Source organism: Monodelphis domestica, chromosome 4 (genome assembly GCF_027887165.1).
Source record: "Monodelphis domestica isolate mMonDom1 chromosome 4, mMonDom1.pri, whole genome shotgun sequence".
NCBI classification, from domain to species: domain Eukaryota; kingdom Metazoa; phylum Chordata; class Mammalia; order Didelphimorphia; family Didelphidae; genus Monodelphis; species Monodelphis domestica.
The window spans coordinates 414,385,989-414,525,452 of NC_077230.1; the positions used below are offsets into that span (position 1 = coordinate 414,385,989).

General features: G+C 49.1%; 4 protein-coding genes across 14 annotated transcripts; 2 read left to right on the forward strand and 2 right to left on the reverse strand.

The window, feature by feature from the left end:
* The first annotated feature begins 251 nt into the window (after window positions 1-251).
* SLC35E2B (solute carrier family 35 member E2B) lies at window positions 252-36,010 on the forward strand. Of its 2 annotated transcripts, none has more exons than XM_056796027.1 (9): window positions 252-452; window positions 17,976-18,457; window positions 18,556-18,691; window positions 19,970-20,097; window positions 20,913-21,033; window positions 22,698-22,751; window positions 24,051-24,123; window positions 26,784-26,929; window positions 28,801-36,010. In XM_056796027.1, exons 2-9 carry the CDS (start codon window positions 18,115-18,117, stop codon window positions 29,036-29,038), a joined length of 1,239 nt encoding a protein of 412 aa, XP_056652005.1. In that variant the 5' UTR covers window positions 252-452; window positions 17,976-18,114; the 3' UTR covers window positions 29,039-36,010. The 2 variants fall into 2 exon arrangements, with proteins under 2 accessions (XP_056652005.1, XP_056652004.1); XM_056796026.1 differs by lacking the exon at window positions 252-452 and adding an exon at window positions 9,402-9,955.
* A 2,259-nt stretch (window positions 36,011-38,269) lies between these two features.
* Window positions 38,270-81,995, forward strand: LOC100010569 (cyclin-dependent kinase 11B). 8 transcript variants are annotated; one of them, XM_007481087.3, is made up of 20 exons: window positions 38,270-38,391; window positions 43,569-43,694; window positions 45,099-45,214; window positions 48,857-48,984; window positions 50,077-50,215; window positions 64,031-64,185; window positions 67,178-67,300; window positions 67,955-68,050; window positions 68,163-68,300; window positions 70,655-70,720; window positions 71,927-72,102; window positions 73,047-73,137; window positions 76,441-76,562; window positions 77,872-77,977; window positions 78,224-78,345; window positions 78,974-79,081; window positions 79,378-79,494; window positions 79,979-80,127; window positions 80,880-81,069; window positions 81,166-81,995. In XM_007481087.3, exons 2-20 carry the CDS (start codon window positions 43,584-43,586, stop codon window positions 81,256-81,258), a joined length of 2,346 nt encoding a protein of 781 aa, XP_007481149.1. In that variant the 5' UTR covers window positions 38,270-38,391; window positions 43,569-43,583; the 3' UTR covers window positions 81,259-81,995. The 8 variants fall into 8 exon arrangements, with proteins under 8 accessions (XP_007481149.1, XP_056652001.1, XP_056652000.1 ...); XM_056796023.1 differs by having other exon boundaries at window positions 71,933-72,102; XM_056796022.1 differs by having other exon boundaries at window positions 68,166-68,300.
* A 672-nt stretch (window positions 81,996-82,667) lies between these two features.
* Window positions 82,668-91,103, reverse strand: MMP23B (matrix metallopeptidase 23B). 2 transcript variants are annotated; one of them, XM_056796029.1, is made up of 8 exons: window positions 90,744-91,103; window positions 90,279-90,421; window positions 90,052-90,191; window positions 89,341-89,469; window positions 85,832-85,996; window positions 84,575-84,685; window positions 83,375-83,501; window positions 82,668-82,955 (listed from the first exon to the last, which is right to left on the reverse strand). In XM_056796029.1, exons 1-8 carry the CDS (start codon window positions 90,897-90,899, stop codon window positions 82,781-82,783), a joined length of 1,146 nt encoding a protein of 381 aa, XP_056652007.1. In that variant the 5' UTR covers window positions 90,900-91,103; the 3' UTR covers window positions 82,668-82,780. The 2 variants fall into 2 exon arrangements, with proteins under 2 accessions (XP_056652007.1, XP_007481153.1); XM_007481091.3 differs by having other exon boundaries at window positions 89,341-89,508; window positions 90,744-91,100.
* Window positions 91,104-99,731: 8,628 nt separating this feature from the next.
* On the reverse strand, window positions 99,732-128,732 carry MIB2 (MIB E3 ubiquitin protein ligase 2). 2 transcript variants are annotated; one of them, XM_056796030.1, is made up of 20 exons: window positions 128,406-128,732; window positions 123,169-123,260; window positions 109,531-109,826; window positions 109,031-109,202; window positions 106,310-106,416; window positions 105,952-106,146; window positions 105,507-105,649; window positions 105,200-105,307; window positions 104,879-104,983; window positions 104,380-104,545; window positions 104,092-104,225; window positions 103,557-103,705; window positions 103,308-103,464; window positions 103,005-103,159; window positions 102,695-102,821; window positions 102,327-102,557; window positions 101,931-102,109; window positions 101,635-101,834; window positions 101,480-101,545; window positions 99,732-100,687 (listed from the first exon to the last, which is right to left on the reverse strand). In XM_056796030.1, exons 3-20 carry the CDS (start codon window positions 109,775-109,777, stop codon window positions 100,443-100,445), a joined length of 2,886 nt encoding a protein of 961 aa, XP_056652008.1. In that variant the 5' UTR covers window positions 109,778-109,826; window positions 123,169-123,260; window positions 128,406-128,732; the 3' UTR covers window positions 99,732-100,442. The 2 variants fall into 2 exon arrangements, with proteins under 2 accessions (XP_056652008.1, XP_056652009.1); XM_056796031.1 differs by lacking the exons at window positions 123,169-123,260; window positions 128,406-128,732 and adding an exon at window positions 114,202-114,773.
* Between the last annotated feature and the right edge of the window lie 10,732 nt (window positions 128,733-139,464).

Here is a 139,464-nt window from a genome sequence, read left to right on the forward strand (position 1 = left end):
GGATTTAGGAAGGGCTGCAGCAAAGATCAAGATTTAATTATTTGAGAATATGACCTTCAACAGACATGTGCAAAGGGGAGAGACCTCTGGGCGGTCCTGGGTTAAGCTAGAGCCACCATTGGCACAGGGGAGACATCCACAGTGATTGGTAGATGTGAGAACTGAGGGGAGGGAACTTAGATTGTTTGCTTAAAGATAGCCGGTCTGAGGACTAGAGGGAGTTTTGTGCTCTGAAGGAGGTCGGAGAGGAGAGAGAAGGAATGCTCTGAAGGAGGTCTGAGAGGAGAGAGGTCCTGGAGGGAGAGCTCCTGGAGAGGTCTTGAAGGAGGCTGTGGAAGGAGAACTCAGGAGGAGTCAGGAGGAGAATTCTCTGGAAACATTTCTTGAAAGGAGGCTCTCTTGTAGGTGGAGCCTGAGATTGGCATGAGAAGACTTACCTAGAGAGATCTTGGGTGAGTGATAAAACCAACTGACTGATTTATCTCTTAGGACTGAGGTCTAGGCCTTATTGGCTTGAGGCCCTTCATTCTTATTCCTTTCTTACTTTCTCTCTTTTTCTATTGATTAATCAGTGTATTATAAATTAAATTTCTCTATAAAACCCAGTTGGCTTGGGCATATTCATAAATTGGGAATATATTCCCAGGTGACCATCTTATATTTATATAAAACCAAGACACAGTAGAAAACATATTTCAGCGGTCATAATTGTTATATAATTCCCTTGCTCCCAAATATTTTAATTATCACAGTTTATGGCTCCCACTCTCTTATCTACAACTATTTAAAGCTCAAAACTATTTTAAATCTAACACTCCAAGGCTAGCAGTAAAGGCTAGGCAATGGGAGTGAAGTGACTTGCCCAGGGTCACCCCAGCTAGCTGTCTCAGGTCATATTTGAACCCAGGACCTCCCATCTCTAGTCCTGACTCTCAATCCACTGAGCCACCCAGTTGCCTCCAAATTTAACATATTGTAAGAGGTGATAGAGAAACACTCAAGGATTTTAATTTAATTTTAATGAAAATCTTCTCCCCCTTTTTTTCCACTCCTACCTACACCCCCCCATCTGAGAAAGCAAAAAAAAAACAACATTTCTATTACAAACATTTAGAGTCAAGCAAAACAGATTCCTTCGGTAGCCAGGTCCAAGAAACCGGCCAACATCCGCCTGTCTCTGCCAGGGGGTAAGACGATATTTCATCATCGGGTGCCCGCGTTAAACCCAAGGTCCCGAGTCATTTAAAGTCCTTTGCCTTTCCAGTGTTGTTATTTTCCGAGTTGTTCTCCTCCCTTTGCACCAGTTCATAAGGGTCTTTCCAAGTCTCCCTGAAACCATCCCGTTCATCGTCTTTTGTAGTGCCTCAGCCTCCCCACACGTTCATAAACCACACATAGTTCAGCCATTCCCCATGGGATGGGCATCCCCTCCACGGCCAGTCCTTCATCGTCACAAAAAGCTGCTAGAAACATTTCTGTACGCCAGGGTCCTCTTCCTGGCTCTTGGATCTCTTTTTGGGGTTCAGACTGAGCACCCCGAAGAACTGGAGCAAGGCAGTGACGTCATTTAAATAAGAAATTTCCTCTAGTCCTTTCTCCCAGCCAACCTCTCTTCCCTGGCTTGGAGATTTGTTACCACTTTATCCTGGATCCTCCCTGTCACTCCCTCCTCACATCAGAATGGGTCTGAAGGCCAATTTCCCCAAAACAAGAAAGTACAGGATTCCTGATGCTGTGGATCGCCCCTCCCCCAGGTTCTCCAAGAGGTGGCTGGATGCCCCTTGGGTGCTCAGGGATGCCTGGACTTTGGTGCTTTCCTCAACAAAGAAGGCCAAGGACACCTTCATTTCTCTTTGGCCACTTCTCCTACTGTGTCTGGGAGAGCCCCGTCTTCCTCCCTGGAAACTCTGCACATACATCCTCCACCAGCCAAGAATATTTTATTTCTCCCCCTTGAGGAAGCAGAGAATGATTCTGGAAAATCATTGTTTGGGAGCCAGACTGTTTGTAGCTTTAATTAATCATAGGCCACCTTAAATGGTAACACTCCCTTAAGACTCCTAAGGCTTCTTGGATCTCTTCCTGGTGTTGTTGAGCAAAAGGAGCGTCTTGTTTTCCTCCTTTGTTAAGAAGCAGCCCTGCCAAGTGAGGCAGGAAAATATTAGCTCCCTTTGTTGGTACATGTCTGCTCTCCGGAGATTTTATTTATATATACAAAATCTCAGAAGATAGATATGTATATAAATAAAAAACATATAAAGATATATAAATCTCAGAGGATAGAAATAAATAAAAATATATAAAGATATATACAAATCTCAGAAGATATATAAATATATAAATAAAATATGTAAAGATAAATATAAATCTCAGAGGATATAAATAAATAAATAATATATAAAGATATATACAAATCTCAGAAGATATATAAATATATAAATAAAATATGTAAAGATAAATATAAATCTCAGAGGATATAAATAAATAAAAATATATAAATATATATAAATATATAAATAAAGATATATACAAATCTCAGAAGATATATAAATATATAAATAAAATATGTAAAGATAAATATAAATCTCAGAGGATATAAATAAATAAAAATATATAAAGATATATAAATATATAAATAAAGATATATAAAGATATATACAAATCTCAGAAGATATATAAATATATAAATAAAATATGTAAAGATAAATATAAATCTCAGAGGATATAAATAAATAATATATAAAGATATATATAAATCTCAGAAGATATGTAAATATATATAAAAGATATATATACATCTCAGAAGATATATATAAATATATAAATAAAAAATATAAAGATATATAAATCTCAGAAAATGTATATATAAATATATAAATAAGAAATATAAAACATATATAAATCTCAGAAGATATATATAAATAAAGATATATAAAAGATAAATCTCAGAAAAAATATATAAGCAAATAAATATATATATAAATAAAAATAAACAAATATACTTATTTATTTTAGGGAGATTTTAGATTATATTTCATTTATTTACTCCTCCCTAAAATAAATAAATAAAATCTCTTCCCTAGATGGTCCCTTTAGAAAATGAAACTGAAATTAAAAGACTCAAAGAAAACATGTGATGATTTTTCAAACAAATCAAGTGCTTTCCAAATGCAAACTGGGCTCAGAACTATCTCAGGCCTAGCTGCTAGGGGAGGGAATTGGGCTGTGGTTCAGATCAGTATTAAAGGGGGCTAACTGGGCAGCCAGGCCTGGAGATGGGAAGTCCTGGGTTCCAATCTAGTCTCTGACACTTCCTAGCTGGGTGACCCTGGGCAAGTCACTTAACCCCCATTGCTTAGCTCTGACCACTCTTCTGCCTTGCAACAATACACAGGATTGATTCTAAGACAGAAGGTGAGGACTTCCAAATAAATAAATGGAGGGGGCTAACAGGAAGAGGCTCCCTGGATTGTTTCATCCTCCTGGCTATTCTTTATCCAGGAATCTTGGCCGTTAACCCACCGAGCTTGGTCTCTGTTCTCAGTGGTCCGAGCCCCAGACTGGCCACTTTCCAGACTCTGAACCCACACAGGAATTCACTGGTGTCTGTGGCCCAGGGATCTTCTATCCGGACACCTTCTCTGCCTACTCTTGAAACATGGAAAAAAAGGGATTCGTTTTTTAAGTCTTTTTTTCCTTTTCTTTTTTTCCTTCCTTCCTTTCTTTTCTTTTTTTTTTTTGTGTGTGATTTATTTATTTATTTGTTGGATTTTTTTTAGTCAATTGAGAACATTATTCCTTGGTGACAAGAATATTCTTTCAAAAAGGGCTTCATTTTTTAAGTCTTTTTTTCTTTTCTTTTTATTTATTTATTGGAATTTTTTTTAGTCAATTTAGAACATTATTTCTTGGTGACAAGAATATTCTTTCAAAAAGGGATTCATTTTTTAAGTCTTTTTTTCTTTTCTTTTTATTTATTTATTGGAATTTTTTTTAGTCAATTTAGAACATTATTTCTTGGTGACAAGAATATTCTTTCAAAAGGAGATTTGTTTTTTTAAGTCTTTTTTTCTTTTCTTTTTATTCATTTATTGGAATTTTTTTTTAGTCAATTGAGAACATTATTCCTTGATGACAAGAATATTCTTTCGGAAAGGGATTCCTTTAGAATCATTAGCCCATGGCGAGTCTTGAGTATGAATGTTGTCCGACTGTGCTAGGGAAATATAGTCGCCATTTCACTAGGATCTGATCCCCCCTCCAAAAGAACCCCAAACCCCTCCTTGTGTGCCTTTTGTGTGTACTCTCTGCATATCTATACATTTCCCTGCTTTCTCCTCCCTGACATTAGAATGTAAACACCTACCCAGAGAGAGTTATTGTGAGGGTCAAGGAGAGCTCAACAGGGTGCTTGGCATACCTTAAGTGCTTAATACATGCTCGGCTCCTGACCTTTCTTTTCTGGGGGAACAGATTTTCACTCTTGTCTGTATTCACAGCACTGGATGTAGATAGAAGGTGCTTAATAAATGCCCACCTATTAAATGATGGGAGGGAAACTCATTGTAGGGAGGAGTAGGCACCAGAACAGCCCTGGACTCGATGAAGTGGCAAAGGGATCTCTGCAAAGTGCTCTGGGAAAATTCGAGGAGAGAAGGAGAACCTCTGCATTGGTTTGGGGGTGGGGAGAGAAGAGAAGGGTAGAAGTCAGGTCAGGGAAAGCTTCCTGAAAGAGGTGGCACTTGGGCCAAGCCCTGAAGGGAGATGAACTTTCCAGAGGGAAGAGAAGAGGCTTGTTGGGCACATGTTTGTATCCCCATTTGGATGGAGAACAGAGTCAGTGGGTGAAACGGAAGGAGAGGCTGGAGCCAGAGATGCGTATTTTATCTTATGGCCAATGAGAAGATCTTAGTGTAGGGTGCTTTACTAAATGATGAACTGCTCTGTGTTATTACAGAGCAGTGAGAAATTTTGAAGAGGGCTCCATCCTTCAGAAAGCAAAGGAAGTGGTGCCAGACCAGACGCTTCTCCTGATAAGGATTCCACAACTCATTAAAGGGGTCATTTGGGGGATTTTTGAAAAAGGAAGCCCTGATCTCTGCAAGCCAAAAATATAGCTTCTTCATCAAGAACAAGTGACATTTGATTAACCTCATTTACTCTTTTTTAAAAAAGTTATATTTTATTTGATCATTTCCAAGCATTATTCATTAAAGACATAGATCATTTTCTTTTCCTCCCCCCTACCCCCCCACCCCCCATAGCCAACGCGTAAATCCACTGGGCATTACATGTTTTCTTGATTTGAACCCATTGCCATGTTGATAATATTTGCATTAGAGTGTTCATTTAGAGTCTCTCCTCGGTCATGTCCCCTCAACCGCTGTATTCAGGCAGTTGCTTTTTCTCGGTGTTTCCACTCCCATAGTTTATCCTTTGCTTATGAATAGTGTTTTTTTCTCCTGGATCCCTGCAAGTTGTTCAGGGACATTACACCGCCATTAATGGAGAAGTCCATTACGTTCGATTATACCACAGTGTATTAGTTTCTGTGTACAATGTTCTCCTGGTTCTGCTCCTCTCGCTCTGCATCACTTCCTGGAGGTTGTTCCAGTCTCCATGGAACTTCTCCACTTTATTATTCCTTTGAGCACACTAGTATTCCATCACCAACATATACCACAATTTGCTCAGCCATTCCCCAATTGATGGGCATCCCCTCGTTTTCCAGTTTTTGGCCACCACAAAGAGCGCAGCTATGAATATTTTTGTACAAGTCTTTTTGTCCATTATCTCTTTGGAGTACAGACCCAGCAGTGCTATGGCTGGATCAAAGGGTAGATATTCTTTTGTCCCCCTTTGGGCATAGTTCCAAATTGCCCTCCAGAATGGTTGGATCAATTCACAACTCCACCAGCACCTCATTTACTCTTTTTGGGGACAGGAAATCAAGCCAAATATGTCCAGAGAATACTGTAGACCTAGAATACCTGACCCTGGGTAAGTCTCTTGATCCCTGTCTGCCTCAGTTTCCTCATCCATAAAATGTGGCTGATAAGACCCCCTACTTCCTGAGGTTGTTGTGAAGATCAAATGAGCTAATAATGTTTGTCAAGTGCTCTACCAACCTTAATAGAATACTCAGGTTTCAGCAAAGCATCGGACCTAGTTTCTCATCTGATTGCTTGTGGATATGGGTTAGTATTGTACAGTCTGTATGGGGGTTGGTCTAGTTAGACGGTGTCCCAGAGAAGGATCATCAGTGTTTCCCCAAGGGTTTCAGAGGCTTTGAATCCCCGGCTGGTCAATGTCTTTATCAATGACTTGGACGAAAGAATTGATGTCAAATTTGTGCAATTATCCCGGTGGCCCGCAGCTTGGAGAGGAAGTCAGCATATGGGATGACAAAGTCATTATCCCAAAAGATGGCAACAGTCCAGCATGCTAGAGTGGAATGGAGCCAAATGAAACTGGATGTGGAAAAATAGAACATCCTCGGGGTTCAAAGATGAGCTTCACAAATCCTCAGAGAGGGAGGGGTGGCTGGAGAAGGATTGGCCACAGGGCCAATCTCTAGGTATTTTAGCAGGTGGAAAGCTTGTCATTGTTCACTTGTTTTAATTGTATCCATCTCTTCCTGACCTCATTTGGGGTTTTCTTGGCAAAGATAATGGAGGGATTGGCTATTTCCTTCTCCTGCTCATTTTGCAGAGTAGGAAACTGAGGCAAACTAGTTGTGTCTGACTCTTTGTGACCTCATTTGGGGTTTTCTTGGCAAAGATACTGGAGGGGTTGGCCATTTCCTTCTGCTCATTTTGCAGAGGAGGAAACTGAGGCCAATGGGGCTTGAGGGAGATAAGAACTTATGAATCAATAAGGCAAATTCGAGGTTTTAAAGGGCCCATGTGACCAAAAATCTCCTGTCCCAACTTCTGATAACCACAGTTATCCAAATACAAACTAGGTTTCTGCCAAGTATGTTCTCCAGCAACGGAGCAGGAACCTAAAATTAAACAGCAATGCTTTGGACACAATAGGCCAAATAGTAAAGTAAATAGCAAGGGAAAATCTCCTTGTACACAGATGGGTACAGTCTCCCACACATCCCCATGTTACTCCAGACACATTCTGCCTGGAACACTTTGTGAAGCTACTGTCTGATGCTGGGTTGAGTTGGGTTTTGCTTTTTTGGTGGGGGAGTGGGGCAGGGAGATACTTTCTATGTCCAGAACTTAGTCTTGTGCCTGGAAGGAAGAGGGAAGGAGGGAGGGAAAGAAGAAAGGGAAGGAGGGAAAGAAGGGAGGAAGGAAGGAAAGAAGAAAAGAGGGAAGGAGGGGAGGAAGGAAAGGAGGGAGGAGAAAAGGAAAGAGGAAAGGAAAGAAGGATGGAGGGAAAGAAGGGAGGAAGGAAGGAAGGAAGAAAAGAAGGAAGGAAATAAGAAGGAAGGAAAGAAGGGAGGAGAAAGGGAAGGAAGAAAGGAAAGAAGAAAGGGAGGGAGGGAAAGAAGAGAGGAAGGAAGAGAGGGAGGAAGGAAGAAAAGAGGGAAGGAGGGAAGGAAGAACGAAGGAAAGGAGGGAGGGAGAGAAGAGAAAGGGAAGGAAGAAAGGAAAGAAGAAAGGGAGGGAAAGAAGGGATGAAGGAAGAGAGGGAGGAAGGAAGGAAGAAAGAAAATAGGGAAGGAGGGAAGGAAGGAAAGAAGGGAGGAGAAAGGGAAGGAAGAAAGGAAAGAAAAAAGGGAGGGAGGGAAAGAAGAGAGGAAGGAAGAAAGGAAGAAAAGAGGGAAGGAGGGAAAGAAGAAGGAAGGAAAGGAGGGAAGAGAAAGAAAAGGAAGAAACGAAAGAAGAAAGAGATGGAAGAAGGAAGAAAGGAAGGAGGGAAAGAAGGAAAGGAGGGAGGAGAAAGGGAAGGAAGAAATGAAAGAAAGGAAAAGAGGGAAGAGGGAAGGAAGGGAAAGAAGGGAGGAAGGGAATAAGCATTTATTAAGTGCTAAGTACTATGCTGACCACTTTATTCTCTCATTTGTTCTTCACAACTCTGAGGTATGTGCTATCTCCATTTTACAATGGAGGGAAATGAGCAAAGGTGAAGTGACTTGCCCAGGTTGGCATAAGCTAATAAGTGTTAGAAGCTGGATTTGAATTTATTTTCCTGACTCCTGACCTAGAGTTCTAATGCACTACCTTAATACACAATTGTTGACTTGCCTTCTCTGCTTGGCCGCTGTTGTCTGTCCTCTGCTGTTTTGTACCACTGGCCAAGTATCACCAGCGCATTTTTTAGCTCATTTTTTAGACCCAGAGCCATGCCCCTCTGACTGCTGTTGAGATTTTTTTTCAAACCAAGCCCCATTTGGGGTTGGGAGGACACTGCCACCAGGAAGCCTCCCAGGCTTTTTTGGTTGGGACAAGTAAATTCAATCCCTCTTCTGCCCTGGCAAGTTGGGACCAGAGTGGTACAAATTCCCTGAAAGCTTCCCTAAGCTTCAAGGAGAAAGCGATTATATGGGTTAGAGTTGGCAACCTCGCCCTGCCCTCCTGCCACCAGAGTCACACATGTTCTTCTTGGCTGAGGAGAAAGGGAGGAGGCCTGGCTCCAGGAAGCTGGGAAGCCCGAGCCTGAGTGAGAACCCGGCACTAGAGCTACTAGAGAGGTTTTGCCTGGAGCAGGGAATGCATGAAGTGGATTTTCAAGTCTGTAGTTGCAGAGGAGAGATTAGCTTTGTTCTGCCTCACCCAGAAGGTCCCAGGTCTAGAACTATGGGGTAGAGTTTGAAAAACAAAAAACAAAAAAACGAGGGAAAGCAACCTCCTGGGGGCTCTCAGAGTGCAATGGGCAGCCTGGCAAGGAAGGGGGTCTTCAAAGGGGCAGGACATCCATTGGTTGGGAGTATCAGGTGTTTTCTGCTTAATTCCCTACTTTCTGTCCCAAACTAAAGGGCAAGGGCTAGACAAATGGGGTTCAGTGACTTGCCCAGGGTCACCCAGCTGGGAAGTGTCTGGTCAAATATGAACCCAGAACCTCCCTCTCTTGGCCTGGCTCTCAATCCACTGAGCCACCTAGTTACCCTCCCCCCACCTTGTTGTTTTTAGGGTAAAATGGGATGTTTGTCACGCCTTGGGGGAACTTTAAAGCACTAGTGTAGGAGTGAGAGCCGGGGAGACCCAGCCTGGACTCATTCATGCTTCCCGGGCCGCGGCGTGGGGATGAGCTCCCCGTGTCCCCCTGAAAGGCCGAGGCTCCACTTTCCAGCTACACAGGGCTGGAGAGGCTGAGGACAAGGCACTGGGACCTCCCCACAGGAAACAAGGTGTTCAGCCTGCAGAGCGTAGATGGGAATCTAGGCGGAGGCGTGGAGGGGGCAGAGCTGCCCAGCGATCGCCCGGTGCCGAGTCCTGTGACTTGATGGCAGGGGCATGCCCAGGGCAGCAGGGCTGAGCCCGGCGGCGGCAGAGGCGGGCAGTGGTCCGGACCCTGCCAGCAACCTCTGCATCGGCAGCCCATTGGCGTCCCCCGCCCGGGGGAAGGCTCGAGCTCTCCCGACTGTTTCTTCCCGTGCCTCCTCTCCCTCGTGCCACGCTGCCTGCGGGTCCAGGGTCGAGGAGGAGGAGCCCCCGCTGGACTGAGCGCGGACCGCCCCCCCCCACGTGCTCCCCAGCGCCCCCCAGCGGCGCACGAGGCTCCCGCCCCCCAGCGGTTGACTGCGATCCGCGCTCGGCTGCACCCAGGCTAGGCCTCGGTCCGCCCGCTCCTTCGGCTCCGGGCGGCCGCTGCCGGGGACCCCAGCAGGTGCTGCCCGAGCCGGACCCGGAGCCGGAGCCGGTCCAGCCCGGAGAACCATGGCCAGGCCTCGGGGCGCCGCTGCCGACTCGGGCCGAGCCCCCAGGCAACAGTGGCGGCGGCGGCAGCAGTGGCAGCGGCGGCGGCAGCAGCAACAGCAGCGCTGGGGGAACCGCAGGTAGGTGGGATGGGGGGAGGCGGGGAGAGACCGGGCTCAGCCGGGGTTCGGGGCGGGGGGGGGGTAGGGGATCGGGAAGAGGCTGACCAGGGGATGGGGGGAGCCGCAGGCAAGGGTCGGGGAAGGGGGTTGTGGGGGTGGGACAAGGCTGAGCTGGGGGGCTCCCACCTGTCCCGGGGTCCCCACGCTCCGCTCTGAACCCTTTGTGTGGCCCGGGAGAGTGTCAGTCCCCGGGGCCGGGGCACTCGCCTTCATTTCACAAAGTTCAGACGCCGTCCTCATCGCCCCTCCATCCTTAAGAAAAGGCGAAAGCTGCCGGCATCCCGGGCCGGCCGCGGTCCTCCGGCGTGGGCGCCTTTTTGGCTCTTTCTCCCCTGAGCTCACGGCAGTGCCTGGCACAGGACGGGCCCCCGGGGAGTGCGCGTTCGAAGACGTGGGGGCGGGGAGGAGGGGAGGCTGTAACTGACTAGGCCTTGCGGGACGCAGTCCGAGGCCTCCGGGAGGACCCCCAGCCTCTCCCCCACTTACTCCCCAGGCTATCGGCGTCCATCCGGGGATCCTGGGATCACTGAGCCCAGAGGCCCCGGAGAGGAGAGGCAGGGGATGAAGGACCTAGAGAGGCAGGAGAGGGCTTGGGGGCACACACAGACGGGGTGGGGAGGGGGCTGGACGGGTAGGGAGAATCACCCAGCAGCCGGTGGAGGGCCAAAGAGAGAGGAAGGAGCCGGGCTTCAGGGGAAGAGGCCTGGGGGGGGGGGGAGGTTGAGGAGAAGGAACAGCCTGCCCTGGGACCCTCTGAGGAGAGGGAGGAATCAGGGTGTTGGAGTGCTGGGGGAGGTCAGCCACTGGAATCCTTGGATTTCTTTTTCTTTTCTTTTGTATTTTAAACCTTTCTCTTCCCTCCCAGAATCAGTCCTGGGCATGGGCTCTGGAGATAAGAGCTGGGGGGGGGGGGGGGGGGCAAGTGACTTGCCTGGGTCAAAGGCCTTGTATTTTTAAATTGGATTTCTTTTGATGATTGCCCAAGAGGCCTTTGGATAGCCAAAAGAGAGGAGGGGAGAGGTGGGTGAGCAGAGTATGTGCAAACGGGGCCCTCTTGCACCCTCCCTTGTCTATTTCAGACAGTGACCTACCTTCTAAGGAGAACTGCTAAGGAGTGGGTTTGTAAGTAGGTGATTTGTTATGGAGAGAGGCCCCTGGGGGTACCAATGTGGCTTCAGATTCTTCCCAGCTGGGTGACCCTGGCCCAGTCACTTCATCCCTATTGCCTAGCCCTGACCACTCTTCTGCCTTGGGACCAATACACAGGATGAAAGGGCTTATGAAATTAAAATAAATAAGATGATTCTGGCTTAGAGTGGTTACCAGGACAGAAAATAAGAGTTACTTTAAAAGAAAGAAAGAAAGAGAGGGAGGGAGGGAAGGAAGAAAGGTAGGAAGGGAGGGAAGGAAGAAAGAAAAAAGAGAAAGAGGAAAAAAGAAAAGGAGATAAAGAGGAAGGAAGAAAAAGAAAGAATGAGGAAAGAAGAAAAGAAGGAAGAGGGAAGGAAGAAAGAAGAGAGACAAAGAAAGAAGAAAAAAGAAAAGGAGAGAGACAAAGAGGAAGGAAGAAAAAGAAAGAATGAGGAAAGAAGGAAGGAAGAAAGAAAGGAAAGGAGAGGGAAGAAAGAAAAAGTGAGAAAGAAAGAAGAAGGAAGAAAGGAAGGAAGAAAAAGAGAAAGAAGGAAGAAAAAAAAGGAAGGAAGGAAGGGAGCCCAACAACAGCCTCTCAATTGGCTCATTCCTGTGCATCCTTCCCCTCCCCCAAATAGTGAGAGAATCTTTCCAGGAGATTGTTCTTCCCTTGGAAATAAAAGAAATTGTCCCAGCTACTGACTTCCCTCTTCCTATGTTCTCAGCACTGGCTATGCTGCAGTTTGGAGAGGTGAGCCTAGAAACGGGGGCTTATTTCTCATCAGAAGAATGCTATCCTATGATAGAATAAATGTCATTTAAGGGGTAGCTATTACTATTATTAGATTGTTTTAAGGCTTGTTAGGCACATCGCAGACATTTCATTTTATACTTACACCAACCAAAAGTTGGTGGTGTTATTATTATCCCCATTTTACAGAAGAAATCAAGGAGAAGTGACTTGCCCAGTGGTGTCTGAGGCGAGATTTAAATTCAGGTTTTGCTGATTCCAATCCCAGCATTTTCTCCAGTTGCCTCTTTTCCAAAGCAAACAGTCCCAGTTCCCAAAGCAAACAAACCCCAAAACTAATGTCATTAATAGTGCTTATGGACCTTGGACTGTGGGATCCTCTTTTGGTCTACCTCAGCAGGACTCTGCAGAAAGTAAGTCTCCCCAGGGAAATTGAAGAGGAGGGGAGCCCTCATTTGGGGCTTTCAGAGAACTGGAGGAACATCTGGTCCAGCTCCCTCCTTTTACAGATGTGTCTCCCCTCATCCTGCAGGACCCTAGAGGGACGTGCCTCCAGCTGGCCCTGTACAATGAAAGCACCCTTTGTTCCTCCAAGTCTCAGGCAATAGAAGCCTTTCCTGGTCTTTCCTGCCCTAAAAATCAGTGGCTTCCCCTTCTGGATGTCATCTCCCCCTTTAGAATAGATGCTCCTGGTGGACAGACACTATTTCCGCCTGCCTTGGAATCTCCAGGAGGTGCCCACGTGATCAGTGCTTCTTGGTTGGTGGACTGATGCACTTCAGTGCCCAAGTGCCCGCCTGCAGTCCTTCAGCTGTTCAGTGGCCGGGCATATGGAGGAAGTAGATTTAAGTTATCCGTAAGGACAAAATAGCGTCTTATTTCTCTATTTTTTCTGGCTTGGAGGGCTGGTGATAAGCTTCAAAGGTGCTAGAGCTAGAGAGAAGAAGAGGAAAAGTGGATGGAGAAAGAGGAAGGGGGGAAAGAAGAGCGAGAAGGAGGAAGAAAGAGAACATAAAAATTTCTCAAAACCTTGGAATTTGGCAGAGCTCTTTTCCCCTCTTGATAGCTAAATCGGAATCTCTCTTGGACCGCAAATAAAAATAGTGGCCTCTGGTGCCCACGTTGCAAAACCTCCGTGTGTGTGTGGAGAAAAAGCCAAAGGATGGGGTCACAGATGGTGTTCGGCGCCGAATTTGGGGGAGATGCACAGCATTTGGAAGCTGACACAGGCATTCCCTTCCTGCTTCCAGATGGGCCAGATGGGGCCCTGGGCAGGTTACTTCATGGCTCAGCCTCATCTGTAGGATGCGGTTCATTATAGCACTTCTTTTACAGGTTGTTTGGAGAACAAATAGGCTAGTATATGGAATGTACTTTTCAAGGGCTTAAAAAGCTGAATAAATAGTAGTATTAGGATCATATGGCTTAGAGCTGGACGGGCTCTCAGAGGCCATCCGGTGGGATTCCCTCATTTTACAGAGGAGGAAACCGAGGTCCAGAGAATGGAGGGACTCGCCTGCAGTCACACAGCTGGTCTTTGAGCATCAGCCCTCCCTCTCCAAACTCGGCAGGGACTGCCATCTCCATCCATGGAACGACAGGACCATCGGTGTCTGCTGGGGCTAGCTTCCTCGTGGCATTTCAGTCTAGGAAGCCAAACCCAGCAGGGGGATGGCTGGTTATCTCTTCCTCCTTCTCCCCCTCCTCCTGGCCCCTCTTTCCATCTTAGAATCCAGACTGGAGAGCAGTAAGGGCTAGGCAATGGGGGTTAAATGACTTGCCCAGGGTCACACAGCTAGGAAGTATCTGATGTCAAATTTGAACCCAGGACCTCCCATCTCTAGGTCTGATTCTCAGTCCACTGGACCATGTAGCTGCTCCTTGTCTAACTCTTCTTTGGGGGATAGACCCCCCCAAGAGCTTTCTATCCTTATTCTCTGAATAATCACTTTTGGGGGCAGAGACACAAGCCTTTGGTAGTTCTGCCCACCCTGTGCCTAGGGCCAAGCTGATTTTAGAATGCTGTGAGAAGCATCATTTCAGAATTTCCATCTGAGGAAGGAGAAACTAAACTGGCCCCTTAAGGGTCTGGGCTTTTTTTGGGGAGTCTCTGGCTGGGCACATGGGACTAAAATTTCTGGCACATTTTATTTCCTGAAAACCAGTTTGGATTAGCCAGGCAGTCAGTTAACATTTATTAAATGTCTACTCTGTGCCAGGCTCTGGACTACGCACTGGAGATAGAAAAGTTGGCAAAAGACAAGCCCCTGCCTTCTGGGAGCGCCCAATCGAATTAGGGTAACCAGGCCCAGCTTCCACTTATTCTAGAATTGTAGAGCGGGGAGGGAACTCAGGATGAAGGACAAAACCTTTGTGCCCCAGGTTCAAATTGAGGTTCAGAGAGATCAACTTGCCTAAAGCCAAAATCAGGGGGCAGCTGGGTGGCTCAGTGGATTGAGAGCCAAGCCTAGAGGCGGGAGGTCCTAGGTTCAAATCTGGCCTCAGACACTTCCCCAATGTGTGACCCTGGGCAAGTCACTTTACCCTCATTGCCTAGCCCATAGCACTCTTCTGCCTTGGAGCCAATACATAGTATTGATTCTAAGATGGAAGTTAAGGGTTTAAAAAAAAAAAAAGCCAAAATCAGTCCTCTGCCTCCAAATACAGCTCTCTTTCCACCATACTTCAGTAGGTTTCTGGTACAATGGTTTGTTTTTATTTTAAAATTTTATCTGCATCTTTTGTTTTTGCAACTTTTCTTCCTTCCTTCTTTCCTTCCTTTTTCCTTCCCTCTTTCCTTCTCTCCTCTCCTTTCCTTCCTTCCTTCCTTCCTTCCTTCCTTCCTTCCTTCCTTCCTTCCTTCCTTCCTTCCTTCCTTCCTTTCCTTCCTCCCTCCCTTCTTCCCTCTCTCTCTCTCTCTCTCTCTCTCTCTCTCTCTCTCTCTCTCTCTCTCTCTCTCTCTCTCTCTCTCTCCCTCTCTCTCTCTCTCTCTCTCTCTCTCTCTCTCTCTTTCTTTCTCTCTCCATCTCTCCCTCCCTTCCTTCCTTTCTTCTCTCCCTCCCTCCTTCCTTTCTCTTTTTCTCTCTTTTTTATTCTCTCTCTCTTCCTTCATTTGTCCCCTCCCCATTTCTCTTTCTCCCTTATTTCCCATCTTGGAATCCATATGGTATATTGGTTTGCAGAAGAGTGGTAAGGGCTAGTCAATGAAGGTTAAGTGACTTGCCCAGGGTCACACAGCTAGGACGTGTCTGAGGCTCGATTTGAACCCAGGACTAACCTCCTGTCTCTGGGCCTGGCATTGTTCCACTTCAGCCACCCAACCTTTTCTTCTCAAGGATGGTTTTTCCTGGGAAACCTAACTGGAATATCTTGTTTTGATTCTAACGTGAAGTTTGACTTTGTGTCTTTCTAAGTGATTGAGGTGTGGAGGAGGCTGGAACAGAGCAGGGAACGGCAGATAAAGTTTTATGTGGGACCTCTGCCAGCCTTGGATGGGTGCTCTGCCAAGCAGGGTGCATCCAGGGAGCCCGACTCTCCTGCGGCGGCACTTGAGTTTGGGTTTTATTAAGCACCTGCTCAAAGCCAGGAGAGCCTCTGCAGAGGTTTTTTCCTTGATCAATCCCATGATTTCATCCTTTGGGGGAATGTCCTCTTTTAAGAGAGCTTGGCACCCTCCATCTGGGAGAATGGGGTTCTGGAGATAAAGCAGATGGGAAGAGGAAAAGAAGAAAAAAGGAAGTTTCTGCCCTCTAGAACTGTCTGTTCTCTTGGGGAATCAACATCTGTCCAGAGAAGGGATTTGAGGTGGGAGGAGGAGTTCCCTGGCCGTCCTCCTACTTGCCTGGGAAGAGCCTAGGTGCGAGTCCTCCCTCGGAGGCCATCGTGGCCATCATTGATTGGCCCTCTCTGGCCTCCATGGTAAGAAGGGCTTGTGGATCGCTCCTCAGCTCTGGGAGGGAGACCCCATGGCATCGTGTCACTTCAGAGAACTTAGGTGGAAATTTGTTATTAAAATTTTTTTTTAATTTTTAAATGATGAGGGGGGGCGTACTGAGGGACCTCCGGGGTCCTATTGGGCTCCCTCTTTGGGTGAGCCTGCCATGTTTTGGGGGGACAAAAACTTGCATCATTGAAATCTTGACATCCATTGAGAGGCTCTACTGGCTGGGGGGGTCCAGCCAGCGCTGTGAGGAGTCGGCCCCCCGGGACTGGCCCCTGCATTGTGGGGAGTCGGCCCCCCGGGACTGGCCCCTACATTGTGGGGAGTCGGCCCCCCGGGACTGGCCCCTGCATTGTGGGGAGTCGGCCCCCATGACTCGCCCCTGCCGGTACTGCCTGTTGGCAACAAGCTGGCTGTGGTGATGGGAACACAGTGTGGATGGGCCTGGTGGCGGCTTGTCTGGAGGGAGATAAGCATCTATAAAGTGACTATTTGGGTTGTGATGTGCTTTAGGAGCTAGCAGAGGCCACTTCAAAGTGTCTCCGGGCCTGGAGGATGGGCAGAGGAGGCGGGGGGGGGGGGGGGGGGGATCCATTAAGTGTGCCGTGTGTGGGGTGCAGGGCCCTGGGGACCCTCGACTCTACCGGGTGCTCCTTGGGGATGAGGACGTGGGTGGGAAGGGCCGCGGCCCGGCGGGAGTCCCTCTCAGGGTTCAGCCCTTTCCAAGGCCATGAAGGCCGCAGTCTCAGGCAGGTTTACTCCCTCTTGAAGCCCTTTGGCTGCACCCAACATTTCATGGCCTTCGTGGGTGGTCATGGTCAATCGAGAGCCCGATGGGAGCGTCCAGGGGAGAGGCCGGGCCGGCGGCCCAGCAGGAAGAGTCCAGCTCTGGCTCAGGGTACCTGGGGCGGGGAGCTGGGAAGGCCAGAGAGGGGCGCAGAGCTCAGGAAGGAAGGAGGGACAGGATGGAAGAGATTGCCTGAGGCACTCTGGGAAATGTGTTGGAAAGGGGAGCAGGCAAGCTTAGACAGTGGACGTCCTGGGTTCTGATTGGGCCTTGATCCCCTCGACCAGCCTGCCTGCCCTTCAGCCTCAGAGATAGTGGGGGGGGGTGTCGGCCAGAACGTCCCACGCCTCCCCGTGGCCCCCCTCGAGCTGTATCCACTTATGGAGCCAGGGAGGGGGTTGGTGTGGGGAGGAGGCCCCTCAGACTGGGACACAGAATGGCTTTGGGGCCTTGCTGGGGGCCCCTCTCTACAGCCTGGAGGACTGAAGGAAAAACCACTTCTGTTGCAGGAGTTTCTTTTTTAAAGTGTTTTTATTTATGATGTTAAAATAGTTCACTTTTATTTTTTTCATTTTCTCCGTGGGTACATGATGTACCTGCAGTCCTCAGAGGAACGAGCCTGTTTTAGAGGAGGAGCCTGAGGCCCTGGAGGGGCCTCTGACCCCAAGCCCCCACCACACACACACACACACACACCCCGTTAGAGAGCCTTCATTGTTGCCTACAAGTGAACCACTTCCTTTTTCAGTGGGTTCTCTCTCCTCAGGGAGTCCAGTGAGAAGAGAATTATAGGAGGGACCTGAGGAGGGGCAGGAGAGGCAGGCCTGGGGATGGGATTACAGAGGGGTCTCAGACCTCCTAGCTGGGTGACCCTTCCGGTCTTTTGGCCTCAGTTCCCTCATCTGTAAAATGGGCACCCTAAGAATTGCACCCGCCTCCCAAGACTGTGGAGAGGATCCGAGATAATAGTCTTTGTCAAGGGCTTTCCCTCCAAACGCCTCTTACCCCAGCTGGAAAAAATAGCTCCTCCCCATGGAGCCCCAGGCCTGGGTTGGAGGCCTCGGTCTCCTGAGCTACCTGTAAAGGGGGGTGATGGGACTAGAGAGAGACGCGCCCTGGGGGGCGGGCGTCGGAGGGAACAAAGCCAGCCCAGGGCTAGGAAGTGCCCCCAGCTCGGAATCCAGCCCTGGCTGGTGTCCTGGCCCCCGAGGCTGGGTTTCCCATCTGTACCATGGGCACGAGGATTTAGCCCCTCCTCTCCCCTGCCGGCTACACTGGCCTCCCCAGGGCCTGACCCCCCCCCCCCCCCCAGGAGAGAATTGTCTGCTGGTGGGAGCCCTCCAAGAGGCTGATAAATGTCTCCTTTTAGGGCACAACGGCCGGCCGGCCACCCCGAGTAGACCCCCACCTCCTCCTCGTGAAGGCCCCGGCGAGGAGCACCTGCGGGACGGCCCCCGGGAGGCGGCTCGGCACCCAGCCCCGCGGCCCATGCCGCCCCCCGCCTCGCCATGCCTGCCGTGACCAAAGCCCCCGCCGGTGCCGCCTCCCCCGACGAGGACAAGGCCAAGAGCAAGGGCCCCGCCCCCCAGGACAAGCCGGCCGCCCTGTTCGGGCTGGCCGCGCTGGGGGGGGGCCGCGGCGAGAAGATCGTCATCGCGCGCAGGGACAGCGCGCCCGAGGAGAGCGTTCTCAAGATCACCATCACCGAGACCACCGTGATCGAGGCGGACTCGGGCATCTGGAACGCGCGCGCGCTGCTCTACCTCACGCTCTGGTTCTTCTTCAGCTTCTGCACGCTCTTCCTCAACAAGTACATCCTGTCCCTGCTCGAGGGGGAGCCCAGCATGCTGGGTGAGCTGCGCCTGCGCGGCCGGAAGGGGGTGGGGGAGGGGCAGAGGGTCCTGCCCAGCCATCCTAACCAGCCCCTGGCTCTGTCTCCCCTTCTCCAGGAGCCGTGCAGATGTTCTCCACCACCCTCATTGGCTGTATTAAGATCTTTGTTCCTTGCTGTTTGTATCAGCATAAAGCCCGCCTGTCGTATCCCTCCAACTTCATCATGATAATGATATTTGTTGGACTGATGAGGTAAAGAATCCTTGCGGATTACTTCCGCTTGTCGCTGACCCTTTGCTCCTTCCCCTCCCCATCTGCCCCTTGTAACAGGTGTTTTGTTTTGTTTTTTAAGAGGGAGAGGCAGGGGCAGAGAGGGAGGTCCTGGATTCAAATGTGGCCTCAGCTACTTTCTAGCTGGGTGACCCTGGGCCAGTCACTTGACCCCATAGCCTAGCCCCTGCCCTCCTGCCTCAGAGTGATTACTAAGACAGATTTTTTTTTTAATTCTGTTTTAAGAATGGATCTCTGGGCAAATCACTTCACTCTGGCCAGCCCTTGTGTCTTGGCGTTGTTATTAGAACAGAAAATAAGGGTTTAAAAAAAGGGGGAGGCAATTCAGCGGGACCCAGCAGCACTCGAATGCGTCTCTGGCTCTCCGTGAGCCTCAGCCAAGGCTGACCAACAGGCACCTCCTCAGCTCTGATGGGCCCCATAACATCATCCCAGAGGTTCCCTCCCCTCCCCCCAGGGTGTCCGTCCGCCTTTCCCACTTGAGCAGATGCTTTCCAGGGATAACTTAGCCAGTCGAGGCCTGTTCCAGTAAATCGGAGGTTTTTTAGGGCCTTTTCCCATTGGTCCCAGGTTTGTTTTAATAGCACTTGTGAGAGAGGCCAGAGGTTCACTTGGAAGAGAGCTGGGGAGCCCTGTGGCCAGGCCTATCACTGACACTTCCCTGGAGCCGAGGAGATAGCAGTGCAGGGAGAGGGAGTTTCCTCACCTGGGAGTTCCCTAAACCCCAGAGTGCAGTTTATGCCGGAGGGCCCTTGAGCTGGTCTTTCTTCTCCTCCGAGCCTCCCTCATCTGTAAAATGGGGGTCATAACAGCCCATCTCCCAGGGCTGCAGTTAGAGGGGGAGGCAGATAAACTGCAAGGAGACCAGGGAGACGGGTTCGCCTTTGAGAGACCAAATGTGTGTATTTTATTTACATTTATTTATGATACATATTATAAATAATCTATTTTATATAGATATAAGTATATATTTTTTATTAAAAAATAATTTTTTTGTCTACCTGAGAGCAGAATGTGTTTGTCTCATGGTTAGAAATTTCCCCCTTCTGGGATGAAAGCTCGTTTGTAGGCAGCCTCTGGAGGAGGGACCTGGGAGGCCTTTACTTTGATTTTTTTAAAGAGTGTGTCTTTCTCCTCTGTATTCACGAGGGCACTAGGCTGCTTCTCGAGGCCCCCCCTCCCCCCCAGCAGGAGAGCCGCTTTCCTGACCTCTGACCTCTGATCTCCGATCCTTTTCAGGTTTGCCACCGTGGTCTTGGGCCTGGTCAGCTTGAAGAATGTGGCTGTTTCATTTGCTGAAACGGTGAAAAGCTCAGCTCCCATCTTTACGGTCATCATGTCCAGGATGATTCTGGGGGAATACACCGGTGAGTGGTCAGTTGGGAATTACCAGGGTCCCTGAAGTGGGAGGTGGCAGAGAGGCAGAGATCCCTCCGGATTCCCCCTCTGAATTGTGCCCTTGGAGGCGTCTCCCCCTGGAGTGGCCCAGCCTGGAGGCCACGGGGCCTCGTTGAAATTAGATTAAATTTGAGAGCATCGAAGCTGCCCTCCCCCACCCCCGGCTCTGGAAGAAAGTGGGAAATTGGAGTCCAGCCTTTTCTGCCTCCTTCACCTCCCTGACCATTGCCACAGAGTCGCCAGGCCTGGACCTTCTTACCTGGGCACAGCCCGCTCCTGGGCTCCCTTTCTCCACCCTGATTCTACCCAGACGATCTTATTAGCCTCCTCTGGCATCTCCCTGCCTCCACTCTCCCTGCGCTCCAGCCCATCCACAGAACGACAGGAAGGGTTTTTTCGGATGCTCACACCTGTCCTTGTTTGTGTGGAAGACAAACTCCTTGGGGGGTCCCATTTCGGGCACAGTCTGCCCTGAGCGCCCTGGGGCCAAAGGCCCCAAAGGGGCAGAGAAGGCGTCAGCCTGGGTGCACGGAGGGGCTCCGCACCTTAGTACAGTCCCAAGCTCAGACTTTCCATGACCAGTTACTACATTGTCAGGGAATTGTCGATTATAGGACTATATTATCAGGGAATAAATCTGCTAGAGAAACAAGGAGGCTTTGAAATCGTGTGGCGTCCAGATGTTTTTTCCTTTAAAAAAGAGAATATCTGAGTACTTCTAGGAGACTAGAAGCTATTGGCGGCAGCTCATGACCTTCCTCTCTTCTCCCTCCAATCTGTCTAGGCCTGCTGGTCAATCTGTCCCTCATCCCAGTCATGGGTGGCCTCGCACTCTGTACAGCTACCGAAATCAGCTTCAACGTCCTGGGTTTCTCTGCAGCTTTGTCCACTAACATCATGGACTGGTGAGACCTAAGGCCAGAGAGCAGGCGAGGAAGGGATGGCTGGGGGCAGAGACAGAGAGAGAGAGATGGAGAGGGGGAGAGAGAGACAGAAACAGAAAGAGGAGAGACACAGAGACAGAGAGAGACAGCGGGGGGGGGGGGGGTAGGAAGAGGGAGAAAATGAAAGATGAGTGAAAAATTCCAGAAGCAGACAGTTTGTCCCTTGTTACATACCATTGGTTCCAAGGGGACTAAAAGATCTTTCCATAAGAATCACAGATACTAGATAAATCTCTTTGATATTGCTTTGTGGAAGCTCTAAAGCCAAGACTCCCTACAACCAATACTGAAAACCTATTGATTATTTTTTTCAAAGCTCTTACCTTTCTTCTTAGAATCAATACCAATATCAGTTCCAAGGCAGAAGGAGAGATAAGGGCTTAGTAATAATGCCCAGAGTCACATAGCTAGAAAGTGTCAGAGGTCAGATTTGAACCCAGGACTTCCTGATTCTAGGCCTGGCACCTAGCTGCCCCTTTGATTTGTTCTGGAGCTGCAGTATGCTGCTTATACTTTAAATATACTCATTTCAGACAGACAGTTAAGTTCTGGAATACTGAAGTGTGCCCAGGCCAAACATGTCGTGAGATGCAGATGAGAGAGACCAGTCTGGGGGGCAGGGGTTGTTGGAGTCTTCCCTCTGCCCATCAGTGCCCCGAGTAACTCTCAGTCCCTAACAAGTGAGTTGGTGACCTGCATTGATGGAGGGCATTTGCTTCCTGGGAATACCTCCCAAGGATGAAATTGTTTTGTTGAGTCATTTTCAGTCATGCCTGACTCTTTGTGACCCCTTTTTGGTGGGTTTTCTTGGCAAAGATCTTGGAATGGTTTGCCATTTCCTTCTCCAGCTCATTTGATAGATGAGAAAACTGAGGCAAACAAGTTTATGTGACTTGGCCACACAGCAAGTAAGTGTCTGAGGGCAGATTTGAACTCGGGAAGATTGAGTCTTCCAGACTCCCTGCCTGGCCCTTTGGGCACTGTGGCGCCACCTAACCACCCTGATGAAAATCCTTGATGGGTACAAATAGATATTTTGGCTCAGAAAGGTGGCAAGAGCTAGTCAGCAGAGAGCTGACTTTGAAAACTGAGTTCAAGTCTGACCCGTGACACTTTCTAACCATGTGCCCTTGGCTAAGTCTCTTCACCCCTCATTGCTCAGGGCATCTCTTAGTCTAAGTTGCCGACTCTCTGGAGGCTTGCCTCAGTAGGAGTTCCCTCCTTTTTGAATTCCTCGGACCAAAGAAAATGCCAAGCTCAGCCCATCCCTCACCCAGACGACCTCTGTACTGTGACGATAGGCCTGTAAAAGTCCGTTTTGATGCCAAGCGAAGGGAACGTGGCCAAGGATGTAGGATGTAAGAGGCGACCCTCTAATGCCTGTTTCATTTTGAATCATCTTATTCAAGTCTGGGGGAAAACAGATGATTTGTGTTAGATTAGAGGGCAAGCCTACAGCGTGACTCGATCCATCCCTGGAGTATTTTTGTCATCTACAAAAAAACACAACTTCTTCCTTAGAAGAAGAACTTTCCATTCTAGTTTGGAGTGAGGGACTTAAGAAGTATTTCCAATTTTTACGTATTTCTAGCTTAAACCAATGACTTTTTTTTTCCTTTTTCTAGTCTGCAAAATGTGTTTTCCAAAAAGCTTCTCAGCGGGGACAAATACAGGTTTTCGTAAGTATCCCTGATGCCTGGATTCTTGGGTTTTCACCAGGGCCCCACAGGAGCCCCCTGAGCCATTCGAGATGCCAGAGAGACACTAATTCCCAGAGATACACTGACACCTAGAAACATGGACACTGATGCCCAGAGAGAAACTGACACTCAGAGAGACACTGACGCCCAGAGACACTGACGCCCAGAGACACTGACGCCCAGAGACACTGACGCCCAGAGACACTGACACCCAGAGTGATACAACACTGACACCCAGAGTGATACGACACTGACACCCAGAGTGACACTGATGCCCAGAGTGACACTGACACCCCAGAGAGACACTGACAGCCAGAGTGATGCAACACTAATGCTCAGAGTGATGTAACACTGACACTCAGAGAGACACTGACGCCCAGAGACACTGACGCCCAGAGACACTGGCGCCCAGAGAGACACTGGCGCCCAGAGTGACACTGATGCCCCAGAGAGACACTGACACCCAGAGTGATGCGACACTAATGCTCAGAGTGATGCGACACTTATGCCCAGAGTGATGTAACACTGATACCCAGAGAGACACCGACACCCAAGCATAAATTATCTGCAGGTGGTGACCTGGCAGCTTTCCAGGAATGACCAGAGACCTGAAAACCCCAGCTAAGAGGTTCCCAATTGATAATAAAGTCCTTGTCATTAGGGGGCAGCTCCCCAATTTCTTTATGTGATTCAAGGCACTTCTCCCCAATTACCACACAAGAAGAGTGTATTTTGGGATGTCTGGGTGCCTTCTAAAGTGCATTCTGAAAGCCTCATCCCCAATATCTGAAAGAATGAATCCCTAGGTCGTGACACACCTCTGCATTTATGTGCTGGGTGCCGGGAAGGCTGCCAGGAGACATGAAAATCACTCTGGTTAACCAGTCTCTGTGCAGACCAAAGGGGAAGTTGGGGGGTTAGGGTTGCAAACCTGCTGGGGACCCAGGGAAGGGCAGGGATGGCACTCAGCCCCCCCAGAGTGCCCAGTCTAATGAATCCATGGAATTCTGAGAGGCAGTCAGCCACAAGGAGGCCCCAGAACTAAGGGGCACCCAAAGGAGGCCAGAGGAGGAGGGAGAGTGTGTCTGGCCCAGAGCCCAGCAGAGGGAAGATCCCCGGAGGTGGGAGACAGAGCATCCTAGGAGAGGGGCAGCTGCTGGGAGGCTGTAAGATGGGCAAGAGCTCAGGGAAAATCAGGCTCAATTTGCTTTTGAAGTTGAGGTGGATTATTTTTTCCTTGATGTTTTTTCTTTCTTTCTTTTTTTTCTTTTGGTGTAGTGCCCCAGAGCTTCAGTTCTACACAAGTGCTGCCGCTGTGGTCATGCTCATTCCTGCTTGGATCTTTTTCATGGTGAGAGGGGTTTTGTGCAGGGATCGGCCTTTGTTGGCTATGGAGTTGATTTCTTCTCTCTCCTCCCCTCCCCTCCCCTCCCGTCTCCTCCCCTCCCCTCCCCTCCCCTCCCCTCCCCTCCCCTCCCCTCCCCTCTCCTCCCCTCCCCTCCCCTCTCCTCCCCTCTCCTCTCCTCTCTTTCCTTCCTTCCTTCTCTTCTCTCTCTTCTTTTTTTTTAAAGCCCCTACCTTCTGATATATTATCAGTTCCCAGGCAGAAGAGTAGAAAGGACTAAGCAATAAGGGTTAAGGGATTTGCCCAGAGTCACACCACTAGGAAGTATCTGAGGCCAAATGTAAACCCAGGATTTCCCCATCTTCAAGCCAGGCTCTTTGAAATGTAATAAAGAAGATAATCTGTATAACTATTCTTAGTTGTGGTAACTGGATGCTCTGGCAGTGACTAGAAAGATACTACCGGGAACCTTCAGGATGCCTATTTGTAATGGAGATAGATGAGAGATGCTGCTAGAGAGATACTGCTAAAGGGGTGCTCTGGAGTTGCCTATTGATCACTAGTGGCTAATAAAACCAGATATTTCCTACCCTCTTCCTCCCTCAATGCCACCCTTCACCTCCCAGTTTTCCACCCATACCTTCCTGCCCCTTTTCCCCTCCCTGCTGTTGGTCAGCCACCTTCTAAGTAACTCAAAGGTGAACTGTGAGATTTAGAGGATACTCTTGTTCTCTTTCTCAGGTAAGGAGGTTTATTGGGAAAGATAGGACAGGATGGAAATTGAGGTAAGAGGGATGAGATTTGTCCCTAATCTAAAAGGAAGGGTTATGAGGGTTTGGGGAAATGTCAGTCTTGTCACAGCTGTGACACAGAGACAGCCAAAGAGATGGAGGACAACTGTTAAATCTTCTTTCTTCTTTCAATTACACAAAACCACCAACAAAAGTTAATTTCTTCTCAGACAAACTCCAGAAGCCCTCCCAAAGGTCTCCCTCTGCTTAGATCAGAAAAAGCCAGTCTCTTTTGGTTAGGAACCTCAGAGAAGAGGTTTCTCCCTTGGTCAGTAACTCCTGAGAGAGAGAATCAGTTCCTCCCCCTCGCCAGCTCCAACTGCCTCTCCTGGGAACATTCTGTTTGGAATCTTCCCCTTGATTGACAGATCAGATTCTTTACCTTGGTCTGCATGCCTGGTTTGTCCTGCAAATCCCTCTTGTCCTGCAAATCTTTCTTCATGCCTCTTCCACAGAAATCCACTAAGCCACCTAGATGCCTCTATACCATTTAAAAAAAAAACTTTTACCTTCTGCCTTAGCGTCAATACTGTGTATTGGTTCCAAGGCAGAAGAGCAGTAAGGAATAGGCAATGGGGGTTAAATGACTTGCCCAGGGTCACATAGCTAGGAAGTATCTGAGGCCAGATTTGAACCCAGCACCTCCCCTCTAGGCCTGACTCTCAATCCACCGAGCCACAAGCTATCCATCTTGGAGTTGATTTTCAGAGAGGGTGGAGAGCTGGCCTTGGAATTAGGAAGACCTGGAGTCAAAGTCCTGCCTCTGACACAGACTGACCATGTATGACTAGAGGTGAGGCACTTGAGGCCTCTCTCTCTAAGACCATCACCTGCAGAGGAGACACTGGCTTGCATTGGGGGAGAGCTTTTCAGCTTCTCTGAGTTCCCCACACAAAGGAAATGCTGGGTCTTGGCCTTTTTCCTTTTCCTTCCATCTTTCCTGCTTGCCTTTGTGTTTAAAATTTCAGTCTTCATTCCAGCCCAGCAGCCAGCACTTCCTTTACCCTGGCTGTACTGTGTATCCACATTTTGCATTCCACAAAGCATCTGAGGCCATTCCTCAATGGGGGGGCAAGAATTTTTTTGTTTTATTCCCCAATATTTTGATAGCTGCATTTTAGTGTAATTGACTTCCTTTATAACCCTACATACTTTATTTTATGCTTTGAACAACATAATTCTGAGAAGGGATCCATACTTTTTTGTCAAACTGACCCCCAAAGGCATCCAGGACAGAAAAGAAGGTTTTTCATTTGGTTGACTCCTTCAGAGCTCAGTCAGACGAGGAAGTGCACATCCTCTTCTCCCACCAGCTTAGGAAAAATAAACCATCTTTACACTAAAATTAGAAAAGAAATGGCACAGTCCCTTGATCACAGTAGGGCCTCAATAAATGTTTATTGGATGGGAAAGGGGAGAGAAATTAGTATTTACACAGCACTTACCATATGGCAGGTACTGTGATTGATGCTATTTAAAAATAAACAACCCTTTCCTTTACTAAGTATTGGTTCCTTAGCAGAAGACCAGTGAGGGCTAGGTGGTGGGGTTTAGGTGACTTGCCCAGGGTCTCAGCTAGGAAAAGTCTGAGGCTAAAGTTGAACCCAGGTCCTCGTGACTCCAACTTTGTCTTTCTATTCACTGAGCCACCTAACTACCCCCTGCTATTTTTAAAAAACAGATATTTCATTTAGTCATTTGATTAATTTCATATTGTTAAGAACTCTGGCCTCCAAGTGATTCTTGACCCTCCCCTAAAAAGAAAAGCCAGGTTTCTCTGTTATTTGGCTTTTCTAATCTAGCGACTAATTATCCTGAGATTACAAAGCAGCTGCACTTGTTTATTTATTTATGTTTTGCTTCTGACTCATGCAGGATATGCCAGTGATTGGAAAGAGTGGGAAAAGTTTCCATTACAACCAAGACGTCATCTTGCTGCTTCTCATGGACGGCGTCTTGTTCCATCTTCAGAGCGTCACGGCCTATGCCTTGATGGGAAAGATCTCCCCCGTCACTTTTAGGTAAGCTGGAGACATTGGCGGGAAGGAGGCTGGAAATGAGTGTGTGCATCAGTTGAGGGCAGTGGTCATCTTGTCCTGGGCACTGGATGTTGATTGGTCAGGCTTTCCAAAAGTGCAGCACTCCATCTCAGCCACTGGGATTATCTATCATAAGCACTCTCTTTAATGACCAGTGCCATTTTTTTCAAACCCTTCTGGCTTAGAATTGACACTGTGTATGGGCTCCAAGGCAGAAGAGTGGTAAGGGCTAGGCAGTGGGGGTTAAGTGACTTTCCCAGGGTCACACAGCGAGGAAGTGTCTGAGGCCAGATTTGAACCCAGGACTTCTGTCTCTGGGCCTGGCTCTCCATCCACTGAGCAGTCACTAAGCTGCTCCCCATAAGAGCCATTTTTAAAGCCATGCCTTTTAAAGATTGTAATTGGATCCTTGAATCTGCAATCCTCAGTAAAAATCTTTCTAAGTTTATAGAAGACAAAATAATTTGTTTGGAATGGTTTTAGTGTAATCTTGCCTGGAGACTTAGAGATGAACTGGATGTCTTCTATTCTGCTTAGTTTCAGAAACCAGCAATTTCAAAAAAATAAGTTTTAGTTGAGGTCTTATTTTTTTATGTCAATAAATTATTTCCCAACATTTCCCCCACAGCTGAAGGTCCTGGGTACAATATCCCTCCCCCAATTTCATCCCAGAGACCTCTCCCATATAACATATATTTGTAAAAGGAAAAAATATCATCAAAACTGATTGGTGCCATTAAAGTCTGAAAAAAGATGCAGTCTACACATTACAGTGGAGTGGGCACATAGAAGTAAATAACTTTAATGAAATTATACTAGAATCCAAAGAGAAGCAGAGGAGGTGACCATAGTGGACAGAGGGCTAGCTAAGACCTGAATTGGAATTCTGACCCAGATAATTACTTAGCAGTGTGATCCCAGTCAACTTCTCTATGCTTCAGACAGATGTGTCTTTAATGAAATCTGATGTACAGAAACCCAGATTTTATTTTTATAATATTTTAAATAATTTATTTATTTTAGATGAATTAATTTAGAATATTTTTACATGATTCATGATTTTTCCCTCCCCTCTTTCCAACCCCCTCCCAGAGCTGACAACCAATTCCCCTCGGTCATACCTGTATCATTGTTCAAAACCTATTTCCATGTTATTACTATTTGCAATGGAGCAATCATTTAAAGTCAGAATTCCCGATCATGTACGCCTTGGACCATGTGATCAGTTATGTTTTCTTCTGTGAAAAATCCAGATTTTAAAAAGGATTATAAAAAAGATATCTCATTCCACAGTGGTTTTCTTTGGATAATTTCTCCATGTAGTGAAACACACTAATAAATACAGCCCTTATCCTCAAGGAGCATAGGGAAATCTGGCTTCAAATTCTGTCTCAGACTCTTTAAGAAACCACTTTAGTGATTTATGTAATTAGCCAGAATCTACCTTCTCACCCTATCCTCCCACCCTTCCCCTGTCCCCACTTCAGAACACAGCAAAAATTAAATCCACTGGGGCAGCTCAGTGGATTGAGAGCCAGGCCTAGAGCTGAGAGGTCTTGGGTTCAAATCTGGCCTCATATACTTCCTCAGCATTGATTCCAAGACAGAAGGGAAAGGTTTAAAAAAAATTAAATCCATCACAAACACGTAGTCACACTTAGTAAAAGCGTGTGAAAACCAAACTCTTTAAAAAGGTTCATCTGTTCCTCCGGTAGTGGGGAGCTTTTCCCTCCACAGAGAGGTTATAGTATTTTTAGGTTCTTGTATAGTTCCCCAGTGAGGCATGACCTGTGCCAGGTGCTGTGGGAGGAAGGGTGCTCCCTGTTGACCCTCTTGCTGCTTCTCCCTTTCAGTGTGGCCAGCACGGTGAAGCACGCGCTGTCGGTCTGGCTGAGTATCATCGTGTTTGGGAACAAAATCACCAGCCTGTCGGCCATCGGGACAGTCCTGGTGACCATCGGCGTGCTGCTCTATAACAAGGCCAAGCAGCACCAGCAGGAAGCCATGCAGAGCCTGGCCATGACGGCCAGGCCCAGTGCTCCCGAGGACACAGAACCGCTGGTTGCCAAGGACTTTAAGCCTTACAATTGACCCAGGTGGGTCCGCACCGTCCGCCAGGAGCCCATCGCGCGGCACCCTGGCCCCTCCCGGAAGCTGCTCCTTTCCTTCCTGCTGACATCCTGACAGTTCCTGTGGACGTGCATGCAGATGGGGAATGGGGGTGGCGAGAGGGAGGAGGGCATCCTAAAGCAGAGACGCCGCCGTGCCCCCTTCTGAGAGGGTCACCAGCATTGGCAAAAGACCTTTCCTTCTCCTGGAAGGAGCCCGCGCACCGTCAGCACCCTGGACAAGGGCAGCTTCCCCTCAGCACTGTCACTGGAATAATGTGAAACAATAAAAATGGCCGCCACTGTCTGGACCGAATGGGTGCTGTGCAGACCACGGCTGAGGAGTGGCCAGAGCGGAGGCAGCTGAGACTTCCTGTGGACCGCAATTGGAAACTGTGAAACCGAAGCTCGAGGACGAGGGGCTCCGGCGGCTCTCCCATGGCGGTTGGCTGAAGAACGTGGAGAATCCGAGAGAAGTCGGTGTCCTTTAGTGAACAGAGCCCACCGCGAGGATTTCGCGGCACTGCCTTTTCCTTCAGAATCCGTGATAAGCCTTCGGCCCAAAGGGAGGCCGCGGGAACGACAAAGCTGGTTGTCCTGGGGACCAGAGATTGGCTGAGGTAACAAGATGGTTCTCTGTGGAACACTTAAGTCCTTCCGCGGCACTGGAGGAATGCCGACACGTACCATACCCACTCTCTTCCCACCAGCCCCTAAAGGAGGAAGGAAGATTGTGGGGCAAGGACCCAGAGTGGGGTCCCTGCTGTCAAGACCTTCATGCTGTGTCCATTTCCCCCCTCCATCTCCCAGTCTGCGTATTAAAAAACAAAACACCCTCGGTGGTATATAATAATAACATGAAATATTTAGAAAAAAGGGGTCTTTTATAGGCTTATTTTAAATTATCGGAGTGCAATAAAGAAAGGAGTACTCCTTGTGGCCCTCCTCGGCCCCACACCCCAAACTGGAAAATCGGGCTAAAGGGTTTTCCCTTTGCATCCTGGTGGCCAGCCAGGCACAGTGCCCGGGAGCAGCGGCCCCTCTCTTGGGAGGGCGGGCGAGGAAAAGAATGTTAACTGATGGCCATTTCCCAGCTCCTCTGGTTGATTTAAAACAAAATGTCTCAAACATTGTAATCGTTTTGGCTCTCCTCTTAAGAATGGGGATGTCCTCGGTTTTAAATTTAGCATACGGTATCTCGAGTGCTGGATGGTTGTCTCCTTTCCTACTTGGCATCGGCAGGGGTAGAGCCACCAGGACCCTCCCCTTCGCCCCATTCCTTGACTTTTTGTTCACTTTCTTTTTCCACGTGAGGTGATAAGTAAAGGAAGAAAGCTGGCACAGGTGTCAGTGTTTCCATTTGGGGTTAAATTATTTTTTTAAATGATGCAGTAGTAAAGAAAAAAAGGCTAGATTTCGGGGAATAGAAAATTGTGCTTCATAGGTCAAGCCAGAAGCTTTACTAACAGCATGTCTTACCCTTGTAGCTCCACGTGGCCTAAGGAAGGCCTCGAACCTCTCGTGACATCTCCTGTTTAGGAGATGGCCCCATTTTAGGGCATCTGGGCTAGAAAGTGTAATTTGCATCATGAACCAGAAGGCTCAGAAATTGGTTCCGTATTCCAGCTTTTCCCCTGCCTTTCCTCATGTCTGTTGACCTCCTGGGAGCTATTTGTAAGCTGAGTTGTCAGAGAGAGACAGGACAAAGTCACTTTGGAATGGGGTGTTGCAGAGGGACTTTACCTGTGATTAATCAGCTGCTAATTCCTGCAGCCTGACCTCAATGAGTTTGGGGCGAAATTGGGGTGGGGGAAGTGGGGAATGGCAGAAATTTTGGTGATGGTTGTATTATTTTAGTGTTTATTTAAAGACAATTATTCAGATTGAAGGCTTGGTTTTAGATGATGGCCTACACTGGAATTCTGTCTCCATTTTTAACCTGGGGAAGGAATCGGGGGGGAAAAGATTTCCTGTAATGTGAGTTTTGGGGGTTTTCCTTTTTTCATACTGTTTCCATAGCCCTAATGGTTCTCAGAGTTAGCTGCATTGACAGCTGGATCTTTTTTTTTTTTTTCCTGTGAGTAATAAAAGCATTTAGGGTTCTAGATGTTCTACTATTCCCCTCCCCCTGTTTCATTTCCTCTCTCCTGCCCAGGTTGGCCTCCCGTAATTATCTCAATAGCTTTCTGGTTGGCTTCCCACCCAGAAAACTGTAAAATGCTAGAATAACTACTCCTGTAGATCAAATCTCTCTGCAACAAAGAGCATAATTAAATCTCATTAAGTTCTTTCTGCCTGTTGGGAAAGGCTCACCACAAGCATTCGAGCAAACAGCAGCCCTTTGAAGGTGCAGAGACCTCTCGAGTCACTTCAGCTCCTGGATGCAGTGGACATTCCAAATCTGTCGACTCAGACTTGGAAGACTTTTGCTCCAATGACATTCCCTCGAAATGCATTTTCCCTTCTCCCTAAAGGAGAGAGGGCTGAATTAAAGAACTTGCCTGTGTTAGTTGGGGTGGGGGTAAGAGATTCTGCTGGCCTACGAAGACCAACTTCAGAAAGGTTCACCGACTCCCACAAGAGAGGACACGGAGCTTCCTCAGGACTTCAACAGCTTCCCCCTTTCTGCCTTTTGAAAAGAACACCAAGATGGGAAAGGGTTTAAAACTGCCCATTTGCAAAGAGTTGACATCTGAAGGATTTGCCATTGGTCACGAATGACATCCCCTGGAATTTGGTCTGTGTTTCCTCAGAGAGCAAATGAGCCAGCAGGTTCTGACACTGCCTGTGATCCAGGTTTAAAAAAAAAAACAACTCAAAAAGCAACAAAAAAAGAACAACTCTCGTGATATTCAGGACCTTCATGGCTCCAGGAATTGACCCTCCAAAAAAAATCCCCCAAGCTCAAAACAGGGATTAATAACATGAATTCGTTGCTAAATCAATAGATGAGGCAAGAAACCACAAAATTATCTTTGGAAACTTTACCTTTCTTTGGATTCTTCTTCGGAAGACTTTGGATTACCACCATCCAACAAGCCAAGCTGGGATCTTTCTTTGGATTGATGGGCCTCCTCCTCGTTGAGTCATGTCACAAATGCCAGCACCAGGCACTCTCCGGTTCCTCTAAGTTTGCATCTCAGAACATCCAGTGAATATTGTAAATGTACAGAGATGGTCTATTTTTCTTAACTTTGACTAAGGCATTTTGATAGTGATGACTTCTAGAGTTGTTGGTGAGGTGTCCATAGAAATAAATAGGTGTTCTGTTGGCATTTCATGCTTTTAGCCCAGCACTGGTTTAATACCTAGATTTCATGCTCATCTCTGTGGCATTTGTGGAAGAAAAAAAACAAAACACTTGAACTAGCTCTTGATTTTGGCCCATTTACTTGGCTAGGATAGAGGGTTTGTGTGGTAAGAGTGCAGTTTGGGTCCTGGCCCTAAGCAAGGCCTGCATTCAAGTCATCTGTCTCCCAGGAGACTTGCTAAGAACCAGAAGTTATTGCTGAGTCACCAGTTGGACATTTCCACACTGGAGCTCTCTGCATGGATGAAATTTAGAGTTTTATTCATGGCCCCGGATTTGTGTGGGACAGTGGAGATGAGGGAAGGCCAGTCATGAAATGTATTGTCTCCAATTCACTTCAACAAGCGTTTATTGAGCACCTACAAAGTGTAAGACACTAGGGACAAAGCTTACACACCAGATGAAAGGCGATGTGCTAGAGTGGACAAGGGCAAGTGTTGGAATCGGGGAGGCCTGAGCTTAAGTCTTAACCTTTCACCCATACTCGCTCCAGGCCCCCCACTGTACTGCTTGTCTGTCTTTGTACCATATACTTAGTACTGGTTCTCAGACACGTCAAGGGTTTTTTTTTTTCCAAGCATATCAAAGAAAGTCATATTTTACACCCCTTTTCCCCCAGCAGCCATCAATCAAGACTTAGTATTGGCTTTAAAACAGAAGGTAAGGGATTTAAAAAACAACCCGGTTCTATAAATTTTTTCAGAGTCTCTGAAGACATTTCTATTCAGATGGCAGAGATTCCAATGGATGGATCTATGGTCTTTTCAATGGGGATGTTCAATCCAATAATTTAAATTACTTTCCATAAACGGCTTGCTCATTCCGTGCAGTGTCCGTGACCTCTTGACCACATCATTTCAGGCACTAGCGATTAGCCCAGCTGAGACCTTCCTCAGATTTGCCTGATGTTGTTGCAACATCCATCGCACTTACGTATGACTAGCCAATCTCTTCTCTTTTTTTTTTCTCCTCTCCAGCAAACTCATTTGAGAAAGCTTTTGTTTGAAATCCTAGTGATCATTTGATTCATGATTTCCTATGAGCTATAGTTCCATGTGCTTAAAGTATTGGGGATCTTACATAGGTGTCTTTTAAATTTTAAAAACAGTACAACATGGTGGTCAGAACTGTGTAACGAATATATCTAAAGGGATAACTAGGCAGCTCAGCAGATAGTGGGCCAGGCCTGGAGTTGGGAGGTTCTGGGTTCAAGTTTGGCCCCAGGCACTTCCTAGCTGTGTGACGCTGGGCAAGTCACTTAATCCCCATTGCCTAGCCCTCACCTCTCTTCTTACCTAGTATTGCTTCTGAGACAGAAGGCAAAGGGGTTTTTTTTAAGTATATCAAAGAAAGTAGTATTTTACACCCTCTTTCTCCCAAACCCCCATCAATTTTTAAAGATATTTCCAAGCCATTGGGTTCTTTATTCTATACCCACACTTTGGTAGCATTTGTCCCACAGAAAAATGTTTGAGACAGTGTGGGTCAGTTGTTGCCTTATGAAGGAAGTACCATGTGACTTTGGCAACATCACTTAGCAAAGTGATGCTCTGAATCAAGGCCAGAAAGTATTTCCTTTGCTTCTTCAGGTTGAAAGGTGAAACAAAGGTATGGTTCTGGACCAGAGATCATCTCTTTCTTGCTTGAAGTCAACCGGAACTGAGGTTGATGTTTCTGGAGCTGATCTGCTCAGATCTCCTGACTTTGGGTCCTTTCCTTCTCTTAGTGGACAAATATAGTTAAACCTCTTAGCTCTGGCCTTCAAGGGGTTTCTTGGTTTTATTTCCATTTGTTTTTCTCTTTGCTGGTCAAGGAGTGGTGAATTGAGAGACTCAGCCATGGCACCAGCTTCACAGGTGTGCCGTCCTCTGGCTTCCTTGGAAACACTGGTTTCTTCCTCACTTATATTTCAGAATGATGAATTACAAGGTGGATGTTACCTTAGAGATGGACTTTTGTGCTTCGCCCAGAAGCCTATATCTTACCTGGAAAATGGTTAAAAAGACAGTCCCTCCTGTGTCTTCTAGAATTTTTTTTTGGTTTTAATTTGGGGCACAAAGCCCAGCTTGGTCTCTTCCTTGGATCTCTTTAGTTAATTTTTTAAACCCTTACCTTCAGTCTTAGAATCAATAATGTTGTATTGGTTCCACGGCAGTAGAGCAGTAAGGGCTAGGTGACTTGCTCAGGGTCAGTGCCTTTAACCTGATTTGAATCCTGCGTCTCCCAGTCTCTAGACTAGTTACTGGGCTGGATTCCTCACTGCCTCTTAGAAGCTCTCACAGAGCCAACATTGGCATATGATCCTAGAACTGTTGATTGGGCGCTAGAGGGAACCTTCAAGGGTTTTTAGTCCTATCGGTGGCTAAGGATGGAGAAATCAGGGTCTGGGTATAACCTCTGGCCTTCATTAGAACTGGCTCAATCCACTGAGCCACCTAGCTGCCCTGATCTCTTACTTTCAAGCTGTCAGCCTCTTAAATAAATGTTGGTAAGCTAAGCCACCATTTAGACCTGAGATGAAAAGGTCCTGAACTTTTGCCAAGGGCTTGACTCCAAAGTTACAGGAGCCAAACTTAGATGGTGAGTCTCCCACAGGAAGTGAGCCATCGTTTGTGGATGTGACAGTGGGTGTTTACATCCCACTTTTAATCACAGTTTCCATTCCTGACAGTAGCTCTCAAATTCCCCAAACAGCCATAAACTAGGATTGCTAGAGTCAGTGAAGCCAACAACAAACAGTTCACTCAGAATGAACACGCTTACCTGAATGGGGGGACCAGCCAAGAATCTGTTTGCTTGAGTTGTTCTTTTGATGGTGGGGCAGCTCATGTCCATCCTTTCCTGGCTATGTTACCTAAACCAGTACGTGTTTTCCTGGAGCTGTAAGTCTTAGCAAATTAAAACCTTTGCACTTGATGGGTGAGCTGTGCTATATTATCCTGCTTGACTCTGTTTTCAAATTAAATGTGGGAGTCAAGCCATGGGGCAGCAATCTGCATGCTAAAAAAAAAGGACTAAAAGCGAGAGAGAGGCATGCTGGAGAGGACCTTGAAGAGAACACTAAGTTTTTGCCTTAAGCAACTGTTGTTGCAGAGAGATTCTAAGGCTTCTAGGAAATCAGCAAGCCATACCACTTGATATCCATCATATCACCAGAGAATTGATACTATCTGGGCTGTCTGAATGCTGGGGGGGAGTTCTGAGTTCCAGACTTGCCACACACACTCATCCAAGTGTCCCTGTGTCCAAATGGGAATTTTAAAATATAAAATTGTGAGTTTTCCACTTTGAGAAACTTGAAAATAGCAACAGTAATTGCTTCTACACCAGAGCCAAATTGTATTTTGTTACATCATACCAAAAGGTGTAGGATGAAAACCACACTGTACAAGATGTTTGTAGGTATTTTGTGCATTTTTTACATGGCCTCTTTCAGTATTTCTGTAAGTTCTCTGCTTTCTAAAAGATGTTCAATTCAGTTTGTCACTGTTTAATTCTCTTGTGGGATAATAGCTTGATAACTGTGTAATAAATCCTGTGGATGCCTCTGGGCTGTTTGTTTGAGTAAAGCAGACAAGCTAGTTTCTTCTCTCCATGAACATCGCTCTGGAAAAGTAAAATAAAATCAGATTATTTGTGCTTCAATATTTGGCCTTCTGATTTATATTTCATTTGGGGTCTGTTAACTGGAAAAAAACACAAGACTATTAGTCAGAAAAATCACTAATTAAGGAGTTTAGTGCTAAAACCAGGCCTCCTCGAAGAGCTGTGTGCTATCAACCCACACAGAGTCCCAGATTCTGGCAGCTCCGGTCACCAAACTCCTGGGAGTGCCACAGGGCTAGATGACAACTCCAAAGAGCCATCAAAGTGGGAAGCTTAAATACCTTTCTAGGGGAACATGGGCACTGAGGATGAGAGTTGGACTTTCTCTCAGGGAGAAACTCATGTGCAAGGTCAAACTTGAGGCTTTCATCTTCAAGCTAACTAAACTGGGGATCATGGAATCTTACTAGGCTATAAGTTGGGGGATTTCTAGATTCCATGTTGATAGGTCCTTCTCTGTTAAAATAATCAGAGTTGGGTTCTTGGTTATTTACCAGTTCCCAATGTGCTCTGGGGGAAAAGGGTCCGTTAAGCCTGTAAGAAATCCAGACTGGGGGCAGCTGGGTAGCTCAGTGGATTGAGAGCCAGGCCTAGAGACGGGAGGTCCTAGGTTCAAATCCGGCCTCAGCCACTTCCTAGCTGTGTGACCCTGGGCAAGTCACTTGACCCCCATTGCCTACCCTTACCACTCTTCTGCCTTGGGGCCAATACATAGTATTGATTCTAAGATGGAAGGTAAGGGTTTAAAAAAAAAAAAGAAATCCAGACTATCCTTTGATAGTCTGTATAGAGACATCCGTCCAGATGGGAAATGCGATGTTTTTGTAAAGGGTCCAGGAAGAAAGGCAGAAAGCAAGCATTTATCTTGTGTCAGGCAGTTTTGCAAAGTGTTTTCCAAGTACCAACAGCCCTGGGTGGTAGGTGCAAGTTATCACCCCCATTTTATAGATTAGGAAACTGAGGCAGAGGTCAAGTCAGCCAGATGGACAAGCCAGAGTGGAGCCACCACCCTGGGATTATTGAGTTTGAAGAAGGACATCTTCGTCCATGAGGAAATGGGAAAGGTAGCTCCTCTGTGAATTGATCCAACCATTCTGGAGGGCAATTTGGAACTATGCCCAAAGGGCACTAAAAGATTGTCTGCCCTTTGATCCAGTCATTTCTCTGCTGGGTTTGTACCCCAAAGAGATAATAAGGAAAAAGACTTGTACAAGAATATTCATAGCAGCGCTCTTTGTGTGGCAAAAAATTGGAAAATGAGGGGATGCCCTGCAATTGGGGAATGGCTGAACACATTGTGGTATATGTTGGTGATGGAATACTATTGTGCTAAAAGGAATAATAAAGTGGAGAGATTCCATGTGAACTGGAAGAACCTCCAGGAATTGATGCAGAGTGAGAGGAGCAGAACCAGGATGGCACAATTGAATGTAATGGACTTCTCCATTAGTGGCAATGCAATGAATGACCTGAACAACTCGGAGGAACCTCGGAGGAGAAAGAACGCTATCCACATTCAGAGGAAAAACCGTGGGAGTAAAAACACTTAAGAAAAACAACTGCTTCAATACATGGGTGGAAGGGTTAGGGTTGGGGATGGAGACTCTAAATGAACATCCTGGTGCAAACAACAACATGGAAATAGGTTCTGATCAAGGACATATGTAACATGTAATACCCAATGAAATTGCGTGTTGGCTGCGGGAAGAGTGGGTGGAGAGGAGGGAGGGAAATAATGTGATTATTGTAACCAAGGAATAATGTTCTAAATTGACTAAATAAACTTATTAAAAAAAAAAGGCAGCTCCTTTCGGGGTAGCTGATCTGCAGTGCCTCTCCCGACCCTACCTCCTCAAAGCTCCCTCTTCCGAGTCCCCCCTCCTCCCCCCCGCCCCGGGCTTTCTGGCCAGAGCAGCGTATTGGAGCCACGTGCAGAGCTGCAAGGGGCCCCTAGAGACGCCTGAGTCTAGCCGCCCCATTTGACGGATCAGCAAACTGAGGCCCAGAGGGGCCCTGGCAGGGGGCAGTTGGGAGCAGAGCTGGGACTGGAACCCAGAGCCCCTGATTGGCTTCCCCCTCGGGAGAGCGAAGATGGGGCCAAAGCCCCCTGTGGTAATGGCTCCTTTTATCAGCGAGGCTGGGGAAAGAGAACTCGAAGCCCCTACGGCTGCGCTCGTGGCTCCTGGGCTGAGGAGGCGATCGTGGCGAAAGTGCTGTAGATGGAGTGCGGGCTTACTTTCGGCATCGGCTCCCAGCCCCGCACCTCCGTGCCCATCTCTCCCGCCCCGTGCCGCGCTGACATCACCTGGACGCGCCGCCGGCGGAAGTGACGCCTTTATCCCGCGCCCAATGCTGGTTCTCCTCAGTCTCCGGGTCCGGTGGCGGCGGCGGCGGCGGCGGTGGTGGCGGCAGTCGCAGTGGTAAGTGTCCGGGGCTTTAGGGGGCGGGGGGCCAGGCTCGGGGTTGGGGACTCCCGGGGGCGGGGGAGGGGTCTGCGGGCGGACCTGACCACCTTCCTGTCCTCGGCACTGGGAGGGTTCGAGGCGCGGGGCCTGTGGCGGGTCCAGGTCCAGGGCCAGGCCCGCCTCCGGACTTCGGGGGCGATACTCTGCCCTCCACACCAAGTCCTCCAGCCAGAAGAGACCCGAGCCTCGAGCGACCCATCTTACATATAGGAAAGCCGAGGCCTAGGGCGAGTACGACACTTGCCCCCTGCCCGCCGAGAATTTCACTGACTTGTCAGCTAAAAAAAGGGAGATGGGGTGGTATGGGTTCGAATTACACCTTCGACGCATGCTGTGTGACTTTAGGCAAGTAGCTTGACCTCTCTGAGCTTCCGTTCCTTCATCTGTCAGATGGGGAAAATAATGGTTGTGGGTGCAGCTAGGTGGCTTAGTGAATTGAGAGTCAGGCCTAGAGACAGTTCGGTAGATTTTGGGTTTAAGTTTAACCTCAGACACTTACTAGCAGTGTGACCCTGGGCAAGTCACTTCACCCCCATTTCTTAGCCTTTACTGCTCTTCTGCGTTGTAACTAATACCTGGTGTTGATTCCAAGATGGATGGTATGGGTTAAAAAAAAAGGAAGAAAATAATGCTTGTTTCTCAGCCTTAGTTTTGCACCTATATGCTGAGCCTCATAACATCCAAAATTTTCAAAGACTGAGAACTTCTATAAACCTTTACTTTGTTGTTGTACAGTACAGAAAGGTCTAAAAAGGGGTCCAGTCTTTCTTCTGCCATTGATTGCCTGGGCTAAGTCACTACTGTTCATCCTTTCCCCACACACATACCACAACCATCACCACCAGTTTTCTGATCTGTACAATATCAGGGCAGGGGGTAGAGGAGTTCTCCATCCCCAACAGGTAATAAATAACAGGAATCCTGGATAAGTCATATAACCTCTCTGGGCCTCAATTTCCTAGTCTGCAAAATGGGAGTTAAGAATACAGGTAGGCTCTACCTCCCCAGAGTTGTTATGAGACCCAAGTGAGATAATCTTGTAAAACACTTTTTGTTGCTAGAAAGGTTAGAAAGTTTCTAAGGTCTTTCTCAATCCGAAATTTAGAGTTCTTTCCAATAGGCCTCACTTCAAATGTTCAGCAAACATTCTTGAGCTGCTACTTTGTAGAACCCAATGCTGAGCTCTGGAGAAGAGAGAAAGTTTAGAAATCACATAGCCCTTGGCTTGTCTTTACTGAACTTGTCAAGATATTTTATTTTGCCAATTACATATAATAACAATTTTTCCACATAAGTTTTCTGAAGTTCTATGATCCAAATTTTCTCCTTACCTCCCCCTTCCCAGGGCCAGCAAGCAGTTTTATCTGGGTTATATACATGGATTATCATGTAAAACCTATTTCCATATTACTCATTTTTGTAAGAGAATAGTCATATAAAACCAAAATCCCAAAATAAAAAGCCAAATAAACAAAACTGTAAAATCACATGCTTTGATCTGCATTCTGATTCCAACAGTTCTTTCTTTGGCCTTCAGAATTGTCCTATATCATTGTATTGCTTTTTGAAATTCTCTTTGAGCTCTTCCAGAATCTGTGTCCAATTCATGTTTTTCTTCTGGACGTTGCGTGTGTTAATTTTGCTTTCACTGGCCCATTCTGTGCTTTGCTTTTTTGTCGCCATAAAAATTCTCTCTAGTTAGGTGCTTTTTTTTGTTGTCTGCTCATTTCCCCAACCTTTTTATAGGTAGGCTCTGTTCTCTGGGAGATTAGGGTACACTCTTAAGCTTTCTTGATGCTACCCTTAGCTTTATTTCTGGGTTTCTGCCGATTTCAGTTCTACCAAGCCTGAGGGCTGGGACCTCTGAGAGCCACCTTCCACTGCTGATTCAGTTAACCCTTGAGACATCTTATGGCTGAGGCTTTTCGTCACACTCTGGGCTTGATCAGGTCATGCACAAAGTAGATTGCTCTGCGCCTTTGACGAGGGGTTAGCTTTGGGTCCACCAACTACCCCAAACTGGGAATCTATGTCCTTGCCACAGGCCCTGGCTGAGGCTTCTGGCCTCGCTTTGGGCCCACACAAATCAGGCTGCTTTAGCACAGACTGCCCTGGGCTGGAATTTTGGACCCCACTGCAGGTTTTCTTGGAACCTCAAGGGGTGTGCATTGAATTGGACCTCTATCTGCCCAGGTATGGTCTCAGGGTCTGCATGTTGCCTTGGGCACAGGTTCAGAACCTGACACAGCAAATGGGAGTGTGGGGGTGGGGTGGGGCTTGCCTTGCTGTAACAACCTCCTGCTGGCTGTACCCCAGTGATCTAGATGCTCTCTGCCTACCTTTTAGGTTTTTCTCTTCTTAAAAGTTGCTTCAGGGGCAGCTGGGTGGCCCAGTGGATTGAGAGCCAGGCCTAGAGATGGGAGGTCCTAAGTTCAAATCTGGCCTCAAACACTTCCCAGCTGTGTGACCCTGGGCAAGTCACTTAACCCTCATTGCCTAGCCCTTACCACTCTTCTGCCTTTGAGCCAATTACACAGTCTTGACTCCAAGACGAAAGGAGAGGGTTTAAAAAAAAAAAGTTGCTTCAGTCTATTTCACTCTTGAATTCATTTTGTGGTGTTATTTTAAGATTGGTTGGAGGGGATTCTCATGGTGGTTTTGAGCTTCTCTGCTTCTACTCTACCATCTTGGCTCTGGACCTGGATCATAGTATTGCTGAGATTAACTAAGTCTGTCTTTCATCGGTGATCATTCCACAATATTGCTGTTACTCTGTACAGTGTTCTCCTGGTTTTGCTTATTTCATTCTGCATAATGAACTTACTGTCAAATGGAGAAATGAAACAAACCCAGATGACTAGAATTCCAGGATCATAGAGAAAATCAGGAGGGACTTTTTTTTTTTTAAGTAGACCCTGTTTGCTTTATTTTTTTCATAATGTGTGTGTGTCTTCTTCCATAACATGACAGATTTGGAAATATATTTTGTATGTTAGCACATGTATAACCAATAGAAAATTGTTTGCAGTTAGAGTGGGGGGAGGGCTAGTGAGGAAGAGAACAACTTTTCTTTTTCAAGAACTGTCTGCTGGACATCTTCACTTGAATGTCTCAAAGGCATCTCATTCTTATGTTGATAATAGAGTTCTTTACCTTCATGCAAAATGAACAAAAATAATTCCCTGCCTTCTGAATTTTTGCTGTAGGCACCATCATCTCTTCAGTAACCCATTTTCATAACAGTCACCCTCAGCTTGGCTCGCTCGCTCTCATCTGTTAAATCAAATCAGTTGACAAATCTTGGTTATTCTATTTCCACAGCACATCTCTTATTTATTATCTACTTGTAATTCCACCACCCTAGTTCATGTCCTTATGACCTCATTCTTAAGAGAACTATAATAGCCCAGGATGGATTTTATATGTTATCACGTCCAGTTTCCTAGTTTTACAGTTTAAGGAAACCAAAACCCAATTATGTTCAGAGTCACAAAGATAGTAAGTGCCAGAACTGGGATTTGAACCAAGAGCTCCTGACTCTGTGGTTACATGAATAGCTCAAGAATCTGGCCTTGTCTATAATTAAAGTATTACTATCAAAATGCTTTTTAATGGACTGTGGCCCACAGGGTAAATGCTATTGTGTATTATTATTTTAGAGGCCAGGAGAACTTTTTGATTGGTCATATCTTATTGAAATTTGTGTAAAATTTTGGAGAGTTCTTGAAACTTTCTGAATTGCTATGGTCTCAAATTCATCACTCTCCAGTCAACTTTCTGTTGATTACTGTTTTGGTATATATTAATAATATAAGATGTGATAAGGCCATTAGAGATGTGTAAAATGATGATAGCTAACTTTATAGCAATTTATGTATATATGTCTCATTTGGCCCTCACAACCCTGTGGAGTAGATACTATTTTTTCACCTACGAATGAGGAAACTGAGGCTCAAAAAAAATTAAGTGTCTCACCCAGGTTCTCATAGGTAAGTGTCTGAAGGAGGATGTCAACACAATATTGAAATTGAACTCAGTTCTTCCTAATTCCAGTCCAGGACTCTATCCACTACCTAGACTAATACTTTAAGTCTCTGAGGAAAGATTCTTACTTTAAGAGAGGAAACAAGGTACAGTGGAATATACAAGTTTGAAGCCAGAGGACCAAGATTTGAATTCCATTCATATCAACTTATTGTAATAATGCTAATAGTTAACATCTATATAGTGCTTATTTACGTGCCAGGCACCCTGCTAAGTGCTTTATGATTATCTCATTTAATCTTCACAATTTCTGAAAGGTGGGTGCTATTATTATTCCCATTTTATCGATGAAAAAACTGAGGCAAACAGAGGTTAAGTGACTTGCCATGGGACACAAAGTTAATAAGTGCCTGAGATTGATTGGAATTTGTGTCTTCCTGACTTCAGGCTATCCACTGTACCACCTAGCTTGTGTGTAAACTTGGTAATCCCCTCTCTAGATCTTAGTTTCTTCATCTATGAGGTGAGAAGGTTGGACTAGATTGTCTTTGAGGTCCGGTCCAGCCATAAGTCTGTGATCCTGTGATAGAGATTTCAGGAAAAGGAAGTGTTGAGTGAGACTTCAAGGAGAGATAGGAATTCAGCAGTGAGAAAGGTGTGGGGGACATAGAGAGAATACCATCTGGACAGACAGAGAAGTAGGAAAGCCCAGGACATGTTTAGAGGAAAAGCCTAGTTTATAAAATACATAGAGTGAGAGGAATAACTTGGCATCTGGAAAGCACTCTCTTTTGGGGCTGTTCTGAGAGAAGCTGAGAAAGAGCTCCTCTTTGGTGTCATCTCTGGCCTACCTTTGTCCTGTACCCAAAGGAGTTTACAGCCTTACATTGCTTCATTCCTGTTCAGAGGGTGAGCTCAGCATGGGTGGACTTGATCACTGTCTCAGGGGAGTCCTGACAGTGTCCACAGAGAGCAAGGACTCAGGAGCACTCCCTCAGCAAGCCTTGGGGCGTGTTCAAAGGTCTTCCAACAATGCATCACCCTTCATGCTGCCCACAAACAGCTGTTTCACAAGGGCAAGAAGCGTCTCCAATCATGTTGAGCTGTGCTCAGCAACTTCATGCTCTTTAAATGTTTTCTTTTTTTAGTGTGTCTTAACTCAAATGGGTGATGAAAAGGATTCTTGGAAAGTGAAGACTTTAGATGAAATTCTTCAGGAAAAGAAGCGAAGGAAGGAACAAGAAGAGAAGGCAGAGATAAAACGCATAAAAAATGTAAGCCACGTTTTTATAATTCAATGGTTTGTAAAAAGGAAGTTTAATGTCTTTGCACTCATTTTTCCATTAGAACCTCGCTTCTTCGGTGAAGTTGTTTTGTACTTCCAAATGTCACAGGTGAGCCAAAGTCTCTTTAAAAAGTTACCAAAACCCCATCTGATTTCTCAATTTATCTCAAAGATAACAAACTAAAGCTATTTCTAGATCAGGGGTTCTTAACCTGGGGCTCTTGTATATATTTTTCAAAAGATTTTTATAACTATTTCAATATTATTTGTTTTCTTTGTAATCCTATGTATTTTACTTTATGTATTTAAAAACATGATTCTGAGAAAGGGTCCAAAGTCTTCATAAGACTACCAAAGGGGTCCATGATGCAGAAAAAGGTTAAGAACCCCTATGCTACATGAAGATTTGTTTGGAGAATAAAGTATTTGGGACTTAACATCACCGTTGAATATTTCTAAGTGCAGTTGTCTTAATTTTTTTTGGCTTTTCATGCTTATACTTATAAATAATTCTTTATATAAATATTGATAAAATATCGCTTTGAGAAATTAACATCTGTATTAGTTTGCAAAATAACATCCTCAGAAGAGCTTTTCAAGTATGTTGGTAGTATACGTTGGACAGAATGCCACCTTCATTTAAGTACCTATTGACTGCAACTTAGTACTGTACACACAGCAGTGCATTTTACATATATTAGCTTTCTTCTCTACATATGTGGTGTCTAGAAATCTAGTCAGTGGAGCAGCTGGGTGACTCAGTGGATAGAGAACCAGGAGGTTCTGGGTTCAGATCTGGTCTCAAACACTTCTTAGCTATGTGACTCTGGGCAAGTCACTTAACACCAATTGCCTGGCCTTTACCATTCTTCTGTCTTGGAATGAATACTTGGTATCCATTCTAAGACAGGAGGCAAAGGTGAAAGAAAGAAAGAAAAAGAGAGGGGGGAGAGAGAGAGAGAGAGAGAGAGAGAGAGAGAGAGAGAGAGAGAGAGAGAGAGAGAGAGAGAGAGAGAGAGAGAGAGAGAGAGAGAGAGAGAGAGAGAGAGAGAGAGAGAGAGAAGACATCTAGTTAATAACTGCAGTAGAACATAAATGCTTCCTCTCTCATCTGACTTGTGCTCATCTGTACTTTGCTCATGAGCTCATGAACAGTCTGTCTTGCTGACTGTGTCATCAAAGCTATGCACCAGCCTCTTAGGATTCACACAGCCAACTGCCTGCAGTACAAGGGATCAAAGGCTCTCACAGACTTCACATGCCCCCAATGAAAGAATTTGACTTTTGTATTGGATTAGCTCATAGAATTTTGTGTCTGTGGGCATTGATGAAGCTAACTTCGATGTCATTTTTCAAAAAGTAAAATGATCGGGATTTTTTGTTTTCCTCTTAGTCTGATGATCGGGATTCCAAGCGGGATTCCCTTGAAGAGGGGGAGCTGAGAGATCACCGCATGGAAATAACAATCAGGAATTCACCTTATAGGAGAGAAGATTCTATGGAAGATAGGTAAGAAGGCATAGAAGACAAGGGGGGGGGGTACCAATTACCTGAAACTGAATGAAAATGTAATAGAGGGACCTTTGTCATACCTGAAGTTCCTAAATATTATTTCGAAAAGATATGCCACTGGGTTGATTGCTGGTTTGAATTCCATATTTAGAACTGAGTCATTATGTGACTGGGCAATTCACTTCATCCTCCTCCTAAATTAGCCACCCCTCCCATGCTTGAAGATCTAATAATAATAATAATAATAATAATAATAATAACAATAACAATAAAAACAATAATCGGCATTTATATAGCTAGTTAAAAGTTTGTAAAGCACTCTTCATGAATACTTCCTTTAAACCATAACCTGTGGTATAGATACTCCAGGTATCCCAGTTTTATAGATAAGGAAACAGAAGTTGGGTCACATGTCTAGTGAGGGTCAGAGAGAGGCAGGATGTATACTGAATGTGAAATTACATTTAGATTAAATAGCAACAGTTCTGTTTTAAAATCCACAGTATTTTACAGTAACAAGGTATTGGTTTTGATTTCATAGAAAAAATGGGAAAGATTACCTGAGTAAGCCTATTGCTTTGCAAACCTGGTATCCCAGCTAGTTTGCTTTACTGTCATATTGTTACCTGGGTCAGTTCTCAAAAGAACAGATGAGGTGAATCTAGGCAGGAGAGGAAGGTTGGGAGCATTGATCTTAGATTTAAAAGACTCCCATTCTTGAACCTGCCCTCCCCCCCCCCCCCCCCCCCCATTTATTAGCTGTGTCACTCTGAGAAAGGCACCTTTTCTGAGCCTCAGTTCCTTTTCGACAAAAGGAAGATAATACTCTTCATGGTGCCTCCCTCATATGGATGATATATGGAAAACACTTTTTATATGTTAAGCTATTGTTATTCAAATTTTATGGTCCTTGATATAATGAATATGGTAGGATTAGGGCAGCTAGGTAGCTCAGGGGATAGAAAGCCAGTCCTGGAGATGGGAGATCTTGGGTTCAAATTTGGCCTCATATACTTCCTAGATGTGTGACCCTAAACAAGTCACTTAACCCCAGTTGCCTAGCCCTTATCTCTCTTCTGCCTTGGAAGCTATACTTTGTATCAATTCTAAGAGAGAAGATAAGGGTTTAAAAAAAAATACTGAAGAATAATAGTAGTGATGATGAGATTGCTAGCAACCTGAAAGGAAGTGGAATATCAGTGTCTGGCATACAGTAGGCACTTAATACATGTTTATTAATTAATCATTAATTAATTATACTAATATCTAACATTTATATAGCATCTGTTATGTGCCAGGCACTCTGCTAAACACTTTACATTTGTCTCATTTGAGCCTAATAACAACCTTGTAAGATAAGTACTATTGTTATTATCCTCATTTTATAGAAGAAGAAGCTGAGGCAAACTGAGGTTAGTCACTTGCCCAGGCCTACTATTCTATCCACCACATCACTGAGCTGCCTTGACTTTCAGAGGAATTTGGATCATTTGGTCTAACCTTTTCTCTTTAAAGATGAGAAAAGGAAGACTTAGAGTTATCAAGGCCTTTTCTAAAACCGTATGGCTTGTCAGGACAACACTAGAACTAGAAGCCTGTTCTCTTGGTCCAGTTTACTCTCCCCTACACCATCCATACCATCACTCCCCAATTAAGTGAGGAGAGACTTTGGCTGTGCTGTGGAGTAGTAGGGGCTGAAAAGGAGTTTTTTTCCATGGTTACATATTCATGTTTTCTCCCTCCCGTTATCCCTCCTGGAGTTGATAAACAATTCCACAGGGTTATATTCACTCAAATCTATTTCCATATTATGTTTTTGTAAAAGAGTATTTCTTTACAACCTAAACCCCAAATCACATTCCCATATAAAAAACGATAAATCATGTTTTCTTCTGGATTTCTACTCCCACAGTTATTTCTCTAGATGTGGATAGCATTCTTTCTCACAAGTCCTGGGACAGAATTGCCCTGAATCATTGCTTTGCAAAGTTAATTACTTTTGATTGTCTCACAATGTTATGGTTTCTGTGTATAATGATCTTCTGGTTCTGCTTAATTTTCACCATGTATGAGTTCATGAAGATCTTTCCAGTTCTTTTTTTTTTTTATTTAAATTTTACTTTATTTTTTGGTTACAATAATCACTTTATTTCCCTTCCTCCCCTCCACCTACCCTTCCCGCAGCTGATGTGCAATTTCATTGGGTATTTATTACTTGTGTCCTTGATCAGAATCTATTTCCATGTTGTTGTTTACACTAGGATGTTCATTTAGAGTTTATATCCCCAACCATATCCCTAGACCCATGTCATTAAGCAGTTGTTTTTCTTTGGTGTTTTTACTCCCACAGTGTTTACTCTGAATGTGGATAGTGTTTTTTCTCCTATAATCCTCTGGGTTGTTCAGGATCACTGCATTGCCACTAATGGAGAAGTCCACTACATTCAATTGTACCACAGTGTATCAGTCTCTGTGTACAATGTTTTCCTGGTTCTGCTCCTCTCGCTCTGCATCACTTCCTGGAGGTCGTTCCAGTCTCCATGGAATTCCTCCACTTTATTATTCCTTTTAGCACAATAGTATTCCATCACCAACAGATACCACAATGTGTTCAGCCATTCCCCAATTGAAGGGCATCCCCTCCTTTTCCAATTTTTGGCCACCACAAAGAGCTCAGCTATGAATATTCTTGTATAAGTCTTTTTACTTATTATCTCTTTGGGGTATAAACCCAGCAGTGCTATGGCTGGATCAAAGGGCAGACAAGTCTTTTAGTGTTCTTTGGGCATAGTTCCAAATTGCCCTCCAGAATGGTTGGATCAATTCACAACTCCACCAGCAATGAATTAATGTCCCAACTTTGCCACACCCGCTCCAGCATTCATTACTTTCCTTTGCTGTCATGTTAGCCAAGATCTTTCCAGTTCTTATAAAAATCCATCAATTCATCATTCCTTATAGCAAAATAATATTTCATCACCATCATAAACTACAATTTTTTCAGCCATTCTCCAATTGAGGGACACCCCCTCATTGAAAAGGAGTTTTTGAGAAACCCAGGGAAAAAAAGCTAAGGGTAGCATTAAGGAAGGACTAAAGTTTAAGAGGGTACTCTAACCTCCCAGAAAGCAGAGCCTGCCTATAAAAAGGTAGAAAAATGGGCAAACAACAAAAATACCTAACTCTAAAGAATTTCCATGGAGACAAAGAACAAGGTACAAACACAGAAGGAGACAGTGAAAGCAAAGCAAACACATGCAAAGTCCAAAAGAAAAACATGAATTGGACACAGATTCTGCAAGAATTCAAAAAAGATTTTGAAAACTCTTTACAACATTCTTCCTGGTTGAAACTGGTTCAGGTTGCGGATCTTGATCATATACCAGGTTGATTTTTCCCTTAACGTTTCATCTGAATTCGCCCTATACAGAAAGTCATTTTCAGTCTGAGTTTGGGTTTTACAAGGTCCATCCTGAATAATAATCTGACCTTCATTTTCACACAGAGAGGAATGCCATTGATCTTATGTCTTTGTATGGAATTCACAGCCATTCTTTCAGTTACATTAGGAATGCCGCAGTGTGTTTGGGTTACACCCACTGTGCTTGGAGTAATTGCTATTTTACATTGTCATCTTAGAGGTGAAGAAGATGATTCCTTGGCCATCAAACCACCCCAACAAATGTCACGTAAGGAAAAAGCTCATCACAGGAAGGATGAAAAAAGGAAAGAGAAGCGCCGGCATCGCAGTCATTCAGCAGAGGGAGGTACGGAGTGGCTTTCTTTTTTTCATGCCATGTCAGCTTGAGTTTAAATTGTTCTCACTTCAGACTTAGAGCATTCTAGAGCTATGGGCCATTTTTTCTCCTATAGTTTTCCCTTGTTATTTAATATTGCTTGATTCTCAGGTGTGATTCAATCAGTTAAAACTTATTTGGTTCAGGGTATAGAACTCCCTACCCTCCTCACTACTACTTAATAGTGAATCAGTTTCATAGTTAGAATAATTCACATTACATTCTGTTGTGTTTTGTCACTGAGCAGTGATACATCAGATGAATGGCTCATAGACTAGAATGGCTAAAGAAACCTGTTCCGTTTGTCCAGTTGGCCCTACTCTTGGCTCCTCCATGGAGTTTTCAGCCTTTTAGTCTGTCAGCTGTCTGTTGTCCCCACCCCCTGGCTTCATAGCCAGGCTGTTTGTCTTCCATATCTAGATCTCTTTATAATTTACAGACCATTTCCATTATGATTTTACATTTCATTATCTTAGTTGATCCTTCGAACAGGGAGACAGAGCAGTAATTACCACCTCTTTTTTCCTAATGAGGAAACTGAAGGGTTTGAAGCAGCTGTGATTTTCCCAGAGTCACACGGTTAGTAAGTGCCATGGCTAGAGCTTGAAAAGGCCTGCTGACTCCTACTGCTCTCTGTTTTGTAGCCTTTGGCCACATAGAATGGGAGAAACTGGAGATATTGTAGAGAAAAGGATGCAGTGGAACTTGAGGAAAGTAGGAATTCACAGATTCCAAACCAAAATGTTAGATTTGATTCTCCCAGAAATGGATTTGGCCTAAATAGATGTTAGGAGTCCATCAAACATTTGCAGTGGAGGGGTGGAGATGGGGAATGGGGTGAAGAAAGAAAAACCTTCTCTGAATGGACCACATTTGAGATGTGATTATGCAAATGGTTTCTTAACTGGTATTTTGTATGGAAATCATATGGAAGAAGAATCCTATCAAAGGGAGCTACTTTCTCATCTGCCTAATCTATATTGGTGTAACTGATGTTTTCAATTAAATTCCTGGAACTTAAGTGTGTTCCTATGAGTGTGATAGAATGTTTCCCCTCTTTAGGGAAGCATGCCAGAGTGAAGGAGAAGGAGCGAGAACATGAGCGACGGAAAAGGCATCGGGAGGAGCAGGATAAAGCTCGGCGGGAATGGGAGAGGCAGAAAAGGAGGGAGATGGCTCGAGAACATTCCAGGAGGGAGAGGTGAGAGCCTTGAGTTAGTGCACCAGTCTAACCTTGAAAATGCTTAGCACAGTGCCTGGCACATACATATATTATACATGCTATTAGAATTATTATTGCCTACAAGATGCAGAACACAGTACTGAGCACTGTGGAAGATAGAAAGAATCCTCACACTTAAGGAATGAAAAGCCATAAGAATTAAAAAACAACTTTTCCATCAGGAGAAAAGAGGGTAATTCAGGCTCAATATGTAAGTGCTAAGTGAGGGAAAATAAAAGAAGTTAGTGTGGGATAGCATTAGGCAATGAAAGCTTCCTAGAGAAATGTAATTTTGAAATGAGTTTTATAGGAAATGATAGAAACAAAGGGGAAAAGGATAGTCCAGAGAATTAGCAAGTTCTTTGCTAAATGTAGCTAAAGCAAAGAGTCCAGCTGAGAAATCATGAGAAATGAGAGAGGAAGCCTGGTGGGCACTTAGGGCTCCTTCAGCACCAACTTAAAAAGTGGGGACTCTGAGTTCTTAGACAGGAGAGACAGGATTAAAGATTGTCCTTAACTGAGCCCAGTAGGATCACCCAGGCAGGCCAGAATAGAGCAGAAAGAAGCTGGAGGCAGAGAGAAGTAGTGGCAGTGGGGCTGAGGGAGGACTGCCAAAACAGCATGGGTGGTAAAGACTTCATGACAGCACTGAGAGCCAGCATTTCCAGAGCCCTTTATGGGAATCTCATTGCATCCCCCCAACAACCCTGTGAGATAGGTGTAATTGTTATTTCCCCTAGATTTCTTAACTAGTGAGACATGAAGGTAAAAGAGAGAGAAGAGGTAGAAATAATTGAGTTTGGGAAACCATCAGAATGGTGATAGAGAATCTCAGCCAACCCCGGGCTTGGACACAAAGAAGACACTTTCTCTTCCCTCATGGAGCTCCTATTCTAGAAAGGGTGTGCAATATATATCCACCAATAAGTTTGTAGAGTTCAAGATAGTGGATAGCCACATGGTGGAGGAATTAGAACGATGGGCTTGGACTCATGAAGACCTGAGTTTGAATCCTGATTCAGATACTTCATAGCTGAATAATCCTGGCAAATTGTTTTGCCTTTTTCAGCCTCAGTTTCATTGTGTATAAAATGAGTAGTTTGGATTTGTTGGCCCTTAAGGTCCCTTTCAGCTCTAAATCTATGCTCATCTGGTTCCATAAGTGCCAAATATTTGCTCTTTAAAGTTGCACTAGGAAAAAGGTAATTACTTGTTTAGAGAGGAGAGGAATAAAGTGGCATCAGAGAAGGCTTCATGGAAGAGGTGGCATTGGAGCTGGATGGGAGAGGGAATGCAATATATACATCAGTTCTAGGTCTTGGGGAAAGGGCAACCAGCTAGGCCAGTTGGCTAGAGTAGGAAGGACCAGAAAGCCTGGCTGCAAAAGAAAAAGAAAGGAAGGTGGTGCTGGGTTGAGTCCCTGAAATCCTGGCACAAGGCATTGAAACTATTTGGGAAGCAGTGAGGATCCACATAAAGGTTTTGAGCAGAAGAGGGACATTATTAGATTCATGTTTAAGGAAGATGATTTGGCTGTCAGCAAAGGATGGGTCAGAGCAGGATGAGAAAGGAGCTTGGAATAATTGTGAGGAGGTTCCTGCACTCTAGGGATTGGTGGCAGTAGGAATATGGGAGAGGACAGATGCCAGAAATAGTGTGGGATGAAGTTTTTAGGAGAGCAGGGTGATGTCTTGCGACAGCTGTGCTTCCTGAAAAGGTGTGAAGTTGGGAAGAGACATCTACCAAGGATTCATTTGTAGGTTGGCCTATTGAAGCCATGAAAATTAGGTTAAAAGGAAAAGAACCTGAGGCTAAGATAGGTATGGGAGAAAAGAGAGTCAAAGAGACAATAGTTAGAAAACTAAGAGAACACAGGAGTTCAGAAGCCAAGAAAGGAGGACAGAGTTTGAAGATGGGGAGCAGGCTCTCTAACCAACACTAACAGATCTGAATCTGTCAGCGGGAGTGTCAAAAGAGGTAGAAATGATAAAAAAGATTTTTGGATTTGGCCCAGAGTCATGCAGTGTGGACCATAACACAGCTTCAGTCAGTAGTCATTTTGGAGAGGTAAGGGAGGTGGTGGAGACAAATGATTTGTCCCATTAGGTTTAGGCTTAAAGATGAAAGGCAGAGGACAGTCACGGGAATATACCCCTGGATTGTGGGAAGGCTTTACCTTCCCCACCCCAAAATAAAAGGAACTTCTTAAACAGAAAGGAAGGATCTGTTGGGACGGGAGAAAGTGGAGTTGTTCGAAAGAGATAAATGCAAGCCCTCAGAGCCAGAGGGACACAATCATAGAATATCAGAATTGGAAGGGGCATCTGTGGTAAATAAGCCCACCCTCTCTGGAAAAAGAATGCCCATTAATTGTTGGGAAGTTTTTCCCAACATCAAACCTAAATTTTCCTGTTCTCCCCTTTTACCTCTGCCCTCAGTTCTTCCCTAAGGTTTAGTATTAGTGCAAATAGTGATTCCCCTGATTTGGTTGCATACTTTTCAAATTGGCCTGCCTTATGTCCATTGAGCTGGAACCAGGAACCATATTTTACCTTTGGGGATTCTTGATTCACTACCAGGAACCTAACTCTGTGGATTTGGATCAGATGAGATGCTACAGAGGCCCCCCCTGGGTTCAGTCTCTCATTCTCTCCTTCGACACAATAACCTGAAGATAGCTGGCCTCTCCTCACTGACTCTTCTTGAGACTGACATCTCCTTCTGTTTTAACTGTTAAAACTTCTGTTTTAACTCTTTTAACTGTAGTCCCCTTTCTGTTCTGCCCCCTCACTGAATTCAGAATTGAGACAGCCAGGGTCCATGTCAGTGATGCCATTGCCTCTCAGGACTTTGTCTGCTTCCACATCAGTGCTGACCATGGGAGCTGGCCAGCCATTAAAACCTCAAGTTTTTTTCCAGCAATTGATGTCTTCATCTTGCTTCCTGTAGTGAAGATAGGTTGATTTTGCTAACCTAAGTATGAGAAATTTTACCTTAATTGGATTTTGCCTAATGCAAAATTTTGCCTGTCTGGGGCTTTTTGGATCCTGACTTGGCTTTCCCTCCTGGCTTTTTAACTTCCTCAGATTTCATAAGGATTCCATCTCTGCTTTTATCTAAACCATTGATAAAAATGTTGCCCATTCAAGGGTCTGTGCACAAGTCAGTGGGGTATGCCCCTGAAGACATACAACCTGCCATCATCAAGGACTCTTTGGATCCATCCATTCAGCCAGTTCCCAGTCCACTGAGTTGTCCCATTGTTTAACTCACATTTCACCAATTTTTTTTCTCCTTTGAAAGTTTTTTACATAGTTTACTCCATGATGAAAAATCCCTCTTTTCTTCCTTCAAAGATGAACACCATTCCTAGTTACTTTTATTCCTTTTTGTTGGCACCAATATTTACCCTTTGCGGTACCCCTGACTTTCTTCATTCTGTCCTTATGTTCCTTTTTGCTGCTTTCTTGATGTCTTTCTTACCTTTTTTTTAATACCCTTACCTTCTGTCTTAGACTACATACTGTGTATTTGTTCCAAAGCAGAAGAGCAGTAGAGGTTAGGCAATGGAGGTTAAATGACTCGTCCAGGGTCGTACAGCTAGGTTATGTCTGGGGCCAGATTTGAACCCAGGACTCCTCTAGACCTGGGTCTCAATCCACTGAGCCATCTAGCTACTCCCAGATCTTTTTTACTTTTCATACAGGCAGTGTCCGGCAACTCTGTGCTTTGGTTCATTTTTCTTTTCACCGTCAAGGGATTCACAAATGCCAAAGCCTGTTTTGCTACCACCAAAATAGATTTTGTATCCAAAGACAGAAATGACATCTCGAGTTGTCCTGTACTTCTTGGCCAATTTTTGTCAAATTTCAATCTTGGGCACTCTGACCAGGATGAAGGACATCTATATAATTATCTATTTGTCATGAACTTCCTGCTTCTGATGGTTCAAAGTGGTGACTGGCCCCTTGAGCAAAAAGAGAGGGAAAGACTTCATCAAATTTTTATAAAAATTATATAGGCCAAGGGCAGATAGGTGGCTCAATAGCTAGAGAGCCAGGTCTGAAGATGGGGGTCTGGGTTCAAATTTGGCCTAAGGCACTTCCTAGCTATGTGACCCTGGGCATGTCACTTAACCCCCATTGCCTAGCCCTGATTGCTTTTCTGCAGTGGAATAAATTCTAAGATAGAAGAGAAGGTATGGATTTAAAAAAAAAAGAGGTACAAAGGCTATTTTATCAAACACTTGACTAAAATCTAGGAAACTCTTTAGTCTGGGTATAATGGTGATGGGGAGGGGCACTTCTACGATCCCTGCTAATCAGAAGGCTAAGACAAGGATCGCCAGAATTTCAGAAGGTCTAAAGCCCATCAAGTGTCTTCATCTCACTGTGGGAACCTCCCAGGAGCAGGGCAGCATAGGAAGACTTAAGGAGGAGTAAAGCTACCTAGATAAAAAAAATGGAGCCATGCCAGTCAGGAATGGGATCAGGCCTGTGAATGGCAGCTGCACTTCCAACCTGGAAGAGATAGGGAGACCCAGTCTCAAGACCCCTAAACCTCTAGCTCAGCCCCCTCCAAAACCCTATATTTATGTAACTGTCCCCCAAACCATCCATTCAGTAAGGCCATCAGAAAAAGAAGAACCTTGCTGAAATCATACCTGTTCTTTGTGACAGTCTTCCTTTTCTAAATATTCACAAACCATTTCTAATAGTATGTTCTAGAATGTTTCAAGGAGTTGAAGTCAAGCCTACTTAGTCCTCCATTTATTTGCAGATTCTGTTCTCTTTTTTTGAAAACAGGACATTCATTGACCTCTAATGATCTGGCATATGTCCTGTTCTCCCCGTTCTTTGAGTTCGTTGACAAGGGCTCAGCCTTCCCATCTGCCCATTCTTTGAATCCTCAAGGAGGTAGGTCATCAGGCTCTTGGGACTTCAACTCATCGAAATCAGGAAGATCCTCTTTTGCTATCTACTTTCTTATCTTTGACTATTAACTCTCTGCTAAGTCATTTTTGTTCTTTTCTCCTTGGCAAGGAAAGTAAAATTCAGGCACAGTGATGCCATCCCTCCTTTTCTCTGCTATAAGTTATTGTTGGCCCAACTCCCTATAACAATGGCCATAATTGTTTTTTATTGATACCTTTCACCTTGAGTCTTGACATCCATCGCCTCCCACTCCTTGAACCATTCTTTGAGACAAAAATAAGCCAAGAGATGGGCTCTCTAGACCATGGCTTGGTGGTGTGCACAGCATTTCCTTCTAGAAGTCCCCTGGCTCTGCCGCAATCACAGTAGAAAGGGATGCTTCCTTACCTTTTCTCCAGAACCTACATTGGTTTTTCCATTACTCAGAATTCATCTTTTTAGAGATTTGTACAGTTACATTGTAATGATTGTTGTATATCTTATTATCTTGATTCATCTTACTTTACTTTGCATCAGTTTACACAAATTTTCACACGTTTCCCTGCATTCTTTAAATTGATCGTTTTTGCTGCACAATATTCTCTTATATTCATGTGCAAATTTTTGGCCAATAAGTCACTCATTTTGTTTCCAGTTCTTTGATATCAGGTATATATGCCAAGTAGTCCCCCTCTAGTACAGTAGCATAATTGCTGCAGGGTCAAAGACTGTGTTTGAACAGTTATTCATACTTCTTATAGAATTCTGAAGTGAAATCTTTTTTTTTTTTAAACCCTTACCTTCCATCTTGCAGTCAAAATTGTGTATTGGCTCCAAGGCAGAAGAGTGGTATGGGCTAGGCAATGGGGGTCAAGTGACTTGCCCAGGGTCACACAGCTGGGAAGTGTCTGAGGACAGATTTGCACCTAGGACTTCCCGTCTCTAGGCTTGGCTCTCAATCCACTAAGGCACCTAGCTGCTCCCTCTGAAGTGAAATCTTAAACAATTGGACCACTTCATAGTTCCATCATTGGAATGTCAGTCTGCCTGTCCTTCCGTAGCCTTTTCAGCCTTGATTATTCATATCTTTTTTAATTTTTTCCAATTTGTATAATGGGTGATAAAACCTCAGGATTATTTCAATTTCATTTTTTTTACTGTTTGTAGTTTCAAGAATGCTTTCATGTGATCATTTATAGCTTGCAGTTTTTTTTGTTTTGTTTTTTAAACCCTCACCTTCCATCTTGGAGTCAATATTGTGTATTGCCTCCAAGGCAGAAGAGTGGTAAGGGCTAGGCAATGGGGGTCAAGTGACTTGCCCAGGGTCACACAGCTGGGAAGTGTCTGAGGCCAGATAACTTGCAGTTTTTTTTGAGAATTATTCATATTCTTTGACCACTTATCTTTTGGGGAATCTTCATGTTATAGAATTGGGACATTTCACTATATATTTTAGTGATCGAGCCTTTATTGTTGCTGTCTTATGCCTGATTATCTTCATGCAAAAGCATTTTATATAGTCAAAATTGTTTCATCTTTTTTATTATATCCTCTACGTTTGGGTTAGAATTTTTCTAGCTATAGATGTGAAAGGTACCTGATCTCATTTGCTTAATCTTTGGTGCTGTGATCATATATAATCAGCTTGTGTAAAAGATGGTAGTCTAAACCTAATTTGTAACTAATTACTATCCAATTTTTCCAGCATTTCTTATAAAAAAGAGAGTTCTTTCCCTAGTAATTTATGTCCTTGGGTTTATCTGGCCCTGAAGTACTTACTGTTTTGTTTGTTTCTTGCTGCTTCTCCCAGTCCACTTTTCTGTTTTTTAGCCAGTGCCAGAGAGTTTTGAAAACTATTGTTTTCTAGTAGTTGGAGTTATGGTAATGCTGGACATTCTTCACTTGTGCTCTTTTCATTGTTTCTCTTGAGATTCCAGATTTTTTTCCTTTTCTGTGAGAATTTTATCATTTGGATCACAGTAATTTGATTGGTAGAACACTAACAATATGTTAATTTAGGTTGTCATTATATCTCACTCTTTGTGATCCTGTTTAGGGTTTTCTTGGCAAAGATACTGGAGTGGCTTACCATTTCCTTCTCCAACTTTTTTTTTATAGATGGACAAACCGAGGCAGAGTTAAATGACTTGCCCAGGGTCACTCAGCCAGTAGTTGGCCAAAGTCAGATTTGAATTCAGGAAGATGAGCCTTAAGGCTTGGTATTCTAGTATTTATGGTGCCACCTACCTGCTCAATTTAGGTAGTATTGCTGTTTTTATTCTGTTGATATTGCTTAACAATGAATGAATCTTTCTTCAGTTATTTGTCTCCTTTTATTTCTTTAAGATGTTTTGTAGTTGTATTCATAGATACTTTTGGGATATGTGTTGGTTGGTTAACTACCTAACGTATGCATTTTGTTGTTACTTTCTTTTTTTCTTTCTAAAATCCTTACCTTCCATCTTAGAATCAATACTGTGTATTGGTTCCAAGGTAGAAGAGTGGTCAGGGCTAGGCAATGGGGGTTAAGTGTCACTTGACTTAGGAGCTCAGGGTCACTCAGCTAGGAAGTGTGGGACCAGTTTGGAACCCAAGACCTCCCTTGTCTAGTTCTGGCTCTCAGTCCACTGAGCTACCTAGATGCTCCATATAGTTATTTTCAGTGCATTTTCTCTTATGGTTTCCTCCTAATTTTTGTTAATATAATATAATATAAAGAATATTGATGGTTTTGTATCCTACATTGCTATAACTCTTACCTTATTCAGTTTCTTTGCTGATTTGGGGGAATTTTCCAAGTATACTATGATGACATCTGGAGATAGTGATAGTTTTCTCTCCTTTTTACTGATGTTTATACCTTTGGTTTTGTTTTACTATAACTAGCATTTCTAGAACTTTGTCAAATAAAAGTAGGGAGAGGGCATGTGTCTCTTGAGAGTTTTCCATCCCTTTTAGACTGACTTTCCCTGTAGAATTTTAGTCTATGATATCCTTTCATCTGGATCCTTTGAAATATATGTGCTCCTGTCTTCTCCCCTTTCCCTTCTTCCCAGTCTAAGATGCATGTTGACTTACTGGGTTTCCCCTCCTCTAGCACAAACATCTTGGATCAAAGTTACTTCATTCTATCCTTTACACCCCTAATAGCCAGTTTCTTCATTGGTGAGAATCAGATCCTGAATAAAATCCTTTATTGGCTTCCCTACCCTTTAAATGATATAATTATCATAGACTTAAGTTAAAAGATTATAACTGCTCTTTTAGCAGATATTTGAGTAATCTAAGCCTTCCATCTTTCTTATGTCATGCTTCTGTGCTAGATGTATTTCTCTCACTTGGCTAATTCTTACTCTTTTCTATCCTGCTGGTCTACAGTATATTTGAGTCACTGACAAAATTGTTTTTGTCTTTCCCTCTGTTGATCTTCACAAAAATGCTCTCTGCCATGCTTTCCTGGATTTCTTCACATACATATACCACTATATAGTACGCCTCCCCTGTTCCACCTCAAATCTTTACCTAGCATTTTTATTCTAAAGAAGGGGTACTTGAGTCATATTTCAGGCATGAATCTTAACTCACAAACTCAGTGATACCTGGGGGTAAGAACACTAGGATCCTAGTCTGTCCTACTTGCTACCTGATCTTTGTAGTTTTTTATATGGATGTTGTAGGTGATAGATTTTCTATTCTTTTTTTTTTTAATATATTTTTGTCAACCGTGACCTTCTGGGTCTACTGCTGTTTTTCTTATATTGTAGCACCTCCAGTCTTACCCTAGTATAAATCTGGCATCTAATTTGGAGGGAAGACATCAACAATTTCCTCCCTTCGCTGTCCTTTTCACTTTAGATTTTTGTTTGACTTTGCAAGACACCAAGCAGTACATTCTTGCCAGCTCTTCCTAGGTGCGTACTGTCTTTGGCTGAGAGCCTGGCATTCTTATATTTTAAACTCACTAAGGTTTATAAAGGTAATAAAAAGTTTATCAGATCCCCATCCCCAGACACCATCTTCTTGGCCAGCCATTCACTTCTTTGCACCATTGTTTTCAAAGGGCACCAGTGAGGAAAGCATGACTTTAGCCTGTGGCATTTAGTTACTTGCCCAAGACATTTATAATCTTGGGTATTAAGATTCTTTCAGGGTCCTTTGGGATTGCCCAGGGAGAGGAGCAAAAGTGGGTGATCCTTTGGACTAGTCTCAGTGTCATTGCAGATGTCTTAGATGGAGATTCCTTCCCCTAGGAAGACCATAGGGAGCTCAGTCTTGGTCCCTCAATACCTGGAGGTGGGAGGTCGCCCGTCCCTGCTGCTTCTCTGCTTGACTCCCTCACGGTGTCTAGATCACTGAAGTGCTGGGCTCTACTCTTTCCCTGCTTCTTCTGCCTTTGTGTTGCCTTTATTCTTTATACAGCACATTTTTAGTTGTTCATACAGCACAGACATGTTCTGTGGCCTTACTGGGCCCTCAATCACTATATTTCTGCTTCTGTATTGCCATAAAGAGCCACGATGAGTAGTTTGGTATATGGAAGAGCTTTCCTGTTTTTGGACTCTATAAGCTGGGTGCCTGACAGTGGGATAGCTGTCAGAGAATGTGGATATTTTAGGCACTTTTTAAGCAACTCAGTAACTTCAAATTGCTTTCCAATATAGTTGATCTAGGTCATAGATTCGCAAACAACATAATGGTATGTTATCTTCCCATAGTCCCTTCAACACTATATTTTTTTAAACCCTCACCTTCCATCTTAGAATCAATACTGTGTATTGGTTCTAAGGCAGAAGAGTGGTAAGGGCTAGGCAATTGGGGGTTAAGTGACTTGCCCAGGGTCACCCAGCTAGGAAGTGGCTGAGGTCAGATTTGAACCCAGGATCTCCTGTCTTTAGGCCTGACTCTCCATCCACTGAGCTACCTAGCTTTCTCCCTTCAACACTATTTTCATCTTTCCTCAACTTTGCCAGGTTGCTGCATATAAGATGAAACTTTACTTTTTTTTTTAAAAACCCTTACCTTCCATCTTAGAATCAGTACTAAGTATGGGGTTAAGTGACTTGCCCAGGGTCACACAGATTTGAACCTATTACCTTCCATCTCTACACCTGGCTCTTAATCCACTGAACAATTTAATTGCCCTCTAAAGTGTTTTTGATTTTTTCAGTCAGTGATTTGGAACATTCCTTCCAACACCTGTTAATAGTATGGAGTTCTTTTGAAAATATTTTATTCATGTCCTTTGACTAGTTGGAGAATGGCTATTCATTTTATGTATTTGCATTAATTCCCTATATAGCCTGACTAGCCGATTCTTCAAGCAAAAATTGATTTTCCGTTCAGCGGCTTCTTTTCATCTTATTGCATTATATTCATTTAAAAGCTTTTTTGTTTCATAAAATGGAAAGTGTCTTGTCTCTGTGATCTCCACCTTCTTTCCCTTGGTTAAGAATTCTCCTCTTAGCCCAAAATAGGAAAGGCACTGCCCCCTTGTTTAACTTTTTAAGCAGTGTGATCTTTTATATTCAGGTCAAGCTTTTTTTTTTTTTTAAAGATTATTATGGTATGTGGTGTAAGATATTGGTCTGAACCTAATTGTTGGACTTCTTGGCCTTCCCATTGTTTCTCACTGGTGAGAGCATTCTTCTCTACGCATTTACTTCCTTAGATTTCACAGTTGTATTGTAACTCCATGACTGTACCAGTTCTTCTCGCCTTCTGCCACCTTAGTATGATGCTCTTGTACTTTCTGCCCTCCTGGGACAAGTCGCATTTGCTCCATATCTCTTCAAGAGTCCTCTCTGTCTCTCCTCCTACTTGTTCCTGATAAATCCAGACTCAGGGCAGGATGCTCCTGGAGATCAGCATTCAAACATTATTAACTTCTTTTCCTTTTAGAATAAATCTTACTTTTGTTTTTGCCTTTTCTTTTTATATCAACACTAAATATGCCCCTTCCTCTTCCCTCTCTGGGGAGCTGATACTTATTACAAAAACATTAAATGAAAAAGGGGAGGAAAAAAAGTAAATCTACAACATGACCCAAAGCATTGCCATTCTTGCCAGCTTTTACTAGGTGTATACTATCCTTAGCCATGAGCCCGGTATTCTTACATTTTCAGTTCACTAAGGTATCAGAAACCATACCCCCAGACACTGTCTTGACCAGCTACTCCCCTCCCAGGTTAGGTTTTTCTCTTGGGCATCCTCAGCTCACCTTTTCTCTGCAAAGAAGGGAGGGAGTTCATTTTCTAAACTCTCCTCTCAAGTTAAGTATGGGGATTATTATAAAGTAACTTGGTTTTCCGTCATTTCCCTTCCCTTTCTGACTTTTTTGATCTTGTGAGTATCTTGCTGCCTTACCATTTTGTTTTATGTTACTTTTTCTTAATTGTATCAGTTTGCCCTTCTCCTAAATTCCTCCCTTTTATAAAAAGGGATGAGGGGGGTATCTGGGTAGCTCAGTGGATTGAGAACCAGGGCTAGAGATGGGAGGTCCTAGGTTCAAATCTGGCCTCAGCCACTTCCTAGCTGTGTGACCCTGGGCAAGTCACTTGACCCCCATGGCCTAGCCCTGACCACTCTTCTGCCTTGGAGCCAATACACAGTATTGACTGCTAGATGGAAGGTGAGGGTTATTTAAAAAAAGAAAGAAAGAAAAAAGAAAAAGGGATGAGATCCAGAGTACGGATACAGCTTACTTTGGTTAAGAGGAGAGGGGCCCAAGGAAAGCTCTGTGACCTTTCTGCCCCCTTGCCCTGCCCTGGGACTACAAGAGCAAAACAGCCCCTTTAGTTTGGTCACTAAGCTATCTCTGTCCATTGAAGGATGGAACTCCCTAAGAGAAAGGTGGGACTAGAGAATTCTCCCATCCTCTCTCCTTGATTCTCTTGTGTTAAACCTTTTTAAACACCTCTCTTTCCTCTTGTCTCTCCCTTCTTCAGCTGTTTGGATCTGTGGTATAAAGGGAATTAGAGCCACTTGCTAGTTTAGCAGGATGAGAGCCCATGATTAGCTATGGACAGAAATAGCAAAGGTTGTGTTCAGCTGTGCATTTGCTTTTTTTTCCTCCTTTTTTCTTTTTAAAGCCCTTTCTCTCTTAGAATCAATGCTGTGTATGGGTTCCAAGGCAGAAGAGCAATTGGAGTTCTAGAGGCAGTCGAAGCTAAGTGACTTGCCTCGGGTCACGTAGCTAGGAAGTGTCTGAGGCTAGATTTGAACCCAAGATTTCCCATCTCTAGGCCTGGCTTTCAATCACCTAAGCCACCTAGCTTTTGAGTTTGTTTTTTAGAGGAAACATTGAGAAGCAGAATGAAAGCTGAAACAGAGGCCCAGGGCCACAGGCTAGCCTGGGATGATAAGGGGCCTACACATTGGCAGATACTGGCTTTGGGCAACCCAGCCCACCCTTGGGGTTTTAGGGTAGCTGGGAGTGGGCAGATAGCCCTCTCTCTTCATGTATTTTGTCTCAAATTCAACAAAACTGGCCATTAGCTTTCCCACAGAGAGATTGAAATAGGGTGGCAGACAACCCAAGATTCTCGGAGGCCCCTTTACCAAGAACTGGCATGTTCCCAAAGCTTAGAGCCTTACTGAGTTGCCTGTAGCATTAAGAGGTTAAGTGACTTACCCAGGGTCACATAGTCAGAATGGATGAGAGGCAGGACTTGAACTGAGGTGCGTTGACTCTGACTCTGAGGTCAGCTCCCTGCCAGCTGCCTCACATAGTCACAGGGCTGTTCATTCTTGCTGTCACTATAATAATGGGTGGACTTTCATGTACTTTTAAACTTTGTTATATCATAATAGCAAGAATGTTGACTCATAGTTCCCACAAAAATGACATGTTCTAATAGAAAGCACTAAAAATAGTTCTTTATGGCCTCCCAGTTTTTAACTTTTGGCAGCCTACAATTGAATAACAATAAAAATAGCATTCATATAGTGCATTATGGTTTGCAAAAAGCCTAGCATATGTTTTCTCAGTTGATCTTCCTAATAACTCTAGAATGTAAGTACAGTTATTTTCCTCATTTTGCAGATGAGGAAACTGAGGCTGAAGTGACTTGCACCAGGTCACACAACTAGTTAGAGGCTGAGGCAGGAGTTGAACTCAAGTTTTCTGACTCCAAGTCTAGCAATGTTCCCTATAATTTTTGTTGTTTCATATTTTTCAAGCACAGGGATGACTCTAATGATCATCAGGAAAATGATGGTTTTTTTCCCCCCAAGTAACTCTTAATTTTCTAGTTAATTTTATCAGTCAAGTTCTTATTCACTCTACCTATGAGGTAAACTCTGATGGACTCTGGGAATTATCCTTTATGTTACAGGGTTAGAAGAGAGAGGGGGTAGAGAGAGCAAGAGAGAACCTTGAATGATACAATTATTGGAGAAATCAAGTTTAGCCCCTTCCCAGAAATACCCCTGACTGCGCAGCTGATGAGATTTTGTTTTTCAGAGCTCTTGAAAATTGGGTTGTTTTATATACTTCAGAGATGTTGGTCATGTGTTCTAGCAAAACTTGTCTAGGGAAAGTTCTAGAACTACTACTGAGGCTTCCCCATTTTCTGTTCTGGCAGGAGGAATTGGGGCTCCTTCTGCCAGCGATGTATTTCCCTGTTTGTTTTGGGATTCAGTATGAAGTGTGCACTCGTGCATGAGAGAGAGAGAGAGAGAGAGAGAGAGAGAGAGAGAGAGAGAGAGAGAGAGAGAGAGAGAGAGAGAGAGAGAGAGAGTGTGTGTGTGTGTTTCCAGATCTTCTTATATCAGTAGTTTTAATGTAAGTTGTTGATTTTGAAAAAAGCTGAGAAAAGATCATTTGTAAATGAAAATGCTGAAAAATATTGGAACCTTCCTATTTGAATTAAAAAAAAAGTAGGCATCTGATTGCTTCCAGGGATCGTCTTGAACAGCTGGAGCGAAAGAGAGAACGAGAGCGAAAGATGAGGGAGCAGCAGAAGGAGCAGAGGGAACAGAAGGAGCGGGAGAGACGGGCCGAGGAGAGGCGCAAAGAGCGAGAGGCCAGAAGAGAAGGTAACAGGGGCTTGCTGAGCCATGTGGCCAGGGGCTAAAGAGAAAGGCAGGCTTCACAGGCCTGTTTGAGGGAAAGAATCCTTTCCCTGCCTCCATGGAGAAAGTCCTTCTCTTGAGGAAGGTTCATTTATATGCTGAGCTTTGTCATGCATTGATAGGGCACTCACAGTAAGCCTGGTATGCCAAGTGCCACTCCAGAAAAGGAATCTTTAAAAGTTCTGTACCTTAAACAGGCTAAAATGCATCAATTGATCACAGAAAGGTTGAACTTGAAGCTACCAGACATTTCACAGAGAAAACAGTTCATAGGTTTCTGTCCTCTGTGTGTGATGGCTTTATGGCCTCTTTGTCAAAGTAAATTTGCCCAAACCTGGGAAAATCCATTGTGGAGAATGCCAGCTTTGACATATACTTGTAACACCTATTTGTGTGGTGCTCATGTGTGAGAATGCCACTGACCTTTCAGAATCCAAGAGTTGGAAAAGCCTTTAGGGTCCATCTAAGCCAACCCATGCCTGAATAAGCATCCCCTTTACATCATACCCCAAAAGTGATCTTCCACCATTTTCCCAAAGACTTCTAACAAGGAGAAGCCCATTACTGCCTTCCTCAGGCTGCCCATTCCCCTGTGGGACAGCTCTGATTGGTAGCAAATTTTTCCTGACATCAAACTTCAGTGTACCTTTCTAAGTCAGGATAGTCTGGCAAAACTTGTACTTGATGAATCCATGGTAGTTCCTTGGATACACCATGTCCTTAATCTAGGTGTTTATCCACCATTCTTTTAAATACAAGTTCTTGAATTTTGCTGGGAGTCAAAAGTCAGGCTCATTGGCCTTTAGAAAGGCTCCATTCTCTTTCCCATTTTGAAAGTCAAGACAGTCCCCTACCCTTCTCCAGTCTCCTGTTATTTAATTTTTCAGATGTTCCTGCAATCACTTGTGCCAAGGAACATTGAATAATCTGAACTCAGTAACTTGAACTCATCAAGGGCAATGAGACAATTCTAGCTGTCTCCCTAACTATCCTGGGGACCAGCCCCCTGTTGGCCATTTTTGATCTGGACTTTCATACTGCAGAGATCTTTATCCCTTGCAAAAAAAAGTAGAAGTAAAGTAAAAGTTGAGTATGCTTTCTCTGTGGCCAGGTATTGTCCCACATACCCTGAACAACAGCTCTATCACTTCTAACCCAAGCACACCTTTGTAGAATTCCTTTTTGTGGTCCTTACAATTCCTTGCCAGCCTCAGCTCCTTTGGAGCTTTAGATTTACTGTGCTTCAAAGATTGTGCCAGGCTTTTATGGTCACTCTCAGTAACCTTCTCTTGCTTATGTCTTCTGGAAGTGACTTCTTAAAACCTAAGTTGGTTGGTAGTTCCTTGTTACACCCACATTGTTCTCTCTAGAAGACTTCCCTTCTTCACTCTCATCTGAATAGTTGAGTTTTGTTGTGCCTTTCCCCTGGAGAATTCTAATCAGTGGGATCCTTCTCCCTTCTCTGAACCTTTTGAGATATGCTCTCAGAAAATCTAGGGTCCTTGTGAGGGTCCTTCCTCTTTTGTCCTGGATCACAAATTCCAAGGTAGAATAGCCACTTTTCTCCAAAGTGGCCTTCATTTTCATCCTTGGTGATGATCAGATGAATAGAATTTCTCCATCTTGATTCCTCTACATCTTAAAGAATTATCTTAGGTCAAACCCAATAAATTGTTACCAGTAGACTATATACTGGGGCCTGGGGGGTGCAGGTAGTGAGTGTGGTTAGGGGAGAAGGAATGCTGTTTGGGAAATTTATTTGCTTTTCAAGTAGTGACAGTTGGTTGTTCAGAAAGACACGCTTCTTGTCTCACTTGTGATCAGTGAAATGAAAACATCATTAACACAATGGCCAGAAATCCAGGAGACCATTTGTTGTCTTTGGAACAGAAATTAGTTTTCTCTGGATAACCTTGGATGGGAATCTCAACCATGACCTGGGTATCATTCAGTCAACAAGCATTTATTACTGTGTGCACAGCTCAGGGTGAGTGGACTAATGGGGGGAGGAAGGATAAGCAGAAGGCAGGTGTGCTGGGACAGTGCCGCCACCTTCACAGAACTGACAGCTTCATTAGCAGCAAGTTTCTGGTGTTCTCTTGCTCCTCAAATTACTTGGTGTCAGTTTGTGTCTATATCATGTTCTCCCACCACTGTGAGAATGTAAATTCCTTGAAGGAAAGGCCTGTATTGTGGTTGTCGTTTCTATGTTCCTACTGCCCAGCACCTTGTAGGTGATGAAGAGATGTTTGTGGAGTTGAGCGGTATGGTGTCCAGATCTAGGGAGGTGATAGTCCCACTCTCACATATGAGAACCATTGTTCTCCCCTTTAAGGACCATACTTATGGAAGGACAAAAATTAGTTGGAGAACTTTCAGAGGAAGGCGTTCAGCATGGTGAAGGGACTCTATGGTGAAGTTTAGTTGAAGGAACATTGGATGTTTCGCCTGGAGAAATCTTTGGGGATGACAGGACAACTGCCTTCAAGTATTTGCAGAGCTGTACCAGAGAAGAAGGCTTAGCCTTGTTCTGTTTGGCCCCAGGGGGCAGGACCAAGAGCCAGGAAGAGGGTGGAAGGTGTTATTTCTTAACCAGTGGAGCCGTCTGTAAGAGGGATGGGTTACTTTTGGTGGTAGATGGTGCCCCCCACCCCCATCCCCCTGGAGTTTTCAAGCTGAAGCCAATGACCCCTTGGCTCAGGTTATAAAGTGGATTCCTTTTCAGAGGCAGGTTGGTCTAGGTAACTGCTGGGGGCCCTTCCAACCCTGAGATTCAGTGATTCTGAATTGAAAATGAAGCGTGTGAGCTGAGCATCTCTGAGCTGGGAATAGAAGCATCCCACACACAGTCACTTACAGCTAGCTTTTGTATTGGGGTGCCCAAGGAATCTCTGAGGAAAGGGCCTTTGGTTGAAGCAAGCTGGTGTCAATGCCTTCTTTTTTCTGGGGTTGCCAGTTTCTGCCCATCACAGAACAGTTCGTGAAGACTATGGAGACAAAGTAAAAATAAGTCACTGGAGTCGCAGCCCATTACGCCAGCAGCGAGAGAGATTTGAGCAAGGGGATGGCAGGAAGCCAGGTAAGCCTCTGCCCGGGTGCCAGTCTCTCAGCACATGAGAAAAACTTGCTGGTTTTTTCAGCACAACCAAGATGTTGGGAGAGGCTTGTGGGAACTTCTCCCTAGCTTCACACCACGTGGTGAACTGTACCTTGGGGATGGTGGTTTTTCCTCTGAAGAACCAGGCCATGTGTTTCTGTAAAAACCTAGTTGTTCTCAAGCTGGATACAGACTCTTCAGGACTGAGAGTTCTGAATGGGCATGACCTTGCAGAATCTCCAAAGCACTCTTGTAACCAGCTAGCTTTATTGAGGAGAGAATCCAGCAAATTCCGTATTCCTCTTAATTAAAGTACACTCACTCTCACTGCACATGTCCTGGTTGAACACTGTGTTTCCACGTAGGGTCAGCCCTCCATTCCCATCTGATGGACTTGAGATTGGCTGTTCAGTTGATCCATTGATTCTTCCCCTTGTGGAGCTTCTTAGTCACCCATTAAGAAAGAGATGCTGTTCCTTTTACTTGAAGGTTGACAGGTCATCTTCTGTAAACCATGTGAAATTAATGAATGGAATGACTTTTTATGACAATAAACCAGTCTTTGCAGATTGTCTTAATTATTGAAAACCTTCTCCCCCAAACTTACCTTTGCCACCGTGTGTGTTTGTTTCCTAGTCAAAGAGGAGAAACTGGAAGAGAGGGATCCCCTTTCTGATTTACAAGATATCAGCGACAGTGAGAGGAAGACCAGCTCAGCTGAGTCCTCATCAGGTAGCTGGAGAGCAGCTTCAGATAGACAGACTTTGTAAGATGGAGCCACGAGGCTTCTCCAAGTGAAGGGACAACAGAGATTTATCTTCTCCTTTTCTGCTTTCTTCTCCAGCAGAGTCAGGATCTGGCTCTGAGGAGGAAGAAGAAGAGAGCAGCAGTGAGGAATCAGAAGAGGAGGAGGAGGAAGAGGAGGAAGAAGAGGAGGAGGAGACAGGAAGCAATTCTGAGGAAGTATCTGAGCAGTCCGCTGGTAAGGGGATAGAACTTAACTGGAGAGTTAAGTTTAAACAACTCCAACCCCCCAGGCACAGAGTTGGTAATACGACCTTTTTTGTCCCTTTTCTTTGGGCACTTACCAGAGAGAAAGATGGCTAGCTTGAATTCTTCCCTTTTCCCTACAAACAATTCCAAGGAAAAGCTATCCTCTTCTTTCTCTCACAAGGTTCACACGAAGCACCAAGTCAGTGCTAGGGAGGACTTCCCTCTCTCTAGCGGCCAGGCGATTGGTCTTTGTTCAGGAGATTTCATCGTAGCAGAGGTTCACAGGATTCTTTCCCACAGAGGTTGTTTCAGATCTTCTCTTTTTACCTCAAGCCTTGGACACCTGCCTCTCCCATGGCCTCAGCTAAGGACTTCGAGTCTTACTTTACTGAGAAAACTGAAGCCATTCACCACAAGTTCCCTTTCTCTTTATGTCAGAATTCCTTGATAGCACCCACCACTCTCCTCCTCCTCCCAGATGAGATGGACAAGACCAGTCCCGCTTCCCCTTGATCCTGACCCCTTCCATTTTCTCCAGCAGATTATCCCCTCAATCACCACCACTCTCCAGTCTTCAGTCTTTCCCTGTCTACTGGTTCCTTTCCTGCAACCCTCAAAAGATTCACCACCACCTCCCATCCTTAAGAACCTTCACTAGACCCAGCCTTCCCCTTAAACTCTCTTCCTATGTGTCTCTCCTCCCTTTCTCAGCAAATTCCTAGAAAAAAATTGTCTGCACTCAGTGCCTCCACTTCCTCTCCTCTCATGCACTCCTCAGCCCTGTGCAGTCTGGCTTCCAACCTCATCATTCAGCAGAAACTGCTGTCTGCAGAGTTACCACCGCTCTTTTAATTGCCTATTCTGACGTCGTCATGCTTGATTTCTGCAGCTTGCCTTTCCTCCAGGATATTTTCTCCCCTCTGGGTTTTCTTAATGGTGCTGTCTCCTGGTTCTCCTCCTGCCTGTGTGACCTCTCCTTCTGGGTCTCCTTTGGTGAATCTGCACGTGTTTCACACCCACTAACTGCATCTCTCCAGGGCTCTGGCCTGGGCCCTCTTCTCTGCATTTCTCTCTCGGTGACCTCATCAGCTCCCTTGGGTTTAAAATTCATCTCTGTGAAGTGACTCTAAGCTCTATATATCCAGCCCTCATCTCTCTCCTGAGCTAAACCTGTATCGCTAATTGACTGCTATTGGACATTTCAAATGGGATGTCCTATGGGCACCTCAAACCTACCCCTTTCCTAAGCTTCCTTAAAACACACCATTCTCCCATGTTTGGAAGGCTAATGTTATCCTCAGCTCCATCCTCTCAACACCCTCAACCCCCAGGTCTAGTCCATTGCCAAAGTTCACAATTTCTCCCTCCATCTTTCCCTGACTCGATTGCTCCCATAGCCTAACTATGCTCCCTGTTTCACGTCTCTCCTTTCCACTCCATCCTTCACATAGCTGCCAAGAGTGATTTTCCTTAGGCATGATTATGACCCGACCACACATTATTCCCCAACCTAATAAACTCTAGGAGCTCTCTGTGGCCTTGAGTATCAACTACTACATCCCATTTGGTTTTTAAGGCCCTTCACAGCCTGATTCCAACCAGTTTTTTCAGTCTCACAAACTAGGGTTACACCACACTGGTCTTTTCTCCATTCTTCACACATGGCACTCCATGTTGATTTGCTCAGCTTCCATTCCAGCTCTCCTTAGGCCTGGCACATACTCCCCCCTTCCACTCAGACACCTTTTCTTCCTCCAAGAGTCACGCCCTAAGTACTACCTTCCTAGGCAGGGTTTCTTAACCTTTTTTGTGTTATGGACCCCTTTGACAGTCTGGCGAAAAGCCTTTGGATACCAGCCTCCGAGTAATGTTCTTAAATCATTGAAGGAAATGCTAAATCTCAGCTAGAGGTTAGTCACAGAAGGGAGATAGAATTTTTTTTTTGATCCAAAATCATAGACTCCCTGAAGTCCATCCACAGACCCCTGTCTAAGAACTTCTGTTCTACAGTTCGTCCTTTTGGATCCCCTCTCTCCCTAACTCCCTGGTATTTCTTTATCCTCTGTATTCTCTAGATGCTTACATACATACAGCTTGTCTCTCCCTCTACAGTGGAAGTTCCTGGAGGTCACAGACTGTTTGGGTTTTTGTCTTTTTATCTCCAACCTGTCATGGAACCTGGCACTTAGTATAATACATGCTTGTTGATTGACTGATTGATGGCAAACATGCCTAAGCACAGGGGGCTCTCTAGTTCAGGAAAGAATTCCAGATAGAGTGAAGCCATAGTTAGGCCAGGTTTTCCCCATCCATCTGAGCAGCTGGCTTTGTTTTGATTTGCAGAAGAAGTGAGTGAAGAAGAAATGAGTGAAGAGGAAGAGCAAGAGAATGGAAACCATATCTTAGTTGGTGAGAAACTTACCTGTGAAACATTTGGTCTTTTTTTTTTCTCTTATGTCCCTAATACCTCAGAAAGGAGTTCATTACAAACTTAGATAAGATGCTATACCTGAGTCTTGGCCACATTCCAAAGAAAATAAATTTCACTAGTCATTGTGCCTACCTGTCAGTCTGAAATGGCACATGTTCGTCAGGTTGTCATCCTATCTGACAGCCAAGGTGTTTGTTGTTGGGTTTTTCCCAAAAGCTCTGTTTTGGAAACTAGAAAGGTTCTTTGAAGGACCAAACTTATTGGTCCGTGAATGTCATCAAAGCTGCTTAAGAGGACCAAGCTTATTAGTCCTCAGATGTCAAAACATCAAATATTTATTGATTACCCCACAGAGACAAGTTATGGTGGAAAGGATGGCTGGGGTTGGAGTCAGGAATCACCTGGGTCTGAGCCCCTCCTCTGACACCAAGTAGCTGGGTGACCCTGGGTATATCACTGAACCCATTGAGTCTCATTTTCTTCATCTGCAAAGGGGGATAGTAAATGGTATACTCCCAGTCTCCTTGGGTGGTTTGTGAGGACCAGTAAGACAATGCTTTATAAACTGCTTTGTGAACTTTAAAGTATTATATAAGCATCAGCTAGCGTGATTGTGATTTTTATTGCTCCTTGTCATCCTCCTCCTCCTCCTGTGCACCAAGCTGTGCTACAAAAACATTCAGTGGTCCCTGCCCTCACAGATGCTTACCAATGGAGACAATAGGTGCTCTCTGCCCTGTGATGTGGGCACAGGGAAGAAGAACCAAACCAGGGCAGGAATTCTGGACAAAATGTCAGGCTGGTCCACCCTTGCCAGATCTATCCCTAGAATTACAGTTCTTGTCCATGGTGCCTCTGTCTTCTACTCCCATGGAACCAGGGAGGTCTGTTAGCAGGGTTAGATGACTGATATAGCCATGGCAGGCTTGCCTCGTCCATGTGGGCCCAGGATTCAGGGTTCATGTGGATCTATAGATTCAGGTGTCATTTGTCCTTGAAGTAACGTCAACTGTGAAGTGGCACATGGTGATCTGACCACTTTCTTTCTCACCACCTTTCTCTGAGGCAGAGATCCTCTCTGCCCCCTCACTCTTTATTGGGCCTTCCTCTCTTTCCTGTGGCTGGAAGCTCAGCTCTGGTTCTTGGCACTTACCTCGTTCCAGATTTGATTCTAACTTTTAAAGTTACAGAGTCAAGGTTTGACCGAGATTCAGGAGAGAGTGAAGAAGGTGAAGAAGAAGCAGGAGAGGGGACTCCACAGTCTAACGCCATGACGGAAGGAGATTATGTGCCCGACTCTCCAGCACTATCTCCCATCGAGCTGAAGCAGGAGCTCCCCAAATACCTTCCTGCTCTCCAGGTCAGCAGTGTGCACTGTCAGGCTTCCTGCCTGGAGGATAGCCTCCTCACATGCCCTCCTACCTGTCCCTGTGGCTTTCCTTGTTCCTCCCAACACCCAGTTCCCCTTTTTCTACCTCCTCACCTGTAGCTTTGCCAGCTGTCTTCCCAGGGGCAATGGGAAAGATGGAACTTTTTTATTTGGCTAGAGCCTGGCAATGGGGTGTTCTTGGTGCCTGCAACACTCTTTTTTTACTTGTTGATGATAAGAACTTGAGACTTCTCCCAGAGTAGTGGCTCTTCAGCAGCTCAGCCAGAGGATGAGGGATAGCCCTGAAGAAACACACTTGGAAGCACAAAGCTTCAATCCTGCTCACCAGGGCACTGTTCAAGGCTCTGGGGCTGTGTAGACCCTATATTTTAGTCATCTCTCTTCTGAAATGGTTGAAGCTCTTGGCTTCATGTTGCTTGTTCATTGGCCAGCTGGAGCCAAGGTTTACGCCTTTGCCTGGTTTGGTTCTCTTGGTGTCCCCAGAAGACCTTATCCTGTTGTTGTAAAAAGTCTAAACGCTACCAGGGTCAGGGATGTAACAGGTATCACCACCTACTGAGTGAGTTCTCTATCTTGTCAGTGCTTTGATCCAGGATGTACTTGACACCCTAGAGGGATGCAGGATCTGCCTGGTTTGTTAGCCTATCACAGTGTCCTGCCAGGCTATCTTTTAACTAGGAGAGAGCTGGGACAAGTATCTCTGAGAAAGTGGGAGGAAAATCTGGAGTGAAGGGCAGAAACTCATCCCTTTGTCCAGTAGGCATGTGCTGAGCCCCCAGAGGAACAGGCCTAGTGCACTAGTGAGCCTCCCTGGGTGGCTTTGGGGTGCCCTTGCCTTCCAGGGAGCTGGCTAGAGGCAGGGACCACCCCCTGAGGAGGCCATACTCACACTCACCCTTCCGTCCCCTCCCCAGGGCTGTCGGAGTGTGGAAGAATTCCAGTGTCTGAACAGGATCGAAGAAGGCACCTATGGTGTGGTATACAGAGCAAAAGACAAAAAGACAGGTCGGTGCTCACTAGAGGAAAGCAGCTCTTAGAGCCAAAACGCAGCAACTGAAGATAAAGAATGGTCCCACCCTCAGCCAAGGCTCCAGACAAGGAGTCAGAAAATGAGCGAAAGGGAATGATTTGCCCAAGATCCCACATGTGGGGCTCTTTGCACTGAGCTGCCCCTGATGTAGTGATGTAGATGATAGGACATGCAGTCTTCTCAGAAGCACCCAGAGTTCAGATTCCTTTGTCTGCTTCCTGTCCAGTGGTCACCTCCTGACAGTGCCCTGGCTGGACCTTTCTGAGAATATCATTATTTTGCACCTCATTGTCTTCCCTCAGCCAAAAGCCTTTTTCTTCCATTACTAATTGTTCCCATGTCTTACCACCCCATGTGTGCTGAACAAAAAACTTTTCTATCCCAGCACAATATGCTCATGTGCACAGATGCACACAGATATCTACTGCATTGGCAGCTGGCCTTTGTTTCCTCTCCTGTTATCCCATGGCCCCATTCCCCTTGATCGATTGATCAGGGGGTCACTTGGTGTACCACTCGCTATCAGTTATATCTGATACACGAGGCCCCCACCCCACCCCGGCGTGCTGCACCAGGGAGCCGATTGGAGTCTGACCAGCTGGCATCACCACGGGCCACTCTTAGTTAGGATTGAGAAGACTTCATTTTGAAAAGCAGTTTTGTTGCTTGGGGTAGATAGGAGCCTTGGTCATTGGTAACACACCAGTGGAGCAAGTCTGTTTCTAGCCTATCAACCACATTGGTTGTGATTTGAACGTTCACAAGAGACTCAATTGGGTTTGGGACTGATGGAGAGTCAGATACAGAGAGAAGTGGGTTTGTCTGGTGAGAGAGGGCTTGCCTCTTGAGCACAGGCATTATTACCATAACTCTCACTTGCCCTTCCCTGGGCACAGTTGTGACATGCCTTGGAGAGAGAGAGAGACAGAGAGGGAGGGAGGGAGGGAGGGAGGGAAGGGCCCAGGGTCTGGCTGGGGCAGGGATGGGGCATCAAATTGGAGAGGCCTTGATGGCTTTCCTAGGACAGAGATCATATGAAAAGATATGAAATTCTGCATGTAAGAAGTAACTAGGCCCAGGGTCAGGAGCCTCTGCTTGTGATCCAGGGCCATCTGCCACTAGCCAGGCCTAGAGCACTGGGCAAGCTGCTTCCATTCCAAAGCAGACTTCCTCCTATGGAAAACAGGATTCCTAACATGAGTTAACCACCCTTCTCAGGGTGGTTGTGGGATTTGAGTGAGAGAGCTCAGCTATCAGAACCAGAGCTGCTTCTCTCCAGGAGCTTAGATGTGAATTCATGGCTTGTTGGGCCTGGGTCTCATCATTCAGAGAAACACTCTACAGCAGGCTATTTGAGAAGATCTGGACTGTCATTAAAAGTCAGCTCTTTAGATTATACCGCTTTGGCCTTGAATTAGCCATTCGAGGACAAGATAAGTTAATGTTTCTGCCAAGGGACTCATCCTCATTTGTCAGGGCCCACCAATGAGTCTGTCATTCAGCACCAAGCATTTATTAAATGCCTTCCCGTGCTGGGCACACCAATTCCTAAGGATATAAGACAATAATTGAAACAATTCCATCTTGATATAAAGGGGACAAGTCCATAAAATTAAATTTAATATAAAATAGCTAAAGACAAGGCTGTTTGAAAAAGGAAGAGAAAGAAAGAGGATCTCTGAAACAGTTTTTAAAATGCACAGAAGAGGTCAGCTAGGTGGCAAAGAGTACCAGGCCTGGAGTCGGGAGGTCCTGAGTTCAAATCTGGCCTTAGACATGTCCTTGCTGTGGGACCCTGAGCAAGTCACCTAACCCCCAAGAAGACTGATTATTGCTTTTCTGCCTTAGAATTGTAACTAAGACAGAAGGTAAAAGTTTTGGGTTTGTTTGTTTTTTTCAAATCCCCTGAAGAGAACAAAAGGTGAGGCAGAGGGCCTTTCACACAGGCCAGTTCATCTACCTTCAAAGTCCATAGCACCCTTGTTCTCTCCCGTAAAAGAAGCTTCCCTGGGCATTGTAGAGGTCCACAGTGTTGTAGCTGAGCCTCCTTTTCCATTCAGTGTACATGCAAATGCTTGTTTTTGTTGCTAAGTTCAGGATTTTTTTTTTAATACAAGGTTAGTTTGGGAAGCATTTTGCTTGCAAAGTGCTTTAAAGTATACCGAGCTTTTATTTAAGGTATAACAGAACTTTAACTCAGTTATCTCATTTGATCTCAAACAACTCTGGGAAATAGGGGCTATTCTCACCATTTTACAGATGGGGGCACTAAGGCAGGAAGAGGATGAATGGCTTGACCAGGAATCAGAAGGCTCAAACAGCTAGGGGTAGGTTAGCAAAAGCTTGAAGGAGATAGTGATTGAGCTGCATCTTAGAGAAAGAGAAGAATGCTCTCAGCCATTGGTAGGATCAGGGGCTAGACTAAGTGCCTCCTGGAACTTTTCATGCATTTTTGCTGGTTTCATGGCCCCCAGAAGATGTGCAGCTGATGCACTGTTTCTCTTAGAGAGGTTCGGAAGAGAAGCAGGTGGAGGTCAGGTGGAGTCTGTCCACATGGGCAAAAGAGAAGCCACAGATTGGAGACACTGACCTTGGTACTACTATGGGAGGAGGAGGGAGTGTAGATTTCTTTCTCTTCATAGAAATCTTGCTCTTCTGTCTTAAAAACTGCCAGAGCTAAAATTGCAAAATGCTTTAGGTTTTGCAAAGAACTTTACAGATGTGATCTTACAACCTTCCTGCAGGTTTATTAGGCTGCAGTGACTAATGTACAGGACAGAGACTGAGGCCCAGAAAGGGGGGGGTGGTCCTGAGTCAGGAGTTGAACCCAGGGCTCCAGATCTGGGGCCAGACTGTCCTAGGCCAGTGATGGTGAGCCTTTTAGAGACTGTGTGCCATGCCCATCCCCCACCCCAACTGCATGCCCTGTCCCCCTCCCCCCCTCCCTTTACCCTACATAGGAGAGGGAGAAAGTGCTCCCATTGGGTTGCTGGGTAAAGGGATGGGGTACTGTGAACAAATGTCATCAGGCATGGTGGAGAGGGGGAAGGGAGCAGCTCCACCGACTTCCTCTCCCTTTCTGGTAACACTGGGGTGGGGTGGGATACTTGTGACCACAGAGAGTGCTCTGTGTGCCATCTTTGGCACCTGTGCCATAGGTTCACCGTCACTGCCCTAGGCTGCTGCTGGGAAAGGGGGCCCATAGTACAGGTGTTGTTCACTCAGGATTCTAAGGCTCTCTTTCTTTAGTTCCTATCTTTAAAATGTTTTCTTTCCAGATGAAATTGTGGCTCTGAAGCGGTTGAAAATGGAAAAGGAGAAAGAAGGCTTCCCGATCACCTCCCTCAGGGAGATCAACACCATCTTGAAAGCTCAGCACCCAAACATCGTCACTGTCCGGGTGAGCTTCACATCATGGCGGGGCAATGGCACCTCACTCCTGCCTCTCCCCACCCCCACACCATGGGATTGTTGGGTTTGGTGAAGGGCTTACTCTGCACTGAGCTAGAGAAGACAGTGACAAACCTCTCCAGTATCTCTGCCAGGAAACCCAAAATGTCATGTAAGACTCTCCAACAGAAACCTTTGCCAGGCCTCTATTTTCTTCTGTATTTTTAAAACAAAGGCAGCAGAGATAGAGGCCATTCTAATTCTTCTCTCTTCACCCTGTGCTTGCTATAATGTTACATTCACCTGAAAACAGTGGCCTTATGATGTCATTAATCCCTTTCACCTGACCAAATGATGAGCCCAGTGGAGACAGATCCCTCATCACAGTTGTGATACAGGCCCTCCATCCAGAGCTTGTTAGAGTCATTCTGTATTGATCTTCTAAGGGGGCAAATAAAAAGTAATCCTCTGCCATTTCATACATTCTGCAAAGTGCCTTACAGAGCCAGCCCAGGTAAGGCTCCACAAGCACTTGGTGATTGAGTCAGTGTATTATCTCATAACGGAGTCTTATTCCCCTCCAGAACATCTGGTCATGTGACTAGGGGGCCCAGTGGTGCCCAGTCAGGGTCTTGCCAGGTTTGAATGGTCCGTGTTATTCATATGCTAACCCAGTCCCTTAAGTAGTTTAGTGTCACACCATTCATCCTGTTTGCTCTCTTAATTTGTTTAGAAATACTTTTCTTCACTAATGCAAAGGTCAACTTCAGGAGTAGTGAGGTAGTGCAATGGTTAGAATGCTAGGCCTGGAGTCAGGAGATCTAGGTTCAAATTTGGACTCAAACAGTCCTTTAACTGTGGGACCTTGGGCAACTTACTTAACCCCAGTTGTATAGTCCTTGCCATTCTTCTGTCTTAGAATTGATACTAAAGCAGAAAGGAAGAATTGATCCTGGGGGGAGGGGGGGATCAGTTTCAATCTGTTCCTTCAGAATAACCCCAAACTCTGAATCAAAGGGACCTGAATTAGTGCAGTCTGTTAGGACCTGGACAGGATGCTGAACTTGAAAAATTCGGATCCTACCTCAGACAGTCGTCGTATAACCTGAGCAAATCCCTTATCTTTTCCACTTTAGTTTCCTCATCTGTAAAAGGAGAGGTTTGGATTGTCAGCTCTGCTCATGCCGTTCTTAGTCGGTGCCTGCAGGGTGATCCAGGTTCTGGCAGAGGGAGTGAGGGAGTCCTAGGAGTGCTTGGAGTCACACGTGTCTCTTTTCTTGGCCTGCTCCCAGATTAATCCCTTGGGGTTTGCTTTCTAGGAGATCGTGGTGGGCAGCAACATGGACAAAATCTACATCGTGATGAATTATGTGGAGCATGACCTCAAGAGCCTCATGGAGACCATGAAGCAGCCCTTCCTGCCAGGTACATCCCCTGCTCCCATCTGGGGCACCTGTGCCCACACCACCATCCACCCAACAGAACTGTGGGGTGTGTACTGGTATCCCTCACTTCCCAGGCCCCTGGCTTAGAGCCATAGCCAGGACAGGGCCAGAGCTTGGCACTGTCTTGGTCCCCTGAAAATGGGAGGAGGGTCTTGCCACGTTGGGGCTTCCCTTGGAGGCCTGACCCCATGCAGGAACCCGAGGACTTCTCTGTTGTTGCCCCTAGGGGAAGTGAAGACGCTGATGATCCAGCTCCTGAGGGGGGTGAAGCACCTTCATGACAATTGGATCCTTCACCGGGACCTAAAGACTTCCAACCTGCTGCTCAGTCATGCGGGCATTTTAAAAGTAAGAGAAAACAGGAGTCAGGGGCCATGGACTTAGAGTCGGGGCCTCATTGGGAGCGGCAGATCCCACCTTGACAGAATGCCACGGGCTTGGACAAGCTCTCCTCTGAGGCCCCTTCCCACCTGCTCCTTGCTCTCAGCCAGCAGCACAACTGTCCCTGCCCTGGGCACCCCCTGGGAGAAATGGCCAAGAACCAGATTTTAAGGTGCCTTTTACCCTGTTCCTTGGCTATTAAGGCAGACCCTCATTAGGAAGAAATGTTTTCACTGTAATAGTCTGTGAGCATTAGCTGGGCCTGGAGTCAGGAAGACCTTAGGTACTCTGACCTGCCAGGACACTGTGGGCATCCTGTGCGATCATACTGATAAAGTGCTGGGCCTGCCTTAAAGCACTCTGTAAGGTGCGATTAAGTAGTCGCCCAGGGCAGGAAGATTGGGTTTCCAGAGACGTGTCCCCCCTCTGTAGGCTCTGACAGAAGCCCCTCTAAAGGTCTTGACTTTCCTCGTGTGTTGATTCTGCTCTGATGCCTTCTCCATCTCCCTCCCCTCCAGTGATGCGACTGGAGATGGGGGGGGGATTCTCGTAGGGAAGGCTCGGTCCCCTGCAGTGTTCTCTGTTCTCCTTTCAGGTTGGCGATTTTGGGCTGGCCAGAGAATACGGCTCCCCCCTGAAAGCTTACACGCCGGTGGTGGTGACCTTGTGGTACCGGGCCCCAGAGTTGTTACTAGGAGCAAAGGTATCGGCCCCCCCCCCCCCCCCGGCCCCCTCCCCTTGTGGGCTGTCTGGGACCCTGTTCATCTTCCCGAAAGGTGTCTGGAAGACTCTTGGGCCCTTTAGCTTCTGGTAAATCGCTCTTCGTTCAGGTTCTGAGCCTGGAACTCGAGGGCGCCTTTGCCGGTTGAGATTTGGCCCTAGGCCAGAGCAGGCAGCTAGCGGCGGTCAGGTTCCTCCCCTTCCTCGCTCACCCTTTTCAGCTTGCTTGGATTGTCCTGCTCTGATCTCCTCCTCATTGACCTCTGTCTGGACTTTCAGGAATATTCCACGGCGATAGACATGTGGTCAGTGGGCTGTATATTTGGAGAGCTGTTAACTCAGAAGCCCCTATTTCCAGGGAAGTCAGAGATCGACCAGATCAACAAAGTCTTTAAGGTGACGCATTTATAGGGCTCTGACTATCCCCACCCCCACCCCTACCCCTGCCTCGGGAAGAATGCTCAGTTTCTGTAAGTGTCCCCTCACTAGATAGGAGTCCTGAGCCGAGAGGCTGGGCTCCCCTTCCAGATGGAGGTGGCCTTGCTCTTCCCCCACTAGCCTGAGGGGGTGTTTGCTGCCTTGCACAGGCAGGTGCAGGGGTGATGAGAACCTATTTCTGCCGTTCTCTGACCCCTGGAATCCTCTTGCCAGGCTGGAGCTTCATCTCTAGTCCCTCCTTGTACAAATGATTCGAGGACACCAGGGCGCTCACCCGGCGTCCCAGGCCAGCCTGGCCGGGCGGCTGGGAGCCAGAGCTGTGCTGGACGTCCGGCCCATCCCCGGGCTGGGGCCTTCGCCCCCTCGGATCTGATGTTTGAGGGCAGACCGGACCCCCTCCCTGGGGAGAGGGAGTGAGGTGGAGAAATCCTTGTCTTGGCAGGACTTGGGAACTCCTAGTGAGAAGATTTGGCCCGGGTACAGCGAGCTTCCGGCGGTGAAGAAGATGACTTTTACAGAATATCCCTATAATAATTTGCGGAAAAGATTTGGGGCCCTCCTGTCTGACCAGGGCTTTGACCTGATGAACAAGTAAGTACCCATTGCCGGGGCAGCTGAGGGCCCGAGACCCGCTCTCCCTCACACAGGGAAAGAGAGGCTCCAAGTGTGTCTGACCCCACCGAGGCCAGGAGCCGGCGGGCAGGGAGGCCGGGGGCGCCCCCGTGGGCTCGGGCTGGACAGGGAGCGGTGGCCGCCGCTCACCCCCATTTCACCCCATCTCTGCCCACCGTCCCCTGCACGTCCTGCTGCTTCCTTTTTAGCTGATGGATGCCCTTCGTCCCATCACGCTCCTCTCCCCGTGCTAAACAGTTTGGTGAAGTGGTTTCTTCTCAAAAGGAGGCCGTTAGCCTCAGCCAGCCCACGCGGCCTCTGAGCATTGTCCCAGCCCTTGACCTGAGGGCCGCTGCCAGGGGAAAGGCGCTGGGCGGGCGCTCTCTCCAGACATGCCTTTAGAGCTCTCTTGTCAGCGTTGGGCAGCTCCTGACTGATGGGCCTCTCGGAGCTCTTCCTCGGCCTCCCCTCCCCCCAGGCAGCAATGCCCATTTGTTGCACGGTCTGTGGCCTTCTCCCTGTTACCGGTGTGCCCCAGTGCTTCCCCGAGGGCCAGCCTGGGGCCCTGACGTGGGAGCCCTGAGCACTGACCACTTGGCTGACTGACCTGGCCGGTGGGGGCTTGGAAGTAAATCGCCTTCTCCACGGGCACCTCGGCTCTGGCCCTAGGTGCGTTCTCTGCGCCCGAGCTCTGACGTCAGGCCCCTCCTGTCCTGCATCTTCACTTTCAGGTTCCTGACCTACTATCCTGGCCGGAGGATCAATGCAGAAGACGGCTTGAAGCACGAGTACTTCCGAGAAACCCCCCTTCCCATCGACCCTTCCATGTTCCCCACGTGGCCGGCCAAGAGCGAGCAGCAGAGGGTGAAGCGCGGCACCAGCCCCCGCCCTCCCGAGGGAGGACTTGGGTACAGCCAGCTGGTAAGGGGTCGGGGCAAGCCCGAGCAGAGAGCAGGGGGGCCGTCTGCTGGCCTCCGACCTGGCCGCGGCACTCACTCGGGTTCTTGACTTTCCCAGGGCGACGATGACCTCAAGGACACCGGCTTCCATCTCACCACCACCAATCAGGGGGCGTCCGCCGCTGGCCCGGGCTTCAGCCTCAAGTTTTAACCTCCCGCCAGGCCACGGAGCAGAGGAAACCCTGGCAGAGCCGCCACCTGGCCTGGCTGTGAGCACGTGTGGACGTGTGGTGCGGACGGGCCGGGGGCAGGCCTTTCCCTGCCCTGCGTGGACGCCCTGCGGCCCGGCCCAGAGGGCTAAGAGGACGGGACATCCAGAGGAGCCCAAGCTGCATTCTGGGAACTTGGGTGTTTTGTTCTCTGTTTGGTTTTTTTACCTTTTGTCTTCTTTGGGCTTGTGAATTTGTAGAATCCGAGGTCCAGCTTTCTTGTCAAGCTGGCATTTCCTTGGGCCGCTGGGCCGTCCTGCAAGGGGCAGGGGTGCAGGGGGGCGTCTGCTTTTCACCGGGACGCCCTCAGCACGAAGCCAGCCATGCTGCTGGGGGAGCCGGGGGTCCTCGGGCCACCGCAGCCAGTTTGGATGGCAGCTTTGGATGGAAGCTGGTGGTTGTTGAAATGCATTAAAGCATATGTGATCCCTGTCGGGGCTCCCAGCTCCCAGCTCTCCCCAGCTCAGTGCCCGTCGCCTCGACGTCCTGTTTTATACTCTCGAGCCCGGTTTTCTAGGTGAACCACGACACCCGCTCCCCGGGAGCAGGGCGACGAGCTTTGGTCCCGTTACCAGATTCTGTACAAAGTTGGACATTCACGCAAACTTAGCCACAGTGACGTTTTTGTATATTGAGATTGACAAATTTTAAAATATAGTAAAATATTCTTGGAGGAAAACATCTGGCCTGGCTCTGACTTCTCTCTCCCTGCTGCTGGGCTTGGGGCGGTGCTAAGGAGGAGGAGGAGGAGGAGCCGGCTCCAGGCCTTTCCCCCGGGCGCCCCCCCAGTTCCAACCATTCTCTGGTCTCTTCCTGTGGATGGGTTGGGGAGCGCCTGAGGCCCGCCTCAGAAAATAACGCCCGGGGAGCCAGGACACGCTGATAGAAGCCAGATGTTTTCAGTCAAACCCGGGACGGCCCAGCAGATGCCAGCACTCGCCAAGAATGCAGGGGAGCCCTGGGAGGGCCTTCGCCGCTTCCCCCCTTCCCCTGCGGCGGCCCTCCAAAGGCTTCCACGTGGCACTGCATTCGGCAGGCCCTCCCTCTGATGGGAAGGAGCCCGCTTTGCCTTGTTGGGAAAGTCAGGGGAGGGCCTTCAGGAGGGAGCTGAGGCCTGCAGCAGCCGCCACGGAGAAGGCCCCCGTGTTCGGGGCAGCCCAGACAAAGGAGGGTCCCTGGGGCCGGGAGGGACCCCCAGCCTCTTAGGACATTGCATTAGGGCTTTCCTTTCCCTTGAAGAGTCCTCCAGCCCCCTCCACACCCTGTCACTGACAAGCCCAGAGCCGATCCTGGAACCCTCTGCCCGGGCTCTCCCCGTGTCAGCCCCACAAAGGGGAGGCAGGAGACCGAGCACAGGTAAAATGCTTTATCAGCCAGATGCCGGGCTCCGGGCCCCCCAGTGCACTGGGAGAGGAAGCGGGGGGCGGAGAAGAGGGCCAGCCAGGACTCGGCCTCCCGGGACTGTCAGTAATTCACCCGGATGCGCCACGAGTACGTGGTGAGGACTCGATCGCGCTTCTTGACCACACACGTGTAGGTGCCCTCGTTGATGGCGTTGACGATGATGCTCATGTGGCCCTCGTTCAGGTCCAGGTACCCCGGGTATGAGTACTCCAAGAGCTCCCGGTCCTTGTACCAGCTGGGCGGAGGGGCGAGAGAGGGGCGTCCTCAGGGGAGGCTGGCCTCCAGCATGGATCACCCCCCCACAAGGGAAGGAACCTTTTCCAGGAGCCTAAAGCCCCACCTGGGGCATAGAGGGGACTCGAACTCGGGCCTTCCTGACTGGAGCCTCAATGCCCTGCTGCTTCCCAGCAAGGACATGACAGTCGGGCGGTGGGGGGAGGGGGTCCAGCTCTCCTGTGACATGCTTTAGGGATGGAGCAGCCAGGCGGGGCAGGCATCCTTGTTTCCATTTCACAGAAGAAACTTGGGAAGGGACTTGGAGTCAGAACTAGAACTCGGAACCTTCCTTCTGGGTCCATCTGTATTCCCAAACCCAGCTCGACCCCCTAGGCCTTCCCCCTGCCCCCCAGCACTCTCCCACCGCCAGCCACTCACTAGACTTTGCCTTTCTTATGAACAATCTTCTGGCCACAGCGGAAGGTGACGTTTCTGCCTTCAGCCACCAGCTTGGTTTTGGTCCGGGGGGGCGGCGGGGTGGCTGCCACAGTAGGGAAAGGGAACTCTGCCCAGGAGACAAGAGACGGGGATGTTCAGAGCCGGGATAAAGGCTCCCAGAGGGTCTTTTGAGTTTATCACCACAGGACTGCTCCAGGAAGTCCTCCCACCCCTCAGACCTCCAGCATCAAGGCCTTGCCCTGCTCAGCCATTTAGGAAGTGATCCAGAAGTGCACCCAGAGCCAGGACAGGGAAAATCCAATGGCCAGAGGCTAGGGAGGCATGGCTCAATGGAGGGATCCCCAGTGCCCAGAGGGCCTGGCCCTAGCCCTTGCCGGTACTTCAGTGGGGACCACTGCCATCCCCCCTAACTGCCAGGGTGCTCCAGAGGAGCCAAAGACCCTTTACCCAATGGGGGCACAAGGAGGGCCCTGTCAAACCCTATAGAGAGGGGCCAAACCCAGGAGGTGAGTGGTGCCCTGCAAAAGCCAGGAAGAGATGACAAGGCCCTGAAGTACCCAGATACAGCATCCCCTAGATGCAATTAGGTCACTGTCTGGGGGAAGTTGGGGGGTGCAAAGGGAGCCCCAGGCCTGGAATCAGGAAGAACCAAGTTCAAAAATGACCTCGGACATTTAAGTAGCTGTGTGACCCTGGGCAAGTGTTTTAACTGCTATTTGTCTCAGTTTCCTTTTTTGTAAAATCAGAATAGTAATTATCTTCCAGGGTTGTGAGATCAAATGAGATATTTGTAAACTGCCCATCATAGTGTCTGGCACATACTGGGGACATAATAAATGCTGGCTTCCTTCCTCCCTCTTCTTTCCTTCCCATTCTTTCTTCTTCCCTCCTTCCTCCATCCTTTCCTTCCTCTCTCCCCATCTTTCCATCCCTTCTTCCTTCCTCTGTCCCTCTCCTTTCCTCCTTTTCTCTACCTCTCTTCCCTCTTTCTTTCCTTTCTTCCCTCCTTCCTTCCTCCCCTTCATTCTTCCCTCCTTTCTTCTGTCTTCCTTTCCTCCTTTCTTCCTCTCTTCCCTTCTTCCTTCCTTGCTAAGAGGTAGACCTACAGAGCTCCATCTCCCCTTGCCCCCTACCTCTCCAGGACCCCCTGCCTGCTTGGCTCAGCTCAGCCATAGTTACCATAGCAGAAATCACAGCTGTGGGGGCAGAGCTTCTTCATGAACTTCTGGCGGGTGTCACAGAAGCCCCTCCGAGCCCAGGATGGACACACAGACAGCCTGTCCAGGCAACCTAGACAAAAGGAGAGCAGCCAACTCAGGGGCAGGAGCCCTGCCAGAGGGTGCAAGGGCCCCGGGGATACCTGGGAGTGAACCAGTCAGAAAAGCAGACAGCACAGGAACAACAAAATGAGGGAGGAATAGCTGGGGCCACAGATGGGCGGAGCAGGGCTGGGGGAGCAGACACTCTAAGATGGGTCTTAAGAGTTAGAAATGGGGGCCAGGAAGAGCCAGCATTCATTGGGGCAGGGACCAGACACAGCATTGGGGTTGGGGACACAGGGTCAGAAATCAATCCATCCATCGATTGGCCTTTATTAAGCACCTCCCAGGAACTGTGCGGGGCTCCAGTGATGGAGCACAAAGAGATGGATCAAGCCCTACCCACAAGGAGCTTACATTCTAATGGAAGAGACAAGGATAGGGGAAAAGCCGTATGGCATAAATGGAAGGAGGAGAAAGAGAGGAAGAGAAGGCAGTTTGGAGAGGAGACTAGGGATATCCAGGGACTAGACAGAACTGGGTGTACCGTAGCTGGCCAGAACCATCGCTCCCTCCCCTGTCCTCTTGTCCCCTCCTGTCCTCTTCTCCTCTCCAGGCAGGAGCCAAGTAAGCTAAAACTGAGCACACAGACTCGGTTCACAGGGGCCAGGAAAAATTCAGGACTTTGGACTGAGGGCCAGGAGCACCAGGGCCAGGCAGAGCCTAGATTGAACCCAGAGCCAGGTACGCCCAGGCTAGAGTACAGGGCTGAAGGCCCGCGGGCTCTGGGCCCCCACCATGAAGTTAGGGTTAGGGTCAGGGTTTGAGACTTCTGTCATCCTGTGAAATACCAGATCTGCAGAGGAGAGGAGCCTTGGAGCTGCTGCCTCTAACCCTCCCACTCTCCCCAGAGGGGGAACAGGCTCTCTGAATGGGAATCATCTCGTCTCTGCCAAGACGTGGAAAATTGGAGGCCCAGAGAGTCAGATGCCCAGCCAGGAGAGGTGGAGCTGGAAAGCGCAAGAGAGAAAACGAGGCCAAGGGAGGCCTGGAGGCACTGGTTATTGCGAACTGTGCTGGTCTGGATCCTTGGGGATCACCGAGTTCCCCTCAAAGAGCCAGGCCCAAGAAAGGGAAGAGACTTGCCCAAGGTCACCAGACAGGCTGATGTACTCACCATAGAGCCGATGCATGCCCCACATCTCATCCTGTGAGATCACCTTTTTCCCAGTCAGGGTGGCGTTAATGTGCATCAGGGCGTTTGGGTTCAGCGAGTGCATAAGACCAAGAGCGTGGCCAATCTCATGAGCAGCAATGTGGACCAGGTCAGTGAGCCAGACACCTGTGAATGGGAAAAGGAAAGGACGAGATCCTCAGAACCTCCAGAACCCTTATTCCAGCCCAGGTATTGCTGTCTCTGCCCAGAGAGATGTCGGCAGACACCAACCTCATGAACTCACCTGTCATCCCCACCTTGGCCAGCAAAAGCCACCCTGGTCATTTTCATAAAGAGCAACTCAGGACATTCTATGGCTCCCCAGTGCCTCAGATAAAGTTCAGACTCAGCCAGGCATGAAACCTTCAGAGCCTGACTCCAACCTAACTTCACCCCATCATCATCATCATCATCACCATTTTCTCCTCTTCCTCTTTCTCCTCCTCCAGCTTTCAATCTAAGGCAGATTTCTACTCTTCCCTGGAACATGTGCTTTTCTACCTCCTCACCTTTGCTTACTTACATCATTCCCTGGGTCTACAATATCCTTGCCTACTCGTCCTTCAAAGCCAAAGGTATAGAAAAAGTCTTAGATTGGAAATCAGAAGATCTCCCGTCCACATCCTAGCTCTGCTACTTACCACCTATATGACCTTGGGCAAGTCATTTTTCTCTAGATCTCAATTTCCTCCTCTGGAAAATAAGGGAGCTGAATTTGATCAAGGGTAGTCTTTAAGCTGATTTTTAAAAGCATATGTCAATATTACTAATTATCTTTGTAACCCTTTGTATTTTATCTTATGCATTTTAAAATGTTGCATAGGAGGGGCTCAATGGATTGAGGGCCAGACCTAGAGATGGGAGGTCCTGGATTCAAATCTGACCTCAGACACTTCCTCACTGTGTGTGACCCTGGGCAAGTCACTCAACACAAATTCCCTAGTCCTCACCACTCTTCTGTCTAACCACCAATACTTAGTATTGATTCTAAGACAGGAGGTGAGGTTGGTTAGTTGTTTTGGGTGCTATGGAGAGTTCCCTAGACTGCCAAAGAGCTCTGTGATGCCTAAGAATGTTAAAAACCCCTGCACCGAATGACCTCTGACCCTTTCCTAATCTGCCCCCACCACCTTCTTCCGGGCATCTCTCCTCGAGCTGAGATTCCACAGTATTTGCTTTGTGGTACCTATCTTGAGCCTAGAAGATGGTGTTCCTAGAAGTGCTGTGGATCCAGCAGGTGCTTAATAAACGTGTCTTGTGAACACCAGGAGCTGGGTCTCAGCGACTCAGGAGCCCAGAAGTTCTCTAAGGGTAGGGACTGTGGCTTAGCTAAACTTTGGACCTCCGATGCCTAGCATAGAATTCTGTGCTTAGGAGATATTAATGCATGTTAAGTAAATGATGGACGGTTCCATGGACAGGTGGGTGAAGAACTGCCTGAACAGATGGACTGATGGGTGGATGGATGAGTGGATGGATAGATAGATAGATGAAGAGATGGAGACATGCGTAGACAGACAGATGGACAGATGGGTGGATGTCTTCTTGACCATATAAACTGATGGATGGCTGAGTGGATGGATAGGTAGATGAATGGATGAAGAGAAGGATGAATGGATGAAGAGATGGATGAATGGGTAGATAGGAAGATGGACAAATGGGTGGATGAATGACTGGATGAATAGACCAATGGATGGGCGAATGTCTTCTTGACCATATAAACTGATGGATGGATGGATAGGTAGATGAATGGATGAAGAGAAGGATGAATGGATGAAGAGATGGATGAATGGGTGGATGAATGACTGGATGAATAGAGCAATGGATGGGCGAATGTCTTCTTGACCATGTAAACAGATGGATGGCTGAATGGATGGATAGATAGATGAATGGATGAAGAGATGGATGAATGGGTGGATAGGAAGATGGACAAATGGGTGAATGAATGACTGGATGAATAGACCAATGGATGGGCGAATGTCTTCTTGACCATGTAAACAGATGGATGGCTGAATGGATGGATAGATAGATGAATGGATGAAGAGATGGATGGGTGGGTGGGGAAATAGATGGATAGATTGGTGAATAGCTGGCTGACTGGATGAGCAAACGGATGGATGAGTAGATGAATAAATGGATGGATGGATGGATGGATGGATGGATGGATGGATGGATGGATGGATGGATGGATGGATGGAAAGAAGAATGATTGAATGAAGTAGCTTACTCTTTTAGGTTCTTGCTCAAAGATCTCTCTAGGAAGGGGTTCTTGTTCTGTTTGTGCCATGGACTCCTTTGGCACTGAAGCCTATGGACTCCTTCGCTCTTAAAGGAATCTTTTAAAATGTATAAAATACATGGGATTTCAAAGGAAATCAATTATAATTATATGGTTATCAAATTATTTTTAAAAAATATTAACCCTGGGCTGAGATTCCCTGCACAAGACCGTTCTCCTCCCCAGCTTCCACCTCCCCTAACTCTGCCTCCTGCCTCCTTCCCTTGGGCTGCCCGGCCTCCCTTCAAATCTGGGTTTAAAGCTGAGCACCCCCTGCTCTGACGCCAGCTCTGTGATTGCTCGCTCTTCCCTCCAACAGCTCCTGGAATCATTTTCCTTTCGGAATCTTTCCCAGAACCATCGAAGCCGAACTGCTGGTTTTACCTGCCGCAAGTCCTTTCCTCTCCTTCCAGCCAGGCTCCTCTGGGTTCCCCGTTAGTTGTCTGTCTGACTGCCCCCAATACAAGCATATGTTGCACACACACGTGTGTGTGTGTGTGTGTTTGGGGGGTTGAGACCATACACACAGTCATGAGCAGGCATCTCTCTTGTCTCTGTGTGTCCTCGACATACAGACCAGCCCCATACATGTAGCAGACCTGAACATGTGTGTCCATGCCATATGCAAGCCTGGTGTGTACATGTGTGTTGGTCCTGCACACGCGTGACCACACATGTTTGCTCTGAGCCGCTGTCTGTTCTGTGCACTTAAGGAAAGGTCTGGGTGCAGTGGGTGATGAGGGGCTTCTCAGGGGATCCAAGCAAAGCCCCAAACTCCTTCTTGCCAGCTTGGCTAGCTCTGGGTTCCCTTATTCTGGGGGTCCCCCAGGACGGGGCCCCACAGACAGTCTGGTGATGAGCACCCCGCTCTGAGGCAGCAGAGGCAGCTCTGCTGGGGCTGGGGCGCCAAGGGGCAGGCGCTCCCACTCCCGCGGCCTCTGGCCTGACCACAGGGAAGCTGATGGTGGGTTCCTCATAGCTGAGTCGGTGACATCGGCCCCATGGAATGTGAGCCCTAGCGGGGAGGCTGGGGTGGGGGCAGGGGCCCAGGAGGGGAGGGATGGAGGGATGAGGGTCCGCTAGAAAGAGCGTGGGAACGCACGGGGGAGGGATAAAGAGATGCCTGGAGACGGAGGGATGGAGCATGGGAGGCGGGAGAGAGGAGGGCTCAGGGGACAGGAAAGGGGCTCACCTTTCTTCCAGCTGAAGCGCGTCTCTCCCACAATCCAGTATTCACTGTCGTCAAAGTGGATCTCCCCATTGGGGGGGAAGAAGGCATGGGCCAGCTCCCCCGTGGTCCCGTCGAAGCACCTGTGGACCACTGAGCGCAGGCAGTCCGTGTGGTTGATGGGATAGAAGCCTGAGGACCAGGGGCCAGCTGAGATGGGGGCGAGCGTGGGAGCCCAGAGGGCTCCCCCTCAGTTTCCTCACCCCAAGTTGAAGCTTGCCTCGCCTGCGGCTTTCTTGTCCAGGAGACCGGGGGGTCCTTTAAACTACAGTAACGGTACCGACACCCCAATCCTTTTATCCAGTTACCAAAAGGAATCACTTGGCCCAAGGGTGCAAGAGTCTGAGGAATGTCAGCTGGACACTCGCACCTTGTCCTAGAACCCCGTCTAGCCTGACTCTTGAGAGAATAACCCCTGCAATAACGACAGTGGGAATGTCTAGAGCAACTGAAGGTTTGCAAAGCATCATCGGAGATGAGCCTAGGAGGTGGGCAGTCCTAGCGTTATTCTCCCCGTTTTACAGATGAGGAAACTGAGGCACCAGGAGGTTAAGTGATTTCTTTTCCAGGAGTGCAGAAAGGATTCAAACCCAACTCTTGCTGACTCCGCACCCAGGGCTCCGTCTTTGAGCGGGCACCCACCCGCCCCGGGGCTCCTCCGGCACAGATGCTCACCTATCTTCAGGTCGCTGGGCAGCGCGGGAGCCACCTCCCTGAAGGTGAAGGGGGACACGCTGCTCCACATTCGGAAGGCAGCCCCCAGCCCCCTGCGGGTCTCGCTCTGATTGATGAGGTTTCGGGGATAGGACAAGATCCTGGGGCGGGGAGGGGGGACAGATCAGGGGGCGCCTCCTTCCCTGGCCCGGCCCTTCTTGCCACCCTTCCCCACCCTCAGATCGTACTTGTAGGTGAGGTTGAAGTGGTCCCAGTGAAGCCGGGATGGGGTGATGGTGTAGCGCTTCCTGCGGGCTTTGGGGGGCAACAAGCGTTCTCGGGGGGCCTGGGTTCCACGGAGGCTGTCGGGGCCCGGCAAGCTGACGTCTTCCTTAAAGAGAGCAGAATCAGAGGAGGCGGCCCGGGGACATTCCTCTCCCCTAGAATCACCAGCACCAACGCGCCCTCCTCCCCTCCCCCACCAACCACCCATCTGGGCGCCTGGTCCAACAGACAGACAGACAGACAGCCTGGAGAGAGTGAGGGTTGAACACACGTCCCTTCTGCACCTACTGTGTGCCAGGCGCAGGACGCCGTCTGCCCAGACAGCCGAGGAGACGGGACAGAGACAGTGGCAGAAAGCCCAGGCCGGCTGCCAGGACAGACAGACAGGGACACACGAGACAGCCGGGCAGCACGGCCTCCGTCCTCACCTGAGACCCCCTCGCTTCGGGGTCAGCCGTGTCCTTCAGCGTCAGCAGCAGGGCCAGGGCAGGAAGGAGGCAGAGGAGGCCCAGGAGGGCTCGGTAGGAGGGCATCCTGGCTGTCCCCCCGGGAGGTTCTGCTGGGGGGTTCACTCCAGGCCCCATGGCGATCTCTGGCCCAAAACTGGGGGGAAGGTCTCACTTGGGCTGCATGGGCAGGGCTGGGGCCAGGCCGGTCCAGGCTGGGGGGAGATGCGGCCCCTGCCGTCCAGGCCCGGGGAGCTGAGCCTCCAGCCTCACGAGCTGCTGCTCTGAACAGACTTCAGTGTGCAAACCAGCCAAAAGCAAGATCACGTTACTTGGCCGGGCTGGGCAGAAGCTGTAGCTTGGAGGAGGGAGAAGGGGCTGGAGGAGGAGGAGGAGGAGGCTGTTAAGGAGAAACAGCTGGGCTCAGGGTCAGCTCCTCCTGCTGTGCAGCTGTGGGGACAGGATGAAGAAAGAGGGAAGGCTTGGGGGTGGCCAGGGGGGCACATTTTTACGAAGGCCTTTCCCTCCGGCTCAGCATCGTCTTCCCCAAACCCGAGTCTCCGAACAAGAATCCTCTGCTCAGCAGCGCTGGCTCTAGGGACAAAGCCCCAACTTTTCAGCCTGGCATTCATTGCCCTCCGGCGTGTGGCCCTAACCTTCCTTGCCAGTCTTAGAGGTGGCCCTGGTATTTAGAGCTTGGAGGAATCTTCAGGATAATCTCATCCAGCTCCCTCATTTTTCAAGTTACATTTTATTCCCAAACAAAGATCTGCTTTCTCTCCCCTCGAGAAAACGAGAAACAAAACCCTGGTTACAAACATGGATAGGCAAGCAAATCCATGCCCACTTTGGCCATGGCCCCCCAACCCAGTGCTTCATTCTGCCTATCTCCTCTCTAGCAGCAGGTGGGCAGGACGTTTCCCCATTTCAACAGGTCACTATGTTAGAGTATCAAAGTCTTTCTGAGTGTTTTATCTATACTCTGTTGCTCTTAGTGGATAAATTATCTGTCTGGTTCTGCTCACTTCCCTTTGCATCAGTTCTTTCCATGTTTTATCTATACTCTGTTGCTCTTAGTGGATATTGTTTTCCTGGTTCTGCTCACTTCCCTTTGCATCAGTTCTTTCCATGTTTTATCTATACTCTGTTGCTCTTAGTGGATATTGTTTTCCTGGTTCTGCTCACTTCCCTTTGCATCAGTTCTTTCCATGTTTTATCTATACTCTGTTGCTCTTAGTGGATAAATTGTTTTCCTGGTTCTGCTCACTTCCCTTTGCATCAGTTCTTTCCATGTTTTATCTATACTCTGTTGCTCTTAGTGGATAAATTATCTGTCTGGTTCTGCTCACTTCCCTTTGCATCAGTTCTTTCCATGTTTTATCTATACTCTGTTGCTCTTAGTGGATAAATTATCTGTCTGGTTCTGCTCACTTCCCTTTGCATCAGTTCTTTCCATGTTTTATCTATACTCTGTTGCTCTTAGTGGATAAATTGTTTTCCTGGTTCTGCTCACTTCCCTTTGCATCAGTTCTTTCCATGTTTTATCTATACTCTGTTGCTCTTAGTGGATAAATTATCTGTCTGGTTCTGCTCACTTCCCTTTGCATCAGTTCTTTCCAAGTGTTTTATCTTTACTCTGTTGCTCTTAGTGGATAAATTATCTGTCTGGTTCTGCTCACTTCCCTTTGCATCAGTTCTTTCCATGTTTTATCTATACTCTGTTGCTCTTAGTGGATATTGTTTTCCTGGTTCTGCTCACTTCCCTTTGCATCAGTTCTTTCCATGTTTTATCTTTACACTGTTGCTCTTAGTGGATAAATTATCTGTCTGGTTCTGCTCACTTCCCTTTGCATCAGTTCTTTCCATGTTTTATCTATACTCTGTTGCTCTTAGTGGATATTGTTTTCCTGGTTCTGCTCACTTCCCTTTGCATCAGTTCTTTCCATGTTTTATCTTTACACTGTTGCTCTTAGTGGATAAATTATCTGTCTGGTTCTGCTCACTTCCCTTTGCATCAGTTCTTTCCATGTTTTATCTATACTCTGTTGCTCTTAGTGGATATTGTTTTCCTGGTTCTGCTCACTTCCCTTTGCATCAGTTCTTTCCATGTTTTATCTATACTCTGTTGCTCTTAGTGGATATTGTTTTCCTGGTTCTGCTCACTTCCCTTTGCATCAGTTCTTTCCATGTTTTATCTATACTCTGTTGCTCTTAGTGGATATTGTTTTCCTGGTTCTGCTCACTTCCCTTTGCATCAGTTCTTTCCATGTTTTATCTATACTCTGTTGCTCTTAGTGGATATTGTTTTCCTGGTTCTGCTCACTTCCCTTTGCATCAGTTCTTTCCATGTTTTATCTATACTCTGTTGCTCTTAGTGGATATTGTTTTCCTGGTTCTGCTCACTTCCCTTTGCATCAGTTCTTTCCATGTTTTATCTATACTCTGTTGCTCTTAGTGGATATTGTTTTCCTGGTTCTGCTCACTTCCCTTTGCATCAGTTCTTTCCATGTTTTATCTATACTCTGTTGCTCTTAGTGGATATTGTTTTCCTGGTTCTGCTCACTTCCCTTTGCATCAGTTCTTTCCATGTTTTATCTATACTCTGTTGCTCTTAGTGGATATTGTTTTCCTGGTTCTGCTCACTTCCCTTTGCATCAGTTCTTTCCATGTTTTATCTTTACACTGTTGCTCTTAGTGGATAAATTATCTGTCTGGTTCTGCTCACTTCCCTTTGCATCAGTTCTTTCCATGTTTTATCTATACTCTGTTGCTCTTAGTGGATATTGTTTTCCTGGTTCTGCTCACTTCCCTTTGCATCAGTTCTTTCCATGTTTTATCTATACTCTGTTGCTCTTAGTGGATAAATTATCTGTCTGGTTCTGCTCACTTCCCTTTGCATCAGTTCTTTCCATGTTTTATCTATACTCTGTTGCTCTTAGTGGATATTGTTTTCCTGGTTCTGCTCACTTCCCTTTGCATCAGTTCTTTCCATGTTTTATCTTTACACTGTTGCTCTTAGTGGATAAATTATCTGTCTGGTTCTGCTCACTTCCCTTTGCATCAGTTCTTTCCATGTTTTATCTATACTCTGTTGCTCTTAGTGGATATTGTTTTCCTGGTTCTGCTCACTTCCCTTTGCATCAGTTCTTTCCATGTTTTATCTATACTCTGTTGCTCTTAGTGGATAAATTGTTTTCCTGGTTCTGCTCACTTCCCTTTGCATCAGTTCTTTCCATGTTTTATCTATACTCTGTTGCTCTTAGTGGATAAATTATCTGTCTGGTTCTGCTCACTTCCCTTTGCATCAGTTCTTTCCAAGTGTTTTATCTTTACTCTGTTGCTCTTAGTGGATAAATTATCTGTCTGGTTCTGCTCACTTCCCTTTGCATCAGTTCTTTCCATGTTTTATCTATACTCTGTTGCTCTTAGTGGATATTGTTTTCCTGGTTCTGCTCACTTCCCTTTGCATCAGTTCTTTCCATGTTTTATCTTTACACTGTTGCTCTTAGTGGATAAATTATCTGTCTGGTTCTGCTCACTTCCCTTTGCATCAGTTCTTTCCATGTTTTATCTATACTCTGTTGCTCTTAGTGGATATTGTTTTCCTGGTTCTGCTCACTTCCCTTTGCATCAGTTCTTTCCATGTTTTATCTATACTCTGTTGCTCTTAGTGGATATTGTTTTCCTGGTTCTGCTCACTTCCCTTTGCATCAGTTCTTTCCATGTTTTATCTATACTCTGTTGCTCTTAGTGGATATTGTTTTCCTGGTTCTGCTCACTTCCCTTTGCATCAGTTCTTTCCATGTTTTATCTATACTCTGTTGCTCTTAGTGGATATTGTTTTCCTGGTTCTGCTCACTTCCCTTTGCATCAGTTCTTTCCATGTTTTATCTATACTCTGTTGCTCTTAGTGGATATTGTTTTCCTGGTTCTGCTCACTTCCCTTTGCATCAGTTCTTTCCATGTTTTATCTATACTCTGTTGCTCTTAGTGGATATTGTTTTCCTGGTTCTGCTCACTTCCCTTTGCATCAGTTCTTTCCATGTTTTATCTATACTCTGTTGCTCTTAGTGGATATTGTTTTCCTGGTTCTGCTCACTTCCCTTTGCATCAGTTCTTTCCATGTTTTATCTATACTCTGTTGCTCTTAGTGGATATTGTTTTCCTGGTTCTGCTCACTTCCCTTTGCATCAGTTCTTTCCATGTTTTATCTATACTCTGTTGCTCTTAGTGGATATTGTTTTCCTGGTTCTGCTCACTTCCCTTTGCATCAGTTCTTTCCATGTTTTATCTATACTCTGTTGCTCTTAGTGGATATTGTTTTCCTGGTTCTGCTCACTTCCCTTTGCATCAGTTCTTTCCATGTTTTATCTATACTCTGTTGCTCTTAGTGGATAAATTATCTGTCTGGTTCTGCTCACTTCCCTTTGCATCAGTTCTTTCCATGTTTTATCTATACTCTGTTGCTCTTAGTGGATAAATTGTTTTCCTGGTTCTGCTCACTTCCCTTTGCATCAGTTCTTTCCATGTTTTATCTATACTCTGTTGCTCTTAGTGGATAAATTATCTGTCTGGTTCTGCTCACTTCCCTTTGCATCAGTTCTTTCCAAGTGTTTTATCTTTACTCTGTTGCTCTTAGTGGATAAATTATCTGTCTGGTTCTGCTCACTTCCCTTTGCATCAGTTCTTTCCATGTTTTATCTATACTCTGTTGCTCTTAGTGGATATTGTTTTCCTGGTTCTGCTCACTTCCCTTTGCATCAGTTCTTTCCATGTTTTATCTTTACACTGTTGCTCTTAGTGGATAAATTATCTGTCTGGTTCTGCTCACTTCCCTTTGCATCAGTTCTTTCCATGTTTTATCTATACTCTGTTGCTCTTAGTGGATATTGTTTTCCTGGTTCTGCTCACTTCCCTTTGCATCAGTTCTTTCCATGTTTTATCTATACTCTGTTGCTCTTAGTGGATATTGTTTTCCTGGTTCTGCTCACTTCCCTTTGCATCAGTTCTTTCCATGTTTTATCTATACTCTGTTGCTCTTAGTGGATATTGTTTTCCTGGTTCTGCTCACTTCCCTTTGCATCAGTTCTTTCCATGTTTTATCTATACTCTGTTGCTCTTAGTGGATATTGTTTTCCTGGTTCTGCTCACTTCCCTTTGCATCAGTTCTTTCCATGTTTTATCTATACTCTGTTGCTCTTAGTGGATATTGTTTTCCTGGTTCTGCTCACTTCCCTTTGCATCAGTTCTTTCCATGTTTTATCTATACTCTGTTGCTCTTAGTGGATATTGTTTTCCTGGTTCTGCTCACTTCCCTTTGCATCAGTTCTTTCCATGTTTTATCTATACTCTGTTGCTCTTAGTGGATATTGTTTTCCTGGTTCTGCTCACTTCCCTTTGCATCAGTTCTTTCCATGTTTTATCTATACTCTGTTGCTCTTAGTGGATATTGTTTTCCTGGTTCTGCTCACTTCCCTTTGCATCAGTTCTTTCCATGTTTTATCTATACTCTGTTGCTCTTAGTGGATATTGTTTTCCTGGTTCTGCTCACTTCCCTTTGCATCAGTTCTTTCCATGTTTTATCTATACTCTGTTGCTCTTAGTGGATATTGTTTTCCTGGTTCTGCTCACTTCCCTTTGCATCAGTTCTTTCCATGTTTTATCTATACTCTGTTGCTCTTAGTGGATATTGTTTTCCTGGTTCTGCTCACTTCCCTTTGCATCAGTTCTTTCCATGTTTTATCTATACTCTGTTGCTCTTAGTGGATATTGTTTTCCTGGTTCTGCTCACTTCCCTTTGCATCAGTTCATACAAGTCTTCCCAGATTTCTCTGAAATATTTTTTTGAACCTGTACCTTCCTTTTTCGTTACCTTTGTCCATTTGTCAGAGTTAATCTGCATTTCCCTCATAATTAGTGAATATGTTTCTATGGCTATCTATCCATAGTTGATTTCTTTCCCTAAAAACTACCTTTGACCATTTTTATTCTTGATCCATTTTTATGATCCTTTTTTGTTTATTTGTAACTTATATTTTATTATTCTTTATGGGTATTCTTTGACTACTTATTAATTGGTGCTTCATAAATTCTGGTTGAATGAACATTAAATAAATTCTCAGATGAAAGAATGATGATTGAATGAAGGTGTTTGTAGCCTCTCCTAGACGGGTGATGTGCAAATGAGTGAATGAAGATAGAATGATAGATGGGTCAGTAAAAGGATGATGTGTGGTTGAGCAGTCAACAAACTGGGAATAAATGAATTATGTGAGAGAATGAATGGATGGATGGATGGATGGATGGATGGATGGATGGATGGATGGATGTGATCAGATGTGTGTAAGCTGGGAATGAATGTGTGAGTAAATGAGTCAAGAAATGAAACCCATCGAGAAATGGGCACCCACCCAGTCTTGTGTCCCAAGAGATGAGGAATTCTTCAGAAGGGCCCCGAGTGGCCTCCTTGCGTCCTCCCTCCCACTCTTCCCACTAAAAGAATGGTTGCCATGAGAAGGGAGGATACCAAAGTGGCAGCTGTGGGGAGACCAAGGGGAGGGGGGCAGCAAGCAGCTCCCCCAAACCAGCCCTTTCAGGCCTTCTGTTTGAGAAGCTCAGCCTCAGCCTTGAAGGAGCCCATCCTGCCTTCCCTTCGCTCGTCTAAGTGCAAGCCAGGACAGGGCTGGGGCAGGTGGGGGCTGGTCTAGTTGGCCCATCCGTCTGGAGCAAAAAAAGGCAGCTAGAGATTCTTGGAAAGTGTGGCTCTTTCCCTGCCTCCACACTCTTGGCTGGGTCGGAGTCCCCTGGCCTTGTTCCCTGGTTCCCTTTCCAAGACCAAATATTTGCTCAGGATGTGGCTTCTCAGGCCAGAGCAGGCTGTTCCCAGGACACATGACTCCCCCGGCCTCCTCACGGGCTGGGAGGAGGGAGAAGGGGAAGAGGGACCCTGGCCTGCAGAGGGTGCCCAGGGAGGCTCTGGGTTCCGGTCCTTCCCAGAGAGCAATGTTGAGGTCCCCCAAGGGGGTGGGGAGCGTCTGGAGTCGGAGAAGACAAGGACTGGGGCAGAGGCCCGGCCCAGCCAACCGGCCAGCCGCAACCGACGAGACGGAGAGGGGCGAGTGAGAGCAGACGGGGGTGGAGGGGGGTGGCAGAGAATGAGGAGGGCACCAGGGAGGCCGCCCAGAGCAGGGAGTCTGGGGAGGTGGATGGGGGAGATATGACTTTGTTTTCATTCATCTCTAACAGAAATTAGTTCAAATACTTTTAAAAACTTATCCAATACCGTGTATTGGTTTCAAGATAGAAAAGGGTTCAGCAATGGGGGTGAAGTGACTCGCCCAGGGCTACCCAGCTAGGAAGTGTCTGAGGTCAGACTTGAACCCAGGACCTCCCGCCTCGCCTTTGAGAAGGGACCCATCCATGACTTCCCCAGCCCTGCCCCAGCGGAGATTCAGAATGCCTGCCTCAGGAGAGGGAGAGGGAGGAGGATGTGATGGGGGGAGGCTGGTCATGCCAAAGGAGCAGCTCAGCCTCAGTGTCCTCATCTGCACAATGAGCAGATAATAGCAACCTGCCCTACCGTCGGGGCTACGCGTGATCAGCCTCCTGTGCCGGGGAGTTTAGGACGTTGTCTGGACCAGCCTTGGCTGGCTCTTCGCCCTCCCCTCCCCTTCTCTGCCTGAGATGGGGCAGACCAAGGAAGTCGGGAGGACTCGAGTTCAAATCTGGTATCAGGCCTAGATGTGACACTGGGCAAGTCAATGGACGGAGGCCTCCCTCAGTTTCCTCACTTGTAAAATGGGGATAACAACAGCACCTCCATCCTGGGGTTGCTGTAAAGACACTAACTTAGCAAAGTTCCACTCCTTAAATGACTCGCCAACATCACACTGGGATTGAGTAGCAAAACCAGAATTTGAACCCAGGGCTCCAGAGCCAGTGCCCTTTCCATTGCACAGGGGTCCGGGAGGAGCTTTTTACTCCTCATTAGGATAGCCCAGCCTGGAAGATCAGCCCTCAGGCTACCCCCCTGGGAGGCCTCCTCCTACAGGAAGCCTTTCCTGAATTCCCCCCCACCCCCAAGCTGCCTTGGGGATGATTTTTGTGCAGAGCTGGGCGGCGGCGGATGCAGGAGCAGCCGGGCAGCCTTGGCACGCGCACAGCTAATCGATGCTCACTGACTGGGAGCTGCGGTGCCAGCCCCCGGGGTGGCACGGGGCCCCACCCAAGGCAGGCTGCTGCCAGCCGGGCACGCCCTGGTCTGTGGCCCGAGCAGGCTGGCCGGCTCCAGTCCAGCTGCTTCCCCTCTTCACGCCGTCTTATGGCCATGAAACAGCCGGGAATGTCCGATCCAAGACATGAAAGGGGGCAGATGGGATCGAGGAGGCGGGCTATCGTGTGGTCCAGGGGGAGGGCGCTAGAGGCAGGATTGGAATTCGAGTCTCAGTTCTGCTCAGGCCTCAGTTCTACCCTCTCTACGGTAAGGCAGCCGGACGAGGGGACGGCGAAGGCAAGCCAGGAGTCCGTCGCTGGGAAAGAAGGCCGGACACAGACAAGGGGGGTGTCAGACTCACTTGTCTGCGCGCGGCAAGGGAGAATCAGGGAGCGGGAACGAGGCCGCTGGGCCCACGGCTGCAGCACCGCGAGGAGCGAGCTCTGGCCAGGCCCGGACCTGACAGCTGCCAGAGGCCTCTCTGTGGAGAGCCGGGCCTGGGAGTTGCCCACAGAGGGGCCAAGCGAGGCCAGGGAACTGGAGGCTTTCCAAAGGCGGCGGCGGCCAAGCCAAACGCGGCCCAGGAAGCCGAGGCCCGCTGGGCAGAGCGCAGGGGAAGGGAGGGAGGGAGGCCGGGCCTCAGCTGATCACGGGGGCCTCCCAGGCTCTCCAAACGCCTCCCGCCCTTCAGACCCCGCAGGGCCGCTCGACCCCCAGGCCCGACACCCACCCCAAGAACGGACAGACACCAGGGAGGACAAAATTCATTTTTCCTTTTATAAAATGCATCTGGCTGTGTGTGTGCATGTGCGCACGCGTGTGCGCCTGTGTGTGCGTGTTTGGTGAGGGGAGTTTTTGCAAAGGCAGATACTGGAAAAATGGCTCTTTTGTAACAGGACACAGCTGGTACCTGGGCTGGGGAGGTCGGACAGCCAACACAAGGATGCGGGGAATCACAACACGCCACACACTGGAGCTCATGGGAGGACGGAAGCGGCGTGTCCCCTGGCACGGATGGCTGCTGGCCGCGGTGCCCATGGCCGAGAGTCCCTGAAGCCCCATGGGGTGGGCGGGCCAGTGGAGGCCGAGGGGGGGGGCTGTGAAGAGATGAGGGGCCCCCCCAGCCCCGGCGGCAGAAGAGGCCCCTCCTGGGCCCCCACTGCGTCCCCGCCCGGAGCCCAGCCTGCCCACCCCGAGAAGAGGGCGGGAATCTCCTGGGCGTGGCGCGGCGCGGCAGCCGGGACCCACCTCCGACGTCCACCCGAGCCGAGCGTCCAATTCTGCCCACCCCCGAGCGTGCCGGAGACCCGGGCCCAGCCTGGCACCCCCAGCCCCCTCCTGTAAAGTGCTCGATCGCCGGGGCCTCCCTGGCAGCGAGAGGGGCCGCGGGACCGTCGAGCAGGCCGGCCGAGGCGGTCGGGGCCCGGCCCGAGCTCGGCCCGCAGGTCGCCCCCGCTCGAGTTCTGGGCTCACACGAAGATCTGGATGCGGTCGCGGATGGCCTGGCGGCAGATGGGGCAGACACTGAGCGCCGAGCTGCACTCGAGGCAGGAGCCGTGGCCGCACTGGAACACCAGGCGGATGTGGCTGTCGATGCAGATGGGGCACGTGATGCGCTCCTCCATCTGCCGGTAGCGGCTCTGCAGCTCCTCCATCAGCTGCCGCTGCCCCGCCGACTCCAGCCCCGACAGGCTGCTTGCCACCTCGCTGCTGTCTGCAGGGCCCAGGGAGAGGTCACAGGGGCTGCCCCACAGGCCCCCCATCCTCCCGAGAGCCCCGAGATCCCCCACGGGCTTCCCCAGGCCCCCCATCCTGAGAGCCCCGAGATCCCCCATGGGCCTCCCCATGGCCCCCCACCCCCATCCTGACGCAGCCCGGGGCCTCCCCAGGCCCCCCATCCTCCTGAGAGCCCCTAGATCCCCCACAGGCTTCCCCAGGCCCCCCCATCCTGAGAGCCCTGAGATCCCCCACAGGCCTCCCCAGGCCCCCCCATCCTCCTGACAGCCCCAAATCTCCCAACAGGCCCCCCTCAGGCCCTCCCCATCCTGACTCAGCCCGGGGCCTCCCCAGGCCCCCCATCCTCCTGAGAGCCCCTAGATCCCCCACAGGCTTCCCCAGGCCCCCCCATCCTGAGAGCCCTGAGATCCCCCACAGGCCTCCCCAGGCCCCCCCATCCTCCTGACAGCCCCAAATCTCCCAACAGGCCCCCCTCAGGCCCTCCCCATCCTGACTCAGCCCGGGGCCTCCCCAAGCCCCTCATCCTCCTGAGAGCCCCGAGATCCTCCATGGGCCTCCCCATGGCCCCCCCCATCCTGACGCAGCCCGGGACCTCCCCAGGCCCCCCATCCTCCCGAGAGCCCCAAGATCCCCCACAGGCCTCCCCAGGCCCCCCCATCCTGACTCAGCCCAGGGCTTCCCCAGGCCCCCCATCCTCCTGATAGCCCTGAGTCCCCCCACTGGCCCCCCCATCCCCAGAAGCACCCCCCTGCCCTGGTCTTTCCCATACCTTGCCGAAGCTTCTTGTTGATGGTGACTTGGCAGCGAATGCACTTCTTCATCCTCCGGGAACATTCTGAGGGCAGAGCACAAAGGGCCTGATGGGCACTGCCCGGGGCAGATGCCACCCCGTGGCACCCCCCAGTGCCCCCTCGTCGGTCTCACCTTCGCACACGATGCTGTGCTGGCAGGGCAGGAAGAGCACCAGCAGGGCCAGCTCGGAGCACACGAGACACTCAGAGGGCCCGGCAGGGGCCCCGCCGCCAGCTCCGCCCACGCTCAGGTTGGTCATGGTGTTGGGCGTGCTGTGCATCCGCCGCAGGCCGCAGGCACGCCCTGCGCTGCCCAGAGAGCCCTGCTGCTCCCTGCCCGTGGCCGGGAGGGGGAGGGAGAGGTCAGCGGCCCTCTTCTGGGCAGCCCCTCCCCGAGCCCCCTCAGACCCCCCCCCAGCCCCAGCCCACCTGAACCTCTGGGCAAAGCTCCGAATGGCCTGAGCCGCACGGCTGTCGGTGACCACGTCAAGCGGGCACTTGCCCCAGTGGTTGGCATAGCTCACGTCGGCGCCCTCTTGGGCCAGGAAGCAGGCCATGGCGATGCCCACCGTGGGCTCTGCACCACCCAGGAAGCTGGAGGCCTGGAGCTGGGGGGGAGGGGAACAGGGGGCCGGGTCAGCCCTCCGGGGCAGAGCTGGGGGGAGCATGGAGAGGGAGGACTCTTTCCGGAGCTACAAACAGGAATTTCACAGGGCTCCTGGGGCCGGGCATCAGGTGCACCAGAGTGGGGACCCCGGACCTCCCGCTGCTTCCCGGGCCTGGGTGCCAGGGAGGGGGCAGGGCTGCCGCGGAGCCCGGTCCTACCCTGGAGAAGAGCCCGGCTCCTTCATCGGCACCAGCGGCCTCGATGGGCGGTGCCAGCAGCTGGTGCTTCTCCAGGGCGATGTGCATGGCCGTGTCCCCGGCCTCATCCTCGGCATTGATGTCGCTGCCGGCGCCCACCAGCAGGGGCAGCAGCGCCACGTGGGCCTGGGTCACGGCCAGGTGGAGGGGCAGCTGGTGGCGGTTGTTGCGGAGGTTCACGTCACAGCGGCCCTGTGGCAGAGGCAGAGGCGCCCCGGGGTGGGGTGGGGTGGTTTATGCCCCGCCCCTTGGCCCCCCGCAGCATCCGGCCAGGGCTCCGCATTGGGGAGGCCACCCCCCTCCCGGCCCCGCCCCCTTCCTCCCCCCACCTCTTTGATGAGGGTCTCGGCCACTTCCCGGTGGTTGTTGAGGGCGGCCAGGTGGAGGGCCGTGAAGCCGTCGTCCTTTTTGGTGTCTACTAGCTGCCGGGCCCGGGCCAAGATTCTCCGGACGGCTCTGCTGAGAGGAAAAGGGGCTCGAGGGACCGCAGCCTGGGCTACTTGGGCTGCCCAGAGGAGTTGGCAGGAGGCGGGGTTGGAGCCGGGCCTCTGCCTCCAGGTCTGGGCTCCTACCGCTGAGGCCCCGCCCCCGCCGGATCTTCCCGCCCCCCTCCTTTCCCATGGGGCATTGGGCGCTCACAGCGTGTTGCCTTTGAGGGCAGCGTGGTGGAGCAGGTTGAAGCCTTGGCAGTTGGAGGCGGTGAAGTCGATGGTGGGCACCTCGGTGAGGATCTCGATGATGCCCTTGGTGTCTGCTGAGATGGCACAGTGCAAGGGGGTGTCTCCACACATGTCCTGCGGGAGTGCCCAAGGACTCAGCTCAGGCCCCGTGCCCTCGGGCTGGAGGCCCCCCAACGCCAGGACAAGCGGGCAGGGCCCAGGGGCCGTTCTCCAGGGACATCCCCGGGAGCCCCCTTGATGTAAAGGCTAGGGCACCACGTACGGGCAGATTGACGTCACAGCCTTGCTCGCACAGGACGCACGCCACCTCCGGGAAGCCCTTGCGGACGGCCACGTGCAGGGCGGTGCACTTGGCGTTATTGATCAGGTTGACGCAGGCTCCGCGGCTCACCAGCACCCGGGCCACCTCGGCCTGGTTCCTGAGGGAAGAGACGAGGGCGCCGTCGTGGGGGCTGGGCGGGGGCGGCCCTGGGCCCTGCCCGCGTGCCCACTGCCCTCCGTGGCACCTTACCCGAAGGCCGCGTAGTGCAGCGCGGCGTCCCCCTCATCATCCCGCAGGTCTGTGCCCGCGTGGGCCTGCAGCAGCAGCCGCACCAGCTCCACCTGGCCGAGATAGGAGGCCACCTGGAGGGCCGTCCGGCCCTGGTTTCTGACATCCACCTGCAGGGTCGGGGTGGGTCAGGCCTCTGAAGGTGCCCGAGGGTGGGTGCCCGCTGACACTCCCCCCCACGAGGGCAGAGAGTCACCGCCCGGCACCTGCACCAGACAGAAGAAACCTGCCAAGCGCTCAGGCCCAGGTCTGGTCCCAGCCATTCCCCCCATCCCACCACCAACCTAAAGGGGGACCCTGGCAAGTCACGTAAAGCTGTCTGCTGCAGTTTCCCTGAACTGTAAAACGGGATCATAGGGGAGAGAGGGGTGCCCGCGCAGCCCCTGGCACGCAGGAGGCGCTATAGAAATGCGGTCTGTTCTCAGGGCCTGCTGCCTTCCCAACCCCCCCCCCCCCCGGTCCGTCCCAGGAGGGGCCCCTGTGGGCAAGCCCTTGCCTTGTCTGGGTGCCTCTTCACCAGTTCCAGCACCCTGGCGACGTTGCCGTGAGCCACCTCAGTCACCAGCCGCCCCGGCTGCTCGGGGTCACTCTTCTGGGTGAGCAGCTTCTCCAGGGCAGCTCCCAGGGAGCCTGGGGGAGCCAAAAGCCTTAGTGAGCACCCTGGAGCCCCTGGCCAAGCTCCTGCCTGCCCGGGACCAGCAAGAAACATCTCACAAGTGCCCACTCCCAGCCCAGCCCAGGGCAGCCTCAGCCCCCACCCTGTGGGTGCCCACTGCCCTCTTACTCTTTGGCTCCTTGGCACTTTCTGTGGCATTCAGGTTGGCATCGGCCTCCAGGTGGTACGCCATCAGGCAGGCAGGGTTGAAAGTCCAGGACTGACCTCCGACAATGGACACCCTCAAGTCTCCGTCCCCAAAAACCTTCATCACTTTCCCGATGTGGCCCAGGGCCTGAGAGAGAGCAAGGAGTTGGGCCTCAGGAGGAGGCTCTGCCAGCCTGGCACCTCCTGGCAAGCATCTTCTGTCCCCAACATCTCGGCACTGGGCTGGCACACGGTGGGAGCTTAATAAACGTGCGGCCTGACTACCGAACCCTTCTGGTACAAACTGTGTCCCGGGGAGCCTGCAGCTCCTTCCAGAGGCCAGACCTGGGAGGGGGTCCCCGGGGCCCTGCTGTTCCTGGGCCACCCGTGACTGCTCCTTTTAGCTGGGATCTGCGCGTGGATGGCATCGAATATGTGGCCTTGTGCCAGGAGGGGTCTCCCAGGAGCAGGAGCTACTCACCAGGGCCATGTCGTCCGTCCACTCCCCATGGCCGGCTTGCAGGCGCTTCACCGTTTCTAGGTCCTCAATGACTCGGACCATATCACCGACCCAAAACGTGTTATGCTGCAGGATGAAATGGGGGGGTTGGGCTGGGCTCACCCCAAGTCTGAGCCGGGAAGTGCTGTGCCAGCAGGCGAGGGCTCGGTCAGCCAGAGCGAGGTTAGAGGAGGAAGAGAAAGGTCACACTCCTGAGAAACGGGGCAGGTCACCCCACTAGGGGCCAAATGACCGACGGCGGGTGGCTGGGTCCTCCTCGTGCCTGCTCTAACCAGCACTCACCTTGGTCAGGGCACCAGGATGGAAGGTCCAGCGGGCGTCACTATTGAACTGGACCCGCACGTCGCCCCGGTCGGTGATGCGGTGGACTGTCCCCGTCTGGCCAATGAACTGCAGCCACGGGAAATCAAGGGCAGGAGGGCGGCAAGAGGGAAATAGAGGCAGAGAATGTTTTCTCCATGGTGTCACCTCCCCTCCTAGCCAGGCTCCCCCAGGCCCGGGGGTCTTCCCCCCTCCCCGAGGCTGGGTGAGCTTTTCCTCTCCTGGCCCGCCCTGCCCCCTGCAGCCCTGGCCAAGGGTCAGCCCCTACCTCGGCCATCTTGGGGTTCCAGCCTCCGTGGCCCTCCTGCATCTCGCGGAGAATATCCATGGCCAGCAGACACTTGACCTTGTCTCCATGCTGGAAGGGCGGGCTCTCGGCACTGGCCTTCCGCTGCAGCTCGGCGGGCTTGCCTGGATTGGGACGGTCAGCACCCCAGCTGAGTTTATGCTAGGGCTGCTGGGTACACCTCTGTCTGTTTTCTAAAACCCTCCCCATTGGCCTTAGAGTCGAGTCTGGGGGGCTGTGCCTGGTCCAGGGCCACCCGGCCAGGAAGCACCTGAGGCCATATCGGAACCCCAGACCTCTCCTCCATTCAGAGCCCCGGGGCAGAGGCAGCAGCCACAGGCCACAAGGCGAAGACAGCTCTGGGCTCTGCAAGGTCTGGGGCCCCCACCCCCACCCCCTGCCCCTGCCCCAAGGCCCTGAACTGTACCTAGCCGAGGTAGGTGGTCTTTGTAATAGAATCCGCCGGGCGCCTCCACTACACACTTGAGGTCCACCTTGCCCTTGTGCCCCACACGGTAGACGTTGGTTGTGCCATCGGCCCAGGTCACGCTGGCCACGCTGCGCCCCGTCTCCACGTCCCATCCGCGGATGTCGATCACACGGCCTGGCTTCCCCTCACCCCCTGGGAAGACAGCGCTGGTCATCTCCCCTGGCTGAGCCCAGCTTCCCCCTCGGGTTCCCAGAGCCCAGCTCCACCTGATTTGTGCGGGGATGAGCCCCAGTGAACCAATGGTGCCCACGTCTCCAGGACCAGGCCTGCCTCCCCCTCCCCTTTCTCCACTCACCATCCTGATTGCCCCATTCCCAGTCTGGGCCCCGGAGGACCTTGGCGCCTTGGAAGATGCCCCTCAGGGTGATTCGAGGAAGGTTGTGGCGGGCACTCACGGTGACTCTGCAAGAGAGCATGGCACTGAGTCCTGGGCTGCCCACCAGGGCACTCCCCTGACGCATGAGGATCCCCTGATGCAAGAGGAAAGGTCCCAAAGCTTGGAGGCCTCTGAGCCTGGCAGGAGCCCCGGGCCAGGGCCATTTATCCTGCGGCAGCCACCCATTCAGCTGACCAATGGGAGGTGCCACAGGACCAGGAATGAGCAAGATATCCTCATTTGGAAAATGACAAAGGCAGGGTCTTCAAACTACAAGGCAAAGACACTTGGTGCCCATTCCTAGAAGATGCTTTAAACCACACAAAGCAGCTGCTTGGTGAAAGGGCACAGCCAAGATGGTGCAGAAGGTACAGGGACCCATCTGACTTCTAAAAGTCTGACCTCTTAAAAGCTGCAACGTAATGCCTCAAAATGAATTCTGGAGCAGCCCAACCCACAAAAAGACAAAGCAAAGTAATTTTTTAGCCCAAAACAACTTAGAAGGCTGCAGGAGAACTCTAGTGCACCAGGGTGGAGGCAGAGTGCAGAGCACCAAGGCAGCCCCCACCAAGGCGACGGGCCTTGGAGGTAGCTAAAGCAGCCACGAAGGCTTCTGGAATACTCAGCCACGGATGATGAGGGGGTCAGACAACTGCTCATGAGGAGATTCCAAGGGCCCCTTTGCTGGCTCTGGATGCAAGACTCTTACAGCCACAGGAAAGCAGGGGACCCTGGTCACAGTTCCAAGGCGTAAAGAATGCTTGGAGTTGCTCACAGACCACAGCACAGGCTGGGAGAGTATTAAGCACACTTCTCCTTACATCTTACCACCTTGGAAGAATGAAAGGCAGATAAGATTCCCAGTACCAACTCTGAAAGCAGCTGCACAAAGAACCTGAAGCTTGGAACAGTGCTCCCTTTACCAGTCACAGAGCCCAACTTTAACATGGTTTTACACTAAAAAGAAAAGAAATGAGCAAACCACAAAAAAAAGAAACTCAAGACCAAAAGTTAATTTGGTGATAGGGTAAACTGAAACTCAGAAGAAGACAACAAAGTCATCCAAAGCCTCCAAGAAAAACATAAATTGTTCTCAAACCCCAAAAGAATTAATGGAGGTGCTCAAAAAGAATTTTAAAAATCAATAAGAGAGGTAGAAGAAAAACTGTGAAAAGAATTCAGGAAAATCACCAAAGAAGAGTCAATAGCTTGGTAAGGAAGGCACAAAAAATACTGAAGAAATTAATAACTTAAAAAACTGAATAGGTCCATTGGTAAAAAAGGGCACAAAAACCCAAAGAAGAAAAGAACTTCTTAAAAAGCAGAATTGCCCAAATAGAAAAAGATAAATGAAAATGCACTAAAGAAAAACTTGAAAGTCAGAATTGGTCCTTTGGGAAAAGATACAAAAATTCACTGAAAAAAAGAACTCTTTACAAAGTAGAATTGGCCAAGTGAAAAAGGAAATGCAAAAGCTCCCCCAAGATAACTGTGCCTTAAAAACTGGAAATAGACAAGTGGAAGTTAATGACTCCATGAGACATCAAAGTCTAAAGAATGAAAAATAGAAGAAAATATGAAATATCTCAAGAAAAACAACTGACCTGGAAAATAAATCCAGAAGAGATAATTTAAGAATTACTGGACTACCTGAAAGTCATGGGTTAAAAAAAAAATAAGAGCTTAGACATCATCTTTAAAGAAATCATCACGGAAAGCTGCCCTGATATTTAAACCACAATCAGAAGACAAAATAGAAATTGAAAGAAGCTACCAATTGTCTCCTGAAAGAGATCCTAAAGGAACAACTCCCAGGAATATTATAGTCAAATTCCCAAACTCCTAGGCCAAGGAGAAAATATAGTGAGTAGCCAAAAAGGAACAATTCAAATATTGTGGAGCCACAGACTAACACGAGACTTAGCAGCTTCTACGTTAAAGGGTTGGAGGGCCTGGAATGTGATATTCCAGAGGGCAAAGGAGCTAAGACTTCCACCAAGAAACACTCAGCAAAACTGAGCATCATCCTTCAGAGAGAAAAATGGGTATTCAGTGAAACAGAGCACTTTCAAACACTCCTGATGAAAAGACCAGGACTGAATGGAAAATATGGCTCTCAAATACAAGACTCAAGAGAATTATAAAAAAGTAAACAGGAAAGAAAATCAAAAGACATTCAATAATGTTAAACTGCGTACACCCCTACATGGGATAATGGTTCTTGTAATGCCAAAGAACTTTGTCACTTATTAGGACAGTCAGAAAAGTCAGAGGGCAAGAGTATGAATTAAATATAATGGGATGACACAAAAAATAAAATTAAGGCATGAGAAAAAGGGGGAAGGGAAAAATAGGGTGTAAATTATTGCACATAAAAGAGGCATGAAAGAGGAGAGGAGAGCATGTGAATTTTTCTGTGAGGTACTGCTAACTCAAAGGGCAGGAGAAGTTGGTGCTTAGGTCCCCTTCCGTTCCCCAAACAGGGAGAGGTGGTCGAAGCAGCCTAGAAAGCAAAGGGCTGTGGGCAAGGACCCCTGTGGCCTCTCTTGAAGGTTCCCTGGCCCCCTGGGCTTCTCTCAGAGCTCCCCCCTGCCTTTCTGGCCTCCCTCAGAGCCCTCCCAACCCCCCAGTGGCACTCACGGGCGCGAGTGTGCAGTCTCATAACGCTCAAAGGAGTGGGCCAGGTCGTGCTTGTTGTTCATGTAGCACTGGGTACAGAGGTCATAGTCGAAGCAGACCCGGCACTTCCAGCGCATGCCCCTCAGCCCATGCTTCTTGCAGCAGTCACAGATGATATTGGGGTGCCGGACCCCTGCAGAGGCAGATCATATTGAGGGCGGCTCCAAGATGGCTCCGGAAGTCCCCCGGGCCAGGCCTTGTTCCCCCCAGCTTGTCTGGGCAGAGCCCCAGGTGTAGAGTCCAGCCTCTGCTGATCATAGTGAAATGGGGCCCCCTCAGAGGGCCCCCTCTTCCCAGGAGAAGTCTTCTCCTCAACAAAGGCCCCTCTGGGCCAGACCCTCAATCTGAATGTCTTTGGGCCTGGAGACAGACCCAAGTTCAAATCCAGCCTCTGGCCTCAGTTCCCCGTCTGTGCAGTGAGGAGAGGCCTGGCAGCCATCCCCCACTACGACTCCCCTTACCTATCTGGGCGTTGTCATAGAGGAGAAGGTCGTAGGCGCCCTGGAAGCCAGTCCGGTAGTTGGTCCTGGTTCCCTGGTCCCACTGGACCACCACCGTCCGGTCAGGGGTCGTGGGGCTGCCCTGCCTCCCGATCTCCACCACGGTGCCCACGTTGCCTTCGCCGTTGTCCTGGTTGCCCCATTTCCAGTCGGCCCCTCGCACCACGCGCATCCCCACCTGCATGCTGGCGTAGCACTCCGAATCCATGGGGGGCCACCCCGTCTGGGAGGAGCAGCAGCCCAGCGCAGGAGACGAGCTGCAGAGAGAGACCACTAGGGGGTAGCAGAGAGCAGCAGCGGCCCAGGACAAAGGATGCGCCCACTTAGAGGAAAGAAGGGAGGAGGTGTACGAAGGCACAGTGACCCCGGGATGGGTGAGGGGCTGCGGCATCCCCGGGGTGGGGCCCGAGCTGCCTGGGGAAGCTCCCCGCAAGCCAAGAGAGCCTTGAAGAAGGGGTGGAGCTGGGGGCAGCGAGGGGGCCCAGCGGAGAGAGCCAGGCCCGGAGGCGGGAGGTCCTGGGGAGTCACTGAACTCCACTGCCTAGGCCTGACCGCCCATACTCAGGCTCCCTTCTAAGAGGGAAGGTAAAGGGCTTAAAAGAATAAAACACGCCAAGATGACAAAACTAAGAATGGTGGCAAGTGTGACCTCAAGCGCTTCTTCGCGGCACGGCCCTGGGCAGTCCCTCACCCCTGCCCCTCTTCCGTCTTCGAGATGATGCGCGGACAAGAGGGAGGCTCTGTGGCGCCATGCACCGGGCGCTGGGCTCCAAGGGACAAGGGCGAGAGGCTTTCCGAGTCACCTGGGAAGCCTTCTGGGAACGGAGGCGCAGGGGAGGGAGCGAACCCCCGATGCTGTCCAGTTCTGGTGGCAGACAGATGCAGACCTTCAGGCTTCCCTTCTCTTTCTTTTTACCTTTTTTGCGTGTTTTCTTTTGCACCACGGCGAATGGAATGAGCTCTGGGTGACTTGATGAGTATAAAGTATGACGGCTATTAAATTGTCCCCTCCAGGAGATGGAGGGGCAGGAAGGAGAAAGGGAACTGAGCAACTCAACACCAGTGGCTAAAGTGCTGCTTACATGTCATTGGGAGACACCTAATGGAATGGGCCCATTTTAAAAATAGATACATAAATTCCTTGGGTGGGAGGAAGAGAAGGAGCGGCGGGGCCTGTCTGGGCTTCCCCGGCCTGGAGAGGGCTGCCACAGCGGACCTGCCTGCTCCTGCCCCGGCGCTGGCTCTCGCAGGCAGGCAGGCAGCCTCCTGGAGGAGAGAAGACTCCCCCTGGCCGCTGCCCTGCGAGGGCTCCCTCTGTTTCTTCATCTGTGGGCTCTGGCCCCACCAGGGACCACCCCTGTACACATGGACCGTAGGCAGGCTGCTGGGCACGGGCTCCCCCTGGCAAGAGGCCCGGGCAGGGACACGGTGGCACGGGGGGATGGCGAGAGGAGGTGAAGGGCTCCAGCCTGTGGCTGCTGCCTGCAGCTCCAGGGCAAGGCCTGGATCCGCTCCTGGCCGTCCTCCCCTCTGGTGCCCCAGCGTGTGGAGGGGAGGGGCTCCTGCAGACCCTCCTCCCTGCCTCCTCCCAAGCTCTACGCCTACGAGCTGTCCACCAACTCGGGCAGCCTCGGCGCCAGGCGCCGGCGCTCCCGGCCTCCGTGTTCCCCACTCCAGCGGTGGCCCCATCTGCAGCCAGCCTGATGCTGGAGGAATCGCCCCCTTTCTGTTTTCAGCCCACTCTTCCAGAAACCTGAGAGCCTCAGAAGGCATCCTGTCTCCCTCCAACACGCGCGTTGGGCTGCGTTCCTGGGCTCCCCGACCCAGGGGGTACAGCGGGGTCTGCTGGGGCCCCAGGAGGGGGGACTTGCCCAGGGTCACACGGCTCTCGGTGGGAGAGACGGACACAACAAAGGCAACGGAACAGTCCCCATCCCCAGCCCGTGGACCTAAACAATCGCTCTCAGAGCCATTCAAAATGGATCAGCAGAGTCCGACTCGAGTTCGAGCTCCCTTAGCATTTGGAGAGAGCCGGGCCCAGGTTCTGCCTGGAAGACCTTGTTCCCAGGCCCTGTGTAGAGCCCGGCCCAATGAGGCAATCCAGAGGAAAAAGAGCCAGCCTGGGCTGGGACTGTGGCTTGTGCCCCGGATAGAGCCTTCCCGGGCAGGAGGCCCCGACCCTCCCGACCCTCCCGAGGCTCAAACGTCCTTAGGCCGGCTCACTCCGAGCCCCTCTCCCTGCCAAAAAACCAACCCACACGGGCCAGTCCACGCCCCGGATCCCTCTGGGGATGTCAGGGCCAGCAGACGCCATTCTTGCTGCCTGAACCTCTCTGCAAGAGGGTCGAGGGAGACGTCAGCGTCGGGCACCCCAGGAAGGGGATGGACCCAAGGCTCAAGCGCGGCGCGTTCCTCCTCAGGTCAGTGGTCAAAGACAGCTTATTCCTTTTTAAGCCCTCGCCTTCTGTCTCCACTGCTGTGGACTGGCTCCAAGGCAGAAGAGCGGCAAGGGCCAGGCAACGAGGTCTCCCGGGTCACTCAGCGAGCAAGTGTCGGAGGCCGCATTTGAACCCAGGACCTCCCTCCTCTCCAGGCCTGACCCCGTCACCGGGCTCCCCAGCCGTCCTGCCCACGCGGCACGGCCACATGCCAAGAGATGCTATGAATCTCCATCAGTAAGAGCCGTGCAAAGCCCCACCACTCGGCTGCCCACCCGGGAGGAAAAGGATCAGGACACCTCGCTCGGCCCGCCAGCACCGAGGACCGTCTGCGCGGATCTGCTCCGACCCTGAACCGGCCATTTCTGCCGGCTGCTTCCGTCCCGAAGGCCGGCCCCCCGTCCGGGCCAGGCGGAGGAGAGGCAGGCCTGAGGCGACAGGCTGTGAAGCCACAAAGGGAAGAGACGAGCCTCGAGGGTGCCCCTGAGCACTGACCACCGGGGCACCGGTACAGGCCCTCCAAGGAGGCCTGCGGCGACTCCCCCAGCCGTGCAAAGGCCTCCTGGGCTGCCCCAACGACAGGGCCCTGGCCAGGCTGCCCCAGCGCAGGGCACTCAGCAGGCCTCGCTCTGGCCAGCTCGAACTAGGAAGACTAGAAGGTTCAAGGACCCTCAGGTGGTAGGAAACGCAGCGCAAGGGCCGGTCTCCATCTGGGGAACCTACAAGAAAGGTGCCCACGAGGCCAGGGGCAGCCCGGAGCCGGAGGCCCGCCGGCCTGTGGTCTGGAGCCTCCTTCCCTCTCTGGCGGCCCTGGGCCCAGTCCCTCCACGCGCACGCCTGCCTCCCCGCTGTCCTGAATGGCGAGAACCAGGCGCCAGGGGGAGAGGCCAGAACGCGCCCCAGACCCTGGGCCTCCCAGGGCGGCTCTCTTCCCCGGGCTTAGCCCCGAGGAGCCTGGGTCCAGGGGGGACAGAGATCCCAGCAAGGGAGCCCCAGTGTGTCGTTCCGCCGTTTCTGTCGTGTTCGCCTCTTTGTGGCCCCCCGGGGGGTTCCTAGGAGAGAGCCTGGAGGCCCGCCATTCCCTTGTCCAGGGCCCGCGCTGGGAGGACCGTGAAGCGCTCTCCATTTGCTCTCTCCTCCGCCTGCCTGCGTCCTCTCAGAGGCACCGCTTAGAGGATTCCGTCCTCAGAAGCCTCCCTCGCTGGCCCCAAGCGGTCGGCCCGACGCAGGCCCCCTGGAAGCCTCCACGTAGCCGAGGCGGACCCCACGGTGTCCCCCATCTCTGGCCTTCCATTTAGATCCGGATCGAAAAGCTGCCACCCGATCGGGCTCCGGCGCCCGGCAAGGGAGCCGGGTGGGAGGCTCTCTCGGGCCGCGTCGCAGGTCTGCAGTGACTTCTGGGCAGCGGCCGCCAGGCGCCCCGTCTCGTGCCTCCTCGCTGCCCCGGGACGAGGCCGGGAAGGGCGCCACCCGCCCGGGAGCCGTGTCCAGCTGGGCCGGAGGCAGCGGGGGAGTCCCAGGGCCAAGGCCGAGGGCCAGCCACGCTTCCCTACCTACGGCGGCCACGGAGAGGGGCGACGCGACGGCCTTCCCTGGCGCGCTACATCGTTTAAGAGACCCCGGCCCGTGCGGGACGGCCCCGGCCCCAAATGCTTCCCCCAAGCTCCCGGGCTTCTCCGGAGAGGGCTCAGGGGAGGCACAGCGTCCGCGCAGCCCGGCCCTTCCTCCTGCCCAGGGGCTGCTTCAGTGGTCTGCTTTCAGGGAGCCCCCCGCCAGGGGCCAGCTCTTCCCGCAGTCGCTTCGTCCACCCAGTAGGTGTCCGTGGAAGCAAAGGGAAAGGGCCCGGCCGGCCAATAGGCAGGTGCTGGCTCCGTCTCCATGGAGATGAGGCTGCAGGTGACCTTGCGTCTCCTCCTCCTTTCAGGGGAGGGGAGGCCGGCCTGCCCCTCCCAGGGGCCTCCTTGGGCTCCCCGGACTGCAGCACAGGAGCGGCCGGGGCTGGCCTCGCCGAGCCCCGACTCCCGGTTCCTCCCCACTCGGGCTGTGCCTGGAGCCGGCAAGGGCACCTTTCAGGGAGGGGGCAGGAGGCGCCTCAGAGCCTGAGCCACAGGGAAGCGTCCGCAGGCCCAGACGCAGCGCAGGTGCCCCCCCAGCCTCCAGGCGCCCGGGCAAGCCTCCTGCATTTGCCTCTTACCTGTTAGGGGCCCCCGAGGGGCTGCATATTCCCAGCCGGGAGCCCCGCGGGAAGCCCAGCCTGGGCTCCAGACGACCGGTCAAAGGACGAAGGAAGCCGCTCGCTGCTTTTCCTTAAAAGCCGCCACGGCAACCCCTGCCCAGCTCTGCGCTCCGCATCCCTCCTCTGGGCTCTCTCCAGGGCAGGGGACGGGAAAGGGTCGAGCTTCCGATCACTGGCCAAAGGGGCCGCTCGCAGCTGGCTGCCCCCGGGCCAGGCCAGGCTCCCGGGCCCCCGGCCCCCGCCGCTGCCCATCCGTGCCCGGCCCCCCGGCGAGGAGCAGAGCCGTGGCCGCAGGCGCACAGCCAGCCCCGCTCATGCCTCCCCTTCCTCTCCCCACCTTCCCAGCTGTCACTTAGCACAGCCCCAGAGAACAGGCGCCGCTATTTAAAGCGACAGGCACCCAGCGGGCACTCTGAGCGGAGCAGGCGCCCGAGGGGGCCCCTTCCCGGCCGCTGGGGCGCAGGAGTCTGGCCCAGGGCTCAGGCACCTCCCCAGACGCCTCTTCTCGCCGGCTCAGGCGCCCGTCCCTCTGGCCCTTGGCTCTAGGCCCCCCCAGGGCCCCACAAGGGAAGCCACGCCTGGGATCTCAAGGCAGGAAAGAGGGAGAAAACGGGCGGAACAAAGGCTGGAAGGGCGCCTGGCCTTGGCAGCTCTGCTGGCAGGGACTCCCCAGGGGAAGCAGCCCGGCTAGTGGGTGACACCTTCCGAGCCGTCTGGCCCGGAGTGGGGGGAGGGCTGATGTATCGGAGCAGACGGGGGGGGGGGGGGGGGCTGCAGAAGCCACCCGACATCCCTGAGGGGAGCCTCCTAGCCTGAGCACAGGGTCCTCCCTGAAGACCCCCCTGCCCAGAGAGCCAGGCCGAGTCGGGAGTCCTGGGTTCAAACCTGGCCTCAGACCTTTCCTAGCTGGGTGACCCTGGCCAAGTCACTTAACCTGCACTGGCTGGGCCCCCTCCGGCTCCTGGCTAGGGGGGAACCCTCAGCTCCACTCAGACAGAAGGGAAGGGTTAAGAGAAAGCATCTGCAGGTAGCCGCTGCTCTTCAGAGCTGGGAGGGGAGAGACACGGTGGGCCTCTTTCCAGCCTCCCTCCCTCCCCGGGAGCGCTTCGCAGGCCTCCCAGGCCTCCCCTTTCGTTACCTCTGGAGCCTCCCTGAGCAGCTCCCGGGTTTAGGCCGGGGTGGCAGAAAAGGGGAGCCCGGCTTGCTGCCCGCTCCCCCGGGCTCAGGGCGCTTCTCCCCGGGCTGGCGATCGGCCCCGTCAGGTTAGAGGAATAACTCAAAGGGAGAGCGTGGGCCGAGGGTCTGATCCGCAGCGTGCTGGGCACAAAGGGGCCGACGACCACGACCCCCACACAGTGCCCGGCCTGCGTTCAGCACCTTGTGACATTCTCCCCATTTGACAGTAAAGGAAACTGAGGGCATGGAGGCAGGCAAACCGAGTTCAAATGTGGTCTCAGACATGTCCCGGCCGGGGAACCTTGGGCGCGTCACTTCACATGCTGGCCTCAGTTTCCTCACCTGTAAAATGAGCTGGAGAAGGAAATGACAAGCCAGTTCAGTATCCTGCCAAGAAAACCTCTCATGGGGTCATGACGAGATGGGCAAGACCAAAAACAAACACGTGAGGCTGGATTTGAACTCGGGTCTCCCCGCCTCTAGGCCCACTGCACTCTGCTGTTCTGCCCGGCTAATGTTAGCTGCTCTTTAGGACTCTGGCAAAGGGTCGGCCTAGAAACTCGCCTGACACTCTCCTCCCCCAGGTGCTCCCACTTCCTGCCACAGGTCCGGGCCCAAGATGGAGGCCCGGGGCTCGCAGGCCCCTCTACCCAGAATGCCTAGCGGCCCTACAGCAAGAAGAGCCGGGAGAGGCTCACGGGTTAGGCAGGGCTCTGGGAGAGAGGAGCCTTTCCCTGGCCCATCCTCACATGGGATCACTGGGGAAATGGTACCACTTGAACTCAGGGCTCCAGAAAGGGGCCTAACGCAAAGACAGACGACAGAGCTGATCCCCAGCATACAGAGGTAGGCAGTGACAGGAGCTCCCAGGAAAGAGGCGGGTGAGGAACATGGAGTCCTGAGGGTGGAGTGTAGACGAGACTGGGGCAGCTGGGTGGCTCAATGGATGGGGATCCAGGTCTAGAGATGGGAGATCAGTCCTGCATTCAAGTGTGGCCTCAGCCCCTTCCTCGCTGGGTGACCCTGGGCCAGTCACTTCACCCCCAGGGCCTAGGCCTTCCCCCTCTTCTGCCTTAGGGGAAGGTTTAAAAAAAGAAGAGAAGGGAGAGCCCACCGAAAGAGGGCTGGCTGAGGCTGGGGCAGGCCGGCCGAGCGCTGTGGTCCTGCCACATCCATAACGCCGTGCACGAGCCCAGACGAGGGCCACGGGCTGCCCTGCCCGGGCTCTCTGCTTGGTGCCCCCAGAAGGGAATGGAGGCTTTGCCATGGAATTACCCGGGACAGAAGGGCCTCTGGCTACTGCGTTCACAGGTGGTTAGCGCCCAGGACTGAAGTCAGGAAGACCCAAGTTCAGATCCAGGCCTGGACACTCCGTAGCTCTGTGATCCTCAGTAAGTCACCAGCTTATGGGCAACGTGGGGCTGGGCAAAGGGGCTGGGTGTGCCAGGACCTGGGTGCAAATCTTGCTTCTAGGACTATTTGCATGACGTTAGACAACAGGGCGTCCTAGGGTTCTAGTCCAGATCCAGCTCTTAGTCATTATCTACATTTCTAATTTTGTAGAAGAAAACAATAAAGCCCAAAGATCATAGAATCATCCAGCTACAGCTGAATGGGATCTTGGAGGCCATCTAAGCTAACACCTTTATTTCAGGTTTTTGCCTTTTAATTTTGCACTTAAATGCACATTTCATATAGAAAGAAGAGCAGAAAAAGGACTGTAGAAGCAGTTGCATTTCTCAATTTTGTACAGCTTGCTTTTTTTAAAAACACAGAATAAATCCAATGTGTCACTTTCAAAGTTGTCCTGCTTTTCTGTGTTTCCTTCGGAAATGCTTTCTGTTCCTTTCTATGCATTTTCTGTTCTCTTTTCTCTCTTTTTTTTTAAGCCCTCACCTTCCATCTTGGAATCAGTACTGTGTGTTGGCAAAAAGGCAGAAAAAGGGTCAGGGCTAGGCCATGGGGGTCAAGTGACTTGCTCAGGGTCACACAGCTGGGAAGTGTCTGCGGTCACATTTGAACTCAGGATCTTGTCTCTGGGCCTGGCTCCCCATCCACCAAGCTGCTCTTTCTTTTCTCTTAACTGCTTCAATGATCCTCTTTCTCTTTCTTTATTCCACAACAGGATGATTCGTTTCCATTTCCTCCCCAAACATCCCCCTTAACTTTGAAGAAAAAAAAATTAAACAGAATCCTTGTGACCAATCAGCTCAGGCAAACCAAGCCCTGCCGCCCCCGGGCATGTCCAGAGACACACGCTTGCTTCTGCCTATCGGGTTTGGGATTTTCCCCAGGTCACGCGGATCTTCACTGTTGAGGTGGGGTGTGGCCCTCCACAGTCCTTCCTGTGTAGAGGAAGCAGGGCCAGAAGCGGGCCCCCAGGCCGCCCACCTGGACAGCCGACAAGCCCCTCGAGCTGGTCCTCAGGCCAGAGCCTGGCCTCTGGGGACAGGCAGGCAGACGGGGAGCCTTCTCCCCAGTGCCGGAAGGAGCGGGAGCCAGAGCTCCTATAAGCTACAGAGGCCCCAAAGCCCGGCCCGGCCGTCCGTCCGGGGAAGCAGAAGGGCCAAGGACCAGAAATGGAACGTCACAGGAGAGACAGGCCTAAAGGGAAAGGGTCTGCTGCGGACGGCGGGGCCACCCAGAGTCCCTGGCTCAGGCTTTCACCACCAAAGGGCGGCCACAGCCTCGGAGCTCCGGCCTGCCCTCTGGCCCGAGGGGCGCGAGCTGGTCAGCGTCCCGACACCAGGCGAGAAGACGGCATCGCCGGGCCGACCGGCTCACTTGAGGTCTCCCGGGGAGGAACCATGAGCCTCAAGAAGTCTCGCCCCACGACCAAGCATTCAGTTATGGCCAAATGCGGTGGGCCAAGGGCCAGCCAGCACCAGCCAGCCAGGGGGCTCCGGGGCCCGCAGACTGCAGGCCAGCGGGGCATCGATGACGGCCCCCCCCCCAGGCTACAATGAGGTGCGGGTTTTCTCCCAGGGCCCGCTCGGATCGCTCAGGGCCAGGCGGGCCAGAAGCCAGCCCTGCTGCTGGCGAGGAGGGGCCCCCGGCTGGGCTTAGACGGATAGTCTTCGTTTTCCGGTCTGAGAAGACCTCCCTCATCCCTTCTCCCTCCAAACCCCCCCAGTGCCGGGGCCCTCTGGAGGGAGGGGAAGCGGCAGCCCCCATGCCCTCGTCAGCCAGGACAAGCCAGGACAGAGGGAGGCCGAGGGGGCGGCCACCGGGGCGAGGGGACGGGCGCGGGGGCGGCCACCGGGGCGAGGGGACGGGCGCGGGGGCGGCCACCGGGGCGAGGGGACGGGCGCGGGGGCGGCCACCGGGGCGAGGGGACGGGCGCGGGGGCGGCCACCGGGGCGAGGGGACGGGTGCGGGGGCGGCCACCGGGGCGAGGGGACGGGCGCGGGGGCCTGCTTGGGTAAGCAACAAGGCGGGAGAGAAGAAAGGCCAAGAAGCAAATGTGGGGCGGGCCCAGGCGGGGGCGCCAGGCAGCATGGCAGGCACACGTCCAACCTGAACAGCGGGGCCCAAGGGAGATGGCAAGCCGGCTGCAGGTAAAGCGGCCTCCGCCGCCCTCGTGGGCAGGGGGACCGAGACCCCCCAGACCCCAGGGAGCACACCGCACCCTGCCCCCGTCGAGTCCAGAGTCTCCAGCTATCCGGTTAGAAGGAATGGCTAAGACTTCGTTCCTTGTGTGGAATGTGTTGTTACATGTAATCGGTAAGAAGAAAAGAATGACTGTAAGCTGCCCGCGGGCAGTGCCAGCTCCTGGCACAGGGCTGGCTCGCTGCCTGCAGGATTTCCCAGGGGAGGCTCCGAGGAGCTGTCGAGCCCCCCAGAAGCCAAGGCAGGGAAGGGAGGCCCCAGCTGAAGAAACTCCTCGTGCGCCGTCCCTGGCTCTGAGACGACAAAGGAGGACGAGGTGACCGGTGTCTGCGCCTCGGCCGGCCCAAACTCCCAGCCCTCCCCACCGTGCTGCCTCAAAGGGGCTCAGTGAGGACACGGCGGCCGGGTGGCCGGGCCAGGCGGGGTCACGGGAGCGGGGCCTGGCCACAAGGCCGGTTCTCCCTGGAAAGACGGGCACGTCCAGGGCTAGACCGACGGAAGAGCCGGGCTGAGCAGAGGCCCGAGAGGAGGCCAGGGGAGCGAGGTCAGCTGGGGACAGCCTTGAGTGTCAGCCTGGCAAATCTGGATTGGAGCTAAGAAGCAACAGGAATCCCGGCGTCCTTCAGCGGGAAAGGGATCCGCTCCCGTGTCCTTCAGGGGATGAACCCGGCTGCTTGGGCCAAGCAGCCTGGAAGGGATGAGCAAGAGGCTGCCTCTCGCTCTGCCCAGGCGGAGGGCCGAGACGGCGCGGAACGGGCTGGGCAGACTGGGTGCCTGGAGAGAGGCGAGAAGGGTGCCGAGGGAGGGGTGGGCAGGAGGCCGCTCCGAGGCCCCGGGAGCAGCCAAGGCTTGGGCCGGGGCACGCAGCCAGGCATCAGAAGGTCGGGGGACACCGCCCAAGCCAAGGGGAAGAGCCGCCTGAGCAGACTCGGTCAGCTTGGTCAGGGTCTGTGGCCAGGCCTGAGGGCCGGAGCCCAAAGCAGAAGAGTCAAAGGTCAGGGAGCATGAGGACGGGCTTAGGGAAGAGGAAGTCAGCCAGGCCAGCCAGAGGTCAGGGCAAGGAGCGGGACGGGAGTCAGATGAGAACCACCACTGTGACGGCACTGAAGGGCCAAGCGGGCAGGCTGGGTGGTTCAGACTATCCGGGCTCAGCCCAGGGCTTGGCACACAGTAAGCACTTAATAAATGCTCCCTGACTGACCGATACGCCATCAAGAGCCAGGAGAGTCGTGCAAGGCGGAGGCGCCACAGCCAAGGGCATCCTCTCATCTAGTTCCCTCTTGGAGAAGAGAACCAATTTCCAGGCCCGGCCCCCGGGGGTTCGGAGGGACCCAGGCAGGCCCAGCGCTCCGAGTGCCCGCTGGCTCCCTCAGCGTCTCTGGGAAGGACCACGCCGAGGCACCTCCTAACGCTTTAGGAGACAGACACGGGTTCGGGGGGTCCCTCCTGCCTGTCTGTGAGACCCGGGAAGGCCCGTCTCCAGCAGCTTCCCTGGAGCCCACGCGGGGGCCCGGCGGAGGAGCCAGCACGCCCCCGGGAAAGCGGCTTCCTAGGACTCACAAAGGAGGAGCCCCCCCCGGAAACCCAGGAACAACTGTCGACAGAGCTCGTCTGCCCCAGGAAGCGCTGCCATCGGATTCTGACAGGCTCGTCTCCATGGAGACCGCTCCAGCGTGGGGCCTCCTCCTCGCCTCATCCCATCCATTCCTCCGGCACGTGGGCCACATGCCCTGCGCGGAGCAGGTGAGCCACGAGCCAGGCTGCTCCTCTTCTTCCAGGGGCAGCTGGCTCGGCGAGGAGGACAGCCTCCCCGAGGGTGCTGAGAACAGGAAGGAGAGGCGGCCTCCGAGCCTGGAAGACCCGCTGCCAGTCCTGCCTCTGGCACAAACGCGCTGTCGGGCCCTGGGCAAGACCCCGAAACCAAACACACCCTCCAATCTGGAGGCTTTTGAGGATTCCTGATAAGGTTCTGGGGCCCCGAGTCCGAATCCAGCCTCAGACACGTCCTAGTCGTGACTCTGGGCCCCGGACCCTCCCTCGACGACCGGCTCCACTGCGCCTAGTTCAACGGCCACTGCTCTGCAGAGGGCCCCACACCTCCGGTCAGAGCAGGTGCCGCCTCCGCCCCCCCAGATCTGGCTCTGCATGGCAACTGCCCGATGGGGACTCCTTCCTCGGAGTGGCCGGCGGGCGCCCTAGCAGAACCCTCCCCTCTTTTGTTCAGGCGCTCGCTCCCTCCTTCCGGTCCCCTCCTCACTGCCCCTCCCTCCCAAACGCGACCTCTCCACTCGCCCCGCGGCCCTTCTCAGCGGCACAACTGCCCCAGACCCGACTGGCCTCCCAGCCCGGCCCGAGGATCCCCTCCCCACCACGACAAAGGGGACGTGCCCAAGCCACGACTGAGCCCCGGGCCTGGCGTCCGGGACCCCACACATCCCCGGGCCTGCCCTGGCGTCCGGGACCCCGCGCATCCCCGGGCCTGGCCTGGCATCCGGGACCCCGCGCATCCCTGGGCCTGGCCTGGCGTCCAGGACCCCGCACATCCCCGGGCCTGGCGTCCGGGACCCCGCGCGTCCCCGGGCCTGGCCTGGCGTCCAGGACCCCGCGCATCCTCGGGCCTGGCGTCCGGGACCCCGCGCGTCCCCAGGCCTGGCCTGCCGTCCGGACCCCGCGCATCCTCGGGCCTGGTGTCCGGGACCCTGCGCATCCCCGGGCCTGGCCTGGCATCCGGGACCCCGCGCATCCCCGGGCCTGGCGTCCGGGACCTCGCGCGTCCCCGGGCCTGGCGTCCGGGACCCCGCGCATCCCCAGCCGGCTGGCCCTGGCAGCTCTGTGTCTTAGAATGGATGCTACTCAGAAAAGAGGACGTGCCGAACGCCGTGCGGGCCTGAACCCCAGGCTCCTCCCCTCAGAGCTCCAGGCGTTCTCGAGGGTCCGAGACGCAACACCAACTCCTCAGCTGGGCATTCCAAGCCCCACCCCGCGGTGCCCGGGCTACCTCTGGGACACAGGCTTTCCCTTCACACACTCCACGTCTCACAAATCGGCCTACCTGTCACCTTCTTTTGAAAAACCTTGAGGAAGCGGAGGCCAACAGGGTGAAGTGACTTGCCCAGGGTCACACGGCAGGTGTCTGAGGCTCTATCGGAACTCCGATCTTCCCAGCACCGCACACCGTGGCTGCCCAAAGATCTCTAACGGCCTTCAAGGCTGGGCTCCAGGGCTATCCAGATCCTTCCCATTTATGCTGCAGTGACCGGCCAGCCCCCAGAAAGTATGCTGGCTATCTCTCCCCTCCCCCCAGCATAATGTAAGCCCCGTGTACACCCAGTGCCTGACACAGCTCCTAGGACATAATCAATGCTTCCTTCTTTATACTTTCTGTCCTAGTAACAACTCTATGACAGAAGGGTAAGGGCTATGCAATGGGGGTTAAGTGACTTGCCCAGGGTCATACAGCTAAGACGGGTCTGAGGGCAGATTTGAACCCAGCCCCCCCCCCCCCCTCGACTCCAGGTCTGGCTCTCTAGCCACTGTGCCCCCTAGATGCTCCTCAATGCTTGCTTACTGATGTAACATTTTACAGCCTGCAAAGCAGATTCTTCCCAATAATTCTGAGGGAGTGGATTTATGTATTAGAATTCCCATTTTAACAAGAAGGAATCCGAGGCCCTGGGAACGAAACAGACTTAGTTCCACAGCTAGTGTCTGAAATGGGAGCCAGACTCTGGGGCCAGGGCTCTGTCCACTCACCCAAACTCCCTCTCTCAGCCAAACCAGTTTTAGAATCACTTGGCAGAGGTAAATACACAAGTAATTATACCCATCCATTTAAAAGCCCATTTCCAAAGCCACACAGGGAAATAACTGCCAGCACAGCACTTCCTAATTATCTTTCCTGTAAAGAGAGCTCCGCTCCCCAGATTGTGCAATCCGGATTGTTTTCACACGCATGACACTATGGCGGGCACCAAGTCACTAATAAACCATTTGAGCTTGTGGGGCCTTTTCTTAATCACACAGAGGCATCAAGTTCTCTTCGTGGCCCTCAGCTAACGGTCCACAGAAAGCTCCCTCGTGGCTGTCACTGTCTCCAAGCGGAGACTTCCAGGGGCACACCCACAGGGGAGCAGAACTTACCTTTAGAGCCACTCCAGCTTCCCTTCAGGATTCTCCCCCCAGGGCTTCCTTCGGCTTCCTATGTCCGCCGGGAGGTCAGCAAACAAGTCTTCCTATGGGACCCAGCCGCCCGTGCAAACAAAGAGAGCCAGAGGTCAGTGCGAGGAAGGAGCCAAAGGCAGGGGGCTCCCAGGAGGGCCATCATCCTTAGGTCACCTACTTCCCCCCCCAGACCGTTCGCAGGTCCAAGCACTTGACTCCGGCTTCTCCGACGCTTCTGGCTGGGAGACCAGGCCTACGTCGCAGAGCTCTGTAATCACCCCCCTCCCACTCAGTGGAGTTCTGGGGACACAAGTGTTTATCCTAAATTGTAGGACTGAACATAAAGCCAACTAAGTGAGGGGAATGGCCCTCCTCCCTGTTAAAACTGGACGGGGACAAAGGAGCGCAGAAGCCCAAGGGAGTGATTTCCCTGAAGCAGTACGAGGAGCTGGCCTGAAAGGAAGGCCCGATGAGGCAATGGGCTATTTACAAGGTTTGCCTTCCTGTGGAAGGTTTTCCAGGACAAAGGCATGATACAGGAAGCCTCACCCCACAGATTCAGAGGGCAAGAACAATTCTCATGAACCTCTATCAGAATGAGTTGGAAGACCAAGAATGAAGCTAGATTCTGGCCAAGAAGACAAGATCTCTGGATGACTAAGAGAAGTCCTGTCACAGCAGGGAGATGGGGAATGAGTGGAATGCACTTCCTGTTCATCTCTCCTTTGGAGAGAACCTGGCTTCCCTCAAGGCTTAGGTCAGGGGTCTCCTCCTCCTCCTCTTCCATCATCATCACATTTTTTCCTGATCCTCCCATGACTTTCTATCTACTTACCCGTGAGCCCTAGCTGAGTAATGAAGCAGTGGCTAGAGAAGCCCTGGGTTCCAGTCCAGCCCCTCTGAACTACCTTGGCTGTGTGATCCTGACAACTTTGTCTTCAAGAAACCCCTATATTGGCCCTTGTTCCGACTGAACAATAAACCCTCAAGGACCTTTCAATCACCCAAGCCAGAACTCAGCTAAAGACAACAAAAACTCTGATTACTTGTCTGTATCACCCTAGCCTCTGACTTCTGCCAGCTGTGGCTAGTGCTTAGTCCCCAAGTGGGCGGCAGGGCCTATGCCCTTCCCCCTTTCCAAGAAGCTTTATAAGCACTTTGCCTTCTTTAGTTCATCAGAAATCCCCAGTAATCATTGCCGTGTCTCTTTCCAGCACACTTGACTGTGTGGCGGCTGTGATCTCTGTTTCCCTCATCCTGATTAAAGAGGTAGTCTTAAAGCTACTCTGGTAGTTAGGAGTTATTTTTCAAGCTAACAGCCTAAATACCTTTAAGTCTCTCAGACTCTGCTCTGCCACAAGGGGTGGCCTGCGTTGGTAAAGAGAGCCTCCTCATTAGGAACTTCCCTTTCCCAAGGAAATGTCAGAGCCAGCCCTAATCCTCTCTCTTGCTTGCCCCATTGTATCATCCCACCTAAGGGAAAGTAAGCTACCAGAAGGAGGGAGAAGCCGGCGACTCCTGGGACAGAAGTCTACATTGTCTGGCCTTCGCTTTGGAAGGAGAACCTTTCAAGGAGGCAGCCCAGGGCAGCTAGCTCATTTCCCATCCAGCAGTGCCCCTCCCCAGGGAGTTCTCCCTCATGTGTTCTCCTCCTAGACTGTCAGTTCCTTGAGGGTAGGGGCCAACTTTTGCCTTTCTCTGTAACCCCTGTGCTTAGCACATTTCCTGACACATAGTAGGACCTTAAGAAATGTTTATTGACTGACTGACTCAGATGTGTTCATTTTTACTGAGTTGTTGTTTAGCTGTTTTTGCCGAGAAAGGCTCAATATGGAGGAGTGAGAAGATATTTCTAGAAATGTCTTCAATGGCAGAACAAATGGCATCAATAACACATTTAAAATGGGGGGGGGGGGGGGGAAGGAATACATTTCCTGAGAGTAGACCGGCTTCCCTGGTCTTTGTATCCCCCGTATGGCATTTAACAAATAGTTGTTGAATTGCCTGGAAACTAGGCCGGTTTGGTTGTCTGACCAGGCCCATCAGGAAGCACTGACTTTCACTTCTCCCAACACTCCAGGCTGCCCCTGACCTCAGTCAGACTGTCCTCCATGAGAATGGGAAGAGATTTCTCAAGTTTGCAAAGAGCCTGAGATGGGAAAGGTGCCAGGTGATGGGCCCAGCCAGGTATTTTCCCCTTCCTCCAAGAGCTCTGGCTCAGCTCCAGCCTTTTCCTCTGTGGAGGTGGGGGGACAAGCTCTGTGCCATCCCCTAGTCATTCTTACCTGTCAGGGTGCTCCAGATACCCCACTGGCAGGAGGCCAGCTGGCCTTGGTAGGTCCTACCCCTTCTGGCCCAGGACCTGGACATTCTAGCTAAGAAGACACAGGAAGCTTTGCACCTAGGTCATCTGAGAAGGGGCAACTCTCTAGGAACAACCCCTTTACTGAGACCAAACCCAGAGAGAAGCAAATAGGTAATTGGGCAAGAGGCTAAGGGGACAGAGCCAGTTTCCCTAGTTAGTCAGCAAGCATTTCTTAAGCACCTCTTATGTGCCAAGCACTGTGCTCAATAATGTCTCTGCCCTCAAGGAGAGCTCAATTTCTAAAAGGAGAGATAGTATGGGTCTATACAAGACACAGTCAGGTCATCCCAAAGGGGAAGGAGAGCATGGAAAGGCCTCCTGCAGGGGGTGGGAGCTGAGCTGAATTTTGAAGGAAGCCAGGGATTCTATGAGGAAGCAGAAAGGGGGATGGAAATTACCCTAGGCCTGGAGACTGGACAGAGTTGAGTCATGGAGTTGGGGGAATAAAGTTGATCATTCAAGTGTCTTGCTCAGGGACACACTGTTGGGAAGTATCTGAGGTCAGACTTAACCCCAGGACCTCCCATCTCTGGGCCTGAATCTTTATCTACTGAGCCAACTTGATGCCCATTAGGAAGGGTTCTTGTAGAAAATAGGACTTTAGTTGAGACTTGAAGGAAGCCAGGGAAAGCAGAAGGTAGAGATGAATGAGGAGGGAAGGCATCCAGGCCTGCAGGACAGCCTGGAGTGGGAACAGCAAGGGAAGCATTCTTTGGATCACAGAGTATGTGGCAGGAAGAAAGGTGTAAGAAGGATGCACAGCTAAGAAGGGCCAGATTATAAAGGGCTTTAAAAGCCAAACAGGAGTGTATATTTGACCCTGGAAGGAATAGGGAGACAATGAAATTCAATGAGCAAGGGGAGGTCAAAGGGATGTGATATGGTCAGACCTTCCCTTCAGGAAGATCCCTCTGAGAACAGAGTGGTGGCCAGGATGGAGTAGGGAAGAGATAGAGGCAGACTGAACCACCAGCAGACTGTTGCCGTGGTCCAGCTGTAAGGTAATGAGCAACTACGCAGGTTGGTGGAAGTGTCAGAAGGCAAAAAGGACAGATGATACGGTGAGGGCGGAACTGATAGGACTTGGCAACAAAATGACTGGATATAGGAGGTGAGATAGTGAGAAGCTGAGGATAACATCAAGGCTGGGAACCTGGGCTACCAGAAAATGGTTATGCCCTCAACAGGAAAGTTAGGAAGACAGAAGAGCTTAGGAGGAAAAAGAATGGGTTCTGTGGTGGATATGCTGAGTCTGACATGCTATGGGACATTCAGTTCAGGCAGTCCAAAAGGCAGCTGGTGGTAAGGGGCTGGGGCTCAGAAAAGAAACCAGGGCTGGCTATGTAGATCAGAAACCATCTGTAGAGATGGTCACTGAACCCCTGGGAGCAGATGAGATCACCAAGTGAAATAGAGAGAGGAAAGATGATCCAAGATAGAGCTGGGGTGGGGGTGGGGGGTGGCAGACACCTTTAATTACTGGGTGTGACCTAGATGGGAATCAATCATATAAAACTGAGAAGTCACAGTCAGATAGTCAGGAGGAGGACCACCAGAGAACAGTCACAAACCCTAGAAAGAGAGAGTTCTGTATGCAGAAGGAAATGATCAATTATGTGAAATGATTAAAAAATTAGAGATTAAGAAGAATGAAGATTGAGAAAAGTCACGGGGTTAGGCTGCTCTTTTACCTCAGCCTCTTCCTATATCATTATTCTACTTTTCCTGCCTATTATCCAGCCACTTTATAGCTCAACATCTTCTCTTCCATAAATTGAACTCTGAATGTTATCTTCCTGACATCCCCTCTTTCCTTTGCCCTAATCCTCTATGGGCTCCCCCTCTTCCTTCCCTTCAAACCTCTGAGACCCCTAAGAGAATACTGAACTGAAGTGCCCTAAACCCATATCCCATCTTTGACACTAACTGTGTGACCTTAGGCAAGTCACTAACTTCTGTGCCTCCCTTCCTCAGTAGGAAGAGGGGGAAATAGTGCTTTACTATCTATCTCGAAGTGATTATAAAGCAAACACTGTTAACCTCAACGTTCGATGCAAAAGTATAGTATTATTCCCCTATCCCTTTCTGGTCATTCTTCTTCCTCCTCCTGCAACCAGGTTTGAAAGGGACCTCAGTGGTCATCTAGTGCAACCCAAATCAGAAGAGAAACCTCTTCTAAAACATTCTATAGCAAAAGCAAGATCTCCAGGGAGGAGGAACCTACAATATTCGGTGGCAGCCCATTATATTTCAGCACCATTTTAGTCCTCCTATTCTTTTTCCCTAGACCCATCCCTCAATGGTCCCCTTCTACTATGACTCTCAAGTTGCCCCTCTTCTCTCCTCATCCCTCAGTGATCCTGTCTTCTCCCCCTTCCCCATGTCTCTATGGTCCCCTCTCCTGTACTCCCCTAATCTCAATCAACCCCTTCCCTTCATCCCTCAGTGATCCTCTCCCCCACCCCATATCTCTGTAGTCTCCTCTCCCAATCACTCTTCTCCCTTTATCTCTCCTACCCTTCATCCCTCAGTGATTCTGTCCTCATCCCTCAGTGATTCTGTCCTCCCTCCTCCCACACCAATGTGGTCCCCTTAAGTCTCTCCCTTCTCCCTTTCCTGTTGGTTCCCCCTTCCCCATATCCTGGATCCTCCCTCGCCCTCTCCAGCCTCCTCCCCTCAACCCCTCCCCCTCTTTGGATGCCCCCCTCCCCCAGCCCTCCCCAGCCTCCTCTCTCAGCCCTTCACTAGGCCCCGCCCCCATCAGCCCCACCCCTATCTGGCCCCGCCCCTCTCCCTAAACTTTCGGTTCGCGGTGGCCCGCCCGCTGGCTGGCCGGAGAAGCGGTTCTGACCTGTGGCCTGGCCCGGGGCGGGGGCCCTTTCCCAGAGCCCGACACGGCTTGGCGGTTGGTCCGCCTGCCGGGCTCGCTCTGAGGCTCCGTCGCAGAGCGCCTCCACTAGTCGGTCAGTCCGTCCGTGCGTCCGTCGGTCAGGGCCAGCGGGGTCGCTGCCCGCCCGCCGCCGCTTGCCAGCGCCGCCCCGACGGGCAGCTTCAGTTTCCAGGGGCCGCCGCAGGGGCTGCCGGGAGTCGTAGTGCGCGCTAAGGTAGCGCGCAGCCCCAAGGGGCGAGAGGCGGACCACAACTCCCAGGAGGCGCCGCGGGAGCCGGGAGCCAGGACCCCTCGGGCGCTGCTGCCTACGAGGCTAGAGGATGGGCAGCGGCGGCGGCAGCGGGGGCGGGGCCGGGGGCGGGGGCGGGGCTCAGCGACCGGCACCATGGCTCCCCCTGGCGGCGCATGGATGAAAGGCTGCAGAGCCGGAGACCCCAGGGACTGGAAATATGATTCCATCAATCCACCAGCATTCTTGAATTGTCTACCACGTGCTTAGCACTTTGCTAGCCCCTGGGGTTACAAATACAAAGAATGAAACCACGTCTAGGCGGCCCTTTTATATAGATGGGCACCTGAGGCCCTGAGGAGAGTTCACAAGACCACATTTTTAGCCATGCAACTGACTAAAATGTTCAGAGTAGATTGTTATTAAAATTATCTTGAGAGACTGAGTTTTGGGTAAGAATATAAGTTTAATAATTATGTCAGATTTATTGGTTGGCCAGCATCATAAGTGACAAAATGATATAGGTCTTCATGGTTCACTCAGATAGATAGATACTCTCCTATTAATTCCTTACTTGTTTGGGAGTAATAGAGGTAAATTTGAGCTAGGTCATGCAGGAATAATGAATTTGCATTTTATCCTAGAAGTTTTTGGAACCATCCTGCCCTCTTTCAGACTATAGTCCTGTCTGATCTCTGGGAGTCTTGTATTCTTCAGCATCTCCCATGGAGTTAGAGAATTTCCAGCTCTAAGAAAAAGGAAATTTCCAGATTTAAAAACCCAGTGCTCATTTTCTCTTCTGAATAAACCATTTCCCACTTGAGCCAGCCTCAAAGAGAATATGTCAAAACTCGAGGATTCTCTATGCTGCCTAAGATCACAACTTAATTCAAGTCTAGACCTGGGAGGGACCTGAGAAATCCTAGGCTCTTAGATTTACTGCTGAAAAGGACCCTGGAGGTCTTTCAGTTCAAATTCTTTATCTTACAGATGAGGAAATTGTGGCCCTGAGGGTGAAGTGATTTCCCCAAGCCATTTATATGAATTAATTACATTATCCATTCATTTTTAGGCTAAATTGTAAGCTTCTCTCCCTACTCTTTTTTCTTAGCCTTTACTTTCTATATTAGAATCAATACTGTGTATTGGTTCCAAGGCAGAAGAGGAGTAAGGGCTAGGCAATGGGGATCAAGTGACTAGTCCAGGATCTCACAGTTAATAATGTCATGGGCACTGTACCCCCAGAAATTCAGACAAACTATTATCAGGGAAATTCCTTTGCTCCCTTACACCCTCTGACTCCCAACCCAAAATATCTGACCCTGAGAGGATTATCCTCCTTTGATTGTCTCATTGATTTGAGATGCACAAAGAGACACACCTCATCCGGTGAGAACCACCCCCATGCCTTCAAGTAGAACTCCTCCCCAACCCCTTACCCTAGAGTCAAGTCTTCATTGAATATAAAAACCCCAGAACTGAGGCATTCGGGGAGCCACCTCCAAGGTTGCTCCACTCACGCTGTCTTGCTTGCCAAAAATGCTACATTACTAAGTCTCTCTTTACTTTTAAGTTAAGTTTGGAGTCTTGAAATCCTTCCAGGGGTACACATCTGCACCCCACTACAGTAAGTGTCTGAGGTTATATTTGAACCCAGGTCCTGGCTCTATCTACTAAGCTCTATATGCCCTCTTCCCTTTTCTTTTTTAAGTATAACTATATTGATATGATTTGTTTTGCCCTAAGATACTTCCTAAGAGATACTAATGCAAAATAGTCTGATTAAGCTTTTGTCAATAGAAAGAAAAGATGTATCTTTTACTTTATATCAGTAACCTTTTAACTGATCTGAACATCAGCTGTTGTAACTGGCTTCATTGCTGTAACAGATTTTCTTGCCACTCCATCATTTCTTCAATTTACATTGTTGCTCTCTGGCTCTGCTTCCTGTCACCCTACATTTCCAATCAGTCTTCCCAAGTCTCTCTCTGAACCCTTATTTCTCATTCCTTAGAGTGGAGTAATGTTCCGTTTACATTCTTTGTTTTATTCATGATTTGTTCAGCTCTTCATTCTGCAATTGTTGGGCAGACATTGACATTAACTTTCTAGGTTTTTCTGGTTGTCACAAATTAATTTTGTTTTCAAGAACTGTGGGGTCTTTTGCTGTCTCTAACCTACTTGGGCTATAGTCCTAAGAATGCAACTTCTGAGTATAAACAATTTAGGGCTTGGGATTTTTTTTTCCCTTTCTCTAATTTACTTGAAGTTCAGCTTGAGTCAATACTCAATGAGGTTTGCTCCTAGTGAGCCCCCACCCCTACCCCCAATGGCTTTGCATTTCATTTGGATGGTTTTGTCACCTGCTCCAAAGACTAGCACCGTATCTAGCTCCTGTAAGTGCCTGCTAGATGGCTATGTATTTTCACAGAAAAGCCCACCAACAAGCAATGCAGATCATCAACTCTTCTGTAACTCACACAAGAGTTTTCTGGGATACTGTGAAGTTAAAACCCTTGTCTGAGATGGCACAGGGCTATGGATCAGAGCTAAAACTTGACTAGTTCTCCAAGGCTGGGCTCCCTTTCTCATACCCTTTGGCTCATTAAATATTGGGAGGGGGTGATTTATAGTTTCGGTTATGTGGTGCCTAGGGACCCCCAAAGGAGGACTGTAGAAAGATATTCATTAAACGCTATAAGCTAGGTAATAAACAAAGACTTATTTCCTAGTGTTACAATTACAATGATCTCAAGAGACTGATTTTGGGCTAAGAACATAAGTGTATTGATTAGCTCCGGTTTATTAGTTGGGCTACATCATAATGCATAAAGTGATATAGGTCTCTGGCTCTCTCACTGCCCTGAGCTGGGTTAGGCCACATAATAAATAGATTTTTAGGAGCTCATTATTCAGCCCCTACTTTGAATACCCCAAGACATCTTTCTTTAATTGGTAATGGCTACTTAAGAGGTGGTCCATCAATCTTTCCACTCCTGCCCACCCCCATAGGCAGACAGGCTATCTAGGCAGGGAAAGTGTTTTTATAGAACTTTTCCTGTTGGCCAGAGTCTGTGAAAGAATCATATTACTCAGAACCGAGACTGAAAAAATCTATAGACTGAATAGAACCAGGCCTGAGATTCCCTAATATGCAAGAACTGATTCTGAGCCTTTATAACCCAGGACCCTGACAGAAAAATAATGCAGAAAAAAATTCTTACACTACACAAAAGGAATACTTACCACAAAACACACAAATCTGACAAAAATAAGAACAAAGCAAGGTTCAAACGTGGGATTCTTGTTATAATCTAAAAACTTTATCAGTGACATGGGCACTGTACCCCAGAAACCCAGGCCAACTATTATCAGGGAAACTCCCTTGCCTTTGCATCCTTGGGACTCAACCTAGAAACACCCAATGACCCCACCTAGGGTCCGGAGATATTTACCTTCTTTTGTCCTCTAGATTTAAGATGGACAAAGAAATGAATCTTTATGCCTCTAGGCAGACCCCAGTCAGCTGACCACCTCACCCCACCAAATGCCTGAGGGACTAATACTCTCCAAGTCAAGTCCACACCACACCAGAACATAGCATCTAAAGAGTATATAAACATCAGAACTGATGTCCCCTGGGGGACAGCTTTTCCATCCATGCTGTCCCCATGGAGGAATAGCCTTTCCTTTCATGCTGTCCTCCCAAGGAACTGCTCCCCATCTTGCTGTTCCACCTGGCCACTCTCAACATTACTTTCTAAATTAATAAATCTCTTTTGTTTTTAAGCTAAGTTTTGGAGTCTTGCATGCTTGCAAAAAGTATCCTTCCTGCCCATAACATCAGGACATAAAAACAAGTTACAGGGCTGCTATTTATGAAATCTGAGTTTATATTTCCCATCTGCTCTGCACTGTCCAAACAATTCCCAATAGATGTCTTTTGGCAAAACGCCAGGCTTGGGGCCAACCTGCTTGGTGGTGGATGTTCTCTCTGTGAGTACTGGAGGCTGCTGTGGATTCCTCTCCTGCTCTCTTTCCACTCCAATCCAATATGATCCATGACTGCTCAAACTCTCATAGTTGTTCCCGTTTCTGGATGAGTTCCCATTTGCCTAAGATTTGTAAAGACAGACACAAAAGAGGCAGCTGAGGGGGCAGCTGGGTAGCTCAGTGGATTGAGAGCCAGGCCTAGAGATGGGAGGTCCTAGGTTCAAATCTGGCCTCAGCCACTTCCTAGCTGTGTGACCCTGGGCAAGTCACTTGACCCCCATTGCCTAGCCCTTACCACTCTTCTGCCTTAGAGCCAATACACAGTATTGACTCCAAGACAGAAGGTAAGGGTTTAAAAAAAGAAAAAAAAAAGAGGCAGCTGAAACCCAGACTCAGGCTCCCCTAGATAGGACATATACTTTAGATGCCATGTGCTCCCAGCCATAGGGACACTAGGATAAGGATTAAGGCATGCCACCCTTTCTCCCATGGGACTGGTCCTCAGAAAGCAGTTCAGCAATTCTAAAATAATTCAAAGCAATTATTTCTTTCCTAGAAATGATGAGTCTTGAGTGTGGAGTCATTCTCTTTTAACAGACACCAAGTTATAAACTCTTCCAAGTCCTCAGCCAAAAATGGAGATTCTCATCTCCAAGGGCAAACTCTTTAATCCAAAGTCACCTATGGCCAGAAGCAAGTCCCCAAACTCCACATAGTAGACCAGAACTAGGAAAGGTGATTCAGTATTCTGCATGGGATGGTGCATTAAATTCAACCATAAGCATTTATTAAGTAAAGACAATGTTCAAGATATACCACTAGGGACTAGGGGAATGTAGACAAAAATGAAACACTCCCTGCTCTCAGTGAGCTTATATTCTACTAAATATATGAAAAGTAACTACAGTTCCTTCCAACTGTAAATCTGTAATTCATTGAAAGTGAAACACACACCAACTAATCTCATAGACTAACAGACTGTTCAGTTCAGGTGAAATTAACTTCAATAACAGCTTATGAAGTTTTAACAACAACAACAACAAATAATATTTATCTAATTCTTACTATGTGCCACATACCTTGCTAAGCACTTTATAATTGTTTGATCTTCCCAACTACCCTAGAAAGTTGAGACTGTTATGAATCCCACTTTACAGATGAAGAAACTGAGGCAAACAGAGGTTTAAATGACTTGCCCAGGGTCTCACAGCTAGTAAAGGTCTGAGGCTGTATTTAAACTCAGATCTTCCTGGGTTTGGCTCCTCATAAAGGAAAGTTGACATTTTCAAACACAATGGTTTGCCTAGTCAAGTTGAAAAATAAAAACATTTTCATCCTGGCAGTCTTCCAATCCACTTTGAACTGGAAGGGAGGGGCCAAAGGATGGTAAACTGAAAGGCTGAAAATAATTGTTGGAGTTGATGGGTATGAAAACAGAAAATAAAACTAGGACTATGTCTTCCTATTGGACTTAGAGTCAAACCATCCATGTTTAGATCCTGGATGTGTCAACTATTAATTGTGTGAAGATAATAAGCCTTTATTAAGCACTGAATATATGCCAGGCTAAGCACTTTACAAATATCTCTTTTGATCTTCAAATGCTAATGTGATGCTAATTAGTTTTCCATTTTTATAGTGGAGGAAACTGAGGCTGAAAGAAGTTAAATGACTTGCCCAGAGTCACAAAGTTAATGTCCGGGTCTGGTTTGGGCAAGTCATTGAATACCTCTGAGCCTTAGTTTTGTTGCATAATTTCTAACCACAGGAACGCAAATGATAAGCAAAGTCTCCAAGCCTTAGAGAAATAGGTTTATTTGGAGAGGACTGGTTTCCCAGTAAAGCTGGACTTCTGGTCAAGACCTTGACCCCAAGCCTTGTGAAAGGACTTCTTTTCTACCCCAAGAATATTACAATTTATGAAATTAATCCAAGACAGTAATAAAAATAGAGAGATTGGTTGTGGATTGGTTGAAGTAATCAGGAAATACTCCTCATTGGTAGAAGTCACTTGGTGATGACTTGAAAATCACTTGATGGAAAAGGAGGGAGTGGGGGAGCCTGGAGTAGTGACACAAAGATAAGAATGACCATGTTGGGTGGTAGGAGGCTTCAAACCCCAGGTCAAGCCTAGTGATATAGACTAGATCACCAGTTCAAGACCATAATTATTGCTGAGGGTGCATGATACAGCAACTTTGAAGGGTAGGGCTGACGCTAAGACTTATGTTAAAGCATTTATTAATTCTTCTACTAAAATAATCATAAAACATACTAAAATAGTGACTTATGCTAACTATCTTAGAATTACAATTATGATTATCTGAAGACTACAGCTAACATTCAAATCTAATCCTCATGAAAAGGGGGCAGGGAATTTTTCACTCACAGTTTCCTCACATGAGAAATGAGGGAGTTGGACTAGAGGAACTTGGAGATTCCTTCTAAATCTCTATCTTTATTCTTATGAAGAGGAAGACCACAGATGGTATCACCAATGATCATTCAGTTCAATTCATGTGAAACTGACCTCAGGAAATACTTGTTAAATGCCCATTATACTTGTATGCATTGCTAATAGTGCTTGGACTTACAAACACAAAAACAATATAGTATCTGTCCTCTAGGAACCTACATGCTATATATAGGATTCACCAGGTGCAAGCACATTCAAGCTGATTTGAGGAGGATGGAGACATTTTGCCAGCATGGCAAACTTATGTTATTTCCATCTGCTGAGGCAGTAGATAGAGACCTGGGCCTGAATATGGACAGACCTCAGTTCAAATCTAGTCTTACTAACTGTGTAACCCTAGGCAAGTCACTTAACCTTTCTCTTCTTCAATTTTCTCATCTGTAAAATGGGAATAATAACAATACTGACCTCCCAAGGTTGTCTTGAGGATGAAATGAGATCATATTTATGAAGAACTTAGCACAGTGCTTCGTATAATTGAAAATTTGTTACCCTAAAAAAGAACTACATTTCCCGGGAGCCCACTGGCTTCCTGTCATTACATATTTCCTGTATACAGGGAATAAATTGAGTAGGTGGCTCTACTTTCTTGCTCTTTGGCTTGATGGCACAAGCATAATGGAGGTAAGCATGGGGATTTTGAATTGGATGATTAGCCATGGGCATGTGGTTTTTATTTTGTATCCCTTTTATTCCTTTATTTCTATTTTGTTTGTTTTTTCAAAGTACCAGCTTCTAGTCTTATTTATTAGTTTAATAGTTCTATCACTTTCATTATTATTCCTTTACTTCTAAAGATCATTAATAAATCTTTTTTAATATCATATTTTTATTATTGAAATTAAATTAATTTTTACAGCTTGGCACACAATAAATGTTTGTTTCTTTTATTCTGTAACTGGAGTCCCAAAGAATTCCCAGAGAACCCCAGGCTATATTTACTTCAAATGAGAATTTATTGAAGGACCTTGTGATGGTTAACCTAGAGATAAGACCTCAATGAGGACATGATAGATGTTTTTCTGCTTGACCTCAGAGGGCAGAATCAGAAACAAGTTTCAAAGAAAAAAAAATTAGGCTTGATCTTGGGGTGGGGTAGGGAGAACCATCCTTCTAAAAGGAAACTGGAAGGTAATGGGTGCTGGCTCCCTGGAGGTCTTCAAGTAAAGATAGATGGCCCCTCATCAGGGAAACTATAATGAAGATTCCTTTTTTAGCATAGGCTGAGTTGCTGAAATGTCTTCGAATTCTAAAATTCTGTGATTCTGTTACAAACAACTGGGAGGACTGGGGAGATACCTGAGATGAACCTAGGAGGGAAATAATGTTTCTGATGTATGAAACAGGAATAAAATCCAGGTGTGGTTCACGGATTGTGTGAATATCTGCAAATGGGAGATGGAAGGCAGAGTACGAAGAGTGATTTAATGATTTGATTTGGCTGAGATGAAGAGTCTTTGAAGGGCAGGAGTATGAATCTGATGGAAGTCAGGAGTGCCCTGTAACTTTCTAGACTCTCCATCACTTCTGGAGAGACATGTACTGTGCTTTGGGATTAAATGTCATTGTTGTTCAGTCATTTTCAGCTGTGTCTGCCCTTTGTGCCCCCATTTGGAGTCTTCTTGGCAAAGATACTACAGTGGTTTGCCATTTCCTTCTCCAGCTCATTTTACAGATGAGGAAACTAAGGCAAAAGGGATAAATGACTTACCCGGGATTATGAAGCTAGGACATGGGAGCAACTTCCTATGATGAAAATAGGGGCAGAAATGGGAAACTATAGAAGAGGGCTGGCCAGTAACCTTGAAGAGCTGACTAGTAGTGTGAACCTTAAAACTACTCAGACTCTACTTCAGAAGATTTGATTAAGCTATTCCCCATTTTTAACAATGGAGGTACTTCATCAGGAATGTATTGAAAACTTTTAAAATTACTCTACCCTACTCAGACAGTGCCTTAGGGGAAGATAAAGTTGAAAACTCCTGATTGAACAGTGAAAAGTCCTAACTCACACTTATAGTGAAGCTAAAACCTTAAGCTAGGTCTATTTTTAGATCTAATACAAAAAGGTGCTCAGTACCTATAAAGGTTAAATTAGTACCTAAAAGGTCAAGCAACTTACAAAATGCAAGCTTAACAAAAGAGGTGTGAAGTACTCAGTAGATTTTATCTAACCAGAGAAGGTGAGAACAAAAGAAGATGAGAACTAAGAATGGGCAGTCCTGAAAGCGTCTACTGTGATTGGTAGAAGTAGATGTGAAAATTTAGGGGAGGTGACATAAGAGAATTTCTTTAAAAGGAAGGGGGGAAAGGTGATTTGAGTTAGTTGGGGTTTTTAGATGGAGTTTGTAGTTTTGGGATTGAAAGTTAGTTGGAGATGGAATTCAGAGGTTTGGAGCTTGCTTGAAGACGATCTTGTGGTGAGTGATATAGACTGACTTGCTCTCCCTTAGGCTCAAACCTAGGCCATTTGGCCTAGGCCCTTTCTACTATTTTCTCTCTCTCTCTCTCTCTCTCTCTCTCTCTCTCTCTCTCTCTCTCTCTCTCTCTCTCTCTCTCTCTCTCTCTCTCTCTCTCTCTCTCTCTCTCTCTCCTCTCTCTCTCTCTCTCTCTCTCTCTCTCTCTCTCTCTCTCTCTTTCCCTTAATTCCTTCATTTATATTAATTAAAATCTCCATAAAACCCAACTGACTTGGGTATTTTCATATTTGGGAATTTTCCCATGGCGACCACTTAATTTTAGATTTTAAATCAAGACACTAAAAATTATCTTTACAGTTTGGCTGAAACCTTTACAGTTTTGGCAATTCACAGTCTTGGCAAATCTTATTTTCACGGTTACAGTTTGCTTAAAAGGAGAGGCAATTCTCTATCTCTCTCTTTTCCTGTTAGTTGAGCACATGGTAACCATTGTAACTCTCCCTCACACTCACATAGGATACAGAATTTCTCTCCTCTCTCCACATCCTCCCAGCAGCAAAGGTGAATGTATGTATGTAGCAATGAGCACATGCACTGACCCAGACAATTCTGAGACTGTATCTCAAACTCCTTGAACACAGTGATTCTGAGCTGTGACTTTTTAAATAGATTAATTTTATTGTTGTTGTCATCATATATATATATATATATATATATATATATATATATATATATATATATATATATATATATATATATATACCCTCTTTGAGCTATTTCCCCATTTCTTTTTAGCACCAGTGAGTTGGGTCCCCCAAGGACAGTTTACTCCTTGCTGTCCTTCACAATAATTCTATCACTGGGTAACTCTGAGTGGCCACTAGAGGTCTTCTAATACTGTTTTTGCACAAGCCCCCATTCAGTGTGCTCTTTGATAACTATCAGCTAATGATTAGCTTTTAGAAAAAGATATTTACTGAGATGACATAGTAAGAACAATTGGTACAAAAACATCCCCTACAATGTCTGAGGCACATTTTCCCATGTGTACACAAAGGTCTATAATAAAAATAAGTTCAACTTAGAATACAATACTGGTAAGATATACATGTAGAATACATGTGTGGCAATGAGGCTAACTCATAGCTTCTAATTATTGGAAATCCTTTTTTTTTTTTCCATTCTAGAGATATCTCCTCATGAAGTTCCCTTAGGTATAATTTCTTTCTGGACTCAGTTCTGTTGTAGAGTCCTAAAGCTGCCTGGTCTTAATGTATTTAGGTTGGCTTTGGGTGCCTCTCAGCTCCCAGTTAGATGCATTGTCTCCTACTGATATCATCTCTCTGATGATTTATTTGACTAATTTGGTCACTCCCTTCCCTCTCTCCATGACTCTCTTCCATCTTGATAGTCTCCTCAATGCCCATCTTAGTTTGGAAGCTCCAACAATTCAACCACTTTGCTACTAAATTTCATCCTTCCAAAATGGCTTGCTGAATTAATTACCCATTGACCTGGAGGTGTGTCTGATTCTTTCAACCAATTACAAATTACTTCCTCTGTGTTGTCATCTGTGTTCATCCAATAACCTAAGAACTTCACTCTGCTAAGTGCCCTACTATGTGCCAGACAAACTGTGCTAAGTCCTGGGGATACATAAAAAGGCAAAAATACAGTCTTTGTTCTCAAAGAGCTCACAGTTTCTAATGAGACAGCACCAAAAACAATTACAGCCCATTCAATCAAAATAGAGGAGGATAAATGGGAGATAATTAAGAGAAGGAAGGCACTAGCATCAAAGTTCAATGAAGAAATATGGGCCTTCTGTGTTTATGTTAAAAGAATGGGGATTTAAGTCCCCATTCTCCCCCAGGTAAACATTTGCTGCCCTGGGCAAAACAA

Coding starts and splice junctions, on each gene's coding strand:
- SLC35E2B (XM_056796027.1), top strand. CDS start 18,115: ATGCCTGCCGTGACCAAAGCCCCCGCCGGTGCCGCCTCCCCCGACGAG. Junction 18,692..19,969: donor ATATTTGTTGGACTGATGAG/GTAAAGAATCCT, acceptor GATCCTTTTCAG/GTTTGCCACCGTGGTCTTGG. Junction 21,034..22,697: donor TCCACTAACATCATGGACTG/GTGAGACCTAAG, acceptor TCCTTTTTCTAG/TCTGCAAAATGTGTTTTCCA.
- LOC100010569 (XM_007481087.3), top strand. CDS start 43,584: ATGGGTGATGAAAAGGATTCTTGGAAAGTGAAGACTTTAGATGAAATT. Junction 72,103..73,046: donor AATACCTTCCTGCTCTCCAG/GTCAGCAGTGTG, acceptor TCCCCTCCCCAG/GGCTGTCGGAGTGTGGAAGA. Junction 79,082..79,377: donor AGTTGTTACTAGGAGCAAAG/GTATCGGCCCCC, acceptor CTGGACTTTCAG/GAATATTCCACGGCGATAGA.
- MMP23B (XM_007481091.3), bottom strand. CDS start 90,899: ATGGGGCCTGGAGTGAACCCCCCAGCAGAACCTCCCGGGGGGACAGCC. Junction 89,509..90,051: donor GCCCAGCGACCTGAAGATAG/GTGAGCATCTGT, acceptor CCTGGTCCTCAG/GCTTCTATCCCATCAACCAC. Junction 85,997..89,340: donor GCGCTTCAGCTGGAAGAAAG/GTGAGCCCCTTT, acceptor TCCCATTCACAG/GTGTCTGGCTCACTGACCTG.
- MIB2 (XM_056796030.1), bottom strand. CDS start 109,777: ATGGATTCGGAGTGCTACGCCAGCATGCAGGTGGGGATGCGCGTGGTG. Junction 105,650..105,951: donor AGACCACCTACCTCGGCTAG/GTACAGTTCAGG, acceptor GTCCCAATCCAG/GCAAGCCCGCCGAGCTGCAG. Junction 101,546..101,634: donor GCACAGCATCGTGTGCGAAG/GTGAGACCGACG, acceptor CTCTGCCCTCAG/AATGTTCCCGGAGGATGAAG.